We start from the raw sequence: 144,179 nt of genomic DNA, 5'->3' as shown, positions 1-144,179 counted from the left end.
TGCGTAGAGGACAAACTTGTTAACTCAGTCCACAAAATATTTCACATCTGAATTCAATTACTTGATGTATCTACTTTTCAAAACAGGAATGTTTATTTTGTTCCACTTGTATTTATTTACACTGAACTTGCTTGATGATAAAAATACAGCTTGGTACATGTGGAAGGATTAATCAAACAAGGATATAAGGCAAGCTGTGGTAATTGTAATGCACAATGCATGTAGAATGTTAAGTTTCCTCCCTGTAATACCCACACAGAAACAACCAGCACATACTAAGTGGTTTGTGAAGGAAATACAGCAGCTTCACAAAGCGTAAGGTCAAACAAAAACTTGGAGGCAGGAAGACTAGCAGATGATAATGCACTAGTGTGTTCTCACTGTAACACTTCTTAAATGGATAGGCTCATGATCCCGAAGTAACAAAAGTTTAACATACCTTTTAATTTTGAAGAATAATGAAAACTGAGGAAAATGCTCTTGCACTTTCTGATCCAAATGCTTATCGATGTCATACAGCTGTGTGGTTAATGAAAAAATTCACCATTACCATTATCATGAACATGAACAGGATCATTTTATTTTTCTGGGAAGCAACAATATTATCAGTTTGAAAGAGAACAATGACAATAATTCTTAGAATACTACCTCTAACCAGTGATTGCCATTTTCCTGAAACTTGTTTCTGTATTCACAGGTTTAGCTTGAATAAACATTTTACGGTCCATGGTTTTATGTGGTCTTTCCTGTCCTAGTTTTGTGTTGTCTTTTTTGTCCTAGTGGTCCTCTGAGCAGTATATGCAGGAGTTTCCTCCCCTAATGGAAATATGGAGAAAACTAATATTTCCTTGGGTACCTTTAGGGAGGTTCTCTGGGGTTTCTGGAGGAAGAATGGGTAGACCTATATCTCAAGTGTTTGAGGTAGTATTCAAAGAATTATTATCATTTTTGTATAATGTCCAAAAATTCCCTCTGACACTTGAATCCCACATAGGTTTGGTGGGCCCAGAGTACCCAGTAACTATGTTAGGAGGACAACCATAAAACTCACAAATCTAAATGTATAATGATAAGACAAATAGGCAATTTAGTAATTGTGACAACACTACTTCTGATAATGATGTCATGATGACATCACTTTATATCCCTCTGATTTACATGTGATAAGACTAAGTCATATCTCTTACTGGATATAACCAGCTTCCAATTTTAGTCATTGTTCACCATTATAGAAGTTAGACTCACTCCGTCCACTTTCACAATAATCAATCTCAAGTCAGCATTAAATACTTCACACACACTCAGTTGTGACTGTTTTCCCTGCACTTGTCCAATCTCAGGATGACCATCCATGTTTAATGTCAAATTCTGTGAGATCATGGTATCTTTATCAGGCAATTATTCTCACCCCTTTCATCTTTTCCTCCAGAGAGAGGCTAGGTAGTAAGGATAGACTTGGCGACAACCATGAAGTCCCTGATGAAGGCCCTGGGTGACATCATTCAGATAGAATGATCTTAAAGTGTTGAAAGGTGACCACTGGCAAGCTGACAAGATCTGTCCTAGTAAGACTAGTGAGACTGAAACAATGGCTCTAACTTCATGTGGATGTTGGGATACATAAGTAAGTAGCTGGTCTTCTGCTAAGTCAGCTTTACAGTTTGCTTAATCCAGGCCACCACAATGTATCTTTCTCCATATCTTTCAAGACATCCAGAAATGGTGGCATCCATGGTGGCATCAGTCCTATGTATGTCCAGTAGGCTGCAATCCAGAGTGGAAGCAAAATTTGGAATAGTGAATGCTTGTGTCAGAGGTTGATGACTTTTGATTCTTGGTGAGGAAGTCTGGCAATGCTCTTATTGCCACTCCAGACAGATCTTTAAAAAATGCGACTGAGCATATGTCCAAGGCATGCAGTTCTGAAATCCTTAAAGCCACAGCTAATGTCATAAGGAAAGCAGTCTTCCATGAAAGATGTGACAAGAATACTTTCTCCATAGGTTCCAATTGATAACCCAAAACTCTAATACTAATGATAAATCTCATTTTGTTGTTACATCTCACATCATCAGAGTATGATGACCTGCAATCACACAAGTCAGCAAGCCGTACCAATCAATTCAATTAGTTGCCTCTTATGAGAAGCAGAAATTTCTGGGGACCTTTTCCAACTCGGAATCCCAGTATACTGATTTCCCATGTTTGATTATTAGTGTACATAACTTTACACGTAACTAGAGTACAATTACAGGTTATAGAAAATATTCTACTGCATTGAATGATGAGATATGTTTTTTCAAGTTCAGCAGTTCAATACATAGCAAAATGTAGTGTTTCAAAAATATGAAAGCATCTCAGGCACTCTATTAGCATAAGGTGTTACCATTACTATACTTGACATAAGTTTTATACAGAATGTGTCAGAACATCAAGACAGTTAATCTTCTGAATGCATAAACACAGAGTCACCCTATGGGGTTGTTGATGCATAAGAATATCATGTCAATGCATAATCTGCAAAAGCCTCATTACAATTACCTGGCACAGAATATTCATTTAGTCTGTTCATCTAAGCAGCAAACTATCATTATGTTGGTGCATTCTGATGAAGCAATTTCACTGACATTATCCAAATACAGGTTTTAAAAGAATGGACTCACATATATCAAAATAAATTTTTAAAACTTTAAATTGATAATGAAAAAGTAAACAATAACAATGTGTCTGTATGCCAACATGAGTGTTATTTTGTCACATACATTGCTCTGTTAAATAGATTCTAATTTATCACTTGGCACTGAAACTCTATCTGATTATATAGCTAGAAAGACAAAGTCAGGAAAGAGTTACATGTATATGTGATATTTTAACTGTTTCTGTAGCCTCAGGAAATTATCAGGACTTTAAGCTTCACACTACTCCACAGGTCACATCCTCACTGCGTTACACAGCTCCTCTCATGTTGGAGACAAGCAGGTAATATGTCACCATGTTCCAACAGGCGATGGATAATGGCAATAAGCTAACACTGGCTCCAGGTTACAACCTATGGAGAAATCAGACATTGTCAGATTCATTAAGCCAGCAGTTATTTATGAGTGGAAGCAACAACACAACTCAATGCTATTATAACAGTGCTATTTACCAAACACTTCAAGTTGACAAAGACATTCCAGCACTTGCATGATGTCAATATTGTCTTGGCATCATGTTCCAAATTTGATATCAAGTTTCATTTTTCTTCTGCACTGATGGGAAATTACAGTCATTTAATGATAAGTAAAACATGTATAGTGCAATCAAATTTGCATCTGGTGAGAGAAAATATATCAAAGCACATATCCTCTAACTTTAAAAAACATTGATACGATATTCGAGTACTGACCCATATGAAAATATTCGAGTACTGACCCCTATGAAATAGTTTCATAAACATACTTTATTCAACATGTTCAGTGCTCTCTTTCTTCAATGACACACATCATCATAGTGTCCTATTCACTAAACACACACACCAATATTAACAAACAGATCTTATCTCAAGCACATTAATGTTAGGTGTTATTAAAATGATATCATATTGTGGTAAAAAAATCCATGTTATGATCAAGGCATTATCAAATCACCTGTCCATCCAAATGATGACATAAGTACTGTTGTCTGTTACACTGCTGATCAAAACAAGCATGCTAATGCAGAGCAGACAGGACCTCTTGTTACATATTGATTACAGCATTAGCATGGAACATGTTGAATACCAATAAAGTGGCATGTTTATGAGATTTAGACATATTTCTAAAGCCATTCTTCATTGAAACAGATATGAGTATTATAAGCAAGTTTTGCACTGGGGTGAACTCTGCAACAACAGCAGCTATGCCAAAAGACCAAAATGAAAGCCAAAAATGAGCAATTATGTACTGTCAAAAAGCTATATTCAAATGAAACAAGTCCTAACAAAAGACTGTTTTCCAGTTTTTAAATGCTAAGCATCAAAGTAAAGGGTCCATATCATAGCCAAAGTGTTAAAAGTTAATGATGTAGATTTCTTCAAATGCTGTAAGAGCAAACACCTCGGACACCATGACCCCCCTTTCTTTGAACATATGTATGTACATGTAAGAACTAACAGAAATAACCTCACTAGACTATAGTGACAGTATCACACTTAATCAAACCTGTATCCTTCACAAGTGAATCATCCGACCACAAAATATCAATAGCCTTTTCCTTCTGCAGGAATAATACTTGATTAAAATTCAATATTTTCGCACAATGCTCCTCCCTGCTATTGTCCCAGCTGACAGGCAGTATAGTGCACAGTGGAGGGATGAAACAATGACCTTGTGACCTGCAGCAAGGTATGCATCTGTTAACTGACTTGTGACATAGGGTAATCTGGCACTACAGCTCACACTCCAGATTAGGTTACATGGGGGACAGTCAGGTCATGAACCTCCCTATTGATGTACTATCTTGGACAGATCTTAATAACATTGACAGGACCTCCCTTTCCCAGGCCTGTCAGGATAATTAATGCATTACAGAGATTAACTAAGATGACAGACAGGGGAAAATCAGTGTCATTATCATTTACTATTTTAGCAAACAAAAGTTCCACCTGATCAATTTGATGATTACATAATTAACGAAAGCGTATAGAATTATTCACTAAAATGTTTTTTGTTTGATATCAGATTTATTGACAGCATTTTTTTTCATTGACAGCATGTTTTATGTATTAATATTATTATCATTATTTACCAGAATCATGTTGATACATCAGATGTACTTCATTTACCTTTAAAAGTTTTGCAAAGAGTAAATCAAAATCTCTTGGTTAGGATATATTATCAAATTCTCAACAGTGACCTGAACATTGTGGTGCCATGTTTTGAGTAACAGGGCACAAGTACAATCATCCATGTAAATATACAACATTGGCCTTCTGTGGGCAGACTCTATACAGACAGACCTGGTCACATATACAAGCACTGATCCATATGTGTACAATGTTATATCTATATGTGTTTAATAATCTTCCATTTCTGACCACAATTTAGAAAACCCTAATTAAATATCATAATTAATGTGGTCATATGACATGGCACCATCTGGAGTGATCATTTGGCACCTGGCCACTTTTCATACTAACTGTTCTGGCTTTTCAGTATGGTAATAACAGTGAATAACACCCCCCAACTCACAACCTGTATATAAATACACCATAGAAATAAAACTCTTCAGTTAGTGAACCAGACATTACCTAGATAGTATCCAATATTGTCCTATAATATTTTACAAGGAACGTTAACACACAAAACAACAACTAAAACAACTGTCACAAGATAAAACTGTAATGAGCGAGTGATACCTTTACCAAGGGTATTAAAGGACATTTAGGATGTTAATTACAGTGCTCCATAACAAGAAGGACTCCAAACCACACAGATCCTTCAGAATAAGTTTCAGTGTTGAGATTATAAACCATGTTCATCAAGGATTCTCACGCCGAAAACCCAGGTTCGAATCCCCACATGGGTACAATGTGTGAAGCCCATTTCTGGTGTCTCCCGCCGTGATGTTGCTGGAATATTGCTAAAAGCGGCGTAAAAAACAAACTCAGTCAGTCAGTCATCAAGGATTCTGTGTGTTTTGATGCTGTATAGTTCTACTGTATCAGTTTTATCAGTACTCTTGACAAGGAGTATTATTCTAGATAACAACTTATTTTAAAATACATACATAACATTTCAGGGCTACTACTGCACTTCCATCAGGTAGTGAACAGCAGCATAAATACTGAATTTGTATAATAAACAAACCGTTATCCATAATGATATTCCTTGTCTTGTTTACATCCAACTTCTAAATTTGTATGAAGACTTTTACCAGTATTCCTAATCTTATTCTAAACAAATGTAAATAATGGATTTGAAAAATTGAAGTTAGAAATAGACCTCACTAATCAGCTATATGATATCATGAATTTCAAACAGTTTGAATATAAGTGTGAAGGACAGAAACCTGAAAGGTTGAAGATAACTGTAATGCAGTAGGGATCTCTGGTAAGGTTTAAACAGACTAAATTTTCCGTCAAATTAACATGTTCATACTTTTCACAATAGCATTTGCATTGTATTTGATTGGTACTATTTGTGACCTACATGTCCTTCATCTGTTCCAAACATTACATGATATTTAAAAATACTGTGGTGTGTGTAAGTTTAGTTTGTAAACATCGAACTAACCTCTTAGCAGCAAGGCCAGTCAATCTCCTGTGTGCAGACACTATGCTTAAGATTCAATTCCTAATACAAGAGCGCTCATTATTTCAGACATGCACTCAGACTTGCAAATACAACAGCAAACAAAATCAAAACATGTAAACAAGTCACAATCATTACATCTGCAAATGATAAATCCTATTGCATGAAGAGCCTGCATCACAGGGATAAAATCTATTTCCTTTAATAACACTAAACCACACTCATTTTTACCTAAAACATCTGTTTGTTTGGGGCAAAGGAGACATTTTGTGATGAAGCAAAATATCCATCATGACAAGCTTGATGTGATCAACCCAATCATGTTGTGCATGGAACCATCTAACACTGACCACTTGAAGTACTCACCACTAGAACTGACAAATGCCATAAAAAAGATCCAAAGATATGTATTAGTCCTTCCAACAGTAAGTCCACCAAGCTCTCGGTCCCTATAAGATAATAATCAAGACAATAATCCTGTACTCAACTCCATCACTGGACTTCCATGTTTTTCTGTAATATTCCACATCACTGTTTCCTAAGTGGCCCAAACTGCTGGTTACCATGGTAACAAGAATAATACACCTGAGACAGTAATGAGGTAAATCAGCATTTCAACTTTCATAAAGATGAGCAAGCGACAACAGGCAGCGTTATGCCTGGAAACATTCAGTCTGTAACAGATGTTACAGTATGTATTACAGTTTCATATGAGCCTAGGGCATGTCACATCATTAGCTGTGCAGGAGTCTTCCCGCCCTCTTCTAAATAGGGTGTGACCTTGTAAGGGATACAGCATGTAAGAAGATTTCAGTGATGCAGTAATTATCTCATTAGTTTATCAATCGGAACAAGCGACCTCCATGACAAGGACACAACTGGGTAAATCTTGGTATCGTGTCATTGTTGTATAAATATCAATCAATACTAGAATATAAGGACAAATAATACTTGTGTCTTGTCCGATGAACAGTTTGTAAAAGCTTTGGTTTTTAAAATGTTGTTTGATATAACAAACAATTTTGTTTTATCTTTCTGTTTATATTATTTAGATACATCCTGAAACAAATGCATATATCATAAGTTATTATTATTGAAAAAAATAATAATTTGGTTTTATCTGATCAGATTTATTTTCTCCAGGAATCAGAGTTTGAAACTAATAAGCATCCCTGGGTCCTTTGTGGTCTTCAATTGTAGTTGAATCCATTAAAAACCTCCTAACAACATTGAACATACGAATTGCAAGCATGATATGATTCCTGGTGTCAAATACTTTATATTTGCAGATTTCCTTTTCTCATTATTTTGGTACCAGGTTATCAGAAAATGCAGTAATTTCTAAATGTCATTTATTTCAATTATTATCACTTGGACCAGCTGATATTTTCTCACACATATCAAAGTTAATCATTCTTAATGTCAAACAAATTTCAAGATGAATGTAATATCTTGCCCAGGTAATTTGTGATACAGGTAATGTATGATCTGCATGTGGGTCATGTGAGTATCAGGGATCTAATAAACATTGCAGAGACTTCCGGTCATGCAACGCTCGGGGTAGGACGCATTGGCGCGAGCTCCGTCTAAATCGCCTTGAATCCAAGTGATGGCAGCTACACGTAGCCAGAAAAAGTTCAAGGAAGTGACTAACTCACCAAACTGCACTAACCTGGACAGATTTAGGTCAGAAAACGACCATAGGCAGAAATCTCTCTCAGATAAATCGACCGACAAAAAGGCGGGAAACGAAGACAACATGGCAGAAGGCACAGACATGAAAGCCTTTTGCAAGACAGAACTCAACAAACACTCGGACAAATTAACAGAGAAAATGGACAAACTACACGGAGAACTGGAAAACACGAACATTAAAATACAAGAAATAATGACATCAATCACCTTCGATTATTGTCCAAAAGTATGGACAACTGCTGGCATGTGAGAAAATGCCAATTTTGATGATGTAAAGTAATTGTTATTGCGGTTGTCAAAATCAATCTTTCTTCACCATGGGAATATGATTCATTCATTTAAACCTAACTGGTAGATTATTTGTTTTCATTGATAAAGTGAAAAATCATTGAAAAGAATTATACCCTCAGGTTAAACATTTTAAATTGCCACTTTATGTCATTCAAAGTAGCTGCCATACTAAGTATTAAATATTTGATTCCACTAAATACGTATCTAACTGCCATGGTACCACAATTGGTATAGAAATATTATATTATTATTATTATGCCTTTCACTTTCAACAACTTATACTGGGAAATATAAATGTGGGCATTATAATTGAAGTAAACAAAAATTACATATGTAATTGTTAGTAATATTATGTACCATGGATTATATTTGATACCGTGACATGGCCTGGGCCCTTTGTAGAAATGCGATATGCACGATATTGGGGAACTGAAGAAAAAAATTATCCATAAAGCTATGCCACTGTTAATATCAGTAATATCACAGAACCAGAGCCCAAACTAAAGTGGATTCATAAAAAATGAAAACAAACTATAATAAAAACGGACGGAAAAGGCTGTAAGATGTATATTATGCTTTATCAGCATTACAGGACGGAAGTCGGAAATGTACACATATATATATTGTTTACTGTTATATCTTTTGTTCACTTTTGTTGTACCAAAAAAAAATTCCCAAATGTATGTTTGCTGCTGTAGATGCTTTATTACTCATCCCAAGAACTTGCAAGGTCATCCAAACCATCTCCTTCTACTGCAAATCATTGTAAGATAATTAATGAAACAAAATGTAAATAAGGAAAATCTAAAAATTCTATCTCTTAACTGCAGAGGTCTCAATAATGCTTTTAAAAGAAAACAGGTATTCAGGTTCTTAAGGCTAAAAAAGGCTAACATATTCTGTCTTCAAGATGTTCATTTCACTACTGAGCAAGAACAGCTCATTAAACAGCAATGGGGCTATAGTGAATGTTATTTCAGCCATTTCCGAAGCAATGCAAGGGGAACAGCTATTCTTTTTTAATAACAATTTTGAATTTAAGGTTACAGGTCAACAAATTGATATGGATAATGGAAATTATATTCTACTGAGAGTAAAAATACATGATAGTGACTACACAATTATTAATGTATATGGACCTAATAAAGATTGCCCCGAGTTCATTATAAATATCAAAAATATGTTAAAACAACAAGAAAACGATAAATTTATAATATGTGGAGACTGGAACATGGTATTAGACAGTGACTTAGACACCTACAACTACAAACACACGAATAACCCTAAAGCCAGACAAGAACTATTAAACGTTATAACTCTATTAGACTTGAAAGACCCCTGGAGAGAATCAAACCCGTTATAAAAAACGTTTCACTTGGAGACAACCAACCCCGCTTAAACAATCTAGGCTAGATTTTTTCTTGTATCACATAATCTCTTACAGGCAGTTACACAAACAGATATATCCCCAAGCATTAATTCGGACCACTCAATAATCTCACTATCAATATCTTTGGGAGATACGATAAGAGGGAAAGGATTTTGGAAGTTTAATAACTCTCTACTCCACGATGAAAAATATGTTGAAAAAGTAAAAACTACAATAAAAAGATTTATGCAAAATGTAATGGATTTTTTCAACTTTGGACCATGTATTCAAAATTGGATACAAGTATTGCTAAACGATAGTGAATCAAGTGTATTAGTAAATGGGTTTGCGAGTGAGTTTTTCAAGATAACTAGGGGATGCCGACAAGGAGACCCAATATCACCTTACATTTTTATCCTATGTGCCGAAATACTAGCTATTCTAATAAGAAAAAATAAGAAAATTAAAGGGATAAAGATAGGTAATATACAAAGCCTTTTAGCCCAATTTGCAGACGACACTACAGTGACCTTAGACGGATCTGAATCAAGTTTGTATGCAGTTTTGAACACATTAGCTTTCTTTGCAAGATTTTCAGGGTTAAAAGTTAACGAGAAAAAACAGGCTAATATGGATAGGGTCAAAAAAAAAAGATCTAGGTATAAGATGTGCAAGGAATGGAATCTGGATTGGACACAATCAAATTTTAAACTTTTAGGAATAGTTTTTGATGTTGAATTAAATAACATTGTAGACCTAAATTATAATGATAAATTTGAAAAAATCTACCAAGAAATGAATATTTGGTCTCTGAGATATTTGACACCAATGGGCAAAAATGTTATTCTAAAATCCTTGCTTTTACCAAAGTTAAACCATTTATTTTCATCCATCCCGAGTCCATCTGAAGACACATTACAAAAGTTCCAAAAAAAGTGTTTTAATTTTGTTTGGCAAGGAAAAACAGATAAGGTAAAGCGAGAAATTATGTATCTTAAACCAAAGGATGGAGGAATAAGTGTACCCATTGTAAGAACTACTATAATTGCGCAAAAAATAATGTGGATTAAACGGTTGCTGCTCAACAGTTCAAAATGTACATCTATTGCAAATGAAATCCTAGACAATGCAAATAAATTATGGTATGCTGATGCACAATATGTGTGCAATAATATTATTCCCAGTGTCTCAAATCAATTTTGGAGTGACGTGTTAATGGCATGGTGCGACTACTTAAAAAGGTGTTACACAAATGTGCAAGAAATATCAGATATTTTCAACCAGTCTCTATGGTTTAATAATAACATTAAAATAGAGGGAAAGTCAATTTACTATGAAAATATGGCAAAAAAAGGAATAATGTTAGTATGTGACATCCTAGATCAGAATGGAAACTTCTTACATAAAGTTGATATAGAAAACAAATATGGAATTGCAAACATAAACTTCCTCCATGTAGAAGGTATAAAGTGTACTGTCTTAGCATATTGCAGACTCAGAAAAATACCCGATACAGCTTGGACCTATCAGGTTAAATACCCAACATTACCTTTTAATATATCCTGTATCTGCGGACAAAACCAAAGGAGTAAATCCTTTTATAACATACTTATACCTCTAGTTGAAACTGGACCAACAAGCCAAAAAAAGTGGGAACACATCCTCAACAAACAATATAACAAAGAAGACTGGTCTAACATATATTTAATGGCAAATAGATGTACAGAAAGTGTACAGTTAAGATGGTTTCATTTCAAGATTACTCACAATATTTTAACGACTAAACATAAGTTACATTTGATGAATTACACAGACTCTTCAATGTGCACATTCTGTGAATCTGCTCCTGAAACAATTATTCATTTATTGTGTGAATGTCGATATACCGTGAAAGTATGGAGGGAGGTATCTGATTGGCTGGATATACTGTCTGAAGGAAATATTGATTTGTCGCACGAAAATATTATCTTCGGTTTCAAAGGTAAAAACAACAACCCACTTAACCTGGTGTTTCTAATAGTGAAATACATGCTATATAAAACAAGCCGAAATAATATAAAGCCAGATTTTAGAGTGCTTCAAAGGGAAATACTCAATTATTATAAAGCTACCAAATATACAGCATTTTCAAATGCAAACCCATCAAAATTTTATGCCTTCTGGTCTTCCTTCCATACACTTTTTGCTAATTATACCAACCTAGATGTCATATAAGTATAATAAAATTTGATAAGTGCATCTGAATACAAGTACTGGTATACATATTAGCCTTGGGTAAGGCTAACAGATACATTATAGTAAATTCACCCTGAACATACGATGATTGTTTTTGTATTGATGTATTGATTGACTGTATTGATGGTGATGTTTATGCACAATGTTTGATGACGAGGATGTGTTGTGTATGATGCTTTTGTACTACAACAACAAATGTACTTTGGGAAATAAAAATATTTTAAAAAAATAAAATAAAAATAAACATTGCACATAAACAACATATCACTAGATTTTGTAAGACAGATACTATGGGTGGGTAGGCAGGCATTTTGCATGAAGAAAGTTCTATGGTTTTAGTAAGAATATGGAGAGTGAGAAGGAGCTGATGTATGGTTGAAATGAAGATTCAACAATGGAAATTGGAAAATAAACATGAAAACATTTAAAACAACTTTTGAAATCTTATACAAACAGCTTAAATACTATATGACAATAATGGTTTCATCAGATGTTTATTAAACAAATTATACATAACAGTTTGATTTAATATATATCCTATGCAAATTCATAAATTAAGGCCAATACTTATTCTCCCTACATTCGTCATGAATAAAACATCCTGTGGAAACTATCATCCTAAGAGTATTGCAGTATTTGAATGTGTTTAGTAATAGTTTGGTGAACAATAATAAATTTCAGATAGAGTTTTCAAACGTCAGTATTTGACTAAATTCAAGTTCAAATTATTAATGGATTATCACCAATCATTACACAAATCCATAAATGTGACAACTCCTAACTGTTTAAATAATAGGATTATCAACATATTAAAGCTTATAAACACAATATAAAGGAAAATCAAAGACATTTGTCACAGTAACACAGAAGTAGCAACATGGTAGTACATTAACAGTTTGTATTGACAGAGGTCAGACGTTGTGTTTGTCTATGAACAAAGAGAACATCAACATGTCTGTAATCAATGACTGGACTTACATATCCCCCTTGCCACTAATTACCTTGATCTACTCCTGGCTCACCTGTCACTAGTTGCCATGCCCACCTGTATTTCACGGAGTCAAGTCACACCTACCTCTGCAGTCTCACAATCAATATCAGCAATCGGCTGATGAGTCGCCTGCCACACGGAATCACTCAATCACAGGCACACATTCATTTAGCTTGCCACTTGGGAATTAATAATATACTCACTATACATTATGTATTGTGTAGGTCTAGAAAAAAATACCTGTTGCTACCGTCATTTTCAGAAACCAGAAACCAGAAGCACTATTAGCTATTAAAAATCTATTTTCTGTTTATGTTTTATTCTTAATCCTTTTTTCAGCTTAACACATTCCAATCAATATATATTTTAAGCTGATACATTCCTGTCACACTTGAACTTTTTCAATCAATTGACAGTTTGCAACATGCCATATTTTAAATATGTGCATATAAATAACAGCAGCAGATTTCAATTTTGCTGGTCCATACTGAGTCAGCTAATGAAACGAGGCTGTGTACAGCTCTTGAACTTAAATTAGCCCAAACGCATAATTGGGCTCAGAAGGGAAGAAAAAGATTATTCAAGTACTGATGTGTCAAAACCTAATCAGGTGATTTTTTTTTATCCTAGCATCATCAAAGTCAAAATGCAACCAAACACAGATACACTCTCTCATATCTAAAACACACAACAGGGAAAATGTAAGTTATCTCCCCTGTTGACTTCTCAAGTCCATCTAATGAGTGAGTGAGTGAGTTTAGTTTTACGCCGCTTTCAGCAATATTCCAGCAATATCACAGCGGGGGACACCAGAAATGGGCTTCACATCAAGTCTATCTAAACTCCATACATGCTCAAGCAGTGTTCACGGAATGGTGTTTCAATGTAACAGGACATTGGGTCCTGTAAGTTTCAGATGTCTGTCTGACCCATTGAAAATTCACAGGACCCATAGAATAAAATTAAACACACATTTCAGATTTAACATTTCTTATAATTGGCATTGAAATTATAAACAAACATAAGATTTATAAACAGCAAACAAGTGACACGTCACATATAACAACTTCAGTCAAAGTCATTGTGAAATATACAGTCAGACACTTGGGCTGGCGGGTTGTAGATTACTGTCAGACCGTTGGCAAATCTGCCAGATTTGTCAGAGGGTCAGATGCTATTCGCGAACACTGCTCAAGTATCCATCATGAGCAAATTGTGCATAAACTATTTTCACAAATCTTCAACAGAATATTGTCGAAGACAAATCTTTAAGCACATGGCCCAAATATAAGAAGATAATACATATTTCTATGTGGCACACAGAAATGTTTGAAAATTAAAGTAATTTTCCTCGATGGGTATTAATGCTTACAAAGATATCTTTTGTCAAAAAGCTACTTCAATATATCAGTTTTAATTACTCTTACATTTTGTAATGAAGTAAATCTGCTACTAACTCATAGTAGAAATTACCATCATTGATTTTCAACAATACATGTCAATGGCCAGAGCATTATCAGAGTGTTTGCCACATTTCACCCTGAAGCAGGACTTTGTCTCAATTTGTTGGTTAAATGTATCACCATAGCACATAGGTGATTTATGTATTCACAGGCGTGTACTGGTATGATCAGGGAGTCTATACAAGAGGGAGTGGTGGGCTGCAAGCAGACTGACTAACGTCACAGCAAATGCACTGCCACCTAATGTTGCAGTATCTGTGGAGTGAGGAGCTGCAATGTGCCACAAGTCATCACTCGTGTCAATCTGGAAGAAGTCAAATGGCAGGGTAATCAAAGGAACGAATGCTGTAGATTTTGATTCATCTATCACAACTCACATCTTTCCATAACTTACAAGACATAACCATAGTCATTAGTGAGTGAGTTTAGTTTTATGCCACACTCAGTAATATTCCAGTTCTAAGGCAGCAGTCTGTAAATAATGAAGTCTGGATCAGACAATCTAGTGATCAACATCATGAGCATCGATCTATTCTACTGGGATATGATGACATGTGTCAACCAAGTCCTAAGTCCTGAGTATGGTTGCTGGAGGAAAAGCAAAACCTGAAGACAATATCTTGACCACAGGATACTTGTGTCAATAAAGCAGATATCGTTGTTCCAGAGTTCATGGATACAGACTCAGACCATGATGAGACTGAAATTTGTTTCACATGTAAATAGTTCCAACCAGGGGAATTGAAATGTACTTCATGCATGTTTGCAATGGGCACATGCACCATGCTTAAATTGGACTTATCTGATCTACTGCCCAGCTGTCAAACATGGGAGAAGAAATTTTGGTTTCCCTGCCATGGCAAGCCAGAGGAGTGATGTGCATCACATCTTCGTGAAATATACCTATTTATTCTACTTTTGACACTTTTCTTACCTTTATTGAGTTCTGTTTGCGATGGAAATCCTCCTATTCTGCATCTGAGAAATTTGTGCTTGGATGAGTAGCTGTGAGAAATTGATTTGGCTGTTGCTTCATGAACTTTGAACATGAACATGCCAATAAGGTAACACTGATATATTAAGAAGTAGGAACCATACATTATATCTGTTGTGGTATTTGTTTATAGTTTGTGAGCATTTGTGTCTTAACAAAGCAAAAAATGATGACATGAGGTTGTCAAATAATAATGTAATAATGAAATCATGAAGTCACACAAAAGTTAATGTCAAAAGATTTCTGATGGATGCAAAATATGTGCAGTGTAGATATAAACAAGAAGACAAAGTCATCAATATCCCCCTCAACGGCAAAATACTCTTTATGAATATGTCTACTAGTTATGATTATGTCAAATGTTTCGGAGTGTATACAGCAAAGTGGAATGAGAGTATTGAAAGGTTTTTAAGATCTGTTCCAGAGAGGAGCACTACCATCAAATTCAGTTGAAGCCTAACTTGTTGCCATGGAAATGCAACAAGATGACATCCTCATAGTCACAGCCTAAGCCACGTTTCCATGGAAACCACAAAAAATAAACTTCATATCTGGGTCTAAACCCCAAAAGGCACATCTAGGGATCATGCTTGATATGTGTACCAAGTTTGATGAAGCTAGCATGTATAATTTAGGAGATCTGCTCCAGACAAGATGACATCCTCATAGCCACAGCCTAAGTCATGATCATGTTTCCATGGAAACAGCAAAAATAAATTCAAATCTTGGTCTAACCCCCAAAAGGCACATCTAGGGATCATGCTTGACATATGTACCAAGTTTGATGAAGCTAGCATATATAGTTTGGGAGATCTGCTCCGGACAAGATGACATCCTCATAATCACAGCCTAAGTCATGTTTCCATGGAAACCGCAAAAAATAAAATTCGCATCTGGGTCTAACCCCCAAAAGGCACATCTAGGGATCATGGTTGACACGGACGCACAGAACTCGTTTCTATATCCCCCGCAACTTAGTTGTTGCGGGGGATAAAAAAACCCAGGCAAATTCGGTGGTCAGATATGTTGCTTAACTGAGTATTTCATGTAATGAATTGTGTTTTTTGGGGGGGATGACAATGAGCAAAACATTTGCAGACACCAGTTTCCCAAGGTCAAATTATGTGGTTTTGTTTTCTGTGAACAATGTCAGAACCATGTCTGAAAGAAAAAGGGCTTGATCCCATTTAACTGAACCGCAAGAAATGGAAAAGGACAATTTTGAGTATGGCAAAGACAGTGGAATTGAGCTTTGCTACCAGTGGGTCACAGCAAGCTCAAGGTCAAAAGGTAGAGCTGAGGGCTGAATATTGACAATTATATGCAGTGAAATGGAGAGAGAACTTAAACCATTGTGTTTGGAAAGAAAAAAGGCAGAACTGGAAACACAGATTCAGAGAGAAAGGATTTAGTTGGTTATAACCATCAAGAAAACAGAAGTGTCAGACTGAGTTATGCAAGCCTGAGTAACCTCCCTTTTCCCACTGGCAGTGATGGAAAGTAAGTTTCTATACTGTTGGATGCAAATTTTGCACAACAAACAGGTAAAAATTCCAGGGGACTGTGAGATTTTCCAGATGCTAAGTGATGCAGTGCCATTATGAGTAAATGGGGCATCAGTGTCAGAGCATACCTGGATGCTTTTTTGGTCAAAGCTGAAGATAACTTTACCTGTGATCTGGGTTTGGTTTTATTGTTAAGACTGCTGCAATATCTAGTTTTTCCGATCAATTGGTCTGAAGGCTGAAGGTAATTCACAGAGAATCGAATATTTGGGTGTAATGATTGACACTTGATCCTTTGTGCTTAGTTTGCCATGGGACAACTTGAAGAATTCAGAACATTAATTGACTCATTCAGAATGAGGAAAAGATTAAGCATCAATTGGGATTGAAAGTTTGAAAATATATTTGGGTCAGCCAAGTTGTGTTAGATGGCCATACATTTTTAAGAGGGGTCCTGACACTGAAAGATAGTTTCCAGATGAAATCCCACAAAATCTTACTATGTGATAACTTCATTGCAGATATTAACTGGTAGGGTGATATCTTGTCAATATTCAACGGAACAGTTAGCGTTATGAACTATAGTGCGTCCATGAGTCTGCATACTTATGCATTAGACAGGGGTGCTGGGCCTGTTTTGAAGGTGACTACTTCTATGTAAACTGGCAATTCACATCAATGAAAAGGCAACATTTGTGGTGGTTGCATCAGCTTTTAGATGGGGGTACTTGTGGACTAATAAATGTGTTAATGTGTATGTACAGGCAATGTATTAGTCAAGGCTTATGAAATATTTCAGAAGTTTATTCTGGTTTAATGCAAAGTACAAATTTTGACATTCGAGCCCATTATTTGCCAGGATGTCGAATCATATGGCTGAGGTATGCTCACAACTGCATGGGTCTGGAAATTTGTCATGTTTGAAATATGCCAAGACTTGCAATTTGCCCTTTCTCAACCTATGAACCAGTGCAGAATAAATCATCCTCATTTATCAGTTGGAGAATAAATGTGGCCAAGAATGACACAAGCTTCTAGATGCAAATCTTCAGTCTGGGCAGAGACATCAAAGAGGACATTTTATTGTTTGATTATTTATTTGATTTTTTTTATATACTGAGATTGATGCAATATCTAGGTTTTATGATCAATTGGTCTAAAGCTGACAGTTGGATAAGCTTACTCTACCCACCCACTCTATTCTAATGTTGAATTATAACATAATCAAAGTTCATGATATAATAATCACTGTGCCTCATCATAGATTTCACTATTGCAATTTTGGAGGAAGATTTAGAAGTTTTATGCTGTATGGGACAAATGATTTTGAAGTTATATTGGTTTTGTAATACATGATTTTGAAACATAACATTCATATAAAAAGTGTGATGGATCCGATTGAATGGCTAAAGCTTTCTTCTTAACTTTTGACTCATACTGAAAAGGTAGAGGTTCGAACTTGAAGCCGCAAATTTTGCTGGATATGGTTACACTTTTGTCAAGTTTGTTTTTCTGTGTAAGAGGAAGATTGCCATACCAGGCATGAAAGCAGAAAGTTAAAATACTATTAATGAATGTTTGGTCGCAATTTTCGCAATAAGAAAAGCCTCTGTTGTGCTTTCCTATGTACATGATGTGAATTTGTGTTTATGTTCAGGGAGAGGAAATTAACTTTGCACCATGACAGTTAATTAAGAAGGCCTCTACCCACTTGATGATGTTACTATTTACTTTCATGTTGAACAATTTCCTTATCATCAAATGTGGCTGGATTGTTTTGAAAGCAGAGGAGAAGTCCGCAAAGAGGATTCTTACATAAGATTTTGAATTCTCTAGATGAATATAGATCTTATGCAACAGTGAAATTAGTGCATCTTCTACCCCACGCCCGTCCCTGTAAGCAAATTGTAAAGGATCCATTTGATGTCCAGTATTTTGCTTAATTAAGTTCAAGATAATTCGCTCAAAGCATTTCATGATTATTGGAGTAAGAGCCACTGGGCGGTAGTCAATAATTATTGAAGGTTTTGACTTTTTGGGAACGGGGATTATATGCGAGGTTTTCCAAATTGTTGGTACATGATGGGCGTCGATAGACATCTGGAACATCACTCTGTATATCCCGCACAACTGTTCACAACATTCTTGTAGTGCAATGCCAGGTATTCCGTCGGGGCCGATTGATTTCCGAATATTAATCTTCCTAAATGTTAGCATCACATCAAGGTCGGTTATTACTAAATTATCATCTTCTGGTAGGCTTTGAATGAAAAAAGTTATGTACATCAAATCTTGAGTAGAATTGATTGAGATCTCTCAAAAATAAGACATCGTTTTGAGTGTTCAGGACTTTACATTTACTGTCGTTGCCAATCATGCTTTTAATTCCATTCCACGCTGCTTTCAAGTTATTACTTTGAAATTCCTTTTCTATTTTCTTTTTGTAATCAAGTTTACATTTTTTAGTCACACGTTTGATATCTCATTGTATTTCTTTCACTCGAGTTCTGTCTACTGCGCAGAAAGCACGCTTCTTGTCATTGAGAAGTCCTTTCGATTCATTGCTAATCCAAGGTTTGTTGTTAGGGAAAAGTTTTATTGTTTTTGAAGGAACAATATCATTGATACAGAACTTGATATAATCTGTTACAACGTCGTTCAGCTCATCCAGATCAGTCGATGATTCACGGAAGTTATCCCACATTGTACAGTCAAAACAACCTTTAAGTTGATTAATAGTTTTTTGTCCAGATTTTAACAGATGTAACTGTTAGTTTTTGAGATTTGAGAGCTTGTTTATACTGGGGAACGAGATAAACAACGTTATGATCTGACTGACCAAGTGGTGGCTTCACATACGATTTATAGGCTTCTTTTATGTTACCGTAGCACTGATCTAGGGTTTTCTTTTTTCGTGTCTCACAGTTGACATATTGGTGATAATGAGGCAGTACTTTATTTAACACACAGCCGTTGAAGTCCCCAAGAATCAGTTTTGGTGCATCAGGTGAAAGGGCATCGAGCTTACTGATGTGAGCAGCCAGTATGTCCACCACTTTGTTTGAATTTGCCTTCGGAAGGATATAGACAGTCGATATAAATATCTGACCAAATTCTCTTGGCAAATACTTTGGTCTCATTAATATGGATCAGAGTTCTATATCTTCCGTGCACGCAGTGTCTCTTACAACATAATTACTGCACCATCTTTCATTGATATATATGCACACTCCGCCTCCGACTTTCTTACCAGTAATGCCATTGTCCCTGACCAAACTGATAGGATCGTTGAAGCCCTGGATCCGTAGCGCATCATTGGGGATTGTGTTGTTCAGCCACGTTTCAGTGAAACATAGTAAACATGACTCACAGTATTCATACAAATATTTGACACTTGTTTCAAGTTCTGGTAGTTGTTGCCGCAAGGATCGGATGTTGGAAAGTTTTCCTTACTTGTACACGTTGTCTCAACCCCCCTTTTTACCTCTTTTCCGCCTTTTAGCAGCATTCCTGGAACATTGCTTTGGTAAATCAAGTGGCGTACTGTAATCCGATGAGAAAGTGTTGAAACGCATGAGCTGATCGCGTTCATACCGTAGGGAGAGATGCTGAGGAACTGGATGTCCACCATCTTGAATAACATCCAATGGACTTTCTGATGAGAAACACTTATTAATATTATGTGGATCCATTGTATTTTACCTGAATATTGTGATGCAAGATGCATCAGTGTGACGTGTATCCCAGTCCATCAGTGAGAACTGGAGTGTTAACATGTGTTAACTGTGGTAAAACATGTATTGGACGCAGGCCAATCATGTGTATCCCCCAGCCCTGTTATGTTGGTTCTCATGAAGAAAACATTAAATCAAGGAAATTTGATTGCCTGATACGTTGATTAGGACTAGTATTATGATAGGCCTAATAAACACCCAAACATAGTTGGAGAACTTGTTCATATAAATAAACTCTATTCCAACGAAATGCCTACATCGTGCGCCTTGGAAAGCTTCTAGTTATATGCTGACGAATATCTCTATGACCGTTCTTTTCAATGTTGGTGGATAAAATCATGCAAAATTATAATCACAAATATAGGGGTATCTTTGGTAGTAAACTTCTGGCACAATACTCACTTTATCAAGAAATTGATGTAGACTCTCTCTTAGTCTTGTGATTCACTGACTGTCAATGTGGCATCATATGTTTTTCAACAATGTCAACAGTCAGATAACTTTGTCAACCCTGTCGTTTTCATCCTGGTCTGTGCGAGACAAAGTATCATGAAGTGAATAAATTCAACAGTAGTACCATAAGTCCTGTTGCATAATCAAAAGCACTTTTGTTTCAGCGTTCGTCTCAAACTTCTTGCAATGTTGACATTATGTCGTCACTTCCGGAGAGTCAGTACCGCTTCCCATTGGTCCCGTTCGAGTTGCGTTTTGAAGCTACGACCTTAAGAATGTTCCCTTTCGTGATTGCACAGTGAAATTATGTTATATTTATGCTTTAGTGAATGATGGTTTTTAGTGTTGCGTTGCGAATAAACAAAGGGAACCTTAAATCGATTAGATTTATCCCCTTTTGTGCTCCCAAAAAGTATTTTCTCAATGGACCAATGAATAGTCTGGCTCAACTGGATAACTACAGTATATTTGGTGGTCGATTTCGTCCTAGGAACAGACGTTTAATTTTAAGATGGTACGAAGCGCGATTGCACCTCACTTTAATGACCATATGACACACAGCAGTGACATATTTGACTTACATATTACTATATATGTACATCATAATTAATGGTACACCGTTCTGTGTGTTATTGTTTGTCTTTCTGAAACTCACTTTCGGGAAACCGAGGCAAACCGCGGACCCTTAACGAATTCCGCTTAATTTAATTTAATTTTTATTACAAGGTTAAATTTGTTTCCTTCATGTCCCTTGCAGTCATTAACCTCGGGGATGCAGCTGTCAATAGCAAAAATCATTTATTGACAGAACAAATCTGTGCAAGAGAACGTAGCGAGCTATATATATATACGTAATTAAAGCATTGGCCAACTAAATCAAGTACACACTCATGATGGCCAAAACACTGTTGAAGCGGCCTCATATTGGATAGCAGGTAACACATATGAGACTAATGAGTAATAAACCGGATGAGTACACCAATCTCATTCCGCTTTGATTAAAATATATATTTGTGACACAAGTTGTGTTTTTGTGTATTTCCAATTTCTTTTTATCTCCATGATCAATGATAATTTGATTATGTTGATGACATGCGTTGAGCCTTATTGGCATACCTGCAGAGAAAGGGATTTATATCAAGTCATCCATGAAAATAGGAAAATATTCGAGAAGGATGTCCATTTCTGTGCCACGGTAAGCGGTGCAGCAGAGTAGGAGCTTCCACGACGACCTCTGTGCCGGAAGGCCTGTCACGTCAGGAACGCCAGAATGATCCATGTTGCTTGTTCAGTAGGCATTTATTTCCCGGAAGGAGAACATGTCATTGTCTCAGAGACTTCGGCAATAAAGACATGATCACCTGGTTGGGTTTCAAGCTTCTGACATCTGACGTCGGAACGCACGAGACACAACATATCTCGTGATAATCTAGCTCGATCTGTTTGAAACTGATCCACAAATCAATTAGCTAAGATACATAGCGTTCACTAACATGAACGTTTATGTTAGTGAACGCTATGTATCTTAGCTAGAAATCAATAGACCTTCATATGTAGGTATTGGATCAAATGGGCATTCCTGCATTTATTTCGGCCAGTTAAGCGTTATATCACAATAAGAATGTATTGAAAATGTCGATAGTATACGGCTGGGTTCAGTATTTCTTCGATACATCACCTCAGAAACAAATATAACAGGTTAGGGACCGTTCATAATTTATGGCTAGAGGGGTGATGATGATTTTAAGGGGGTCACCCATTTTCTTCGGGGGTGGGTGCAATTTTGTACACACTTTCAAGGGGGTCAGCAATTTTGTACATATAAAAATGTTTAAAATCATCCTTAGAAATTATGGGAAGGGGGGGGGGCATTGATTTTGTACATACATTTTAGGGGGGGGTCATTCACATTGTACATGCTTCTCAAAAAAAATCCATTTGGACATAACGGAACCTCGACTTAGCGAAAACGGGCACAATCTTATGGCGAAAACGGCACCAACTAAAATCTGGGGAAAACTAGTTTGTTATTAGATAATTGGATTGCAGAATGTATAGATGGTAAATGCACCTACTATTATGTCGGAACTATCAAAATTTAAGAACAACGATGTATTTTTATATTCAAGGATACGATGTGAAAACTACTTTATACGGTAAATTATTTCAATTATGTATCCAGCTAATGGAACAATGTACTGGAGCGGCGTTTATATAAGCCACTAGGCTTGTTCGCCTATCCAGGTTTCTTTGACGAAATAAAAATATGTTTAAACCAAATACATCTACTGTGCCGACAGTGATTGGAAATGGGCATCCCATAGCCGATAATCGGATTGCAGAATGTTTAGATAGTAAATAGATCTACTGTGCCGACAGTGATTGGAAAGGGCATCCCTTATTGCAGTTCCTCCTCGCCCCGTTCCTCAAGGCGACCGTCGTGATTGTAACTTCCATATATACTTGAGCGCAGATTTACGAGAATTGTAGTTCTGCAATCACTTTAGGGAACGCCTTTGGTAGTTCCGACAAATGAATAGAGTGGATAGCAAGATAGCATTATCACAAGTTAACTTCAAGATTCACCACTCTGATATAAGAAACACTTGGATGTATTGGTTCACACTTATATTTCATGTCCTTTGTTGTAAAATGGCGGATCCGAATGACAGAACAACGGCGTGTTCAGTTGTTTGGATGTCAGAGTTGCTGCAACAGCTTGGCGAGGACAACGTGAATAAGTGCACCATGGGTTCAGCGAACTGTCTGCAGTCTGTTTTCCTTTCAACCAGGGAGACAATAATTGTGAAGTTCCGGATATATGCATGGGACAAAAAAGAAAACAACTGGTTGGATGACCTCAAACACAATGACCCACGTGGCATTTAATTAAATCCTACGCTATCGATATTATACGTACTTTCCCCGATATACATTGTATTATTGTATTCAGTAATTTATTGTTTCACCTACACACGATTATCGCCCACGTTCTCAAACATCTGTCCCTGCTGAAACTGCAACTCTATATGCCGAAGTCTCAGGATCGGTTCAGCATGCATATCGGTATGTGATTTGTCACATATATTTTGTTTCGGAACTTTATCCAAACGTTCTTGTCGGGCGCCAAACTGAGATAGAGTTTTGTGTGTGTTTCTGTTCAGGTTTGAAGGATGCTGGCACGATTTGTCTCAAGTGACACATGGGTTTGGGCTCTGTAATTAAGGATAACAGAAGTGTTGATTACATTAAACTGGAAAGGTATAAATAGGTTCTTATTTTCTTCTGCTCATTGCATGTAAATGCAATATAAAACGGTAAACTTAAATAATATATAGTTATTAAAATACTACATATACATAAATTTACAGGAAGTGATATCAACTGGGGACCACTATTAATAAATGGCAAGGGGGTGATGATTGTTATGAAGCATGTACAATGAGAATTCTCCCCCCCCCACACACACACACTCACAAAAAAACAACAACAAACAAAAGTTCTCAGTATTCAACCAAGGCTTCTTCAGTTGTGTTTTGGGCGATTTAACAAGCAGAAGGGTCACAAGACACTGAAGATCCAGGTTAGAACTGGTCTTCAGCAACCCATGCCAGTCATAAAAGGCACCACCAACAAGGTCAGGCTCCTTATCTTGGTTGACCGCGTCATTGTAGCCAACTGAGTAGATCAATGTGCATGCTGTTGATCACTGGATTGTCTGGTCTTGACCATATAGCTGGAATATTGCTGAGAGCAGCATTAAACAAGAAACACAATCCATTATAGGTCAATGCAATATTGCTGCTGTTGATCACTGAGCAGCCATATAGCTGGAATATTGCTGAGAGCAGCATTAAACAAGAAACAGAATCCATTATAGGTCTATAGCAATTCACAATACTGAACACACAGAGTAGATCAATGTGCATGCTGTTGATCACTGGATTGTCTGGTCTCGACCATATAGCTGGAATATTGCTGAGAGCAGCATTAAACAAGAAACAGAATCCATTATAGGTCTATAGCAATTCACAATACTGAACACACATAGCCTGAGAGACAGGTGGGTAACTGGTTCATTGACTTGGTTGATGCATACCATCATATACAAACTGGAGAGATAAATGCTCAAGATCTCAATGACACTGTCTGGTAAGACTTCATTACTTACAGACTGTCGTCATATGGTTGAAATATTGCTGTGTGCAGTGTTAAACAACAAACAATATAGTAAAAAATGGATGGTAGACTGTGAAAAGGCAAGAAAGCCAGGAAACCTTGCTTCATAAGATCAACAATATTACCTTCAAGTCTTCTATGATGTTACAGGGTGGTGGGGTAGCCTAGTGGTTATAGCGCTCGCTCATCATGCCGAAGACACCTGTTCAATTCCCCACATGGGTACAGTGTGTGAAGCCCATTTCTGGTGTTCCATGCCGTGAATTGCTGGAAGATGCTAAAAGCGGCATAAACCTTAAACTCACTCACTCACTCTATGATGATACACTGACAACATGTTACATGTAGACTGCATGAATGTCTTTATTATTATCAACACTTTAGTGCATACCAGTGTTCACAACTGCAAGAGGCAACCAAAAACCACTGGCTGCATTAAAACAATAATGATATTGCACTTACAACATATTAACACACATGTATGCATATGGCAAGTAGCAACTGAAAGATACTGGCCAACAAACAACAGTACCAGATATACATGTGACATATAGACATGTGGGTATTGATATACATGTACATGTAATACAGAGAGCTATGTGTATTGATACATGTGTGATATATAGAGCTGTGTGTTTGGTAGAATGTGAACTCTTTACAGTTGTAAACCAATAAATTTAGGAAATAACCACACAGAAACGATTTTAAAAAGCAGTTAGAATATCACAGCATAGATACTGCACTGTTATGTCACTGGGATAATGAGTTGTAATTATTATGAAAGAATAATGAATATCCTCTGAAATCAGAATAACAAAATATTGTAGGTTTATAGAGGCTGACTATGTGCCGAGCACACTCAACTGAATGCAAAACATCAATGTGTCCAGTCATGTGTCCCATCTTTGACATGTTTTGTATCCTTGCTATTTCTATTCTAAACAGAATCTGGATAATTCCTGTTTGGAAGGATTATAATAAAATGTGTAAAATCAACATTATAATTTCACGAGGACACTAGGGAAGTGAAGTTGGTAAATGTGTCTCTTAAACTGTCATTTGAAGCTTACCGCATCATGGGTCAGTAATAGATTTTCATTAATGTTCAAAAAGTTGCACAAATTACAACATAATGACACAAATAATATTCTTACACATTTTATCTGGTAGGGTAGCAAAATAAACCTAGTTACAATACACTATATGTAAAAAGTGGGAATTGTGCCTCACAGTCATGTGCCCTACAGTCTAGATACAGATGATGTGCCCTACAGTCTAGATACAGATGATGTGCCCTACAGTCTAGATACAGATGATGTGCCCTACAGTCTAGATACAGATGACATAATTAGCATAGTGCATGAAAGTTAAAACACTGTCTCTGTGTAATTTGTGTAATTAACATCCAGATAGATGCATGTCATGAAGTTAAGGTTCATTAAAAAATGGTGTTCTAGTGATGTGTGTGAAACAGAGATGTTGTCAGTGGGGATACCATAAACTACTGGTTGATATCCATCATATGTTTGCAAGCAAAGTGTTTAGAATGACTGGAGACAATTTTGCAAAGACTGTCACTTGACCCTAGTTCTGCCATATTGATTTTGTTTCTGAATCGGCAGAATATTGAATTAGAACAAGTTCAAAACCAAAATGTAAAACAAAACCAAAAATATAACATGTTATATTTGGGATTACACTTTCTCAGTAAAGTACAGATTCTAGTACTTTTGTTGGGTAAAATCTCATTCAGGATTCAAACTCACATCCTGACTGACAGTGAGGGTTTGTATTTCGGATGGGACTCGACCCAACAAAGTTCTAGAATCTGTACTTTACTGAGAAAGTGTAATCCCAAATATAACGTGTTACATTTGACCACCTTCTAAAATGGCAAAGTTTATTCAAAACAAAAATAGTATATCATCAAAATTAGCAATAATACCATTGTACTGCAAGAATTGATTATCATTCAATGAATAGTTCCCAGCTGTACCACAAGTCTTCTTCACTGATGAGTTCATCTGATGTATTAAGGTCCTTAACAAACACAAATCAATATTCTTCAAAAGAAAGGAAGCAACACCTATTGTCCTCTTGCCTCTGATATGTCAGCTTGTTCAATATTGTGGTGTTGTTAAATAAAATTGAAACATTAAAACTCAACATCATCAACATCCTCTAAAATGTGTTAATCAGCCATACATGTGCATACATATGTAATAAAAACAGAAATATTCACCATCACCAGAACTCTGGTCTAAATACATCCCAGTACTTATTTGAAGATATGAATTTTATTGGCCTTAACAAAATAATACAATCTTTGAAACAACAGCTACTATTCATAACCAATTTGAAATAAGTGTCCACCTTTACAATATATACATGTATACTTAATAGACAAGCCCAGAGATAAGCTGTCACTGAACACATGAATAATATGCCAAAGCCATGGAATTCTGCTTCAGTTTTAAAGAATTTCTACAACAAAAGCGACAACATATCAACATCTGAAAATAATATATACAGAATGAATCAATATTGGTATCGTTCATGTACTTAATTCTGTAATTTGATACAGACATAATATATATATATCTTTTAATAATGAATTTTTTCATGCTATTTTTTAATTCAATAACCAGGGAAAAAAAAAGTTCTTTACAGTTATCATAAACATAAATTTGAATATTTTCACAGGTAGGTTTGACATGGGAAGTGTGAAATATGTCCAAAATGTCTTATTCAACACCCTTTTTGAATTGTACCATACATTCCTGTCTTTTTTAGATGAATAATTGACTATCCTTTGCATGTGTTTGTGATAGGGCAGGATATTCTCAAATTTTCACGAAAACCTGTTATCATCCTCATGATGCCTACACCTACTCATGATATATTGATGCAACTGATTCTGCTCTTGGCAGAGGTTTCTTAAGGATGTGGCAACATATTTGTCACTTTGGTGTACCCACAGGTATTTATATTTGCTTAGCAACAAAATGAATGATGTACATGATATGCTGAACTAAGTTCAAATGATATCCCTAGGTTATCAGTCAAGACTGATATGCATCTTATTGACCCTGATTCATTAATGTCATAAATGATTGTTAACATAATAATACCAGTAAGATCACAGTGTATATAGAGTACTGTCAATATACTGGATTTATTCCATGTACAGGATGCCTTCCATAGCGTAACACGTGGGTCAATTTTCAGTACCTATGCCTGCCATTTGTATAATTATTCCCAAGGGAGTAATAGGTTAGCTTCTACAACAGGTGATATAATAAAATATTTTCTAAGTGTTGGATCCACTAAGTGTTACTATTGACAAATTATCTTACCTGTATCTGCAAGTAAACCAATCAATCACTGTCCACTTTAATTATACAGTAGCATAATACAGTACCAGCACAGAATCCTTTATCAAGAAGCAAACTTTGGATTTATGAATTTGAAAGGAAATTTGATTTAAACCTTATTAATCATAGGGTGATCAAATAAGCAAGACATCATATCCTGGCAATGAAGCAGGAAATCAAATTTACATGTATTCTTTATCAAAGTGTCCATGCAGACTGATCACATTGTTTAGTGGACACTGTATAATACTTGAATACCATGAGCCATATCACACCATAATACAGCATCACACTTCTTCTATCATGTACACCTAATTATGGTACAGTAAACATACAAATCTGTCAAATCATACAAAATGTTGAATAGACATACAATTTCAAATTATGTTCCTACCAACACTCAGCCTTCACATACCACAACAAGCATCATAATACACACACACTCATTTTGGCATGTGAAATATTTGGTTACATATGTGCAGTGATAGTGTAAACCATTGACAAGGGGCTGAATTCCATCCCTCTTTACCATTTTTTTACTATTTTTGCTCATTTGTTGGTTTGCCATTTATAGGCCCCACTACACCTCGCACACAGATATATCATCAACACACACTAGAGTTTTAGGGTATTGTGTCATAGGCTATCAGTCAACAACAGAGAACAGTCAACTGTAACAGTTACAACACCTAACAGAAGGCTACTCATGCACGTAGTTGCAAGATTTCAAGAGGCTACCTCACATGTTGAATATTTGAAGCTATTTTAACATGGCAGGCTTGAAGCATAAAACTTATATGTTTGTGAAGATTGCAAACACTCACACAGTACTTTCTACATGGAATACAGACATTTACCAGGTACTCTCATGCTTAAAACATGCACAAAATTTGCATATTACATTGTCACACATTGTGATTGTCCTTCCATTGTTCTAGAAACTTTTCTGTAGTATTTGCCTTTGTTTACATGGATAATCCATTTCATTTATATAATGAAAAAGCCCCAAACGTAAATTATGACTTGTTGGCCTGATCTAAGAACCATCATAACTAAAGTGGTATTGTCAGTTCCCTCTTGCTAAAACAGCTTATAGCAGTGTGTAAACAATGAAAAATGTCAAGAGAGAAAACAAATCCCTTTCTGCCAAATGCTCCATATATAATGAAAACTACTCATTAAAGCCAGAACTGTATACGGATCTGGTTTCAGACAACATACATGTAATATTGTGGGTCTGTAGCTGACCTACAAGCCTTCAGTGGAAAACTATGAGCTAGCTAAATGTTTGATTGCCATTTAGAGGTTGTAGAACATAAAGGAATAAAACGTTCTTAAGGATAACTTCTTTGTAACATTTCTGGACTACCCTTTTGCGCCTTCATTGCCTTCAGATTGCAGATGGCAAAAGATTTGTGTGTTCACATCACTTATCATATATAGACGACTGTGTTTCTGGGACCATTATGACCAGTGACAGAATTACTTTGGGGGACCTATTTCTCTACTTTTCAGGTACTTTCCATGTACTTTCCCTATTTATAGTCTGTTTATCTCCAAAAGGAAAGATGAATTGCAAAGTAGCTCAAAATCGGAAATAGTCTAGTATATATTGCTGTGCAAGTGCATGTTTGCACTATTCCTCCTACCATTGTGCATTATAAGATTAAGGTGTCAACCTATACACAAAACAACATGATAACCTCTTCAACAACCTTTTCCAGTGATGAAAAAAAAATAACAAAGAGCCGATATTGTTCATATTCATATTCATATTCATTGCCATACACCACATTAAAATTTAATTGACTATTCCCGATTTTGAGTTATTTTCAGTTCATTATTCTCATTTGTAGGCAAATGGACTATAGATTTTAAATGATATAAATTTACACACAGCACCCAAGAAAATACCAAAACACAGTAAAAGACATTAATTGTTTGGGAATCACTCTTTCAAGTCAGTTCAATATAAGATGCGTGAGATGAACTACAGAACCACAGTACCATGGTAACAGACAATATATTTATCAAGTGACAACATACAGTCCCTACACTAACTGCACACACTCCATTATCACAAGCTATTTATCATCATCATCATCATCATCATCATCATCATCTTCATCATCCATTCATCCTCCAGCACACACTGTAAAGCTTGGCCACTATCACCCACTGCATCAAATTGTTTCTTTACAGTTTAGACTGAGCTCCAGCACTCTGCAACCAGCAATAGACATTTGGAGAAAAATGTAGAACACACATTCACAAATACAATACAAAATAATGAAGTCCAACATGATAAAAGGTTGAGAAGAAATATGAAGTGTTTGTGTAAATATTCTATATACATCATCAACTACATAGACCAATTAGTCAAATCTATATTGTCGACTGAGAAGGCTGAACATGAAGGGGTTTTCTCATACATGTAAATGAATAATCTTTGTTAGATGAGATAAACATAATGAATAAGACGTGCCAAGTATCTGAAGTCATGGAGAGCCCATTTTATCATGGATTATATCAAGACACTTGTATGCTTCTATCAAACTCAGCTGACAAGAAGAAATATAGTCTGAAGCAACAAGGATCAGAAGAACATACTAGATTCCAAAATGGTGCCATTGCTGTGACGAAAACAGCTGCAGATAGGAAGATTCAAGTACAGTACATTGGTCTTCATTGTAGATCATCAAATACAGTTGCATTAGGTTTTAAGGAATATATTCCTACCCTGATTCAAATTTCATTCAGCTAACATACATGGAGTCCATGTGATAAAATTGACCACATATGTGCCAACTGTAATTTGTTAAATAGAGGAAAGTGTGTTGAAACTAAAAAGGCAGTTTAGAAACAATTTTAGCAACGTTATAAAATTCCAGTTTCAATGACTCTTACAATGTAAAGCAGCAAACATCAACAAATGAAACTCTATTGTTGTTCTATATAATAAGCATTTTATCAACAAAAAAATTTAAGCTTATGTAGTCTCTCTTCAAAGAAGATATTATGGTATTTAATGTCAGCAGTAGCTTACCAACTGGGTGTCTACAACTAATCATGTTACTACACACACACACATTAACAATCTGGTCATTAGCTACATCAAAAACAAAGATAAGATCTTTGGTAAGAAACTTGGAAATACTTACACCAAAATATATACCTATTAGGACACAAATATAAATCAATAACATTTGAAAATTTGAGATGTCTATTCAGCTGTAAGAAAATAATATTGGTATTTGCACCTATTAGCCTAAAACCTACACAGTATCATCTGTCTTCACAAACCATTGAAACGGTGGGTTAAAACTGTATGTATAGCAAATTAGCAAAAAATGTCATTACTTTTGACTACATCAGAAAAATAAATCATTCAATATTCCACAACAATTAAATCACTGTCTTTACTACTGCAACTACTGAATTCAAAACTCCAGTTGAGTTATTGGTTCCATAGAACAAAACCAGACAGAGGAAACACCTGTAGATAATAAATGTTGACAAACTGGTGGGGAGAATATAAGTCAATCCAATTCATCCAAACAATCGTCATGGATATGTGCAAGGTATCATAATACATTATATTTGTCCATGTTTTTCTCTTTTCATGTCTTAAGTTAATTTTCTCAAGGCTCTGACTGAAAGCTTGTAATAGTGTATGCAAGATGATCCTTGGTTTCCTGGTTAAGTGTACAGGGGGAGATAACTCTATAATACTTTATCACTGCTGTATTACCCCACCTGATACTGATACAGTGTTCACCGAGATCTTAACATCTATGATGTACAGATTGGAAGACAATGCATACTTAAGTAAATTACTTGAAATATAAAATAATCCTTTCACAATAAAAATGATGAATTAAGAGTAGACAGAACCCAAAACTTACACTTTTGCGGTTCTCATGATGAGAACTCTCACAAATATAGAAACCCTAAGACAGTGGCACAGACTTTTTTCTTCATTACAATATACCAAATTGGCTTAAATTAGTAACCTTAACATTCTTACATAACATAAATATCCTTATCTCATGTCAAGAATTTGATGATGATCAGGATTAGTTATACAGAGTTACAGATCTACAGTATAAGGTCATTACAGATCCAATAGTAAGTACATCAAATACACCGATGGAGACTATCTTAAATTCCTTCAATCCCTCTGGTGCCTTTATAAGAAACATGAGTCACATATCATATATAAGTAACAACACCTATAGTTGAAACACCAAGGTACAATTGACTGGATAGCATTATGTAGCACTTCAGCTGATGATAGTGTACTATTACAATATCTATAGTGGGTCCAAGTCTAAACAAGCCATTGCACATAAACTGATGGAAAGACTTAAGGGAGATAACTCCATCAACAACATCCACCTCCCTCAGGATCGCCTTCAAGAAGATGCAGATTATCTTTCGGCCGAGAAAATCCAGGCTTCACCCCATCCCAACCATCTTCCAGTTTAATATGGCCATCCTCCAATTGCTGATATATGTCCCGTGCAAGCAATGCAAAGGATTCTTCAATATTTTTGCCAGATTTTGCTGAGGTTTCCAAAAACTTATGTCCGTGAATTTCAGCAAAACGTCTCCCTTCCCTTGCTGTGACCTGACGCTGTTCCTCCATGTCTGACTTGTGTCCTAGCACAAGGTATACAGCCTTCTGTGGCTCTATGTGCATCTTAGACTCCTCGTACCAGTCCTTTATGTTCTCAAACGTGCTACGTTTTGTTATATCATAGATGATCATCACGCCCACAGAATTTCGGTAGTAGGATCGTGTGATGGACCTGAAGAAAAAGATGCATCCATATTAATAGAGAAACAAATTATGAAATAAGTGAGTATTTTACACCACTTTCATGTATGTCATGGTGGGGGACGAACATTGTCTCTATGTGGAAAGTTCAAAATGATGAGCAAATGCTTTATATACCCTACTGCCAATGTACTATGCAGGACAGTACAGATTGTTGTTTTTCTTTTAGCAATATCAAATTACCATGATCATGGACATCAACAATAAGCCTCAAATCCAAATATGGTCTCTATATTTGGAATTAAATTAAGAACCAAAGAACAATTGACAATACATGGTTTGCTGTCTTTCAACAACCTCAAACATCATTATAAACATTATACTGTATGTATATTCATCTAACAATTCAACCGCCTCCGTCATGTAGTTGTTAGAGTGTCTGTCCGGGAGAGCGGAAGGTCGGGGTTTGATCACCGGTCGCATCATACCAAAAGACGTTAAAATATGGTACTTGTTTGTCCCTGCCTGGCACTCGGCATTAATCATTTTAATGGGTACAACAAGGACTGGTCGGTTTGAAGTTAGTATGTGTCTGAGTCAATCTGAGTAGGGTGTTCATGCTTAACTGCGGCATGGTATCCCAGTGCGCTAGCATTATAAAACCAGCTTAAGTCTGGGCTAGTACAAGCTGCCACACATACACACTCATGCACGTCGTCATATGAGCGAAATATGTACAACGTTAAACCCCATTTCACCTCACCTCTAACAATTACAACTTTGCCACTACACAACTTGCAACTAAGCTGCCAACTCATCTTCATACAGTAACATATTTCATCTCTGTACTGGTGTTACAATAAATCCCTTTACTTACTAACCATAATAGTTGTCAAGTCACTTTCCTTGAATGATTGATTCAGTTTCACAATGGACTGCACCATGGTTATCATTACAGGTGTCTACAACAGTTAACACCTATTTAGGTATGACACATAACAGAGGACTGACAGTGTATCCTGTCAAGACTGTGTGCACTAAACCTTTCCTTTATACAATGATAGACAGTAATAACATTTATCATCATAGCAATACATGGATTTCTTGCCAGTAGCTTAGCATAGCTGTATAGTGACATTATTATACAACGGATGATGGTACCAGTTTGTTATTGTCTATTTTTATGAAGTTCACTGAATAATGATTTTGAAATTAACTACAAATGAATTTGTCCGTCCACACACTGGTGTTAAGATTAAATTAGAGTCAAAGAACACCAATTTTCCCTTCCATCCCAGCCCCTACCTTACAGTCTGCCATGTCTTAAATCTATTAATGCTCTTGTCATTACCAATGTCCTGTACTTTAACAAAGATACCGATGAAGAATTGTTTCGATGACACCTATTCAGGGAGTTCCTAGTTGTGTATATAATACACTTGCATTAGACTAAGCAATCTATAATACTAAATCTGACTTGATACTTATCAAGCTTCTGTTGGCTGCTCAGTTTCACAGAGATCATACAACAGGGGTGGAAATAACCCATTGCCCAACGTCCGAGTCCAGTGGTTTTTTTGTCGGGCAAGCACATTTGTACATCACGCTGTACCGGTGTCCAGTTGACATTCCAATGTTAATTATGTTGTTTATTTAAAAAATCAGCCGGTATAGCGGAAAAATTATCAGGGCAAGTGATTTTACATGTGCCACTGTACATGAGTACACTAGCAATTTTAAAGTTATTTCTACCCTTGTACAACAGTGAAATTATAACTTTAATACATTATGAAACTAAGCTAGATACAAATACACTACAGTTACATTGTTTCAACTTGCTTTAAAACAATTTGTATGAGATTTTAAATACAGAATTACACTTTAAGAAGTTTAGAGGGGGGAAGAACAGATGCATACCCAAACCAAAAACACAAACATAGTTTGTACAAACAGGTAGTTCATTTGACAACTATTATTTTGGTACATGACAATCACCTTTTCAGTGAGAATTTGGTTTGACAACTCAAATCCTGGAGTATACAGTTTAGTTTTCTGAAGCATCATGAATTTACAACAAAAAATGTAACAAGAGTCTCTGCTCCACTGTTTGGATCCAACTTTCTGTACAGTTGTAGACACTGAAATTGGTGTCAGATGTTAAACATGGCATATTGTCTCACTGTAATTAGTCTATGTAACTGTTTGATTCTTCTACATCATTAAATAGATGTAGCAGAAAAGCAAATGTGACCAATCACGTTCAGGGCAATGAGGGATTTGCTGAGGCTGTTAATTAGCACATGCTGAGAACCCACATAAACACGTCAAAAGTACATTGACTAAAAGAAATTGTCAAAGGAGATGTGACCCGTGAAGATCCGGGGTAGAATAGGTCTTCTGCAACCCATGCTTGCCACAAAAGGCGACTATGCTTGCCGTAAGAGGCGACTAACAGGATCGGGTGGTCAGGCTCGCTGACTTGGTTGACACATGTCATCGGTTCCCAATTGCGCAGATCGATGCTCATGCTGTTGATCACTGGATTGTCTGGTCCAGACTCGATTATTTACAGACTGCCGCCATATAGCTGGAATATTGCTGAGTGTGGTGTAAAACTAAACTCACTCACTCACTCAAAGGAGATGTCTAGAAACTGATTGCCCAGTCCCACTTTGATATGATTATCGGAACAAACTGCCCTGTACTACACCTTAGACCTTTTGGGGGGATGTTTTGCAGTGTAAATTGTAATAATTGATTAGCTACACTTTGTGCTTAAAACCTCATGTGAACAATGTATACAATGCCTTTTCTTCATATAATATGTGTTTTTAACCACTGTCTCAGAAGGAAATAGGAAACTGACAGGCCATGCTACAAAAGTACCAAGCTCACAATTACTCTCCATTCTTGAGAATCCTAAGCAATTCCTGTTGGAATGGTTAATGTCTGTTCAAATTTGACATTGGCATTTCACATACATTAAAGGCAACACTCTTTTATAGATAAACATATCAAATAAACCAATGTTCAAATTCAATACTGACGCCTACAATTATCTATTCTCCTTGTTCATGAATGATGCTTGATGCAACATCACGCCACTGTATTATCAATGAAGAAGCCATGTTGAATAAATTATTTTGGTTCCACATGGATGTTAATCTTTATAAAGACAATTCACCTAAATCGTTCTTGACCAGCTGTGTCCCATAGTTGGAGTTTCACTCGAATTCCAGGTTTCACCTCGATAAGACGAGCATAGAAGTCTACCCCAACCGTGGGATCGCACTGCTCTTCAAACTTTCCGTCCGTGAAATACCTCAGGATAGACGACTTGCCTACAGTGCTGTCTCCGATCAAAATCAGTCTGAACTGATACTGGAAGATTGGTTCAACCATATTATATAAGATAATTTGTCACAACTGTCACTTAGTTCATTACGGGTATGAAAATCTTAACACGAATCTGAAAGGGGTTTCCCAACCTTTGAGATTCACCAACTTCCTGTCTAGTTTGTTTGGTCACGTGGGTGGAATAAGTGGCAGAACTGTAAGCGGTTCACCGATTGGATTGCCTTGGATATCTTATCCAATCAATCAAGTTTTAAGAAAATAGGGGAACAATAATTGCACGTGACTGTACGGAGAGGGCACTTGTAATCATGTTTATAGAGACAACGGGTTTATCTCTAACAGTAAACACATGTATATGAAACGAGTTTCTAATTAAAGATTTAAATGCCGCTTGAGTGTATTTGGCATTTATTTTCCAGATCCAAGTTACGTGGAAGCTTTGTTGTTGCACAGCTGATCAAGTGCACCAATAACAGTGACAGTTCACGAACGACATTTGACAGCTGATTTGGCGATTCCTAACTTGGTTTGTACTATACGAGTCTCTACGCTGTTAAAAATAGTTTGACGTATATTACAATAGATCAGAGCCTGCAAAATGACAGTTGTGTGAATTCTCGAGAATTTCATTATTCAATCTGGGACCGAGAGTTAGATTCTATCAACAAGGCCGGCATAGGCGGATCCAGGATTTTTCAATTTGGGGGTTTGGGGTGTTTCAGAACCCCCTGAACCACCACCACCACCCACACCCCCCCCCCCCGTTGGCTCCGCCAATGCAATACATAAACGTCAATGTGGTTTTTAGTCATTTTCAGTCGAACCCCCTATACCAACCACCGCTTATCCCCTTTTGGATCCGCCAATGATGGCTTAGGGTGATTACTTCGAAATTGTTGGGAGACTACTGAGAGAATATTATTGTCAGGTTAATTATGTGTTTTGATGCATAATAATGTTTCAGATGGCACTGTAAAAAGATGTGTCAATGCGCCATGCAAACATTGTAAATATACTGGGATGTTGGTGTTTTACAAAGATAAAGTAGCCTTCAGGTTACTGAGATGTTATATGTAAACAACAAATATTTCTCAAGTGTACAAAACCCATAATACAGTAATAATTATAGTTCATTATAAGCTTAGTTTATTTTACATATTTTTTACTAATAAATACTGCAAGTGGCAGGGAAAAAAAACCCTAACAATTTGTTATATCCATCCATGCATTATAAGCATATTCATTATTTATTGTATGAGGATACAATAGTACAATCATTTAAGTACACAAATCCAGTGAGTCATGAGGCAACCTTTACAGTGTAGATATGGATATGGTGGAGGAGAAGCGTGAGCTGATGGCCAGTGGTGGGGACAATGACAGATTCCAGTACCACCAGTTGCCTGGCACTCACACACCAGATATGTCTGTCAACCTGGATCAACATACAACAGTCAAACAGAGGTGTCGTGACCTACTTACAAAGTTGTGTTCCAGGTAAGTCACAGTATGGTAATCCATGTACATGTATATCAGAAATATTCCATCCTAGCATGGGGCACTGAGAATTGATGCTACACATTGAACAGGGTTTTCAGTATTGCTGGCACATGCTTAAGCTACTAAGCAACACAGTCTTTGCCTTTATGTAATTTTCCTTAGGGTATCTGTGGTTATTTGCATGGCCAGTATTGAATGGTGGTATTATTGTTATTGTTCTAAAATTAAAAAAGGAATTTGAGGAACTCAATACTTTATGACCAACTATATAAATGGGCCCCTTTAAATAATAGTATATAGTGCTCATACATCTCTGTTTTCAGATAATTGAAGATGTGATTTGTTTGAGTGGCATTCTAGAAGTTGGTGGTATAGAGATGACAAGACTTAATGGATGATCAACTTCTCTATTTTGACAATGGCGACGTTTCGGTATAGATTCTTATACTGTTTTCGAGCATAAATAAATAAATAAAAATCTATACTGTTTGGATCCTGTTTGCAGACATGTGTTGAAGCTGATTGCCATGGGGCAGCTGCTGTCTCTGTTGATTTGTGGGACAGGGGTGACCAGTGGACTTCTCCAGGAGCAGGGGGTACAGACACCAACAGGTTGGCACCAGGATGGCAACAAATATGTCTCGATTAATGAAGCAATGAATGAATAGGTCTCAGACACAGGTCACTGATTACAATGTTTAACCTTCAAGAGTAACGGGGCCCCTGTGAATTGTACCTTTGATGCCTCCTTTAGTGTGAATTTGAACCCAGAAGGTGGCAGTGATGTGACTGAAATGATAACAAGAAACATATCTCTATGTTTTAACTTACAAGTCACATCTAAATATACTTTTAGATTTCAAAATTTCCAGTAGATTGTTTTATTGAAGATATTTTTATTCAATAGATAATGAACCAAATTTTGGTTGTGTTCCCTAAAATGTCCTTATGTTTATGAACATTGCAATACTGCCACAAATCACCCAACATGTTAGAATTTGCTTTTCCCTAAAATCCAAGTTTCCTATCTATGTCTCTCTGTTCATTCAACATATTGGACATAATTAGCATGATTAGTAAGCAAATGTATGAACACGTCTGTTTTTATGCGTTTAACTTTCACAAGTCTTACCTTGTTCGATTATCTTAATTACCTGTCTGCTATAATGTACTGTACATTTGTCTCCTTCAGCTCAGTCATTCCTCAACTATGTGCTGCTGTGTTTGGTGTTCACGGTTGTCCTGGCCTGTCGACAGGAAGAGCGCAACCTTGTGTTCCTGCTCAAGACCTACTGGTGGAAGTACCTCATCTTAGCTGTCATTGACGTGGAGGCCAACTATCTGGTGGTGAAGGCCTTTAAGTTCACCACTGTTACCAGCGTGCAGGTTAGTGTGCAGGTCACACACGTATAACCACTGTAACCAGTGTGCAGGTCACACATGTATAACCACTGTAACCAGTGTGCAGGTCACACACGTATAACCACTGTAACCAGTGTGCAGGTCACACATGTATCACCACTGTAACCAGTGTGCAGGTCACACATGTATAACCACTGTAACCAGTGTGCAGGTCACACATGTATCACTACTGTAACCAGTGTGCAGGTCACACATGTATCACCACTGTAACCAGTGTGCAGGTCACATGTATCACCACTGTAACCAGTGTGCAGGTCACATGTATAACCACTGTAACCAGTGTGCAGGTCACACATGTATCACCACTGTAACCAGTGTGCAGGTCACACATGTATCACCACTGTAACCAGTGTGCAGGTCACACATGTATCACTACTGTAACCAGTGTGCAGGTCACACATGTATCACCACTGTAACCAGTGTGCAGGTCACACATGTATCACCACTACCAGTGTGCAGGTCACACATGTAACCACTGTAACCAGTGCAGGTCACACATGTATCACTACTATAACCAGTGTGCAGGTCACACAGTGTATCAGGTGTGCACACATGTATCCACAGGTCACTGTAACCAGTGTGCAGGTGTAACCAGTGTGCAGGTCACACATGTATCACCACTGTAACCAGTGTGCAGGTCACACATGTATCACTACTGTAACCAGTGTGCAGGTCACACATGTATCACTACTGTAACCAGTGTGCAGGTCACACATGTATCACTACTGTAACCAGTGTGCAGGTCACACATGTATCACTACTGTAACCAGTGTGCAGGTCACACATGTATAACCACTGTAACCAGTGTGCAGGTCACACATGTATCACTACTGTAACCAGTGTGCAGGTCACACATGTATCACCAGGTCACACATGTACTGTAACCAGTGTGCAGGTCACACATGTATCACTACTGTAACCAGTGTGCAGGTCACACATGTATCACCACTGTAACCAGTGTGCAGGTCACACATGTATCACTACTGTAACCAGTGTGCAGGTCACACATGTACCACTACTGTAACCAGTGTGCAGGTCAGGTCACACATGTACACATGTACCACTACTGTAACCAGTGTGCAGGTCACACATGTATCACTACTGTAACCAGTGTGCAGGTCACACATGTATCACTACTGTAACCAGTGTGCAGGTCACACATGTATCACTACTGTAACCAGTGTGCAGGTCACACATGTATAACTGTAACCAGTGTGCAGGTCACACATGTATCACTACTGTAACCAGTGTGCAGGTCACATGTGTACCACTACTGTAACCAGTGTGCAGGTCACACATGTATCACTACTGTAACCAGTGTGCAGGTCACACATGTATCACCACTGTAACCAGTGTGCAGGTCACACATGTATCACTACTGTAACCAGTAGTACATTTGTACACCCTTGATATAAGAGCCATGTAAAATTAATTAACTATTGGATATTCCCAATGCATATATATATATATATTAACAGTAATCCTTCAGCAATATTACTTTTACATGTTACCATGTACAGGATACAGAATGTGCAGTGGTTGAGGCACACCATGGCTTTGCAGGTTATGGGCCATAGCAATTGGTTTGTGGATGTGCCAGTCTTTAAAAGTTTAAATGTAATGTGATGTTTTTAGTGCAATCACTATTTCTTGTGTTTGTCAAACTGCACACATCAGTCTAAGATGGTATCCATTGACCATTTTATCATTTTTTTTCTATAAACAGATTTAAAGTCGCATGGCTTCCTTCTCTATATTCTTGTCTGTCTGTTTGTAGCTCCTCGACTGCTTCAGTATCCCCACTGTGATGATTCTGTCTTACTTTGTACTGAGAGTCCGATATCGTCCGGTGCATCTAGTGGGTGTTGTCTGCTGTCTTGTGGGACTTGGTGGGCTGGTGGCAGCTGATGTTTTAGCTGGCAGGAACAGTGGAGGAGGAACCACAGGAGGTAAATATTACTCTATGTTGGGTTTTATTTTATGAGTAAAACTTTATTTGTTAACAATTGTTTTTCTTTTTCTTGATAACATGGAGTCAGCAATGGTTGCATAAAATGAAAGACTGGATCTCCAATGTTTGAACCTTGTTTCACACATTTTGTGCATAATAAAGGCTTAAGTCGAGTTACAACTATTTCATCACATTTGCTTTTTGTTTACATTGTTTTAATTGAATAAAACTGTATTCCTGTATGCATTTATTTCTCTTGTGAAATATCTTGTTCTGAACGACAGCTAGTAACCCTCTCCTGGGAGACTTCCTGGTGATTGCTGGCGCTGCCCTATATGGGGTGTCCAATGTAGGAGAGGAATATGTCATCAAACATTTTGCCCGCACAGAATTCCTGGGCATGCTTGGATTGTTTGGTAGTTTCATCAGCGGGATACAGTTGTAAGTGAAGCTCTCACTATGTAGGGTGATTTTATCTGTGTTAATTTATGCTATCTCACATTATGGACTTTCTCTTGTTTTTCTAACCTTGTGGTGGAAACAACCTGAAACAAAATTTTCAGCCTCTTCTAACACCTCTCCCATACACACCCCAGCTCCAGCAATTGTTGCAGGTTATCACAGTCTCCTGCAAGTCGCATGCGTCTTGATCAGGCCAGCCATGTGGCTCCCAATTGAATTCTTTCTCTGTCTTGTCGCATTGGTGTAGATGACCTGTCATTACAGATTATTTTTATTCATCTCTTTAATCCCTTGACATAATTGGGGCTTGGTTTCATCTTTATAACTAAGATCTTCTGATTCCATCTCAGGATTCAGCATTCCCTACAGGCTCATTGAACCCTCCAAATTTGACAATCCCTAGAGTTGATCTGTTGTGTAGTCAATCCTCTTCCTTCAGCGCTCCCTGTGTATGTTCCACAACATCCTCTGATCTTGTAATGTCTGTCTTTTTGTCAACAGACACTACAATTGTTTCAGAACATTTGTTTTAGGTCATTTCCACACAAAGGGTGGAAGGACAAGAGAAAGTGCATAACGTGAGATAGGATAAGTATTATAAAAATGCAATTCATAGATTTATAAATTTTCAATTTCTGTTTCAAGTTAAGGAACCCTATTCAACAAGGAAAGGAATTGACTGGAGACCCAAAAATGACAAGTTATATATTTGGCCCAATTAAATTAATGAGGGAAAACTCAAAGTCATGTATTCTAGCAGTAAATCTTTATGCACTAACATTTTGTTGAAATATTACAGCCCAAGATTACGAAATGATATTCTCTGTTGTTTTCATCACATACATGTATTGACAATCCCAATATGATCATTTTTCAGTCTGGAGAAATGGCATGATTTTAGTGAGGTTGAAATATTGAAAATTGAAATCTTGGCTTTCAGTGTCATCCTTGAGAGACATGAAGTTGCTAACCTTGACTTTACAAGATATGAAATAGGTAAGGTACTATTTTCACAAAATTTGTTTAGATATAACTTTTTGTTAACAGTGATATGCATGTGCCCATTTCCTGCACTCCATAGCATTAGGGACTTTGTAATCATAATGTCCTACATTTTGTATAAATATATATCATCAGCCTCAATTCCCTTCATATGTGAAAATAATCATAATGGTGTCAGTGTACTGTTGCAGCAACACTTTTAATTCATGTCAGTAGATTGGCTGCTTGGTTGTTTAACGCCACACTCGGCAATATTCCAGCTATATGGCTGCAGTCTGTAAATAATAAAGTCTGGACCAGACAATCCAGTGATCAACATCATGAGCATTGATCTACACAATTAGGATAAGTCAGCGATGACATGTCCTATTAATCGCATCTTACAAGTCAGAGTGTTTTTAAAAAAAGCAAATAAGGCGCTATACCTGACCACCAGATTAAGGACTAATCCGTCAGTCCGTCTTTGTCTTTTCCGAGCAGAACTCTAGAACCCTTCAATGTTTCTTCACAAACTTGCACAAGCATGGGTTACTGAAGACCAATTCTAACCCAGATCTTTATGGGTGTCATGTCAGTAGAGCAGTAGATAATATATCACAGAGACATGACTTCAAGATGTTCTTTATCCAATCCTGTCAGTCATATGACTCATATGACTCATATGAGTCAATTGAACAGATTGTTTTCTGTGAGTCAGTAAAATAGGCAGAGATCTGAGGTATCGGTAAATTAGACATACTCAAGGAAGGTTTTTGTTTTATATACCCTGAAATGTAAGAAGCAGTGGTGTTGTTTTTAAAGCAGCAAATTTGTCAGTGTATGAACGATATGGATTACCTCCCTTCATTGTTTCAGTGTTGCCCTGGCTGGGCTTTGTGTTGTGCCAGTTTCTGATATACAGCTGTATGACAATTGTCATCCAGTACACCAGTGCCACCTCAGTCAACCTGTCCATCCTGTCAGCAGACTTCTACTCCATGCTGTTTGGATTGTTCCTGTTTCATTATAAAGTAAGTTTGTGAAGCCTGTCCTAGTGAATAACACAAGCAAATGTGAGGCCACAAATATCCCCCATCTGTCGGGGACTGCGTGTTGATGTTACACACAAGACGTTTAATGGCTAGCTTGTTCGGATTGTCAACGAGGGCGATGGAGACGCCACTGATCCGCCATAACATGACTGAGTTCTGTCTAGAAGAAACGCTTGCGCATCGTGCAGGGGAAGAAGTTTAGTTTTCTCGAAGCAGACGGAAATTACCGAGGCCTTGCGAATGATCACTTTTGAAACAACGTCGCTGATTGCACAACTAAATCTGATTGCCTCCAATCACGAGTCTTGAACGCTCACACCATGAAAGGGCCGTATTAGAACAGAGGTTACGTAGGAAGATATGACAGGAGTAACCTCTGTGGGAAGAGAATGGTCCTAGTGTGTTAGTGACTATTTACATGCCAGTTTGTTGAAACCTTAATTTCTGACTGTGGCATAAAACCAATGTTCCCACTCAACATTATTTCCAACTACTTACAAGTAATGTCTTTTAGTGGCATTTAGAAGTTGTTATAGATGTCCAAGATATTTTTTATGGATTGAAGCTTCTTTATTCTTTCCCACACAACGTTTTGGGACCATTACAGATACCTTCATCAGGTGAAGTGAAAAGTCATCGTGTGTGTGAAAGAATAAAAAGTCCTTAAAAAAAAATATCTTGGATACCTACAAGTGGTTTGTCTGTTCCAAGTTAATTACCCGCGTTTACATACTGATGAGATATGGCTGCAAGATTGCTGACTGTGGTATTCAACATCACACCCATGAAGATCCGCATTAGAATTGGTCTTCAGCAACCCATGTTTGTCATAAAAGGCGACTAATGGGATCAGGTGGTCAGGCTTGTTGACTTGGTTGACCCATATCATTGTATTCCAGTTGCGTAGATTGATGCTAATGCTGTTGATCACTGGATTGTCTTTTCTAGACTCGTTTGCACTGCGGTTACCTTAGTGACTTAGGATCATGTTATAGCTTTGTGAAAGGAGGCCCTGGTGTCACACCAAAGACCTGAGTTTGATTCCTAACATTATTACTGGTGTCATCTTCCTTGATAATGCTGGAATACTGCTGAAAGCAGCTTAGAACCTTATTCACTCCCCTACCATGTCCTGGACGCATATGCAATTTGCTGACAACAATCTCTCCTGAGCATGCAGGATTTTATGTGAAAAGTGAAATGAAAATGGCTTGTGCCCAATTTTATAGGCTCATCAAGCTCATCAAGTACAGTGAACTGGACAGTTACTATATGGTTTAGTTCTATGTATATATGGTACCATATGGTACATTTCTATAGTGACCTACCAATTCAATTACTTCCTTCATTGTCCTCATTGTTTTTGTTGTCAGCATATGTCTGTGAACATGCGATTGCTGAAGTTGTAAAGCTTGGCTGTTAAATTGTAGCAATGTTCTGCTGTGTTTACTGTCCAACATTTATGGTTACTTGTACACAATTATATTTTTCCTTATCCTGACTCATGCTAATTATGCTTGTCTCCTTCCTCTTGCGAATGATAGTGGAACACTTGAAATCCCTTGAAGTTCCCTTTAAAAAAGCGGACGTAAAATCACTCACCCAGAGTAGCGTCCCTTCCTCCCTTTGGCGCCCTTTTGGTCACCTGACCGACCATGCCTTGTCACTCTCTCCTTCTTCGCCTTTGAGGACGGTTGTAAGAGCACCTGGGTCCCTATACGGTACATATCCTTTTATATTTTTGGACCTTACATCAAAATTATTGCTGTATACAGTTTTTAGGATTATATTCTACATTACGGTTTGAAATTTGTTCTAAAATTTCCGTTGTTTGACATGTGTTTTCTTCATGTTTACAATTGATGAAAACTTGTATTCGTTGTAGGTACCGAGTGTCTGCGGCTCACCCTCATTTATTATGTCCTAATTGCACTGTTTCATGTTCTTTCAGCTCTCGCTGTAAGTATTGTGTAAAATTAAATTCAGTTGAATTTAATAATTACCCTTTTTCCATCCATAGACGTGCTAAGGACTGGGTACGTAGGTATTCATGTCTAAATCGAGTGATTGCGCTGATAACCATGTGTTAACCACTGCTGCAGTTATTCATAATTCTAGTGAATGGCTGAATGTTTCTCAGGAGCAGGTGGATGTACCAGGGGTGAACGCCAGAGGCCATAAGAGATCATCGTCTACTGAGCTGACCTCATCACAGATGAAGAAGGCCAAATCTTCATCTTCGCAGAAGAAGAAGGCTACTACTATGAAGACTTCAGCGAAGTCTAAGATCAGCTCTACACAGAAGACGAGGTCTTTCTCAGCCGAGATTGTACCTCCGGAAGAAGCAGACGTTTATGATGATCCTCATACCTGAAGTCAGCATCGTCAGCAAGAAGACGAAGCCTGCTTCTACAGCTACATCGGCATTGGTATACCTAAAGTCAGCATCGTCTGCAAGAAGACGAAGCCTGCTTCTACAGCTACATCGACATTGGTATCAGCGCAGACATTGACAGAAGACCTACTATCAACGCAGACATCAGGCACCAGAGATAGCAGCAGCATCAACTCTTCACGAGTGCAGCGAGCCTTAGAAGACGTCTCTTCAGTATCAGATGCCTCATCGCTGCAGCAGTCTCTTCAGACAACGCAGAACTTCAACCTGGGACTGTTCATGCAACAGTTTACAGACCAGATGATGTCGATGATGGAATGTCGCTTCGCTCAAGAGAAGGCTGCTATGAAGACCGCTACAACGTCTACTAGCCTGCGTGAAGGCTCTACAGCCCCCCCACCTCATCTGGATGAAGAGGGAAGCCTGGGCGAAGGCTCGAGGACACGACGATCTTCCCCGTCTGAAGTAGACGCCCCAGAGAGTGCGGCTAAGAAGTCTCCACGCAGGAAGGAATCAAGGCGTTCTCCCGAACCCTACAGACGTCGCAGATATGAATCGTCATCTCCATCAGGTTCTGATGCCCATCAAGAGCCTGCGCGGAGGCACTCCTACAGAGGGAAGCTACGTCCAGCCACCTTCGCACGGTCCAGGAATCCACCTCCAGGATTCAAGATCACATTGGGATCGATCGCCTGCGCGAAGCTCATCTTATAGATCATCTTATAGAGACTCAAGTCTTCGTGCATCCTTAGAGCGAGAGATGTCTAAATCAGAGGAGGAAGGTGAAGGCGTCTTCTCCGATACGGAAATTAACTCCTGGATCGCCAATGGCTTGGACTTATCATCACCTTCTAAGGACACAGATGAGGCGTTTACCTACAAGATGTCCAAAAGATGATTTCGACATGCTCACTTTTCCACCGACCAACCCGATCTCTCAAGTACCAGACAAACTCAATGCAGCTTTTGATAAAGCCACCAAGTCGCAGAGTCAACACATCCCGACATTCAACGCCAGGAAATTCCCTCTACATAGGATGGAACTCTTCCTGAAGGCTGCAGAGGTTGATGATGACTATAAGATTATCACCGATTCCCGTCAAAGAACTTACAAGATTGAGGATAAGAAGTTAGCGCAGCTGGATACAACCACCTGACGTACTTTCTTTGGATTAGCCAGATAGAGGGAAGTTCAAGAATTCCTCGGCCGAAGAAGACCGGATGATATACTCCGCTCTACTTATGCAGAAGAGAGACCATCAATTTATGTCGGAGCACCTAGCATCCACCTCAGCGGGCCTTGACTCTCCTGAGAAGACAAGGGTTATTGTCAGCATGCACTTGGAGTGAACGCTTCACCCAAGTCTCTATACAGAGCCCCATGGTCATCATCTTACATCTTCGGAGGAGGAACTGAAGAAGTCGTCAGAGAAGTATCTCACGACTCTAGGGAAGTTATGATGATTAAATCCATCGACACCTTGGCCAACGTGATCCGTCAGACGTCCCAAAGCTACTCCAACAAATCAAAGTTTGCAGGAGTCCAGAGAGCCAGATAAAAGAAGTATTCCAGTACAAAAGGAGGAAGAGGAAGCTCCTTTCATCGCCCAACCGGAGCTCCTAGAAGTCCCCCCAGACTCATCAGAGAGAAGTTGGAAGAACAGAATCTTCAACAGTGCCGTGATAAGTTCCCATGGGGGGTAATACAGGACGTAAATCTACAACTAGGGAATGCAGAACGTGGTCTGACCCACCACCATTTCCGACGGATTCTGCAAGCATAATTAGCATGAGTCAGGATAAGGAAAAATATGTAATTTTCTGACTAAAATTGATATTTTATACTTATCCTGACTCATGAGGTTAGCCCTCCCAACCTCCCCTCTTATGGCACTCTGGATTTCCCTGTAAATCCGGGTGTCGGGCTTTCATACGGAGAGAGTGACAAGGCATGGTTGGTCAGGTGACCAAAAGGGCGCCAAAGGGAGGAAGGGCCACTACTCTGGGTGAGTGATTTTACGTCTGCTTTTTTAAAGGGAACTTCAAGGGATTTCAAGTGTTCCACTATCATTCGCAAGAGGAAGGAGACAAGCATAATTAGCATGAGTCAGGATAAGTATAAAATATCAATTTTAGTCAGAAAATTACATTATTCATGCCTCATAGGATCTGAAAAATGATTTTGCTCAAGTCATAACAGGCTCCAGAGTGCAATTTACATAATAGTGAGGAAATATTGTTCTCAAACCTTTCAGCTATGAATACAGACAAACTGTAAATTTCAAGTTACAAGTCTAATAACACCATCGGTGTTGCAGTTGCTGTTACTATTTTTACACACTGATTGAGGCCCATCTTGTTTCAAGGTCCATTACTGCTGATCATTTTAAGAGCATACCTATGATTTCCCTGCCTTTACATAGTCACAAACTCATTTCTGCCATTCCATCAGTTCCATGTGCTGTACTTCCTGGCGTTTGTGTTGGTCATAACGGGGATCTCCATCTACTCTGTCAAGGAAACAGAAACCAGATAGAGGAAGTTCATTAATGTCAGTAAGTTTGGGTCACAACTTATGGACTTTGTGATATGTGACATGAACTTTCTGTTAAACGTCTGACTTTGTCCAGTCAAAGTAAAATGCGTTGAAGAGTTCAATATTTCTTAATTTGTGTAAAATTTGTTTGGGTTGGTTGGTTTTAGGAGGAAAAAGAATTGTCTATTTCTCCATGTAGTAGAAACGTCCTCTGGTCTGTTCCCCAAGAACAGAATAAAAACGTGATCAGAATGGTTGACAACTCACTCACTCAGATCATACCTTCAAAAGCTTTTATCAAAAACAGAGTGTTCATAATGATGAAAACTCTACTTCTATAGAAGAGCCTAATGAGAGCTCCATGCAACAATCTCCCCACATGGGCACAGTGTGAAGCCCATCTCATGTTGAATATCCCTTCTTCACTGTTTCAGACAACAAATGAGGCTGGTTAGCCAGAGCAGCTGAAGGACTTTCATTAGTGCTTATACAAAAATGAGGATCTACAAGAGCAGTTGATTTGATAAATGCAAGAATGTTTACCAGTTCCCCAAATGATCTAAAGTTCCCCAGATCTAAAGGTTTTTCAGCAGTTGGTTTCACAGCAGTCAAAACTGCTTGCCAAAACTGTATTTGGAAAAAGATTTAAGAGGCTATTCATACCTCTTTCAGCAAATACTTCCACAGAAGTTTCTCATTCTGGATCAGAGGCAGCAGGTTTGATCATCCACATGAAGTAAGATTTATCCCGACTCTCCGCTAAATTATGTGTTCTTTTGGTCAAATGCAAAAATGGAGTGAGTGAATGGTCAACTGGATTGGTTACATGACTCTGGTGCTGCTGTGCAGGGCAAAGGTGCATTTAGATGTTTTTTTCTGTTCTTGGGGAACACAGCACAAGAAGTTTCCAATACATTTCGGAGAATGAGAGATAAGGCATTCTGTATGATTCAAAATAGAATAAGATACTTTTTACTCTAAAATACATGTTCATTATGTATTGTTTAAGGTGATTTATGTTTTACATGAACAAGTGCATGGGCTGACTTAGATCTCATTGTTTTATATGGCCAGAGACTGATTATTTGATCAACTTTCATTTACATTTTAACTTTCTTTTTGGTGATTGTCTATTCTTTTACCAGAGTAGCTGGCAATATGATGGAAGTGTTGTAGTAATATGGCTGTCTGTAGTCTTCAACATATGATAATGATATTTTTTTAGTGTCCTGTTTTTGTCTGAACTAAACATTTTTTGGAAGTAATATTATTTAACTAGTATCTGATATTGCTGTGGAAATGTTTGGCTTCATTTCAAGTTAATTAAACGAGGTACATGCTACAATGTTTTTGTACACTGATTTTGTATTTCCAGTACCCCCATTAATTGTTGAGTAGTTTATATCCAGTGATATTACAGTGCATAGAATATATTTGTAGACATTAGATTATTTTTAGTGTTAACATGGTTCACTGCTAGCTTTTGGTGATTGGGAGCAGGTGGTGGGAGAGATAAGATTTTGACGACAGACATGCAGATACTGCTTCTGCCTTTACTTGTCTTCCAGTGACACGACTCAAGGACACTAGTTCAAGGTAACAAACGATAAATCATAACTCCAAACTGTCCGAAATAAGATTTCTTACAATTTCAAACAAGTTTCATGATGGAAAACTGTTTTAGGCATGCCATATTTGGAGTATATAGGATTTATTAACAAATCAAGAGAAAGAGATGAAGAGAAACTGAAAGAAACTGTTACAGATTTTATACGATTGTGGAGTTTTTGGTCTGGCTCTATACATAGAGCTTGGGTTATCACAGGAGAAGGTCACTTGTGACCAAGAGGTGTGGGACATGCAAACAATCATGATCATGTGTTGAGATGGCCTTGAACTTGACTTACATGGAAGTATGTTTAGTAAAAGTGATAATCTCGAGTCAGAGTTCTTAGGTCATTTTAGGTGATAACACTTTAGCCTTTATATAGTTTTATCTAAATGTAAATGATTTGAAATGCAAATAGTTCACAGTTTACACATTTATTTTAGATTTATTTTCATGTTGTTGTTTTAACACCATATAATTTTATGTTATTCATGACAGGATGATTGACTGTGATTCAGTTTGTTTAAAATTTTCATGTTAAAGATTATTTTGTTAGTAATAGTTATTTATGGAAATTGTGAATTTTGTGTTTTATATTTCTCAACATTTTCATACAATGTCTCTGCTTATTAAGGGATTGTTCAGTATTCATGTGTTAAGAACAGGCGACTCCTGAATGTCATGGACACACTTCCTTTTTTATCCATATGTTTATGATACATGAGTCAGTAAATGTATATAATTATATGGATGAGATATAAATGATAAAAGCTATATTTATGTCATGTAATGTTTATTCATTTTTATATATTCCTTGTTAGTTGTTAGTACTGTCTATATTTCAGGTTTTAACAGTGGCTAACATTAGCAAGAGAGAAGTTACTTTGAATGTCAGATGTTACTATGAATGGTATCATCAAAAACATAACTGCAGACAGACTTCTAGGTCATATTTATATTGATAATAATTAATACAAGTCTTGAAGATTTAAATGATTCCAGCTATCACCAAAAAATTAATGATATGAACTATGCAAGCTTTACATAAAAATCAGTCATCTATTCATGTACACAACATACTACTATTCAAGACAAGGGTAACCTGATGTAGTTTTAGTGCATTTCAGGGTTGAAGAGAGACACCTCCAGAGTTTTCATTCTTTACGCATATATAGTTGGGGGAATGAAACAAAGATAGTTTGCTATAACATGTCTGAATTTGAAACCAAAATTAGTATTGGTTATAATGGTAATATTCAAACTTTGAAATCCTTTGAAAGCTTCACCTGTGAAGGTCCGGGTTAGAATATTGATCTTCAGTAACCCATGCTTGTCATAAGAGGTTACTAACGGGATCAGGCAGTCAGGCTCGCTGACTTGGTTGACATGTCATTGGTTCCCAATTGCGCAGATCGATGCTCATGCTGTTGATCGCTGGATTATCTGGCCCAGACTTGATTATTTACAGACCGCTGCCATATAGCTGGAATATTGCTGAGTGTGGCGTAAAACTAAACTCACTCACTTAGAAAGCTTCATTCCTGTCCATTTTAATATGGATACAGTTTCACGAGAAAACGTGTCATGTCATGTTATGTTCTAGAAAATTCCAGTATGATCTTTACGCCTTGAACAAAAGTTATGCATCATGTGGAATATATTTCTGTGTAAAATGGTCATAATAAGCCTTCCAATGTCTGGGGAGAGCTTAGAGCTGAGTAAGATCACCGAGGTGGTCTGTGAAATGAAGAAACTATCAGATTTACAGGAATAAGAAATTTATGGGAAAAAAAAGCAGTGGTTCGAAGCTTTTTCCAGATGTATGTGAGAATGTGATATTTTTGGAGTGTCATTTTTTTCTGGGTTGGCTGTGTTGTGTCCAAGGTTTTTATTCTTACATTTTAAGATCTCACGATTGTGATAGTAACTGCATAATACCTTGATATTGTATTATTATACTTGTTATTGTGTTCCCAAAAACATCACCTGAAGAGCGTGTCTCCAGCTGCACCCTGAGCAACTGTGGATATGTCTGTTGAGATAATTATTAGGAGATAAACATCATGTGTTGTCCAATTTCCGGGTGTTTTTGAGTATTTGAAGCACGGGAATTCATTTGGGGCCGACGGCGTCAGCCGGAGGTTTCAAATGAAATATTCCCGTGCTTCAAATACTCAATAACACCCGGAAATTGGACAACACATGATGTTTATCGACATTGTAAACACAAAAGTAAACCAAAAGGTCCACACACGTATTTTGTGTCTGCTCTCATTGACATCGAGTACGGGTACAGCAGTGAAATGTCATCAGCCGTCCGTTTTGGCTGTCTCTCATGGTAGCATCTGGAACTGCTCATTTGTGATGTCATTCGGCCTTTACGTCACAATATGATTTTAATGACGTCATCACAGCTGACGACGTAACAATACAATGGTGTGAGCGATGTTTGTATGTATTAATACGCAGAGAATTTCCAGGAATCAAATACCATTTGATCACGTTTTTCAACCAATCAGATTAAAGAACACAGTGACTTTTGGTTTACAATTGATATTAACTTTATGTACATAGTTACCATATTTTTAATGTCGCCGACTCAGATAATGTAGAAATAAAACTCTTGTGCTGTCATGTTTGTCAGTTTGTTAATACTGAATTTATATATTTATCATATTCACACTGTATTCCACATAACCCTGGCAACAGCAAAGTCAATACAGTATTTAAAGAGACTCTCAGTGGTCTAGCCCGCACCATTTAACCTGCATGATCAGCAGGTGCCACTTTACACCAACAGCCCAACAAACTGGGATTCGGACCAGCTAGACCATTGACAGCAAGTAGGAATCCCTTGAATCTTCACCTTTGATTTGAATGATGCCTACTAAAATCCTGAAATCTTTCAAGTTCATCTGCATGTGTTAAAGGGTAACACTTCAACTCGTGTCTATTTTGATTATCCCACATAATCACCAATGCCGTTTTGAGAAGAATGTAATTGATGAATGTGGAGTTGCTTTGAATACTCACATTTGATGGAATGATGCTATCTAAACATTTATTCATGCAAATTTATGTGTCTAAATGTGTTTATACAATTAAGTACTTCAATATACATATTTGTTCAGTTCACAGGGGCTTGTAACGCTAAAAACTGCCATCAAGGTATATTATAACCAGGGTATTTAGGATTGAAAACTTAAAATATATTTGGTAAATATTTAAGGAAAATTTGAAGTTCAGTTAAGAAGTGTCATTGTGCTTGGAAAGTGCATTGACCAGAGTAACCAGATTCATATCGATTCATTTCCCTTGCATACAACAAATCTAATAAGGGAGATGAGTGGAACACGTGGATCGGGTGACTCATATACCATTTAGGTAGTTACTAGTAATTAAGATACTAAGAATCAGAAAAGGGACACACGTAATGATTCGATTAACCATCCTCTGGCGCCTGACAGTCGGAAGTTTTATTCGGTTGAATGCTTCACGAATGATTTAAGCTCACTAATAAGGTACATTTATGATGGAAGAAATTGATGGTACCGATTAAGTCTTGGAAGAGAGGAAATGATTATAGTTAGTGGTGCAGCTGGAATATGAGTCAGTTGAAAAGGGACTAATGAAAGTAACTTATTAGTCAGATGGGTTATGAGTCATTTTTATATGGGGTAGGACTGATTTACAGGGGGAGGAGCCAGAAAATTGTGAAGAGAATCAAAACTGAGTTGACTGGGAGAGAGAGAGAGAGAGAGCTGGCCCCTACCGTTGACTTGAGAGGTTCTCTCTGTATATTGAGAGAATGGCTGAGATGTAATTGTAACTTTAGGAGTTGGGCAAGAAACCAACAAGTTCTTCCATGAAGTTGTGAATCTGTGTTGCATGTAAACTAGGAAAGCTAGGAAGTATCTGAGGACCTTTGTGAAAGAATTCATTCCAAAATAAACAGGACTTGGACACCATACTGGACTTATCCTTGATTATCCATCTAGCTACATCATCCCCAGAACCAGAGTGGCTAGACAGATTGCCTAGGAAATAAGGGTACAACACCCCGAAAACCTAAGGTAATAATATACTGTCACTGACAGGGTCTTAGTACATTTAGACACATAAATTTGCATGAATAAATGTTTAGATAGCATCATTCCATACTATAGTACTAAGACCCTGTCAGTGACAGTATATACCTTGATGGCAGTTTTCGGTTCAGTTTACATGTTTTATCGTACAAACACTACACTTACCTATTTGTCGTCATTCACTTGATACTCAGTTAATGACTTTCTTATAAGTATTAATTAATACTGGGATTACCTAACAACTATGAAAGATCATTTCATTAGTGCTGAATGAAAGTCAAACCAGTCAAAATTACAAGTCAGTAAAAAGCAAATTTGAATTCCGCAAAGAAAAGATTAAGTACTCTAAAACTTGAGTGTTGTTTTTCTTAGATGTCCATGTAAATCCAGGTCTGATGTCATGACAGATACATTTCTCAAAATAGGCAACTGCTTAATTTTAGGATCTCTAACATCTAAACATCTAAAGGTTGAAATTAGTATCTATTCCTTTCCTTTGCCATTGCAACACAGGAGACTGGTCAAACTGTTTCATACGTAAAAAGTACCAGCAAAAGCAATCAGTTGTAGCAAAATGCTATGTTTTTTGGTTGTTAAAATAATATTGAGCTTATTTCAGTTAGTTTTTATTTTTTTTATAAAATTAAAATCTGATAATTAATTACTATCCAATTAACTTGTTTACATTTTAAGCATTGATGTGTATTAGTTTCATTACTTGTGTTCATACTTGCCATCTGGCCTCATCCAGTTATGTGCCGCTTGTTTAGCAGGGGTATTATTTTGGATTCCGTCCGTCCATCCATGCAAATTTGTCTTTTCCAGAACTGTAAAACTGTTCAATGTTTCTTCACCAAACATGGCACATAGATAGGTCTGGTGGTGAACTGGTGCCTTTTGGTAGTTTTGAATTTCTGGGGAAAACAATTTATTTTTGCCTTTCATGGCTACAATTTTGACGTTGACTGAAATTGGTGGTAATGCTCTTTTCCTGAGCAGAACTTAAACACCTTTCAATACTCTTTCCACTTTGTGGGTATTCAAGAACCTAATGTCATTAACCAACAGTACCACTCTGTTTCCAGTATCAACATTACTCAGGTACATCAAACTATTGAAGCACTCGGGCAGTCTGTTGTTAATACAAGCATGCTTACACATGAATAGTTGACATATGTATGTTTTCAATGTGGAGAAAAATGTTACATTGACAGTCATAACTAGTTGACATATTCATGACTTTGTCTTCTTGTTACAAATGACCTGTTGTTCATGCCAATCTGTTGCATGTCACATCATACTGAACATATACCTGTCAGTATTTGCTTGTGGTCACTTAAGTTTGATATTAGTGTAAGAATCTGCATCAAAACCTAGCACTTTGCAATAAACAAGAAGTTCTTATCCATACGGTTGTATGCCTGGTTTTTGAACGTTGGATACAGACAAAGAACTAGAGATCTTTTGATTGAAAATTCAGAAAACAAGGCATACACTCTAAAACAAGTCTTCAACTAAACGGATAACTTGTGAAAGATTAAGGTCACCTGACTGATCCTAATACTGGAGAAAAATCTGTGTAACATGTTTAATGACTGACTGACTGAGTTTGGTATTACGCCGCTTTTAGCAATATTCCAGCAATATCACGGCGGGGGACACCAGATATGGGCTTCACACATTGTACCCATGTGGGGATTCGAACCCGGGTCTTCGACGTGACGAGCCAACGCTTTAACCACTAGGCTACCCCACCGCCCCCTAACATGTTTAATTGCACGTGTAATGGTAGAATGCATTGAATTGTGGACTGATGGTCTGACACACCACACTTGTAGTTCATGCTTACACTTTGTCCAACACACTGGTGTCAGACTTTTTGTGTGGAAGTTATGGTTGTCTAAAGTAAAAGCTTGGTACCTTTGTAAACTTTCTTTATTCATCATTCATTAATTGAATCAAACCTTTAATAAGTATTCATAAATGTCTTGTCGGGACTGATGTCTTGAAATGGCTGAAACTCATACTGCTGTGATATTAATGGAGTCTTTCTGAGCTAGCTAACACAGATGGCAGTCAAGTTACTGGACCAGGGGTTGATATCATTATCATCACCTGCACTGCTTCCCTTGGTTACAAGGTGGTGGTCCACAATCCATCCAATAGTTTTCAAGTTATTGGTTGAACAATAATGGTTGCAAGGACAGATGGATGAACGGGGTAATAAAAACAAGAGTCATCAGAAGATGACATATCCCCCCGGCCCCCACATCTTTGAAAGAACAAATCATCTGACAGTTACTTAAAGTCCAGCTTGATTTTAGACTAAGTGCAAATCGTTTCCATGGAAATCATGAAAAAAATAAATGACAAAAATCTGCAAATAGCAAAAGGCACCTCTTCAAGATCTGACTCACATATCTGCCAAGTTTTGCTGAAAGATATTAAGAAGTTTTTCAGTTGTGCTCCGGAAACGAAACTCACCCCTCCTTTTGGGATTAAGTCCGAATCGTTTCCATGGAAACCGGGGAAAAAAAAATGCCAAAAATCTGCAAATAGCAAAAGGCACCACTTAGGGTTCTGTTTGATATATCTACCAAGTTTTGTTGAAATATATTGAACGGTTCTTGAGTTATACTCCGGAAACGAAGCCCACCCTCCCTTTTGGGATTAAGTCCGAATCGTTTCCATGAAAATTGGGAAAAATAAATATGCCAAAATTCTGCCAAATAGCAAAAGGCACCACTTTGGCATCTGCCTCACATATCTGCCAAGTTTTGCTGAAAGATATTAAGAAGTTTTCCAGTTGTGCTCCGGAAACGAAACCCACCCCTTCCTTGTGAGACTAAGTCCGAATCATTTCCATGGAAACCGAGAAAATAATAAATCACAAATATCTGCAAATAGCAAAAGGCACCACTTTGGGATCTGCCTCACATATCTGCCAAGTTTTGTTGAAAGATATTGAGAAGTTTTCGAGTTGTGCTCCGGAAACGAAGCCCACCCCTCACTTTTGGGATTAAGTCCAAATCGTTTCCATGGAAACCGGGAAAAATAAAAATGCCAAAAATCTGCAAATAGCAAAAGGCACCACTTAAGGTTCTGTTTGATATATCTACCAAGTCTTGTTTGAAAATATTGAACGTTTTTGAGTTATGCTCCGGAAACGAAGCCCACCCTTCTTTAAGACTAAATCCAAAACGTTTCCATGGAAACCGAGAAAAATAAAAATTACAATAATCTGTAATTAGCAAAAGGCACCACCTTAGGTTATGTTTGACATATCTACCAATTTTCGTTGAAAAATATTGAACGGTCTTTGAGTTATGCTCCGGAAACAAAATGATTACGGACGGACGAGGCGAAGACTATATCCCCCCACAATACATGCCGGTGGGATAATAAACAAGAAGACAAAGTCATCAATATCCCCCGCAATGGCAAAATACTCTTCTTGATTATGTCTACGAGTTATGATTATGTCAAATATTTAGGTGTGTATAAAGAAAAGTGGAAGGAGAGTACTGAAAGATTTTTAAAGTTCTGCTCCAGAAAGGAGCACTATCACCAATTTCAGTCTATGTCAAACTTGTTGCCATGGAAATGCCAAAAATATTTTATTCAGAAATCCAAAACTACCAAAAGGCACCAGTCACCACCAGATCTATGTATGTGCCAAGTTTGGTGAAGAAATAGAGAACAGTTTTAGAGTTCTGCTCTGGAAAAGACAAATGTGCACGGACGGACAGACGGACACACGCACGGACGGAGTCCATTTTAATACCTCACAAAACGTGTTGCGGGGGATAAAAAATAAAAAAATCAGCGAACACAAACATTATTTTCATGACTTTATTGTACCAGTGACACAAAGCATCACCGAATATGAAACCAGCCTTGCAAGAGAAATGCTCTAACTATTTTAAGGCCTTTCAAACAAGAAGTGTGAAATGTTGATTAAAATGAAAGTAAACTTCTAAAATACTTCAAAAAGCACAGTATTGCCGAATACAATACCGTAATACATTAAAACCATTGCAGACATTCCATCCCACACAAGAAAACAAAATGGAATAATTTCTCAGTTCAACTTAAAATTATGGTGCATTTCAAATGCCTTGAGTTCTGTTGCATTTACATTTAGTTGGATAACTTGTAACATTGAACAACTAATGTGATTTCAGTAACTATTTACAGAATAACAGTACCCATTTGGACAAGCACCTTACGATTGAGAATGACAAGACCATGTGTTCTGTGTCATACTATGTCCAAAACATGATATATTCTGACAAGAGTAAATTCACAGGACAGGAATACAATATAATAATCTCTGAAATTACCTTTCAATATCGACAATTGATTTCTTGCAATTCATACCCTGCTTCTCAGAGTAACATGCAAACGAAGTCAAAGAAAAAACAAACATTATCAGAATAGAAGGTATTTTAAATTTGAAGGGTAATTTAAGCACTCTTTTTTTAAGTACAGCTAAGTGTCAAATGGTAACTCTGGTATAATGATATATTGTTTGATTTATTTAGTGTCGGTGTTGGCCAGTGACAAAAATGACCAACATATTTAACAAACCTTCACACATTTCCTCTAGCCACACCAACAGCATCACATGACCAGTGAAAAAGTATAAATTAATATCACGACATAAGCAAGTAGGTGAACAAGAGAGTGGTTACCTGTGATATATTCTCAGCAGCATGGCTAGTCCTTATTGCTCCATAATTGTGGTGTATAAACTAGTCTTCAGTTTTGAGGAATCAATGGAACAGTGTCATGCTGTCGCAAACCTTGATTCTTTAGCAGGATGCAAGTCGTTATACACATTTTGTACATAAGTTTCCAGAAATGGAATCATGAAACATTATGAAGAAACAAACTAAGATTGTACACAACCCAAATTTCCATTTCTACTATACAGGTTTTCTCATTTCAGTGATCTACAAATAGTTTGAAAAGCAAATACAAAGGGAATGGATTTATCAATCACTGATCCAAGAGAATTCAGGAATTTTCAGTTACAATCTTATAAACTACCCATGACAACAGTTCCAACCTTTCATGCAGCAAATAGCATCCATCATCTCCAAACATGAAACCATCATTCAATGCTAGACAAATGGAATTTTGGCAATTCACTTGAAAGTAATGTTGATTGGACTGAATTTAAAGCTACTCTGTACAATTACATGTATATTATGACCAAGTCCCAAGGAGTAATAACAGAATGCCCACTGTTTGTTTTGTATGAACATGGAACAACAGCCAACTGGATTAAGGGTGATAGTGATGTTAGACATCCTGCCCCTCCATCACAGCACCAACTTTCATCTTCATGGACATGAGAGCCTTCTCTCGCAGCTTCTTCTCCAGCTCCTCTAGCGTGTCCCCCTCACCACTGTCTGAACCCTGCACACAAAACAATGCCAAAGGGATCAGCAAGTGTTCTATGGGTTGATGTGTCTTGTATTAACAAATGCCCTTCAGCTGAAAGATCTGTTTGTATAAGTTTAACCAGATTGAAGGAAAATACCATAAAATATTATGTGAGAGGAAAATAGGGGTCAAGGTTGCATTCTACCAATGTTTACATGGGTACTCGAAGAAGCACATGGGACAGTGGTAGCATGTCTATGCTGAGTCACATGTTCAGAGGTCTTGTCCTCACCTCAGCAGCATCTTTGGCCTCCTTCTTATGCTTGTGTTTCTTATGTTTCTTGTGCTTTTTGTGCTTCTTGTCCTTCTTCTTTTTCTTCTTCTTGGCTACCTGGTCACCCTCTGAGCTCTGCAACATCCAGCAACACAACTCTTTAAAAATACATCTGAAGATATCACAGCTCAAAACTTACGTTAGGCAAGAATATCAAATCATATTCCATAAAAACCATCCATGCTGTCAATTTTTAATTTGTCGATTCATGTAGACATTAAGCACAAAAAGCGAAGTGGAGCCAGCTGTGGCTAAATGTCTGTCGACATCCCTAATAAGACTGATATTGTCTAGCCATGAAGATATTTATATAGAGTCAAACTGAATGAGTTTCCATTACAATGTCACAAGGATAGGGAATAATATTTTAAAACTATATAGGATGAAGTTAGTGTATGTTGCTAAAATGCAAGCCATAGTCTCTCACAAAGCCAACAGGAAAAATATAACAGAGATAACATCTACAACAAATACTGAAGTCTTTCAAATGTCAGACTGGGTCTTAACTCTACACTGTCACGTTGATTCAGCTCACCTCTGAACCACTTTGTGATGCTGCTGCTGCTGCTGCTGCTTTCTCCATCTTTGCCTTCTTCTTGGGTGTTTCCCCATTGGCCCGAGTTGGACTTGAACTAGCTTCCCTTCTCCTTGGAGCATCACCAGCCTCAGGCTTGTCCTTCTTGATAGTGATCACCCTCCTGAACGTGTCCTCACCTGCTGGGGCCTCCTCATCCGAGTCCACCCTGGGGGGTGAAAGTCCTGGAACTGGCGGTTCCGGTGAGTAAGATGGAGCTCTCTTTGCCTTCCTTGATCTTGGCTCTGGAGTGACAGACTTTCTCCTTGGAGGTCGATCATCCAACACCTTGTCTCCTCTTACCTTGGCTGGCTGTTTACGGCTCTCTTTGGCTACTCTATGTGGTGAAGGTGAAGTCGAGGAGTTGCTGTCGCGCCTTGTTCTCTTCTGTGTCACCATAATCTGTCTACGCGGTGGTGGACTGTCTGAGGTGTCCTTCTGTTTTCTTCTTGGAGATGATGTTGAGTTTTGTCTTCGTCTGGGAGGTGATGGGGATGACTGTGATATTTGTCGTCTTCTTACTGGTGATTCTCTAGTATTACGCCTATGAACAGGAGATTTAGAAACTGGGGCTTTAAGTTTTCTCTTAGGTGATGGGTCTGTCAATTCATCTCTATGTTTAGGAGCTGGTGATGAGGAACCTGATGATGAAGTAGATGGATCCCTCTTTTTTGGTGGTGGCGAGGGTTTGCGCCTGCGTGCTGGAGGTGATAACTGTCTCTTCACTGGATGAGGGGATGAATCAGAGTCTGATGATGATGATGATGGCGGTCTTCTTCTTTGCATAGCTCTCTGTCTGGCAGGTGAGGGAGACCGGGATATAGGCCGTCTTCTTGGCGATCCTCTCCTCATCTGTGGAGGGGGTGATGCGCTAGGTCGGGTTCGCCTTTGGACAGGAGAGGATGAGCTACGCCTTCGTCTCATAGGAGGGGGTGATCGGGATCGGGAACGTGACTTAAACCTACTGTCATACCCTCCTGCTCTGCCCCTGGGACTGATCCTGTGTCTGGGAGGACTTCTGAAAGCAATAACAAGCTGTGTGGTAATGTTGTGTCATACAATAATATGTATGCTGAGAAAGACTGTACACAAGAGTTGAGTTGTTATTTGCAGATACTGTTCCATTTAGTGTCAGTCGTACTTGTGATTCAATTCATGGAGACAAGGAGCAGTGGGGTAGCCTAGTGGTTAAAGCGTTTGCTCATCACGCTGAAAACCCCGGTTCGATTCCCCACATGGGTACTATGTGTGAAGCCCATTTCTGGTGTCCCCCGCCGTGATATTGCTGGAATATTGCTAAAAGCAGCGTAAAACTAAACTCACTCAATCATGGAAACAAATAATATTCATGTGATATCTGTATTCCATTCATAATGACACACTGTCGTGGATATGTTAGTTCTTTTAAAGGAACATAATTTACCTGATGACATTCAAACACCCCATAAAGTAAATGTCATGCTTAACACCTTCATTTTGAAGAAAAATGATTTTCAGGTCTCCAGACTGTAGTACAACCTGATACTACAAAAGAGAACTGCTCCTAATCAGTAATATTTTTGCTTGTCCACAATGTCCTACTTATCTGCTTATTACTAAATGATTTAATGTCTGTGTGTACAGCCTTTGATGCTTGTTGAGCTTTAATACGGAAGCCTTATACTCATGTAATCTTTAGTCACATGAACATCCTTATTGACCATCTGGTCTGCTAATTGCCACTGCAGTATAATGTGAATTGCATGCTGGTATGCGTTATAATGAAGCTGTTGTTTTAGCATAGCAAACTACATATGTAACTACAACCTACCTCCTCGGTGGTGAACGGTATCTTGGGGGAGAAGGTCTGAAACAAAACAATACAATCACTGAACTATACATGTTACACTTTACAGTACCTTTTGGATACAAAACAAAACACACATTACAAAAAAAACATTTACTTCACACACACACAGTCAACTACACAAATAGCAACTAAAAGGAGACCAACTCTACTATTTATCAGAAGCAACATTTTATAACAAATTATGAAATCAGATACACATGTACTCAGTACTTGTAGGGAAGGAAACTATGACTACAAGCAAACTACCTCTATGAGATAGTCACAACTTTCTACCACCACTACAGAAACATTAGGAAATGCCTAGCTTGTACTCAATACTTGTAGGGAAGGAAGACCATGTCCAACTAACCACCTGTCAGATATAGTCACATCTTTCTTCCATCACTACAGAAATACAAGTGAAGGCCATACCTAGCTTGTACTCAATACTTGTAGGGAAGGAAGACCATGTCCAACTAACCACCTCTTTGTGATACAGTTACACCCTTTTACCATCACTACAGAGAAACTATTGACAGATACGCCAAACTTGTTGGGAAGGAAACCTTAAAGTTCCTGCAGACTACCTCTGCCAGATACAGTGGCTTTCACTCAAAGTTTCACTGTTTCTTATTTACAAGATTGTCTAGGTCAAAGTCTTTATGTACAGTAACTGTTCGCAACTCTACTGGCAATCTGCCTGCATCCCTGACAATACCTTATGTGCTGTTGTTCCCCGTGAGCAAATGCAGCACTGCTGAAGTTCTTTTGTTCACCTCTCCCACCCTTTACACCACTGTAAATCTACCAGACAACATATTTCCCATTAATTTATCACAAAGATCTCTTTTCCTGCAAGGATGTCCCACAGCCAACTCCCCTGAATGATTATAACATTGCCAGTAACCAAGGCAAAAACACAAATACTTATTTAAGATCTAGACACAAACCATTGCTTCCTCACAGCCTTACTAAATATCCTAGCCATGTACAAAAGATCTGAAGATCAGTTATGTGGCAAATCACTGGGAGTGTTTACTTTCGATATCACTTCCAGTAACTAAAGATATCTCTCATTGCCCCAACAGTCACATTTTCCTAACACAACACAGATAATACACACATCTACAATGACATGGCACACACGTAAACTGATGAGAGCACACACATAAAATGATATAAAGGCACACACATTAAATGACAAAGGAACACACATAATTAAAATCAATATCGAAATATTTAGACAATTCAAAATGGGAAACTCATGGGACAAAAAAGCTGCCAAAAAAAGAACCAGTGCAGGACCCAGTGCTTATGAACATACATTTGAGGAGAATCCACAATGTTTTATATACAGAAACATACCTGCAGAAAGGTTTGATATGGGTTCTGTTGACTTTCCATTCAGTCAGAACAGACCAACAAAGGGACATGAAAATTTCAGAAACACGAACTAATATTTGTAGCAAGCATCCCTTCACATCTACTGAGATGCTACTCCATCACTCTGGTCTCAACATGTCCAGTTCTATACTGCATTGTCTTGGCATGGTAAGAAGTCATGTTTCAAGTGAGCACATCTGACAGATGAGGTGTGTGTTTGTGTGCACGTGAATATGTGTATGGGTGTGCAAGATCAGGGATGCAACTGGCTTTCTATCGTTTGTCTGATTACAAAGGCCTCATAGATTTTTAAAGTGAGTGAGTGAGTTTAGTTTTACGCTGCAATCAGCAATATTCCAGCTGGACCAGACAACCCAGTGATCAACAGCATGAGTATCGATCTACACAATTGGGATACGATGACATGTATCAACCAAGTCAGCGAGCCTGACCACCCAATCCCGTTGCCTCTTACGACAAACATGGGTTGCTGAAGATCAACTCTAACCCGGATCTTCATGGGTCCATAGATTTTAAAGTATTTAAGGGGATCCCCTTATGTTGTCATTATTCAGGATGGTACAGGTTTCAGGTTAAGTTGCATCCCTGATAAGACGGACATTAAGTGAGGGAGATACAGCATAGATGGCAGGATGTGTGTAGAAGTTGTGCAGCAATATCATGGCAAGGGGACTAAGAATGGGTGTGGCAGATGTCAAGGACATCAGTGATCACATACACACCCTGTAGTAGGATTAATACACAGTGCATGCACATTAACATCACACACTGTCATCAGTCACAACCAACCATTCAAACGGTATGAAAAGTAAATAAAAGAAAACTATAATTCTTCTACTGGTACTGAATATTATCTATATACAACCACTGTGCCAAGATTGCTAGATATTGTAAGATCAATGTGGATTAAGTTTTCTGAGACAATATGTAGCCAACATTGACACAGCTTGATATCAAATATCACCTTCTGAAGTGAGGAGGTGGAGGTCTGAAATATAAAGGGGGCTGGCATTAGAGATGGCTGATCAGGTCTCAGTAATAGTGTCAGCTCCATCATAAGTGCTTGAGCGACTGCTCAAATAATTTTAGAATTGGAACATACAGAATGTATTCACGCAATAATGACAATTAAGTGAAAGCATCAGTTGATACAAACATTGTGTTTGATACATATATCATTTCAGTTGCATTTTGTAAAAAGGTATTAGAACAACTACCATTGATTTATGATCAATTTGGGATATATACTTGATAATATTTACAGTGATAATAACACTACTTCGGACCAATCAAATCATCTTCAGGATGCTCGTTTAATAATAAGGACTTTCTACTCATGCTACTTTGAGTGATATGACAACTTCATAGGGAGGCCAAACAACTTTTAAAAAAATAGTATGTCCAAACACAGCACAAAACAATTACTCACTCAGATCTAAGACAAAAAAAGGGACTGTAATTTACTGATGTTTTATCTCATGTGGTCCTTACACATTCTGAATGAGAGTGATTTTATAGTCTTCAGAAATGTTCAAGCATAGAGCATGACTGAAATGGGCTCCACACATTGTGGACACATTTGGAATCAAACAAGGGCTATAAGCCAGGGCCTCGTTTCACATAGCTCTCGTAAGCCTAAGATCTCGTAACTTTTCTCGTAGCATTCGAATCTCCTATACTGTAACATAGGAGGTACGAATGCTACGAGAAAAGTTACGAGATCTTAGGCTTACGAGAGCTTTGAGAAACGGGGCCCTGAAGACTGAATACTTGAACCCAAGGTCGTCTCAGTGAATATCTAGTCATTTGATAAATAATGTGGCTCCATAAATCTTGATATCTCATTTCTAGACAAACAAAATTGATGTCATTCTGAGACACATTTACAAGTGTCAGACAACAAAACCTAAACCTTATCTAAACTTTTGCAGGATAATAATGATCAACATGACCAAAAAATGTTTTCTTTACCTTCGTCTCAATACAGGCGACATCCTGTTTCTGCCTCCAAATCTCCGTGGTGATGGTGATCGTCTGAAGGGAGGAGAACGCCGCCGAGCTCTTGGTGAGCTTGATCTCCTCATATTCCGCTTTTGTCTCCCTTTATCTGAAAATATGGTTTGGCAAGAGTAAGATTTGTTTGTTGTTTAATGCAGCACTCAGCAATTTTCCAGCTACATGATGGTGGTCTGGAATAAGCAGCTTCTTGGAGCAACATTTAGAAGTTGGTGTGATGACTGACTGACTGAGTTTGGTTTTACGCCGTTTTTAGCAATATTCCAGCAACATCACGGCGGGGGACACCAGAAATGGGCTTCACACATTGTGCCCATGTGGGGATTCGAACCCGGGTCTTCGGCGTGACGATCCAACGCTTTAACCATTAGGCTACCCCACCGCCCGTTGGTGTGATGAACAATGCTAGAGTGCTATGGATTTATAACTTCTTTATTATTAGTATGAACAATGTTTCAGTGTAGCTATTAACGCCGTTATCAAGTGCTGGACCAGATAATCCAGTGACTGACATCATGAGCATTGATCTTCTCAGTTGGGATATAATGATATGTATCAACCATGTGAGTGAGCCTGACCAATCAAATGTGTTAGTCACCTCTTACAACAAGCATGGGTTGCTGAAGAGCAATCCTCATGCAGATATTCATATGATAAGAACAACTACAACTAAGAGTGAGGGAGTGAATTGGGTTTTATGATGCTTTTAGCAATATTCCAGCAATATCAAGGCTGGGGACACCAGACATGGGCTTCACCCATTGTGCCCATGTGTGGAATCAAATCCAGGCCTTCAGCGTGAAGAGTGAACACTTTAACCACTAGGCTACCCGACTGCCCCTCTACAACTAAGAACTCCCATACAAGTTCCTTAGACACAAAACCCATTTAATATCTGGACATCAAAGACTGAATATCTGAGGTGGAAATTGATCCTAGACTTGGGAGATCACTGTTTCACAACAGGCCATGGCAACTTGTATTTGAATAATACTGCCCAGACACACAAACTTTAAGGTTACACATTTGGGAACTGATCACAGTTTGATTTAAGGACAATTATTTTACTTGCATTGGATGCATCTTGACATGAAAACTAAGCTGCACTAGACAAAACCAGGCAGGGCCATGGTCACCCAAAAAGTTGAAACATAGATGAATCTGAATTTACAGCAATACAAGTATATTATTCAACAAAAACATTCCGACATATATATTTTAAGTGAAAACATAATTAAGACTTGTCAGAAAACATGATGAGTACCTCTTTCATCCTCTGATGATGAAGATGAAGAGTCAGAGTCAGAGTTCTCTTCAGTGTCGTGTTTACGATAGTGACGGCGCTGTTGTACGCCTACCTTCCCAGCAGAATCATTGCCATCCTCATCACTGCCCTGAAAGAGATTCATCTTGTGCACACACAATGCAAAAGCATATCAAGTGAACATATCATGCAATTTAATGATTTTTATCAATTTCTGTACTAGTGCCTAATACTGATGACCTTTATCTGTTTGTCATCACATCACTTGGTTACACCCTTCGGATATAACATTACAACTTTTTAAAACATAAAAACATTTTATTGCAACATTATTACATGCACTGATGAACCTGCTGTATCTATTAGCATCATGAATTTGTCAGAGGCAATTATTCTCTACGGTGAATCTTGGCCAATTGCTTCTATTACTAAACAATCAGTTTCGAAAGCCTTCTTTAGGACAAGATCTTAAACTGACTATAAACTAGTCCTTTGAAATCTTTAGTAGACTTGAAAGGTATCTTCAGGGTCTACTGACAATTGGCAAATACTGGCAAGCAAAGTTGACATATGAAGGTGTATCAAGCGAATGTAGTTTCACCTTTCCTGTCTTAGACTTCTGCTTGGAACGGGTGCGTGAATCAGAGCTTCCTGAGCTGTCCGAGTCTGAACTGGAGGAGGGGCTGCGTCTGGTTTATACAATACATCGGTCTTAGTATCAGGTTTTCATCATTTTGAAAAAGAATTGAAGTTAAACTAAGCCTACTTCACTTATAAATACTTGAGCTTGAGGAGTTTATGTTCTATCCCCAGTAAATCTGAGCTATATAATAATGGACTGCAGTATGAATTCAACAATCGCATGAGGATCAATCCAACTGGAAATGAAGAACATGGTTTCCACCACATTTAGGGATCTTCTGAACAAAATAGTACTAGGCTAATAATGTTAAAGGTGTAAATAAATTTGAATCCAACTGTTTACAAAGGACATAACATTTTATCACATTCTATAACAGTTTCTTCAGAGACTACAATCTTTGAATACTGTGCCAGAAATATACTCATGAAACCAGTAAGGGAACACATGAAAGTACAAATATGCCTTTATTCTTTTCCAGAATTTCACACAACAGTGCAATACAAAGCTTGTGAGGAAACCTGGAAAGGAAAAAATAACACACCATACTAGGGCAAACTAGTATTCAAACCAACAATGAAAGGTTTCTGGAATGCCTCAGGGCTACCTCTGCACTGTGAATTGTGGTGTACTGGGTCACCTCTACCTACTCTATTATCTCCACTAGAATTTACACATAGCTCATAACCACAAACACTAAGCTGTGTACCTTCTCCTTGGTGGTCTCTTAGCGACAGGACTCTTGGACCTCCGATGACGTGGGGAGCGTTCCCTTCTTCGGGGAGAACTATGTCTATGTCGAGATCGGGACCTAGATCGGGATCGTCTGCGACGAGGGGAACGCCTAGGGGAACGTCGGGGAGATCGTCTAGGTGAATAGCGTCTAGGTGAACGTCTTCTACGGGGAGACCTTGATCTATCAAATTGAAAAATTCAAACATAAGCAAACTTGCAAAGTCCAGACAGGTTTATAAAAGCACTTTAAACATAAATAAACCATGGCAAAGAGCCATGTAATGAAACACACCTGGATCTACTCCTCTTCCTTTTCCTTTCTGGAGTTCTACTGCGATGTCTCTTCTTTCTATCTGGGCTGCGAGATTTTGACCGGGATTTGTCTCGACTCTTTTTGTCTGTCTTAGTGCTAGGTGATGTAGCCTTTTCAGGTTGATTTTCTTTGTTGTCATCCCTATAACATATCAATAAAAATGAAAAGTAATGAAAATGTAATTTTTGGAGTAAAATTGATATTTTATACTTATCCTGACTCATGCTCTTTTTGCTTGTCTTCTTCTTCTTACGAACATAGTGGAACACTTGTATCTCCCTAATTGAAGCTCCCTTCAATTTAAAATCACTAATTAGTATTCACCACGAGTTACCTCCTTTCCACAAGCGCGGGAACGAGGGCGCCACCTCTACCCATGTGCCTCACTCTCTCCTCATATACTGAGCCCAACATTTGAATTTACAGGAAATCCAAAGTGTTATTTGGGGAGGATGGGAGGGCTGACCTCATGAGTCAGGATAAGTATAAAATATCAATTTTACTCCAAAAATTACATATTTTTCCTTATCCTGACTCATCTCTTGCTTGTAGCATCCTACAGACGGAGGTGGGAATATCTAATACTTTGGATTTTTAATAATTAGTGATTTGAACTGTGATGATTGTAATAACCCTATGGGAACTTCATAAAGGCACTGAATTGATGAATTCCTGCTGCTAACTTATCAGCTGCCATATAAAGGTTATTACCATGTACTTATTATGATAAAGTATATATAACATTAATACAATGCTTAAGACTAATAGACTTAAGCTTGTTAATATTTAGTATAAACTCCTTAGAGTTTGTTAGCTAAAATACTTTAAGATATAACATAGTACTAAGCTTAAGATATGATTAAACTTAAGCTAATTATATAATAACAAACTCTTTAGAGTTTGTTAGTTAATATACTTATATGATATAGATATAATGCTGAGCTTAAGATATGAATAAGCTTTAGCTACATATATAATAGCAAAAACTCTGTAGAGTTTGTTAGCTAATATATTTTTATAATATGAGTATAGTACTGTGCTTAAGCTATAATTAACTTAAGCTACATATATAATAGCCAAACTCTGTAGAGTTTGTTAGCTAATATTTTTATAATATGAGTATAGTACTGTGCTTAAGCTATAATTAACTTAAGCTACATATATAATAGCCAAACTCTGTAGAGTTTGTTAGCTAATATATATTATAATATTAGTATAGTACTGAGCTTAAGATATAATTAACTTAAGCTACATATATATAGCAAAACTCTGTAGGGTTTTGTTAGCTAATATATTTTTACAATATGAGTATAGTAGTGTGCTTAAGATATAATTAACTTAAGCTACATATATAATAGCAAAACTCCGTAAAGTTTGTTAGCTAATATATTTTACAATATGAGTATAGTAGTGTGCTTAAGATATAATGAACTTAAGCAACATATATAATAGCAGAACTCCGTAGAGTTTGTTAGCTAATATATTTTACAATATGAGTATAGTATTGTGCTTAAGATATTATTAACTTAAGCTACATATATAATAGCCAAAAACTCTGTAGAGTTTATTAGCTAATATGTTTATAGTGTAACCATAGTACTAAGCATAGTACTGAGCTTAAGTTATGATGAAACTTAAGCTATATATATATAATAACAAAACTCCGTCGAGGTTTTGTTGGCTATCTGCTTTATAATGTAACCATACTGCTTAAGATATGATGAAAACTTAAGCTAATTGTATAATAGCGAAAACAACCCTTTAGAGTTTGTTAGCTATGATATAAACCTAGTATTGAGCTTATGAAGGAAAACTTAAGCTACATATATAATAGCAAGAACTCCGTGGGAGTTTGTTAGCTAATACATGTTATAATGTAACTATAAAGCTTAAAACATGATGAAACTTAAGCCCGAAATATATAATAGCAAAACCCTCTTTTAGAGTTTTGATAGCTAATATACCTATATGATATAAACATAGTACTAAGCTTAAGATATGAATAAGCTTAAGTTACATATATAATAGCTAAAACTCTGTAGAGTTTGTTAGCTAATACATGTTATAATATAACCATATTGCTTAGAAATATGATGATACTTAAGCCAAATAGCAAAAACTCTTTAGAGTTTGTTAGCTAATCTACTTATATGATATAAACATAGTACTAAGCTTAAGATATGAATAAGCTTAAGCTACCTATATAATAGCAAAACTCCTTAGAGTTTGTTAGCCAATATATTTTAATAATATGAGTATAGTACTATGCTTAAGGTATAATTAGCTTAAGTTACCTATATAATAGTAAAACTCCGTAGAGTTTGTTAGCTTAATTAACTTAAGCTATGTATAAAATAATAAAAACTCTGTAGAGTTTGTTAGCTGATGCATTTATCATGTAACCATAATATTACTCTTAAGATATGAATAACTTAAGGTAAATATATATAATAACAAACTCTGTAGAGTTGTTAACTTATATATTGTATGATGTAATAATCATAGTACTGTGATGATAAAAGGAACTTAAGTAAATTATATATAGCATGAAGCTATTTAGTATTGTTATAAGATAAGTAAAAATCTGTTAGATTGACTTATCTTCTCGAAGAACTGTCAGCTGTTGTGCGAGGACCATGGGATCAATTGGTGTATACCTGAGGAGGCGTCCTCGGTGGTGATATCTCTCAGATAATGGTTTGCAACCACCATATCGGATCTCAGAAATAAACCCTCCAATATTTCAATCACATTTGTGTGGAACAATTGTAGAAGTTAAGCTATAATATCATGAGTATTAAGCTCATGGAGGGTCGGAATAGGTCCATCATATATGCACGTAGTATGACAGTTCTGATCCAAATGGAGATATAGTACATGAGACTTCTCTCTAAGTAAGTTGATGATAGAGGAAATAATCTGTTGCATTTTTTTACTCCTGTTTGGTTTGGTGGAGATAAATTTACAGTGCTCTTGCTGGCCATCTTGATAGAATCATCATTATCATGGGGTCCAAGTATGTCATCCAGAAGCGTGTTCATAAACCTCACTTCTGAGGTGTTGGAGCACTATATTCATATCCCAGGTTGGGCGTGAAATTTCCGTTTATTCTCCAAACAGAAGTTTAGTAGGTTTACTAACCATCTAGTTGTGTTAATTAAACTTGATGAAATTCAGCTGTAGTCTGAAGCTGTGGATTTAGATCCACTTGTATCTTTCGTCTAGGTAATTAAGCTCGAAGTCCTTGGCGATGTAGGTGCACAACCAGGTGTGTCTGTCCTCGTTGAACTTTATGTAAAATCGCCTGACTGCCCGATCCCTCGTCTTAACTTGACAGGGGAGGTCTCTATCTTGAAGAAAGGCAGTCTAATCATGAATGTTCAGGTTAACTGGACTGTAATGAGGCTTGCTTTCGTTCACTGATATATAGTTGTCACTTGTGGCGTAAGTCTTGAACTGTGAATAGAGATCGACCTCTGTGTAGGTGTCGTTGTCCCTCATGGTCCAATCAGAACAAGGCATTTTGATTCTGTATAATACCAGCTGTGATGTCACCGGTGTAGCGGGAAAAAACCCACCTTGAATAAATTCTTGTAAAATCGTTGATATTAGCATAAGCGTCGGTCTTCACCGTAGCTTCGAAGTTATCCGAGTGACCACGTGTTTGAGGGTTAATGGTAACATGCGAAACCTCCGGTAGCGAAATATCTCGCTCTGTAATTTTTATGCTGGGTAGGTTATTTTCCTGGTTGTCGTGAAAGTAATTTCAGTTTTGAATATAATTCCGACTTCCTTATATATAAGGGTATAAACAACTTGCAAGTTGTGAGCTTGTAGACTGTATACATGAATGTATCGTCATAATTGTAGAATTAACGTTGAACTTGTTGTACATATTTCTTCTCAGAAACTTTGGCGATTAAGAGTTATACTTCGCTGTAACAAGGCTGCTGTTCAATTTCGATATTGAATTGTCTGCAGATATCGCGTAATGGTCACGCATGTAGATAATCGTATCGTCGTCGGGATTGTATATTAGCAATTTATCACGGAATAGTTGATTTCTGTGAAGATCTATGAAATGTCGTTGACTAATAATACAGCGGCGTTCTGTGTTGTAAATAGCGGAGCAATTATCTTGGCGTAGGCTTATAGGCGGCATCTGGCATACAGTTGATAATCAACTTATCACGGCGTCTTGAAACGGACTGACGAGTAGCTATATGGACGAGTGGCTGGTATATAGAAACCTTGGAGGAGACTTCCTCGGTGAGCGCCGGAGACTTCAGAAGTTCTCGAAGTATCCCTTCTAGATCTTCTGGGTGAAGTAGACTTGGAGCCACTTAGCCTTGAGCGACCATCGCGAAGGTGTCGAATCAAAGCCGATTAGTATATATATATATATATATATAATATATATATGGCTTGTTTAAGTGAACAGCCTCTGTGTTTAACAGGATGTGGGATCGTGGCGGCGCTTGCCTAAGTATGGCATGGATCATCTTATCATATTCAGAAGTCGTATTCACGAAGTCTGGTGATAAGTGTCTAATTGATGGATTCTAGATCTATTTAGGCCAGCGAACATCGTCTCGTCATGGATTCAACAGAACCCATATCGATTGTAGTTCTTATACTTGATATCGATGATCAACTTGTCTATGGGTTGATCTTCGAGACTTGTGAGGGGCGTTGATAGTTTCGTGAAGCTCTTGTATAGTCCCTCGATGTCCTTCTAGATGATGATGATCTGGATTCAGGTGTCCTTGGCGCATGCCTTGAAGCTTCCTCTGCGTCGGTCGGGGAGCGACGATATGACCTTCGCCGAAGGCTTCCGTGATGTCTGATGGTCGAGTCCACATCTAGGGATGAAACGCATAAAGGTGATGATCTATCCTGCCTTGAAGTCCTTCGCGAAGGCTGTACATTTAGGTTCTTTCGCCCAGCGAAGGCTGTACATCTAGGTCCTTTCCGCCTTCGAAGGCCCCGAAGGCTGTACATCTAGGTCCTTCGTCAAGGTGGTCCGTGACTTCGCCGCCGAAGGTGACATCGTCCTGGCTGCTCGTTGGCCGGGGTGCCTCTGGGGTGCTGTCACGTTGGAGCCTTCGCGGCTTCGGACCCTGCTACCGCGAGATATTGGTCCTCCATGATGTTCATAATTTGTCGCATCATGTCTTCTGGGATGGTCTGCGGCGAGTCGTCCGGTGCTTTATCTGCGGTGTTAATGGAGGGTCCACCGAAAATCGTCCGACATCAGTGTAGAGGCATCAGGCTGCATGGTGATCTCTGCTGATGTCGTTGTAGCTGTCCCGGTCGTTTCTTGTGGCGTACGTCGGGGATGATGATCAGCTGATCATCGTAGAGGTCCAGGTCATCGGCTGGAACAATCTCGGTTGAAAAGTCCTAGTAGACTTCGTTGATTTTCCCTCAGAGGTCGACGCTGCCCTGGGTGTGCGACGTCTGCGTTGAGTGTTGGTAATGATGGGACCCTCAGGACGATCATCGCATATCTGCGTTGGTACATCAGGCTGCATGCTGATCTGTGCCGACATCGGTCATCATCATACAGGCCCAAACCTCGATGGGAACGGTCTCGGTTGTTGAGATGTAGTAGAAAAAAACCCTCTAGTCTTCTGCTGCGACGATGGGATGTCTGGGGAAGCAGAATGCTTCTTGGAGATGGCGGACTACGTCCCACACCTCTCCACCACTCTAGCGGAACACCACACGGAGGGGAGTCGACCAACAGCAGTAGACTGGCGAGGGTTCCGTGTATCAGTCATACTAGACTCTGCATCGCGACCTATCTGCAATGGTGCCAAGCGCAAAGTAAATATTAATAAAGAGGTAGAATTGGATAAATTAGTACCGCAACTGCAATGTGAATATAATAAACATGGCGCCGTACATCATATTAAAGGTGGATCAGCAGCAGCATAAAAAACGTAATCTGCAATAGTACAGAATTTTCATCAACGTAATCCACTGAAACAAACACGGCGTCCCGTGAATAAACTGTAGAAAAAGCGACTAAATATCAATATATAATCGTTGAAGGATACTAGCTAAACCTCTATAGATGTCTATACGAGGTAACTAACTAAATATAATCAAAGGATATAGTGTGTCGGGAGACACAGGCGCTCTCACGTCCAGCTCACTGGGCGAAGAAGGAGAGAGTGAGGCACATGGGTAGAGGTGGCGCCCTCGTTCCCGCGCTTGTGGAAAGGAGGTAACTCGTGGTGAATACTAATTAGTGATTTTAAATTGAAGGGAGCTTCAATTAGGGAGATACAAGTGTTCCACTATGTTCGCAAGAAGAAGAAGACAAGCAAAAAGAGCATGAGTCAGGATAAGGAAAAATTGGTAATTTAAGTATCATGCTGAGTTCCAGTGATGGATGGAAAGAGTTTGCACCTTGATGATTCTCATGATAGATTTTCCAAAAGGGTGATTAAAGCTCCAAACCTATGAATCACAGACCCTAGTAAGGTGAGTGAGTGAGTATGGTTTTATGCCGCTTTTAGCAATATTCCAGCAATATCACATCTGGGGACACCAGAAATGGGCTTCACACATTGTACCCATTTGGGGAATCGAACCTGGGTCTTCGGTATGACAAACAAACGATTGAACCACAAGCTATCCAACTGCCCCTGTTCCTAGCAGGGACATAGGTCTATATAGAAGACTCCAAAGACCACTCAGCTACCCATGCACAACCTTCTTAACCTGTTTGAGAAGTCAGAACAGAAGAGTTGGAATGCTTGAAGAAAACATTTACCACAAATGTATTATAAACAGATCATGGCCATAATCAGGTAGAAACCAATGACGAACTAATCCGGTATAGCTCTCGGATGCAGTGAATTGGAATGAATTCAAGGAATCACAATTTATATACAGAATGGATATGTTTGAGTTTTTCTTTCCATATTTCTCATAATTTCTATGAGCAAGATAAGACACTCACTTTTTCTCTACATCTTTCTTTTCTGTAGTTCCATTTTCAGTTTTGACATCAGTTTTACTGCTGTCGGGATCTTCCCTCTTTGGTGATGGAGATCGTTTAGAGGAGGGAGATTCTTTCCTTGGTGTCTCTGACCTTGATTTATGCTTCCTGTCAGAAGGTGATCGTGACTTCCGCTTTTTTTCAGGTGATCTAGATTTACGTTTCCTGTCATTGGGAGATCTGGATTTGGATCGGGTCCGTCTGGAAGAAAATGTTTGAACATATTTCAACTATGGATATAGCCTTCACCACATTCACAAACAGTGTCTGAGTTTATACTTCCTATATGAGCAGTCTAATCATAAGGGAACTGACATAATATACATCATGATGCATACATATTCTCACAGTCCTTCCTTCAAAATTTGCTCTAAACACTCCGGTCCCATATAGTCCAAAACTTGTCAATGTACAATATTTTCAGTAGATCTTACAGTTTATTTAGAGCATTTAACTTACAAGGAAAAGAATTCTATGTAATCCCTTTATCAAATATATTTTCGCTTTTATTCACCTGAATAACGACAAAATGGGATAAATACCCAAATCTACACTTTCAGACATACCTCCAGCAAACTGGATTTTGTTTGGTGTTACAAATGTCAGCTACAATAATGTAATTTTCTGAGTAAAATTGATATTTTATACGTATCCTGACTCATGCTTATTTGTTTGTCTTCTTCTTCTTTACGAACACAGTGGAACACTTGTATCTCCCAATTGAAGTTCCCTTCAATGTAAAATCACTAATTAGTACTCACCACGAGTTATCTGTTCCCTCGCGAGCGCGGGAACGAGGGCGCCACCTCCTGCCATGTGCCTCACTCTCTCCTTTTATAGCGAGCCCAACACTTGAATTTACAGGGAAATCCAAAGTGTTATGTGGGGAGGACGGGAGGGCTTACCTCATGAGTCAGGATAAGTATAAAATATCAATTTTACTCAGAAAAATGTAATTTTTAGAGTAAAATTGATATTTTATACTTATCCTGACTCATGCTTATTTGCTTGTAGAATCCGACGGCTATGGAGGTGGGAATATATAATACTTTGGATTTGGATAATTAGTGATTTGAATTGTAATGACTGTAATAACCCTATGGGAACTTCATAAAGGCACTGAACTGATGAATTCCTGCTGCTAACTTATCAGCTGCCATATATGGGTTATTACAATATAACTATTACAATATACTTATTATGATAAAGTATATACAACATTAATACAAAGCTTAAGACTAGTAGACTTAAGTTGTTAATGTGATAGCATAAACTCCTTGAGTTTATAGTTAATATACTTTTATGAAGTAACCAAAGTACTAAGCTTAAGATATGCATAAACTTAAGTTATATGAGTATAGTACTGTGCTTAAGCTATATAATAGCAAAAAACTCCGTAGAGTTTGTTAGCTAATATATATATAAAATGTGACCATATTACTGAGCTTAAGATATGATGAAACTTAAGCTAAATATAATAGCAAAACTCCTTAGAGTTGTTAGCTAATATCTTGTAAGACATAAAAAACATAGTACTGAGCTTAAGATAATAGATTGAACTTAAGCAAAATATATATGTAGCATGTAGCTATTTAGTACTGATATCAGATAAGTATAAATCTGTAAGATTGACTTATCTTCTCCGAGGAACTGTCAACTGTTGAGCGAGGACCATGGGACCGAAATTGTGGATACCTGCGACGTCCTTGGTGGTAATATCTCTCAGATAGTGGTTGGCAAACACCATATCGGATCTCCAGAAACAACCCTCCATTATGGTATTCAAAGAGCAGTTGCCGTGTAGCATAAGTGTTGATGCTAAGCTCTAATTTCATGAGGATTAGATGCTCTTGGAGGGTCGAGTCCTGCAGCCTTGTAGGCCGCGTGAGTATGACAGTTCTGATCCAAATTGAGATAGTAGTACGTGCATTGAGACTTCCGTCTGCGTGGCTGTAGATAGAGGGATAAATAATCTCTTGAATTTTCCTCTCCTCTGTTTGGATCGGTGGAGATATATTTTCAGTGCTCTTACTGGGCATAGTGATAGATCCATCGTATCATGAGGTCCAAGTATGGATGAGAGAGCTGGGACGTGGAATAATCTGTCTGGTTGACCTGGCAATTGGTTCTTAGCTATAAAATCCCAGCGAAGTCCCAGATGAACGATGTTATATCATCAAAGCGTGTTCTCTCGTAATCCAAAGCGTGAATCTCCGACATCCTGGCAGCCGTAGCTAACGCTAACAGGAACAAAGTTTTCTGGGTCAGTGATTCAAACGATGTAGATTCTAACGGTTCATAAGCCTTACTTGTGAGGTGTTGGAGCACTATATTTAGATCCCAAGCTGGAGCGTGAAACTTCCGTTTGTGATCCTCCAATCGGAATGCTCGTAGCAAAGCGAGTAACTCTGGGGTCTTTGTTAACTTGACGCCCGTTCTCATAGTTATGACAGAGCTTAATGCTGCAAGATAAGTGGACAAAGTTGAGCCTTTTAGATTCTTAGTTTGTCGTAGATAACATAAGTAGTCCGCCACTTGAGGATGAGTAGCATATCTGGTTGTAAATCTTTTCTTTGCAGCATAATTGACAAAACTGTGCCATTTGTCATCGTATAAGTTGCGAGTTGAGTTACGCAGTGCAAGCGTGACTGCTTTTGCCGCTCTGGCTGAATAACCTCTCTTATTCAGACATGCCTTGATACAATCCATACGTGAAGTTGGAATACTTCTGGTTTTCCATGCACTTGTTTGGTGTGCGGATGTATCAATAGATTGGCGTTCTGGAAGTTGTAGAATTGGTTGTCCGATTTCTTGAATAAGATTTGGAAACCAAGTTCTAAGCTGGCCAGCCAGAGAGGCTGACCAAAATCAGATGGAGGCTCTGCGTTTGACTGATTTTGAGTAAGACTTAATGGGATTAACGCTGGTGGCGGAAGCGTCGCGCGTTGAGTCCCTCCCACGATATGCTTAGTGCGTCCGTTGCCCATGCTAGTGGGTCTGGAACTGGCGATACGAAAATTGTCAGTTGTTTGTTGAATCGAGTGGCGAATAGGTCTACTAGTGGAGATCCTATTTCCATGATTATTTGAGTGAATATCTCTGTGTGGAGCATCCATTCTGTCGGCGGTAGGTGTGGCGAGAGGCGTCTGCTAATACATTCTTTGCTCCTGGAATGTGGCAAGCTCTGACATGTATGTTTAGATTGTCGATTAGATCGAATAATAGGAAACATAGAGACAGTAGGTTCGATGACGTTGTTGAGCCTTGTTTGTTCACATAAAACGCCACTGTCGAATTGTCTGTGTGGATCATCAACTGAGCGTTCTGTAGTAGGTTGCTCCAGTGACTTATGGCATTTATGACTGCTTGCATCTCTAGCAGATTTAGGTGACATTTGCTCTCTTGATTGCTCCATAGGCCTGACGCTGTCTTGTAGGCAAGGTGGGCTCCCCAACCTTGTAGTGACGCGTCTACGTAGAGATGTGTTTCCGATTCCGGCTCTATTAAGAAGACGCCTACGCAAACATTCAATCTCTTGGTCCACCAGAGTAGATGAGGTTTGACGTGATCTGGTAGACTGAACGGTAGAGGGTCCTCGAGGTGCACATTGATGAGGACTTGTAACGAACGTAATTGAAGCCTGCCTCTGACTGTCAAGTCTTGGGCTGATGTGAATAGTCCCAATAGGATCTGCCACTGTCGTAGTGGTAGCGGAGAGAGTAAGGCTTGTGGGATTAACTGTTGGATCTTGATCCATCTGTCCTCCGGGACTACTAAACGATTCTGGGCTGTTAGAAATCGTATACCTAGAAATTGCAGATCTTGCGTTGGTTCTAGGTCCGACTTGAGTAGATTTACTAACCATCCTAGTTGAGTTAGTAACTTGATTATAAAGTTCAGCTGTAGTCTGAGACGCTGTGGATCTGGATCCACTTGTATCCCGTCGTCTAGGTAAAATGCGCTCACGAAGACCTTGGCGATGTAGGTATCGACAAAAGGCTTCGTCACTCTTGTGAATACCCAAGGGGCGATGAGATTCGAAGGGAAGTACTTTCCATTGGTAATGTTTCCCGTCTAGGATAAATCTTAGATATTTCCTTGAATTGGGATGAATCGAATGTGTAGATATCGTCTTGCAAATCTATGCTGGCCATGTAATCTTTGGGACCTAATTAAGTGCGAAGTTGCGGTTAGTGTATCATGCTAAACAGCTGGCGGTTTGCTTAGATAGTCTTTGTTGAAGATGCTCATGTTGTATATGAGGCGAAACTTTTCCTAGGAATTTTCTTGGGCACTAGGAAAACTGGGGAGTAGAAACCTGAATGCGATGTTTAGCTGATCCAGAACTTCTAAGGCCTGTTTGTTTAGCAGAGTAGCTACTGTTTCTCTTAACATAGGTAGTTGTGCGGTTGAAAGTCGAACCTTGGAGGGATGACTGTTAGCGGAGGTATGGCCTTGAGTTGTATTTGATATCCGTGCTGTAGGATGTTGGATACATAAGGATCTTGTAGTAATCCCCAGTTTTCCCAGTGCAGCTGAAGGCGTCCACCCACTTGAGAAGGTTGTACTGGAACGGCTGGGGGTGGAAGACTCCAGTCGTTCCGAACCTGTATTTCATCGTCTAAATCCGCGGGAAACTCTGGATGATCTGCCTCTTGCTGATCCTCCTCTGAAATTGCTGTATGGGCGTGAAAAGATTCCCTGGGACCTTTTGCTGTAGCCAATTTCTTGTCCCGTGCTTTCTGTAGTCCAGAGAATTTAGACTTGCCAGAGTATCTCAAGGATGATTGCTTAATGGCGTTAAATAACGTATCCATGGACTTGATCATAAGCACCTCTCTAGAGTCCTTAGACACCTCTTTGGAGACCTTGTCTATGTTACCACCAAAAAGTAAGGGCGATGACCAAGGGGCAGCGTAGAGTGATTCCGTAAAATGATTATCCCAATTGCAGGAGGCTAGTAGACCCTGACGACGAGCCATGGTAGTAGCTTCAGTAAGCGCTGACAAGTAAACTGTAAGGAACTGATGGTCGCTTTTCTGCATGAGTAGAGCCGAGTAGATCATTCTATCTTCCTCCTCTGTAGAATCTTTGAACTTGGTGATGAGAGTTTCATTGACAGTTCTAGATCTATTCAATCCAAAAAACATTCTCCTAGAAATGGTATCCAACTGGGCTAGTTTGCGATCGTCTATCTGTAATTTCTGGACTTGGCATCACTGATTAACTTAAAGTTGTCATCAATCTCTTGAGCCTTGAAAAAGGAGTCCATATTGTGACCTGCAAATTTCTTGGCGTTGAAAACCGGAAATGTGTTGATTGAAATTTCAAGAGATTTGGTAAAGGCTGTATCCAGATTAGCTGGAACCGCTGCTATCGGGTCAATAGGAGGTAAGGTGATAGTGTCCGCATCATCTTCCTTCATCAAATAAGTATGAGCTGAGTTCTCGTTCTTAGACGGGGAAGCAAGTTCTAATCCATTCACCATCCAGTATCTAATTTCTGCATCTGAGAATACGATACCTTCTTCCTCTTCTGACGTAGGATCACATATAATAGAGTGAGGTGGAGTCCTAGATCTGTAAGAAGATCGACGAGAAGATTGTGGTGAACGGACTGACGAGTGGCTAGTATAGGGAGACCTTGGAGGAGACTTCCTCTGCGAACGCTGGTGGCTTCGTGAAGCTCTCGATGAATCCCTTCTAGATCTTCTGGGTGAAGATGACTTGGAGCCACTTAACCTTCGTGAGGGCCTTCGGGAAGGTATCGAGTCAGAGTCTGAATCATTATATGGGAGCCTGCTTCGCGAACGACCTCTGTGTTCAACAGGGTCTGAGCTCGGTGAAGCACTCCTCCTCCGCGAAGCCCTTCGCAACTGGTGAGGATCTGGATCAGTCGTGGAGGCGGCCTGGGATGTTCTTCGCGAAACGCCTCGATACGGGCTGGGTTGCCCTTCGTGGAGGGGCGTTTGTGGGCTCTAGGGCCCTACGCGAAGTCATAGCGGGCTCTGGGGCCCTACATGACTTATTATGGGTTGGGCTCTGGGGCCCGCGGCTCTGAGGCCTCTGTAAACCGTATCGGTCTTCCATCAACATTATGATTTGGTTAACCAGGTCGTCTGGGACGGTCTGCACTGGCGTTGAGGGTGTCCTCTCTGTGATAGTGACAGGACCCTCAGTTATAATCTCAGGCGTCAGCGTAGGCATCTCTGGTTGCGTGTTGATCTGCGCTGAAGTGACGGTAGCCGATACTGGTCGCTTCTTATGACGTACATCTGGAATGATAATCGGAATGTCATCATCATATAAACACAATTCTGAAACAGGTAGAATGTCAGAAGCATTTTTAGTAGACTTCTTGGATTTCCCTTTTGACGAAGCTGTAGACCTGGGGGTTCGGAGCGTACGTTGAGACGACGTGGAAGCTCTTCTAGTCTTAGACTGTGATGATGGAAAGTCCTGGGATGCAGGTCGCTTCTTGGATATAGCGGACTGCGTCCCACGCTTATCCCCCGAAGGTAACTCAGGCGGAACACCAGACGGTAGAGGGTCGTCCGCCAACAGTTGACAGGGTATATCTGACTCTGATCTATTAGCCATGACTGAAAATTGTTTCCGAGATCTATCAGCCGCCCGTCTCAAGACGGAATATAAATATTTATCAAAGGCAGAATTAGACAAATTATTACATAATTTGCAGCGTGAAACAATAGAGCATGGAGTTATGCAACTAGGGCATACTAAATGCGGATCGGCAGCAGAGTAACGTAATTTACAAACAGTGCAGATTTTCATTAACGCAAACTGCTGAGCAAACACGGCGAACCGTAAATAAAGCAGCAGAAACACGAATAAATATCAATGCATGTTGAATAAGGATACTAGTTACACCTCTATAGATGAATATAAGAGGTAACAAACTAAATTTAAATAAAGGATATGTGTGTAGGGAGACACAGACGCTCTCATGTCCAGCTCACTGGGCGAAGAAGGAGAGAGTGAGGCACATGGTGGGAGGTGGCGCCCTCGTTCCCACGCTTGCGAGGGGAAAGATAACTCATGGTGAGTACTAATTAGTGATTTTACATTGAAGGGAACTTCAATTGGGAGATACAAGAGTTCCACTGTGTTCGCAAAGAAGAAGAAGACAAGCAAATAAGCATGAGTCAGGATAAGGAAAATTATTAAAATCTAAATATTTTAGATATTTAAATACTTACCTTACCATAGGTCTTATGCATATTACCTCAAGCTCTGCTTAAAGAGATCAGACAGTCGTTGATTCGCCATTCTGTAGAACGGCCACCTCGTGTATCGACGAGTGTACAGGCAACGGAAGTGACGTGATCTCCCCTCACGCACAAGCGCGGTCCATCCAAAATCACTTTTACTGACCAGGTCCGAAGAGCCCAGAGAGGGGAGGAGCATCCAGCGTTGGGAGGGAGTTACCGCCCTATGGTAAGGTAAGTATTTAAATATCTAAAATATTTAGATTTTAATAAATTTTAACTTACCTTACCATAGGTCTTATGCATATGGATTGACAGTAGGGCCAGTGATTGTCGGGGCTCCAGAGGACCGTCCCACGAAAAACCCACATGCCAAGGGAAAACCAGAAGAAACTACTGAATCGCCAGACTGTCGCTTGGGAAGCCTGGAACAGGAGACAGATAGTAACTAAAGGCAACCCTAAGGAAAACAAATACACCCAGAGTGTAAGTTAACCTGAAGACCAGAAGGTAAGAAGAAGTAGTTACCTAATGGGCGGTAGGATGGGTGAGTTGCTGAGCAACCACCAGTGGACAAGCGATTGAAGACCTTCCGTCCTCGGCGGCCAAATCCATGAGGTAATGACTAGCGAAGACAGTAGAGGACTTCCAAAAACAACCCTCCATGATGGCTGGAGCGGTGCAGTTTCTGTGGAGAGCCATGGTGGATGCCAGAGCCCTAATCTCATGCGGATTAGTGGCTGTAGGATGAGGGCAGATCTTAGCGCGCATCGTGGCGGTCAGGATGGTAGTGCAGAGCCAGAGCCCAAAGCGTATTCTTATTAACTTCACCTTTGGCCACAGAAGACAGCGGGATGAACAGTCTCTTACTGAGACTGCCTCCTGGAAGATGACTTGGCAATATAAATCTTAAGTGCCCTCACGGGACAAAGCAGCTGTTCCTCAGCGTCGTGAGGTCCTAGAATGGAAGACAAAGGAGGGATGGAGAAGATCCTATCCGGTTGTCCCGGCAGCTGGTTCTTGGCCACGAAATCCCAAAGCAGTCGAGATGAACAAGACCATGCCGTGACTGCTCAAAACGCACCCTGGTGACATCAATGCGTGGATCTCACTAACCCCTAGCTGCTGTGGCCAGGGGCCAAGAGAAAGGCTGTCTTCCTGGAGAGGTTCTCAAAGAAGCCGTGTCCAAGGGCTCATAAGGGGACCTCTCAGATGACGAAGAACGGCGTTTAGGTCCCAAGCCGGAGGACAGAGCTTTGCCTTCTGGTCCTCCAGCTTAAACGCTTTGAGGGCGGCGATGAGTTCTGGCACCTTGGAAATCTTTTTGTCGCGCTTGACCGCCAGAGCGGAGTTAAGAGCCGATAAATAAGTTCCTATAGTGTTGCCCTTGAGGCGCGGGACTTCCGAAGAAAGAAAGGAACTCTGCTATAAACTGAGGAGAAGCCTTCAGCGGGTCCTTGGACTTCTGTGCACAAAACTTCTCAAAAGAAACCCACTTATCATCATAGAGTGATCTTGTGGGAGACTTCGATGAGCACGAGCAATAACCTTGGCGACACCCGTGGAAAGCCCTTGGCCTTCAGCGCTTTTGCAGATGATCCAACCGCACAGATGAAACCGAGTCGGATCGGGATGCCACTGTCGACTGTGGGGATGCCTGAGCAGGTGAGGCCAGTCTGGTAACTGTTGCGGACTTCTTTTCGGCGAGACGGCGCGAGATCTGGGAACCAGGTTCTGGCTGGCCACCAAAGGCGCGACCAAAAGCAGACGAATGCGTCTCTGTCCGCTTGACCTTTGCTATTACCGCTGGCAACAGAACTGGTGGTGGAAAGGCGTTACACGTCCCAGACCCTCCCGACAAAGGACATGGCGTCGACCGCCCATGCCGCTGGATCTGGAATCGGAGACACGTTACAACGGCAGCTGTGTGTTGAAGCGAGAGTCGCAAACAGGTCGATCAGATGGCGGCCCGACTGTGACAAAGAAGTTTGAGCGCTTCTGGATGTAGCATCCACTCTGTTGGAGACGGTTTGCCCGGCCTTGAGAGAGCGTCTGCCAAAACGTTCTTGCACCCTGGGATGTGTCGGGCTCTGGCGCTGATGCCATTGTCGTCCAGGAGACTGGCCAGCTGGAACGTCTGCTCCAACAACTGTTTGGACCTGGTCGTTCCCTGATTGTGAATCAACCACACCACCGTGGAATTGTCCGGCGCTATCAGGAGCCTGGTGTTCCGCGAACAGAGGCACCAGTGTCGAACCGCCAAAATGACTGCTTGCAGCTCCAAGTTGTTGATGTGCCATCCTAGCTCGGTGCCTGACCACAGCCCCGAGGTGGTCTGGTCGTTGAGGTGAGCACCCCAACCTTGAAGAGACGCATCTACTTAACAGTTCGTGATCGTGAACAAACTCTGTCAAGGAGACTCCTGCGCGCAGACGTTCGACTCGACAGTCCACCAACGGAGGTAAGCGTGGAGATGCAGGGGCAAAGGAACCTCAACTGAAGGTCGTCCGCCTGGATGTAAGGCAACAGGAAGCGCTGTAACGGCCGAAGCATCAAGCGACCTCTGAGCGTCAAGTCCTGGGCTGAGGTGAGGAGACCTAAGAGGGACTGCCACTCCCTGAGCACGAGCGGCTGGGATAGACCTCGGGGTTGGCGAAACTGACAATCTTTCTCCAGCGATCTAGCGGAATCCTGACAAGGTCGCAATGTGTCAGGAAGAGGCCTCCTATAAACGTCAGTTCCTGGGACGGCTCCAGGTGGGATTTGTCTATGTTGATAATCCATCCCAGTTGCTGCAAGAGATGAATGGCAAAGTGCATCTGTTTGCGAAGCAACTGAGGGTCGAGGTGGTTCATGAGACAGTCGTCTATATAAGGGTCGAAGTCGATGCCCCTGAGATGGAGGAACCGGGTGATCGGCGAGGTAATCCGAGTAAAAAGCCACGGGGCCGTGGAAATTCCAAATGGAAGCACTTTCCACTGGTAGTGGGACCCGTTGAAAAAGAACCTCAGGTACTTTCTGTGACGGTGGTAAATGGGCACATGCAGGTAGGCATCCTGAAGGTCGAGGCTGGCCAACCAGACCCTGGGCGCAAGCTTGGCTCGTAGCTGTTCCAGGGACACCATGCGGAAGTGAGGCGGTTCCGAAAGATAAAGGTGGTTGAAAACTGCCATGTTGTGAATCATGCGTAGTTTCCCTGAGTCCTTCTTGGGAACCAGGAAGATTGGTGAGTAGAACCCCGGGGACTGTCGGGGGTCTAGCACTGTCTCTATAGCTTGTTTGCGTAACAGAGTGTGGATGCTGTCTGCTAGCAGTAACTGTTGGTCTGGAGCATACACACGCGACTGGAGCGTTGAAGTCAGTCAGAGGCGAACGGCGGCGTTGGCAGCTTGTAACCGGTCCTGAGAATGTTGGTGATAAACGGGTCTTCCAGGATTGTCCAATTGGGCCAGAAGATCCCCAGTCTCCCGCCTACTGGAGTAGGATCGAAACCGCACGACTGGGGGCGGAGGTCCCAGTCGTGTTGGGTCGCAACTTCAGTGACCGGCGGTAAAGGGCCTCCCCCTACCCTGCCGGGCCGAAGGGGGTCCCGGGGGCGATCCTGCTGGGCTGAAAAACAGGTTCGATCTGCCACGCCACGTCCTCTGCCAGAGGCGCCGCGGACGGAGTCTCTTCGGGGCGTACGGCGCTTCCCTCTACCCCTTGCAGATGATCTGCCACGAAGGCGAACTCAAAGCTTCGAACGTAGACAAAGAAACCTCCGTATTGGTAAGCTCTGCGTGTTCCTTATACACCTCCGAATGCCGTCATTAAAGAGGAAACGAGGACGCGCAAAGGGGCTCTTAACAGTTTCCTTTTAAACTCTTCCTGCCAAGAACAGGGCTCCAGGAAACCCATCCGCCCGAACAACCGTTGTCATGGCCAGAGCCGCCAGGTGCGCCAGCAAATCATGCAACACCTTGCCCTGCCATTGAAACAGGGTGGTAAGATGTTCTAACCTTGGCGTGTTGTCTTCCGTCCAGATCCCAAGCAGCAGCCGAAGTTGCGAGGCCAACGCTGATACCGGCTTCAACATCCGCTTGAGTTCTGCATCAATGGCCAACATCTTGGAGTCCTGCACTCGGTAGGATGCCTGTGGGGAAGCCGATAAGCTTGAGGGACTCGTCATGAGCAGCGCCTCCATCGGCAAAATCCAAACTATGAATCTTGTAATCCCCTTTATGCGTGACTTAGGAGCCTTTATCGTGGTATTGAGAGACAAAGTAGCAAAATCAGCGTCCAAAGAAGCCACAGCATCGGCCACCATCGGGTGAGGCGGGAGGAGTAACTCCGGAGAAGACCGAATAGCCTTCGGGTCGGCCGAACCTGAAGAGGGAGAAGGACAATCCGGCAGTCTGTCGGCAATCCAGTCGAACACAGCAGAGAGGGAGGTAGGTGCCCCATCATCATCATCCTCTTGCAACATTTCCTCATTATAATCGGAGAAAATAGCGCCCTCAGTGTCCTCCCAGGACACGGTAGGAGCAGTAAATCGCTGACCGAAGCAGCAGGCTTCGTGGGCGCACCGATGACAACTGAGAAGCAGCACTCAAAGTAACTGTCGGGGAACGTGGACGTCGCGGCGAGCAGTGAACAGGAGGTGACCTTGAACGGGACCGACGGTATCGCCTACCACGCATCGGTGACCGTGAGCGCCTCTCCCTATCCTTGGAACGTACGGGAGAGCGAGACCTTGAGTCAGACCGACGACGGCGAAGAGAAGTATCCGAACTAAGACGAGGACTCCTAGACCGATGATGCTGCCGAGGAGACCTGGAACGAGATCGTCGAGAACGATGGGAACGCTCGGCGTCCTGACGTCGGGAACGCTCTTCCATTAACTGACGTTGTAGGTTCTCCTCTCTAGACACTGTAGCCTTCCTGGGGATACGGTAGTCTGCCAAAGGCGTCGGAGTTGGCGCTGGCGCTGGCGTCGGTACAGGCGTCGGCGTCAGCATGGGCGTCGGCGTAGGCATCGACGTTGGTTGAAGCAACAAGTCAGCAACTGGAGAATCAAGTGCCACAGGCGTCGGCGCAGGGACAAAGCTAGGCAACGGCGCTGGAACGGTGCTAGCTTGGGCTCCGGCAGCTGCCGGCAAAAGGAGCGTCCGAAGCAACTTCTGAACCTCCGGATGCGACAAAGCGTCCGGGTGGGATAGGTCAACAAAGGCGTCAGACGAGCGCTTGGCTTCAGGCGTCAGCAAACGAGGCGCAGGGGTGGACGGCTGATCTATCACAGGAGAAGAGCGTCCGACCGGCGTACGAGGGGGAGAAGACCGGGAGTCCACAGAAGAAACAGGGGAAGACATTTTCCTCTTCCGTTGTGACAAGCGTTTCTTCTTAGCTGAGGTAGGCCTTGAAATCTGCGACGGACAGCGGAGTACAAAAAGTGACAGCGCTCGTCAATGGAACAGGCAACAGTCGCACAGTCTGGGCACCAGGGGTGTGGGTCCTTGGCAGACTTCTGCACCTTGCAGATGCAACAAAACTGCCGGGTCATGCACACCAAAAGCTGTAACACACAAATGTGAAACGTAAAAAACCTAGAAACAACCCCTGCAGACGAAAAAATGGAAGCACCCCTCCCACAAGAATGGGCACGCCCAAGTAAGTGGGACAGTCGTGTAAACAACCAAGATGGCTGCCCCCACACTGAGCCGAAAAAAGCGTGAAAAAACACACAAATTAGGCAAGAAAAAAGGAGGTACACAAAAACAAGCATGAAACAGAAGGTGGAAGAACCCTAGAGGGACACACCCCCCAAGCCGAAGTGAAAAACATAACCACGAGGTAGCCAGGTAAGTGAAGTTACTTGTAAATTATGTTCTTCACCCACAGAGAAGAGACATAAGATAGAAAAACATACATACCAATAACTTTAATATCTGAAATCTATTAGTAAGTGTCTGAAACTTAGCGAAACAAAAACGTCTGACCAGCAAGACGCTTGAAGTAAAAGTGATTTTGGATGGACCGCGCTTGCGCGGGAGGGGAGATCACGTCACTTCCGTTGCCTGTACACTCGTCGATACACGAGGTGGCCGTTCTACAGAATGGCGAATCAACGACTGTCTGATCTCTTTAAGCGGAGCTTGAGGTAATATGCATAAGACCTATGGTAAGGTAAGTTAAAAATATATATAACTACATCACAGTGACCAGACCAGTGGCTGGTATTGTCCCATGCCATGTGTGACACTAGCTATCGACCAAATCACCATGTCTGCACGCTTGATCTAAGAAAGATACGATGTTGTGACATCTTTCAACCCGAGTCTTCACAGGGCCAAGCAAATGCATGAACCCTTTAGATGTCAGTATTTCATGTGTCCCAAACCCTTAGATAATGAACAAACTACTGGTTTACAGCATGAGGAACAATCTGCACTGTCAGGTGTCAGGGTTACAATGTTAATTAAAACATGTTTTAGTGCCACTCCCCCACTTTCCTCAACACATTAGTTCAAGTTTTTGTTCTTATGTGTTTGCAAATCTGACAAACAGTAAATAATATAAAGAAAACGGTTTCATGGAGAAATAGATATTAGCGGGGAACAAACACAATTTGTTTGAGATTAAGTTTGAGATAATTGTTTCCATGGATACAAGAAAATCAACAAGAATGAATAAAAAGAAGAAAAGGCAATGGCATTTGGTCCTTGTACATTTATAGTTTCGTGAAAAAAATATTCAATAGTTTGAGACATGGCTTAGAATGGAAGTCTATGAGTATAATCTTGGTCAAAAGCTCACAGCCCAGATAGAAATATAATTTCAACATAGCAAAGGCTACCAGTTAGCAGATAAACAATGCCAAGTTTTTGCTCAAAAACAGTGAACTGTTTCAAAGTTTTGGCTTGGAATAGGTTGGGAATCAATACCAACACAAAACCCAACCAAGGTAAAAACACTATCTGCCCTCCCTTTGAGAGTGTATGGTTTTACACTGCTTCTAGCAATATTCCAGCAATATCAAAGGGGAGGACATCAGAAATGGGCTTCACACATTGTACCCATGTGGGGAATCAAAGCCAGGTCTTCGGAGTGATGAGCAGATACTTTAACCACTGACTACATCCCCCTTTGAGAGGGAGGGGATAGTGGAAACAGAGACATCACACTAGCCTTGCCAAGCCTACCTGCTGTCTCTGTCCTTTTTTTCACTCTTCTCTCTCTCTTTGGCCAGGGCCTCCTTGATCTGCTCCTCATGCTTCTTCAGACTTGTCTGGATTCGTTCCTGCTCAGCCTGAGGTAGCAACACAGTAACCATCAACAGTAAAGTCTTCACTGGGTTAATTACTTTGAAGTATCAGTCAACAGCATCAAAGGATGTCATTGCATAATTAAACACTGTACTTTACAGAGAAAATGCTGGCTGGCTGGCTGGTTGGTTGGCTGATTTGTTGTTTAAAGATCACATATACTCTAGGGGGGTACAAATACATAAATCACTAATTGGCATCATTATAAATGAAACCCCGTCATTAAAACTACTCATTTCGATCTATAATTAACTTAAATCGACCTTTTTGACAACAGTGCACAATTATCACCCGCGAACGAAATTTCAACCAATCAGAGCGGCGCGTCTCTGTGACGTCATATGAGGAATAGATATGAGGGCTGATGCAGAATTCATGTACATTTCAGGGGGTAAATTATCTTGTTTACAGGTTTGTATAAACCTGAAATTGTGACAACTGTTGTGAAAAATGAAAGCTATATGTTCTCACAATCTACTGTCATTTAATTTTGTCTTCTGCTTTGCCTAGTTTCTGAGTTACAACTTGTTTTCATAGACGATTCTGTCAAAATCGCTTGGCCTTATTTGTTCAAGCCAGACGCTAGTGATAGCGAAAACGATGATCAGCCTCGCTCAGCACGGTTACGGTTAATTTTTTCAACCTAAACAGTACGACATTAAGAAGGGTGGATGCCCATCAGATGCAGTTATTTGAAAATATTCCCGGTAGTTCTTGTCTGATTGTATTAAAGTATCAAAGCAGTGTGGGCTTTTTCGGGTTTTCTCTGGATGGTATAATGACTGATACAAATTGATCCAATTTCTGTGTTTTTTACCTCAATATTTAATCATGTCATGTAAAAATATGACGTCTATTACATATAATATGAAAAATTGACATTTGATTTAGCTGAATCCGTAAACTAAACAACCCTACTTTGCCATTGCTAGAAGAATCTGAAAATTTACTTAGGTAAATATGTACATACAGTCTTAGCACACAGCAAATGCTTATATGTATTTCTTATGCAACAATAAAGTTCTGTTTGTACATGTATTCTCAAAACAGTGTTGGCCCATAAGTTTTCACATGCAATTAAAATTGTATGCAATACAGCAATTAATACTCCCTTGCTGTAACCCGTGTTAGGTGGTATAAACCTACACGTTATTTGTCATCATTCACTTGATGGTCAGTTAATGAATTTATAACAGGTATAATTAATGGTAACACCACTTAGATTACCCGACAAACGTTCCCATTTGGCATTTCTTGTGTCTGGAGTAAATACTCATTATTATAAACATCAATCAAAGGATTAACTGATAACATGCTGATTGATTAATTACTTTCATCTTACACAGCGGATTTGTCAAAAGGTAGTGTTTATGTATGTAGATTTACTAGTCTATACTGAATACACTCTGTCGTGTCTGCGAAAAAACAACGTCCTTCTTTCAAAGGATTAACCGTCAATACATTGATTGATTGCTCATTATTGGGTAACTAAATTACATTTTTTTAAAGAAAGGCGGACACTATGCAATTAGTTGGCAGGTGTGCTATCTTGGGTGACCAATGAGACTATACACCAATGTGAAATACCTGAAACGATATGTCACTTTTTCGTATATTAGACTGTTAAAAGACACATCACTTGGAACAGCTGCAGATGAATGGCATATCACTCGTTTTTGTGGATATTAATGGATACATTCCTTGAACAAGGTAATAGCCTGACATTGTTCCTATAACTTTAATCTGTTTTAATTTTAATATTTGCTTTTTGTTTTTATTCATTTGTCGTAGCATTCAACATAATCATTGTTTTCGCAGGGAAGTGTAATGAGACAGACAACATACACTAGGGCGTGTGCGAATTATGATTCACATTGGCAAACTATAAAATGTCTAGATATTACTAGGGCTGGGACGATACACTATGTCACGATACAATACATATCGCAATATTTTACCTGCGATATGATACGTATCACGATACATTCACCTTGAAAGAATGACACGGTATCAAGATTTAAAATGATTTATTTCAAGGTATTTGTGTTTAACAAGAACACTATTGTAAATAAATATACAGGTAACTCCATCATACTTGCGTATTTTTCTTTACATAAGTACTGTAACATGTTTAAGATAATACTTTTTGGAAAAAAGAGTTGTGTATCAATACACCAGTGCACGATACGATAGCTGTATCAAACTTTAATGTATTGGGATGCATCGATGCATCGGTGAATCGTCCCAGCCCTAGATATTTCAGTCCTGTCACTTCGACCCCCACCTCGCTTCGATGGAAGAAATTGTTATGTTATAAGTTGTGTCATGCAAAATCCTTTTGGTCATGATTCAAATACATATTTAACTACCAGTAGAAAGTAGTTTTGATTTTCTAACTTGATGAAAACAAACCATAATCTCATTAATTCTAACAGACTTTAGCCCGTGACTTTACGATTTTAAAAAACGGCGGCGCCCTGTCGCAAGCATCTACCAGTAGAGAATAAATGCTCTTTAGGTTTGTTTTCACCGAGTTACAAAATCAAAACCTACTTTCTACTGGTAGTAAAATATGTATTTGATTGATGGCCAATAGGATTTTGCATTAAATAGCTTATAACATAACAATTTCTCTCGTGGAAGCGAGGTGGGTGTCAATATATTACTACTTACAGTATTATTGTTACTTCGAACACAACCACGCTTCCGAGGAAGAAATCGTTATGTTACAAGTTGTGTCATGGAAAATCTTTATGGTCATCAATCATATACATATTTTACTACAACTAGTAAGTAGTTTTGATTCTTTAACTTCCGTGAAGTGATCTGAACACAAGTAAGATATCGTTTCAGGCTTCCACAACGCTCGCTTCACACTCACAAACATAACCCATTTAGCACAAACTGCGGGGTCCTGTGGAAATCTGTGCATGGTGACATCATCGCCCAACCCTTAGGACCAATTGACGACAACGCAATGATTCCGCATGTCTTCGTTGATGTCGAGAAATCATCAAAATGACGAGCTTGCTATACACTTTCTATGCAACTAACTGAAAATCCTTCCTCATATGACGTCACTGCATTGCTCTGGCGACAGAGTTAGGTAACCTGTCTCGTTGGCGGGCGAGAGTGAAGCAGGCAACTTTCTGGCAACTCTTAATCACTCGGTATTACTTAACCACAAGTTTTTTAAGAATGAATTTGGTGTTCTGCATAAGACTAACCACAAATCTTTCATATGTAATGGTTAAAAGAGTACAAAACAAGAAGACAAAGTCATCAATATCCCCCGCAATGGCAAAATACTCTTCATGATTATGTCTACGAGTTATGATTATGTCAAATATTTAGGTGTGTATATAGAAAAGTGGAAGGAGAGTATTGAAAGGTTCTTAAGTTCTGCTCCAGAAAGGAGCACCAATTTCAGTCTATATCAAACTTGATGTGACCGCCTCCGTGGTGTAGTGGTTAGAGCGTCCGCACGGAGAGCGGAAGGTAGCGGGTTCGATCCCCGACCGCGTCATACCAAAAGACGTTTAAACATGGTACTTGTTGGTCCCTGAATGGCGCTCGGCATTAATGGGTACAACAAGGACTGGTTGGCTCGGAGTCAGTATAATGTGTCTGAGTGGGGTATCCATGCTTCACTGCAGTATGGTATCTCAGTGGGCTAGCACTATAAAACCTGCTTAAGTCTGGGCTAGTACAAGCAGCCGCACATACACACACACACGCATGCACGTCGTCATATGAGCGAAATATTCTCAAGCACGACGTTAAATCCAATTTCACCTCACCTCACCTCAAACTTGTTGCCATTGAAATGCCAAAAATATTTTATTCAGAAATCCAAAACTACCAAAAGGAACCAGTACACCACCAGACCAATCTATGTGCCAAGTTTGGTGAAGAAATAGTGAACGGTTTTAGAGTTCAGCTCCGGAAAAGAGTACTACCACCAATTTCAGGCTAAGTCAAACTTGTTGCCACGGAAAAGCCAAAAATATTTTATTCAGAATTCAAAAACTACCAAAAGGCACCAGTACACCACCAGATCTATCTATGTGCCAAGTTTGGTGAAGAAATAGTGAATGGTTTTAGAGTTCTGCTCCGGAAAAGACAAATGTACACGGACGGACGGACGAAGTCCATTTTAATACCCCCCGCAAAACGTGTTGCGGGGGATAAAAACAAAGTTTATTTGTTCTTTAATGCCGCACTCAGTATATTCCAGCTATATGGTGGCGGTCTCTAAATAACAGAGTCTGGACCAGACAATCCAGTGATCAACATCATGAGCATCGATCTACACAATAGGGATACGATGACTTGTGTCAACCAAATCTGTGAGCCTGACCACCCGATCCCGTTAGTCACCTTTTACGACAAGTATAGGTTGCTGAAATGTAATTCCAAACATGGCATATGTTACAACTTCATAATTGTTGCATATCCAGCAATTGGGCAAAGGGAAAGGACAATGAGACCACTTACAGAGGGGGAAGCAGTAATTTGATCATGTTTGTTTCAATGAGCAATATTCCAGCTACTGTAAACGTATTATATTTCGCGCAGGTTTTATTTTCGCGCTTTTCGCGCAAAACATTTTAGCCCGAAAATTTATACACCGCGAATAAACCTGTCATTCATTCAGTCTAGCCACGCTCGCCCCCTGAGTTGTTACCATAACACATCACAACAGAAATCAACGGGAATCTTAAAATGACGACTGATCATACTTAACTGTCGCTGTAATGGATTTCCCAAAACATAATTAAATAATGAGCCAAATCCCATTGCTGAATTAGCGAAAACAGCAATGTGTGTTGTGGCCGCCATGGAAATTGGTCACATGACAGATGGTTTGATACAAAACAGATTACCGTGAAACAACTCGGAAAGAAATAATACAGCAGTATTTTATTTATTCATTAAGATTTTATTCACCAGTACATCATGAAGCGAATATAGTCACTAACACTCATCTCATTCACAACAACCCGGCTTGTTTGAAATCACAAAGAGCTTCATATACAGTATAAGTTAATTCGTCAAATCGTCAGAATTCGGAACATAAGACTGATGTGTTTTTCATCTCTTCCGGGAGTAAACGGATTACTGTGTACTAGTATATCGCACAGGTAGAGATTTCCTGTGAGTAAGCAATAAACGCCGCCTGACAGGTTAAGCCACTCTGTTTGTTTTCACTGCTATTAGTGGCGGCCAAAGAGACAGCTGGCAGTTCCGGCAATTACTGATTGCGCGAATAATTGACCGTGCGATGAAGTCTAAACTGTCAATTCCGCGAAAATTGCACCACGCTAAAAATAAGTATGTTTACAGTATATGATGATGGTCTGTAAATTATCAAGAGATCAACCAGATAATCCAGTGATCAACAGCATGAGTATAGATCTAAGAAATTGTGATACGATGACGTTTCAACCAAGTCAGCAAGCCTGACCACCCTATAGCATTAGTCACCTCTTGCATTAAGTATGGGTTGCTGAGGACAAATTCTATCCCAGATTTACACGAATGCGATCATGAGGCAGGAGAAAACTTACAGACAGGGGCAACAATAACATGTGATGAGACAAAAGAACAGGGACAACATTACCTGTCTTCTCTTGATTTCTTCTTTCTTTTGTTCAAGGAATGCAGTGGGAATGCCACCAACATTCTCTTGTGCGCTACAGAGCAAGTCCCAAAGTTCTGACATGAAGATGCGGGCATTCTTGGGGTTGAGGAAGCCAGTGAGGTTGATCTGCATCTCCCTTGGGTCTGGCATCTGCAGATACATGGTGGGAAGAACACTTGCATAAATAACTGTCCTGCCATAACACTACCTCTAGCATACAGGAACCCTTGTATACTGACACTACATAAGCAATTGGTATTGTGTATGCCAGAGAAAAAAATGCTTATATCTAAAACCCATACTCATTCCTTGGAAGAAAGTGTCAATGTAGCTTCAATACATAAACTTTCTGAAAAACTTCACGTCTGAATAACATGCAACTAAAACACATTAACTGATTACATCCTATTAAATGTATATGATATTCCAATACTTTGTACATCCCTACTGCAACTATAATCAAACATGTTGAACTTATAGTACTCCTACTAGTATGACTACAAGTCAAAAGAAAGGTTCATAATTTGAAAAAATATTTGAACTTGAAGGTCACAATGTAGCATGCTAATTATACTGCTGAAAACATCTCTTCTCCTCTACCAGAACCTTATTTAACCAAAACTATGCCAAACATCTTGACAGTCGTAGTAGATGAATAAGGTTCTAGTGTTTTACATCCTCAGACAAATTCATAGTTCTAATTCTACAATCACATTTCATCAATTTTATATCCTAAATGAGATGGGTTTGAGATACTGTCCACCTTGCTATGAGAGACTTGTTTGCTTCCAAAGATCATGTACATTATAAATTCATTGTCATGCATTACTAACAAGCAACCACACAACATCTTCCACTTTCCAAACGATGGTATTGTGACACTATTGGCTTTTCCAGTACAATACTTGACAATGTTAAATTTTAAGTTGGCTGTCAACAGTAGCAGATCCGAATGATGGTGATCCGCGCTCCAAGATGGCTGCCTAGAAGAAATCAACATGAGAACAGTTCTTACATGCCTGAATAAATACTCATGGAACATTATGTATTTTGAAATTGGATTTACTGTGGACATGATAAATGATATTTACAATAAGCTGAGATTTGAAGATATTTGTCAAACTTCCATGAATTCAGGTGACTTTGTAAACTTGACTACCTTCCACTGTGGATAGGGAAGCTCAAATGCAAGGGATTACAGAGAGAAACGTGTACATGTAGAAAGACTTTTGAAAACTTGACAGAAATAAAATACAAACCCTGTTGTGCAAGAGCCACCTTTGCGATGGAGCATCATCGCGAGGATCAAGGGTATTTTGGTTGGTCCTGATAACTATGTAAAGCTATGGAATAACTGTACCCTGCAAGATCATCTCTTGGCTTGTCACTGATAGCTCGCTGACGAGAAATTATGATCTTCTCTAATAGCGGAAGGAAACAGTCAAGAGTAAGTAAATCGCACAACTCTTTCGTCTACACAACTATGCACAACAACATATACAATTTGTACATCTGTTTTCTTGTTTAGCTTGGATAACATAATAATAATACACAATGTATTCTTAAGTTCAAAACTGATGGGAATTTGACAAAGAAATATGAAGACTGTCACTAGGCATTGTGTGCCCTGATTATGATAACTATATGGTTTGTGGTTAGATATGAATTATCACTGATTTAATTCCTATCATATATATTCAGGTTCAATGTATTCCTAGACAAAAAAGAGCATACTCATGCAGTAAATGGCATGTTGGATGGGATGAAAATAACCATTACAAAAAAAACTCTCACCCTTTCTTCTAACTGATTATATACAAATTCAACGATAACGTCATCTTCTAAGCCTAGAAGTTCAGTGATTCGTTTGGCAATCCACGGCTTCAGTGTGTCCACATTCACCTTCGTCATGTCCACCTGCAGAATGAAGTTGAAAAACATATTGGTAATGTTAGTAGTTGAATAATTTACTAACAAATATGTAATTTTCTGAGTAAAATTGATATTTTATACTTATCCTGACTCATGCTTATTTGCTTGTCTTCTTCTTCTTTGCGAACACAGTGGAACACTTGTATCTCCCAATTGAAGTTCCCTTCAATGTAAAATCACTAATTAGTACTCACCCTGAGTTATCTTTCCCCTCGCAAGCTCGGGAACGAGGGCGCCACCTCCCACCATGTGCCTCACTCTCTCCTTTCCTAGCGAGCCCAACACTTGAATTTACAGGGAAATCCAAAGTGTTATGTGGGGAGGACGGGAGGGCTTACCTCATGAGTCAGGATAAGTATAAAATATCAATTTTACTCAGAAAATTACATATTTTCCTTATCCTGACTCATGCTTATTTGCTTGTAGAACTCAACGGCTATGGAGGTGGGAATATATAATACTTTGGATTTGGATAATTAGTGATTTGAATTGTAATGACTGTAATAACCCTATGGGAACTTCATAAAAGGCACTGAACTGATGAATTCCTGCTGCTAACTTATCAGCTGCCATATATGGGTTATTACAATATAACTATTACAATATACTTATTATGATAAAGTATATACAACATTAGTACAAAGCTTAAGACTAGTAGACTTAAGTTGTTAATGTGATAGCATAAACTCCTTGAGTTTATAGTTAATATACTTTTATGAAGTAACCAAAGTACTAAGCTTAAGATATGCATAAACTTAAGCTATATAATATAGTACAAATATAATTCAACTTAAGCTATATAATAGCAAAAACTCCGTAGAGTTTGTTAGCTAATATGTATATAAAATGTGACCATATTACTGAGCTTAAGATATGATGAAACTTAAGCTAAATATAATAGCAAAACTTCTAGAGTTGTTAGCTAATATATTGTATGATATAATAACCATAGTACTGAGCTAATTTTAAAAATAAAAAATCTGTTAGAATTAATGAGATTATAGTTTGTTTTCATCAAGTTAGAAAATCAAAACTACTTTCTACTCAAGAAGTTAAATATGTATTGGAATCATAACCAAACGGATTTTGCATGACACAACTTATAACATAACGATTTCTTCCACGGAAGCTGAGGGTGGGGTCGAAGTCACAATACTGCGCGCTGAAATTCCTTCTACATTCCCATGGTTAATGTCCATCACCAGTATGTAGATACTAGTTAATGTGCTGCCTGTATATTTGGTCTTATTATCCTAATTAGTTTATTATCATACTTATATGCATTTTGAAACTAAATAAAAAGCAGACGATCTGCTGATACTTATAGTGAATTTATAACGGAACTGTAATATCTAGACATTTGATAGTTTGCCAATGTGAATCATAATCAGCACACATCACCTAGTGCATGTTATCTGTCTCATTACACTTCACGGCGAAAACAATGATTCTGTTGAATGCTACGACAAATGAATAAAAACAAAATGCAAATATTAAAATTAAAACAGATTAAAGTTATAGGAACAATATCAGGCCATTACCTTGTTCGAGGAATGTATCCATCAATATCCACAAAACTGTTCCAAATGATGTGTCTTTTTAACAGTTTAATATACCTAAAAGTGATAAATCTTTTCAGGTATTGGTGTATAGTCTCATTGGTCACCCAAGATAGCACACCTGGCAACTAATTGCATAATGTCCGCCTTTCTTTAAAAAACAGTAATTTAGTTAGCCAATAATTGGCAATCAATCAATGTATTGCCGGTTAATCCTTTGAAAGAAGGACGCTTGTTTTACGCTATACACCCACCACGACATGAGTGTATTCAGTATAGATTAGTAAATCTACATACATAAACACTACCTTTTGACAATTCCGCTGTGTAAGATAAAAGTAATTAATCAATCAGCATGTTATCGGTTAATCCTTTGTTCGATGTTTATAATGTTGAATATTTACTCCAGACACAAGAAATGCCAAATGGGAACCTTTGTCGGGTAATCTAAGTGTGTTACCACTAATTATACCTGTTATAAATTCATTAACTGACCATCAAGTGAATGATGACAAATAACATGTGTAGGTTTATACCGCCTAACACAGGTAACAACAAGGGAGTATTAATTGCTGTATTGCATGTGAAAACTTATGGGCCGACACTGTTTTGAGAATACAAACAGATTTTTACATGACATGATTAATTATCGAGGTAAAATGGGATCAATTTGGATCAGTCATTATACAAATAGGGCCCTAACGACACCAATCGATTTTGACAGAATCGTCTATGAAAACAAGTTGTAACTTCGAAACTAGGCAAAGCAGGAGACAAAATTAAATGACAGTAGATTGTGAGAACATATAGCTTTAATTTTCCACAACAATTGTCACGATTTCAGGTTTATACAAGCCTGTAAACAAGATAATTTAACCCCTAAAATGTAGATGAATTCTGCATCGGCCCCCAAAGCTATTCCTCATATGACGTCACAGATGCGCGCCGCTCTGATTGGTTGAAATTTCGTTCGCGGGTTAGAATTGTGCACTGTTGTCAAAAAGGTCGATTTAAGTCAATTAAAGGTCGAAATGAGTAGTTTTAATGACGGGGTTTCATTTATAACGATGCCAGTTAGTGATTTATGTATTTGTACCCCCTAGGGTTTATGTGACCTTTAAGATAATAGATTGAACTTAAGCAAAATATATATATAGCATGTAGCTATTTAGTACTGATATCAGATAAGTATAAATCTGTAAGATTGACTTATCTTCTCCGAGGAACTGTCAACTGTTGAGCGAGGACCATGGGACCGAAATGGTGGATACCTGAGACGTCCTTGGTGGTAATATCTCTCAGATAGTGGTTGGCAAACACCATATCGGATCTCCAGAAACAACCCTCCATTATGGTATTCAAAGAGCAGTTGCCGTGTAGAGCAAGTGTTGATGCTAGCGCTCTAATTTCATGAGGATTAGATGTTCTTGGAGGGTCGAGTCCTGCAGCCTTGTAGGCACGTAGTATGACAGTTCTGATCCAAATTGAGATAGTAGTACGTGAGACTTCCGTCTGCGTAGCTGTAGATAGAGGGATAAATAATCTCTTGAATTTTCCTCTCCTCTGTTTGGATCGGTGGAGATATATTTTCAGTGCTCTTACTGGGCATAGTGATAGATCCATCGTATCATGAGGTCCAAGAATGGATGAGAGAGCTTGGACGTGGAATAATCTGTCTGGTTGACCTGGCAATTGGTTCTTAGCTATAAAATCCCAGCGTAGTCCCAGATGTACGATGTTATGAATATCATCAAAGCGTGTTCTCTCGTAATCCAAAGCGTGAATCTCCGACATCCTGGCAGCCGTAGCTAGCGCTAACAGGAACAAAGTTTTCTGGGTCAGTGATTCAAACGATGTAGATTCTAACGGTTCATAAGCCTCACTTGTGAGGTGTTGGAGCACTATATTTAGATCCCAAGCTGGAGCGTGAAACTTCCGCTTGTGATCCTCCAATCAGAATGCTCGTAGCAAAGCGAGTAACTCTGGGGTCTTTGTTAACTTGACGCCCGTTCTCATAGTTATGACAGAGCTTAATGCTGCAAGATAAGTGGACAAAGTTGAGCCTTTTAGATTCTTAGTTTGTCTTAGATAACATAAGTAGTCCGCCACTTGAGGATGAGTAGCATATCTGGTTGTAAATCCTTTTCTTTGCAGCATAATTGACAAAACTGTGCCATTTGTCATCGTATAAGTTGCGAATTGAGTTACGCAGTGCAAGCGTGACTGCTTTTGCCGCTCTGGCTGAATAACCTCTCTTATTCAGACATGCCTTGATACAATCCATACGTGAAGTTGAAAATACTTCTGGTTTTCCGTGCACTTGTTTGTGCGCGGATGTATCAATAGATTCGAGCGTTCTGGAAGTTGTAGAATTGGTTGACCGATTTCTTGAATAAGATTTGGAAACCAAGTTCTCGCTGGCCAGTAGGGTGCGACCCAAATCAGATGGAGGCTCTGCGTTTGACTGATTTTCTGTAAGACTTGTGGGATTAACGCTGGTGGCGGGAAAGCGTACGCGTTGAGTCCCTCCCACGATATGCTTAGTGCGTCTGTTGCCCATGCTAGTGGGTCTGGAACTGGCGATACAAAGGTTGTCAGTTGTTTGTTGAATCGAGTGGCGAATAGGTCTACTAGTGGAGATCCTATTTCCATGATTATTTGAGTGAATATCTCTGTGTGGAGCATCCATTCTGTCGGCGACGGTAGGTGTGGCCGAGAGAGAGCGTCTGCTAATACATTCTTTGCTCCTGGAATGTGGCAAGCTCTGACATGTATGTTTAGATTGTCGATTAGATCATAAAATCGGAAACATAGGGACAGTAGGTTCGGTGACCTTGTTGAGCCTTGTTTGTTCACATAAAACGCCACTGTCAAATTGTCTGTGTGAATCATCAACTGAGCGTTCTGTAGTAGGTTGCTCCAGTGACTTATGGCGTTTATGACTGCTTGCATCTCTAGCAGATTTATGTGACATTTGCTCTCTTGATTGCTCCATAGGCCTGACGCTGTCTTGTAGGCGAGGTGGGCTCCCCAACCTTGTAGTGACGCGTCTACGTAGAGATGTGTTTCCGATTCCGGCTCTAATAAGGAGACGCCTACGCAAACATTCAATCTCTTGGTCCACCATAGTAGATGAGGTTTGACGTGATCTGGTAGACTGAACGGTAGAGGGTCCTCGAGATGAGCATTGATGAGGACTTGTAACGGACGTAATTGAAGCCTGCCTCTGACTGTCAAGTCTTGGGCTGATGTGAGTAGTCCCAATAGGATCTGCCACTGTCGTAGTGGTAGCGGAGAGAGTAAGGCTTGTGGGATTAACTGTTGGATCTTGATCCATCTGTCCTCCGGGACTACTATACGATTCTGGGCTGTTAGAAATCGTATACCTAGAAATTGCAGATCTTGCGTTGGTTCTAGGTCCGACTTGAGTAGATTTACTAACCATCCTAGTTGTGTTAGTAACTTGATTATAAAGTTCAGCTGTAGTCTGAGACGCTGTGGATCTGGATCCACTTGTATCCCGTCGTCTAGGTAAAATGCGCTGCGAAGACCTTGACGATGTAGGTATGCGACAATGGGCTTCGTCACTCTTGTGAATACCCAAAGGGCGATGAGATTCGAAGGAAGTACTTTCCATTGGTAGTGTTTCCGTCTAGGATAAATGTTAGATATTTCCTTGAATTGGGATGAATCGAATGTGTAGATATGCATCTTTCAAATCTATGCTGGCCATGTAATCTTTGGGACCTAATTAAGTGCGAAGTTATTGCGGTAAGTGTATCATGCTAAAACTGCCATGTTTGCTTAGATAGTCTTTGTTGAAGATGCTCATGTTGTATATGAGACGAAACTTTTCCTTGGAATTTTTCTTGGGCACTAGGAAAACTGGGGAGTAGAAACCTGGTACGATGTTTATTGATCCAGAACTTCTAAGGCCTGTTTGCTTAGCAGAGTAGCTACTGTTTCTCTTAACATAGGTAGTTGTACCGGTTGAAAGTCGAACCTTGGAGGGATGACTGTTAACGGAGGTGTGGCCTTGAGTTGTATTTGATATCCGTGCTGTAGGATGTTGGATACATAAGGATCTTGTAGTAGTCCCCAGTTTTCCCAGTGCAGCTGAAGGCGTCCACCCACTTGAGAAGGTTGTACTGGAACGGCTGGGGGTGGAAGACTCCAGTCGTTCCGAACCTGAATTTCATTGTCTAAATCCTTGGGAACCTCTGGATGATCTGCCTCTTGCTGATCCTCCTCTGAAATTGCTGTATGGGCGACGAAAAGATTCCCTGGGACCTTTTGCTGTAGCCAATTTCTTGTCCCGTGCTTTCTGTAGTCCAGAGAATTTAGACTTGCCAGAGTATCTCAAGGATGATTGCTTAATGACGTATCCATGGACTTGATCATAAGCACCTCTCTAGAGTCCTTAGACACCTCTTTGGAGACCATGTCTATGTTACCACCAAAGAGTAAGGGCGATGACCATGGGGCAGCGTAGAGTGATTCCGTAAATTGATTATCCCAATTGCAGGAGGCTAGTAGACCCTGACGACGAGCCATGGTAGTAGTTTCAGTAAGCGCTGACAAGTGATCTGTAAGGAACTGATGGTCTCTTTTCTGCATGAGTAGAGCCGAGTAGATCATTCTATCTTCCTCCTCTGTAGAATCTTTGAACTTGGTGATGAGAGTTTCATTGACAGTTCTAGATCTATTCAATCCAAAAAAACATTCTCCTAGAAATGGTATCCAACTGGGTTAATTTACGATCGTCTATTCTGTAACTTCTGGACTTGGCATCACTGATTAACTTAAAGTTGTCATCAATCTCTTGGGCCTTGAAAAAGGAGTCCATATTGTGACCTGCAAATTTCTTGGCGTTGAAAACCGGGAAATGTGTTGATTGAAATTTCGTAGATTTGGTAAAGGCTGTATCCAGATTAGCTGGAACCGCTGCTATCGGGTCAATAGGAGGTAAGGTGATAGTGTCCGCATCATCTTCCTTCATCAAATAAGTATGAGCTGAGTTCTCGTTCTTAGACGGGGAAGCAAGTTCTAATCCATTCACCATCCAGTATCTAATTTCTGCATCTGAGAATACGATACCTTCTTCCTCTTCTGACGTAGGATCACATATAATAGAGTGAGGTGGAGTCCTAGATCTGTAAGAAGATCGACGAGAAGATTGTGGTGAACGGACTGACGAGTGGCTAGTATAGGGAGACCTTGGAGGAGACTTCCTCGGTGAACGCTGGTGGCTTCGTGAAGCTCTCGATGAATCCCTTCTAGATCTTCTGGGTGAAGATGACTTGGAGCCACTTAACCCTCGTGAAGGCCTTTGGGAATGTATCGAGTCAGAGTCCGAATCATTATATGGGAGCCTGCTTCGCGAACGACCTCTGTGTTCTACAGGGTGTGAACTCGGTGAAGCACTCCTCCTCCGCGAAGCCCTTTGCAACTGGTGAGGCTCTGGATCCCCGTGGAAGCGGCCTGGGGCGTTCTTAGCAGCTTAGGCTTCGCTCTGGCTGGGTTGCCCTTCGTGGAGGCGTTTGTGGGCTCTAGGGCCCTACGCGAAGTCAAGGCGGGCTCTGGGGCCCTGTATGACTTATTATGGGTTGGGCTCTGGGGCCCGCGGCTCTGAGGCCTCTGTAAACCGTATCGGTCTTCCATCAACATCATGATTTGGTTAACCAGGTCGTCTGGGACGGTCTGCGCTGGCGTTGAGGGTGTCCTCTCTGTGATAGTGACGGGACCTTCAGTTATAATCTCAGGCGTCAGCGTAGGCATCTCTGGTTGCGTGTTGATCTGCGCTGAAGTGACGGTAGCCGATACTGGTCGCTTCTTATGACGTACATCTGGAATGATAATCGGAATGTCATCATCATATAAACACAATTCTGAAACAGGTAGAATGTCAGAAGCAAAGTTTTTAGTAGCCTTCGTGGATTTCCCTTTTGACGAAGCTGTAGACCTGGGGGTTCGGAGCGTACGTTGAGACGACGTGGAAGCTCTTCTAGTCTTAGACTGTGATGATGGAACGTCCTGGGATGCAGGTCGCTTCTTGGATATAGCGGACTGCGTCCCACGCTTATCCCCCGAAGGTAACTCAGGCGGAACACCAGACGGTAGACGGTCGTCCGCCAACAGTTGACAGGGTATATCTGACTCTGATCTATTAGCCATGACCGAAGATTGTTTCCGAGATCTATCTGCCGCCCGTCTCAAGACGGAATATAAATATTTATCAAAGGCAGAATTAGACAAATTAATACATAATTTGCAGCGTGAAACAATAGAGCATGGAGTTATGCAACTAGGGCATATTAAATGCGGATCGGTAGCAGAGTAACGTAATTTACAAACAGTGCAGATTTTCATAACGCAAACTGCTGAGCAAACACGGCGAACCGTGAATAAAGCAGCAGAAACACGAATAATTATCAATGCATGTTGAATAAGGATACTAGTTACACCTCTATAGATGAATATAAGAGGTACCAAACTAAATATAAATAAAGGATATAGTGTGTAGGGAGACACAGACGCTCTCACGTCCAGCTCACTGGGCGAAGAAGGAGAGAGTGAGGCACATGGTGGGAGGTGGCGCCCTCGTTCCCGCGCTTGCGAGGAGAAAGATAACTCGTGGTGAGTACTAATTAGTGATTTTACATTGAAGGGAACTTCAATTGGGAGATACAAGTGTTCCACTGTGTTCGCAAAGAAGAAGAAGACAAGCAAATAAGCACGAGTCAGGATAAGGAAAAATAGTTAATATGACTGAATCAAATTGGCAATATGAAGGTGTTACATGCTAAATGCAATGAAACATTGAATCTAAATGGAAAAAACAAATTTGCCTCGTTTTACAGTTGCAGTAACAAAAATCATATCGACAGATACAATATGTCCCAGTGTCAACCAATCCTCTTTTAATTATAACAAGCATTGTCACTAAGGTGACATAATCCCCCGCCGCAAATTATCAAATCAAACTCATAAAGTAATGAAAGTTTAAGATGAAGTTAAATGTCAACGAAAACATTATCTTGCTCTTTAGTTGTTCAAACACACACTTATTTTCAAGACTGACTTTGACCTTGACATGAATGTCATAGTGTATGAAATATGCAAAATTGCTTATTGAAAAACATTCAAGGGAGGTCTTGAAAGTCTATGAAGAAAATCCAGTGAACTGTTCTTAAAATATCTTGCTGACAATTCAGGTTAACATTCTAAAATCTTCATAGTGTCATCGTGACCCTACAAATTATGTGAAGGTCACCAAATTGACTGGGCCCTGGGCCTTCCCTAGATGAAGCTTGGTGTCAAATATGAAGAAAATCCACTGAATATTTTTTACGATATCTTGCTGACAAGCATAACATGTAGTTTAACATGCCGAAATCTTCAAAGTGTCTCTGTGACCTTGAAAATTAAGTGACCAAAATTGACTCACCAAAAGCTTGGGGTTGAATATGAAGAAAATCTTCTTGAGACCTTAACATGCAGGTTAACATGCTGAAATCTTCAAAGTGTCGCCATGACCTTGAAATTATGCCTTCCCCAAAATGGAGATAAAGCTTGGTATTGAATTTGAAGAAAATCCAGTGAAGGGTTCTTGAGATAGCTTAACATGCAGGTAAAAGTGAAAGTCCCCTTGTGACCTTGAAATGAAGGTCAAGGTCACCAAACCTGACTTGGACCTTTCTTACAGTGTGATGAACCTAGGTACCAAATATGATAAGAATCTAGCGAACGGTTCTTAAGATATTCTAATTTGTATGTACGTACGGACGGAGCCTAATACTATATCCCCGGGGTAGGGGATAACAATAACCTCAGATGTATAAACTTTTTCACAACTATTGTAAATCTCATATATAAATCTATTTTAATGAAATATGTCCTTTTAACTACCAAATCAATATCACCACAGAGTTTAGCTAGCGGCAGGCATTAGCCCTGGATGTATGTCTCATATAGTCACTCTGGTAATATAAAACTGTTAATTCAAACAAAACAAAATAGATACAATACACTGCCATTCTTTATGATTCAGGATTATATGTAATTTTGCTATCATGTTTACCATTAACCTCCCTTCTCACCTTTTTCTCCAAAGATTCAGCAAATTTCATGGATTTCATCAATTTTTTCTTTTTGTCTGCAAAACGGTTGTCCTGCTCGGCACTGGTGCCCTGAAATATTAAAACAAATGATGAAACAGAAATGTAGGGCATGTGATTATCATTCAGTCCACATACTCACTAAGGACAAGACCACCTCTGTGGTGTAGTGGTTGGAGTGTCCGCCCAGAGAGCGGAATGTCGCGGGTTTGATCCCGACCGCGTCATACCAATAGGCGTAAAATATGGTACTTGTTGGTCCTTGCCTGGCGCTCAGCATTAATGGGTACAAGAAGGACTGGTTGGCTCGGAGTCAGTATAATATGTCTGAGGTGAGGTGAAATTGGGTTTTACGTCGTGCTTGAGAATGTTTCGCTCATATGACGACGTGCATGTCTGTGTATGTGCGGCTGCTTGTACTAGCCCAGACTGAAACTGGTTTTATAGTGCTAGCCCACTGAGATACCATGCCGCAGTGAAGTATGAATACCCCACTCAGACACAGTATACTGACTCCGAGCCAACCAGTCCTTGTTGTACCCATTAATGCCGAGCGCCAGGCAGGGACCAACAAGTACCATATTTTAACATCTTTTGGTATGACGGGATCGAACCCGCGACCTTCCGCTCTCCCGGGCGGACGCTCTAACCACTACACCATGGAGGCGGTTAGGTATGTCTGGTGTTACTTAGGTGTTACCTGTGATAATAACAGATGTGACCTGCAGTGGTGTCAGGTGTTATGGTATGGCGCGGTTGGGGATCGAACCTGCGTCCTTCCGCTCTCTGGGCGGACTTTCTAACCAATAATTTGTCTAAGTAGGGTATTCATGTTTCACTGCGGCGTGGTTTCTCAGTGGGCTAGCCCTAAAAAAACAACTTAAGTCTGGGCTAGTACAAGCAGTCGCACATACACATACACAATTATACGTTCAACTATCTTGTAACCTTGGTAAATATCCCATGCAGAGTAGAATCTGCAGGGTAGAAATAAGTTTTAGAGAAACGGTGGGGGTGAAAGATCTGGTTAATCTGAAATACATGTAATGGTATTGTCACACGTGTCTAAATACACTTCAAGTCAGCCATACAATATACTTCTTGCACTGGTTTTGTTTATCATGAATCAACAAAATGAATGAAATGGATAAGCCAGTTTATTTGTAAAGGATTTTGTGTGAACTAATTGACTCTAATCAAAACAAATTAAGCTATAAAGTGTCCTTGAGGTATAAGACGATGTCACCACTCATGACTGCTTCCATCACTACAGTCAGGCCGTGTTAATCCAAACACTTCCATTTTTCATCAAAAACGTTCGGACAGTGAAACATACGGACTACTGAAATTAACCATTAAGTTCACCACTACAGTACAGTTCCTTCCCTTTGACATGCCAAGACAAGAACATAGGAACATACACATGTACATGTACCAAATGACTTTATTACAGTTTTTATATCAATCAAACAGCTTAATTTTGATGGTGCCAGTTGCGTTTGGACAAGTGAAACCAATTAATTGATTAAAATCACAAACTAGTGACATGTTCAACTCAGAAGTATCACCTCACTTATCAATTGAAGCTTACTGATGAATATCAGCGCTAATCAATGCATCCTCGATGTTCTCCAGGGTATACTCCAGGCATACACTGGGAAGTTGAGCGTACCAATCACAACTCACTTTCACTTCTTTCATGTAACTGATTAAACTTGGCAACACAATTGTTTCAGAGGTACTCCGAAAGAGGTAGGAGGAGTTCTTGCATATATTTTATTAAAGGTTTTAGACCTGTCAATTTGTCTGTATGATCTGCCCCACAACCGAGTCGCACTGCGAACAAACCCTTACAGCTGCGGCTGCGACTGCTATCTTTGTTGACACTGGCAAGCTCGGTTTAACGGCGGCTTATCTTATTAGCTACTGTGAGAATGCGGAGCCAACAAAGGGAGGTCATAAAATTATCGGGCCGAGCAGGAGATGCATCCAGGGTATAGTGGAGACATGTCGTAACGTATACCCTGGAGATTATCGAGGATGAAATCAATGACGCTATCATGAGATATGTATGATGGAGTTTGTAAATTTACGCACAAAAAATCATAATTTCATAAATATTATATTACTTACCTGAAATTACAATGAATTAATCTTTAAGCAGTGAGATAGAAATAGAAGTGTTATAACTGACTCTATCCCTTAGTATCATTGAGTGGAATGGAATTGGACTAAAGGACCCAGCCATCATGGTCAACAGGCCTAACAAAGACAAAACCCAACTTCTGTTCAAAACCTTAGTAATCTGTACACTACATGTCTGTTCTGCACACAAATCAAACTATTCAGAAAACGGGTAAGCAGCAGCTGGACTGAAAATTATTTTTCAAATACACTGTCATTACTGACAACTACTTTACAAAATAGTTTTACATTTTGAACACGTGTGGTGGCGTGTGGGCCTGTGCACAGAGCTCAGGTCACAAATCAGTTGAAGTTAAGCAATGTCGAGCTCGGACAGTCCTTGGATGGGTGACCATGTTTGGCAGCTTGACTCCTGAGAGTTTCTAGGACTTCAGTCCTGTCCCACAACGAAGCACATGTGATACATGTGGTCTCACCTTAGGCAAGTGAGTTTGTTCCAAATTGCCTTTGTTCACCCAGCAGAAAATGGGTACCCAGTTGGATAAAGTCATGTGACTATAACCTTCTAGCGCCTAACAGGCAGCTTGGGTTATCTGGGGTATTAAGAATCAGATTCTGATTAAACGCTGTGAGCAATCACTTGGTGTTTGGAGACTGTGCGCTATAGAAGATGACTTATCATTATTATTATTTATGTACTCATATTTCTGCTGGTTAAAAGCATGCAAAACAGACACTGTTCTGTAGTTTTTTCTCACACAAGTTTCAGCTTGTGACCTAACCTATCGAGTCCATTGGCTAGAACGTGACTCTTATCATCTGCAGTATTTTTCACTGTTACTATACTGTAAGCCATTAAAAACGCAATTTGACATTCATACTTTCTTAACTCACACCAATTTCAACATATATAAACCTAACTGGCAGATATGTTTTAAGTGAACATCTGTGAATAATTTCATCTGAAAATGTCCAGTCAACAACAACATCAGTGACGCAACAACGACATCAAACAAAGGAGGGGTCACTTGCAGTCAATATCGTGTGTGTCCACCGTGCGCTGCAAGACATGCTCGCAGTCTTTGGGGCATTGAAAGACACCCATTTCTCAGGAACAGCTGTTGGATGGTCTGCAGTCTCTGATGGTCTGTGGTCTGATCATGACACCACCCCCCTCAAAACGATCATGTTCAAGGACACAGTTTGGCGCAAGTCTTTCTCCTTTACGTCAATAAATCTATGGACGTCCATCTGCAAAGGATAAGTTAAACCTGGATTCATCTGACAAAATGACATCTGGCCATGTCCTGTTGCCAAGATTGGCCCCATTTGCTGCCCATCGCTGTCTGACAAGTCTGTGGCGATGCAATAAGGTTGGACCACGGTACGGGTGACGACACCGGATGTTGAAGGCAGCAAAGCGCCCTTGCACCTTTTGGCTGAAATGACGCTTGACTTGTCCCAATTGTCCTCCTTGCCTAATCATCAGCTGTTTGGAACCGATTTCGCAAGTGTGAAACTCGGATATTGCGGTTTTGTCGAGCTGTTATCACAGGTGGTGCACCAGGTCACGGACGATCAGCAACACTTCTGGTAGCCCGAAAACGTTGTCTGAGTCAACTTACAGTGGATGTATGCACATTAAGTGCCTGGCAATCATCACATCTGAAGCACCTTGGCTGACCATACCGATAACCTGATTCCTTTCGTCTTGTGTCAAGTGTGGCATTTTCTCAAAGTGATTGAGTTCCACGATTCCTTGTGCTTTTACAGGGCCTGGGTGCAGGTAATGCATGTATGTGCACAACGTGTTTCATGAATGTGGTTGTGTTTACGAGAAATGTCAAAGGTTCAGTTTTAAGTATCAAAGTTCATGCGAGAGAAATGCTGTGGGACTCAAACTCGAAATGGGCCAGAATAACAGCCTTTTATTCCTACATCCTCTGTATCGCAGGCAAAAATCTTCAATAGAACTTTTGTGAGTTTCAGGACAACAAATACCAATTGCGTTTTTAATGGCTTACAGTATATTTTGGCAGTGATTTGGAAAATACATATATACAGGAGCAGGACAAAAGCCACCTGGACAATTGCCACCTACTGTGACCTAGGACAAAAGCCACCCAGTTATTTTACCATTACAGAGAGGACAATTACCACCCTTATTGACTTTTATGAAATTTTTTATGTAAATTCTGTAGTGTTTGATTTAAAAAGAATTGGTTTTTGATAAAAACGGTTGACTTTGATAAAAAAGTTGATTTTATTGTAAAATTATGTAGACTTTGATTAATAATTTGGTTTCTTTAAAGATAATGTTCACTTTGATAAAAATGTTGATTTTAATGAAAAATTTGGTGTGTAAATGAAAATGAATCATCAAGCAAATACATCTGGGAAACATGATACACACCATGTATTGTGTTGGTGGTTTTTATTTTTATTTGGGTGGCATTTGTCCGGGTGGCATTTGTCCTTGACTCATATATACTGCAGCATACTTGGAAATATCATTGACTATAACTGACAAGGACTGTGCATGCAGATCCTACTTTAGAGATTTCAAAGCATATATTGCAATGTTTAAGACAGCATGATCAGTCGATGTCATTATTAAAGAAAAACAAATCACTCTAACCATAGAATAGAATAATACTTTAATGCCTTTTCAGGAATTTGTGACACATCAGTAGAGCTACTGACACATCAGACAGATATATAACATATTTAAATAAATTCAATGATTTAAGTATCTTCACATTTGTTTAAAAGAGATATGGTACTTGGAATAAATGATGTACAGGCTCTCTTAGTTTTACCAAAAATGGAACTTTGTAGCAGCGGCCTTAAGGGAGGAGGTTGTATTCCGAATTTAAGTGAGTGAGTGAGTTAAGTTTTACACCACACTCAGCAATATTTACAGCTATATGGCGGCAGTCTGTAAATAATCGATGTCTGGACCAGACAATCCTGTGATCAACAGCATGAGCATCGATCTACGCAACTGGGAACCAATGACATGTGTCAACCAAGTCAGTGAGCCTGACCACCCGATCTCGTTAGTCGCCTCTTACAACAAGCATAGTCACCTTTTGTAGCAAGCATGGGTTGCTGAAGACCTATTCTACCCCGGATCTTCATGGGTCCTTAACGCTAGAAGTCTCAATGAGATGAAATCCACTAGATTGGTTAACTCAATGTCATAATGTTGTTATAGTACATGGTTAAATTTCGAGCTATCAGCTCGACTGTACACAAAGGAAAATGTTGAAGTTTGTGACAGTTCGAAAGCGTGGAGATAGGACATTACCAGACCCATCCTTGGCAGAAACACCCGAGAAACGTGCCCACATGATGGCTGCAAACAGTACCATTCAAGCCAGTATGGATAATATCCCAGACACCATCACAACCAAACGAGGTACGAAACGCAAGCGTGAGAATAATAACTTTTCCCCTACGACTAGAGCAAAAATTGCTAAATATGCCATCGGCCATGGAAATACAAGAGCAGCTAAACACTTAAGTTCAGTATTGGAGAAGCAAATTGGAGAGTGCAGAGTTTAGATTCATGAAAAAATCCTATTTGGCAAAAACAATGTCAGCAGAAAAAAATGAAAACATTGAGGAACGAGAGGCCGGCCTTTCTTGTTAGGAGAACTTGATGAACTTGTGAGAGAACATGTACATTACAAAATCTTGGGCAGAATCACTTTTACAACGTACTGGTTTCGTGAAACGAAAAGGGATGAAAGCTGCCAGAAAACTGCCAGTCAACTTTGATGAACAAAAGGAAGAGTTCATTTCTGATGTGACTGAGTGAATCGTTGAGAAGATAGTGTTGATAATGTTTTAATAAAGGATAGTGCTTAGAGACAATGTTTTAAGTATGCTGCATTTTATCTGAATATTTTATATAATGGTATAATATGGAATAAAGTCTTAAAAAAACACGAAAATTTGTTGCCGTTTCTGCGTCTTAAAACTTTTGCGAGGTCAGGACAAGCGCAAAGTTCGTAAAAATATCCTGCTCGCAATTTTTTTTCGTTTTACAGTACATCAGCAGCTTGTTTGTTATCGGCACTTCAAAGATCTGACCGAATTCACGTGGTAGGTAAGTCGGCTGCATAGAAACGATAGAAGTTTGGTAAACATATCCTTTCTCTCACAAGATAGATACATACACCTCCTCCAATACATTTCCCCGTAGCATCTGAATCTGTCTAATCGAACTGGAGTACCATATCCTTCCAAATACAGGGTGTTACTGTCCACGGAGGGTGATAGCCATGTCTCCGTGAAACATAGATTGCAACTGTCTCTGAAATCATACAAATATAAAGTACTACTAAAAGTTGTAAGGAGTATTGCATTAAATTTGGAATGGAGTCTCTTTGAAATTTTTCTGAATTTTAAAAACAAATTGCACCTTATAGGAACGTGTTTGTATCTGTTATCTTTGTTACATGAACAAAGGAGTTGGTGTATAAGTGAAACTCTGTGAACTGTAGAATACATGTCTTTGAGTAATTGAAATATGTTTTAGTTGTTTGACAAATAACACCATTTATTAAGACCTAGGAATGATGTCTTAGTTTGGCTAAGAAAGATAACAAAGATAAGATAAACTTTTGAAAACAAACATAAGAGGTTTTTTTCACTGATTCTGAAATAAATTACGTTGAATTGTTTATGAAAGACAATTGGTGTAGAAACACAACTTCCCGAGGGAAACTTCAGTTTCAAATTTATTATATTAGATCAAGGTATTCTGAAAATGTTTGACTGTACTTTCTTAAGCATTATAATATATGCTGAAATTTTATTAGATCAAAGCTCTTTGAGTATGTGTGAATGTAACACAAGTTCTGCTGTATAACAAAAGAAGTTTCAGTCATTTTATCTATCATAATCCATTCTGTTTTTTAGAAATTGTAAAGTATCAGGATTCATATCACATAGCCACCATTGTATCATGATCATAATCTTCTCGCAGGTTCCTTTGCAATGCATTCATGATATATCGCCTCGCCTCATTAAACTGGTATTGGGATATATCGTCTCGCCACTTAGGCCATGATATACAGCTATAAAACCCAAACCATAGAACTCTGCACAACAAACCCAAAAATACAAGGAATGTGCTCAGTAGACTAGCTTCAGTCAAGTTTTTATGTTTTGAGGCAAACTGAAATTTGCATCCTATTGTTACAGATGATATACATGCCAGTGTTAAAAAGAGCCAAGATAATATAATTATGCCTGTCGTGTGATGCCACCAGAGTTACTCGTGGCATGCCACATACCACTATCACATCTTCATATCTCACACAGTCTATTCATGTGCTTTTCATCTGTTTCATTTACCACAAGTCAGAAACATTCAGATTACCATAAATTGGTTAATTTTCATTGAGTAAATAGGACAAAGAGTAAAAGTCAAGTGACATTTGCATATTTACCCTCCACTTACTGTCACTTTGATGTGGAAAGCTATATTATCATGTACCTCATTATCACGGTTGCAGTTTATAATTATGTCCAAACAAAATGTAACAGCTTGCACAATTTCAGAATAAGCGTGCATGCTCAAAAACAAGAGAAGTCTGGTCATGCGATCAGAATACAAGGTAAGTGTGGACACTAGAGCAGAATCTTCTCTCGCTGAGACAAGGAATCTTGTGGATGTATTGGCTATTTTTTGGTTTGGTTCAGTAAGCACGAGATCAGTTACATGAACGCTGCATACACAGTTGGAGCCAGTTTGCACTGCAGCCTTGCCTATTTTACACTGATGTGACTGCATTTGTATTTCACAGCTGTGTACCTGTGACTGGGACAAGAAAGTAAATCAAATATATACATAACACGTGCTAACGAAAAAAAAGCATAGGTTTGGTCATGGTTTGGATCAATGCTACCATGTTTGGCCGAGTTGAGCTCTTTTCGGTAACAACAAGTACCTGCATATTCTCCGACGAGTAGGGTTTATTAATAAAACAGCAAATCATTCATTTGTTATTCGTTTGGCTATCCGATAGAAAACTTCATTCTGTTTAACCTCAAACTGAAAGCTGAAACTGCAACATTCCTGAATCCTGACCTGCATATGGGACGCATTTACAGTTTCAAGCACGTAAATGACCAATGATTGAAACAAATTGCGCCTCATGTTCGCACTATAATGACATAAAGGAACATTGGAAGTGCCTTATTAGTGATTTATTTATGTTCTTTCTAAATAATGCTTATTTTCTACCTTGAAAAACCCTGCATCCGACATGGTGGCTTCAACTTCTCGCAAGTTAACGAACAGCACGTGAGCGGAAAAGGAAATAGGTGTCCGGAAACGGAAGCGGGAAATTCAAAATGGCGAAGAGTGTGTACAGTATTTTCGAGATTAGCATCTGTCTTGTTCTCATGGCTTATTTCATTTGGACGTTATGCCCTGCTAAAGCAAATGGCTTGCTCACGACCTGTTTGGTACTTTGGAATCATTGTTCTTCTATGTCAATATCTTGTGGCGTCGGATAACGCAGCAGATGACAAGCTAGCAGAGGATGAACCACAGGTGATTTTTCTTGCAGTAGACTAGTTGCACCACCGCAACAAAAATACATTGGTTTTGCTGAAATTGTAGTCTGATGAACATGACATTAAATGATATACATTTTGTATCTCAGAACAATCCACATGTTGTGACTGTCACATAAGAAGATTTAGACAAGACAGAATTTAGAAAAGACTTTCGTGTTATTCGGGAAATAAACTTGGATCAGTGATATGGTTTAGACACGAAACACGTTGTCTATTTCGGATTTCTTATCAGTCACAGTTATGGGACATTTGCATTGGACAGACACTGTCTGCCATAGAGGTCTTGTGCTGGGCACATAGCCTTGTTCTGGCAAAATTCAGCTGATTTCTCCCTGATATTGTTTGCTACTCCATCATCATTGGAGTAAGCACCTGTTGGATGAATCTTGAAGGTGATTGTGGTTCAAGAGGGGTTATAGCTAAAACGGCACCACAGCAGAACGGCACCAAATTTGTGTGGCGAAAACGGCACCATATTGGCGAAAACGGCTACTGATTTCTGGGCTAAAACGGCATAACAAAAGAAAAATACTGTGACAAAATAACAGATAAATGATTGAATAATAAATATGTTCGGTATAGTGTTGGATATGCCTAGCAACGAAATGAGCAGCCGTAGAAAATCAAATATATAAAACTTGCCTTACATTGAATATATACGTTGATTTGATAATTACTGTAAGCGGTTACTTTTAGAAATGAACTGTTGTAATGAGTTATTCAATGCGCCGTTACCGTATAAAGTAGTTTTCACATCGTATCCTTGAATATAAAAATACATCCTTGTTCTTAAATTTTGATAGTTCCAACATAATAGTAGATGTATTTATTATCTGCAATCCGATTATCTTAGAACAAACTAGTTTTCCCCATAAGATTTTAGTTTGTGCCGTTTTCGCCATAAGATTTGTAGCCGTTTTCGCCAAGTCGAGGTTCCGTTATGTCCAAATGGTGCCGTTTTCGCCAGGTGCCGTTTTGCTGTGGTTCCGTTTTAGCCTGCACCCGTTCAAGAGGGCTGTTTGCTTGTCCACTGAAATATTTTATTTTCATAATCTAAGTGACAACTACAACAGTACCAATTTCATACTTTGCTGCTTTATCATGTTTATACAGATCCATGGATGTCAATATGAGAATTAAAACAGTTCTGTGATGAAGGAAGTGTGTTAACTGTTATGAGATGTTCCAGTAAAGCGTAAAAAACCCAAGGTGCTCTCATAATGTATGTGCAAGGGTTATTGTTTATATATTGAAGTTTTTTGTAGATTTACTTATACCGGTACTACTAAACATATTTTCTGCACATGATAGGAAAGTAGGGTTAGGGTTAGACAGATGAGTTAAGGTTGTTGTCTGATAGTATCTGACATGATTACAGAGTATTACTCTGATGCAGTGGCAGATCCAGAGGGGGGGTTCAGGGGGTTCGAAAATACACACACACACACACCTTTGAAAATGACTAAAGACCACATTGAACTTAATGTTTTGCAATGGCGGAGCCAAGGTGAGGTTCAGGGGGTTCGAACCCCCTGAACCCCCCCTTTCAACATTTCTGGATCCGCCTATATGATTTATTCATGAAAATGTAATACAGGTTAATACAGGTTAAAGTTTGACACTATATCACAATATAAAATGAAAGTGAACATGGTGAATACAATTACATCATAACATAGTGCTTACTTATTGTCATTTTAATTTGGACCGCCTCCGTGGTGTAGTGGTTAGAGCGTCCTCATGGAGAGCGGAAGGTCGCGGGTTAGATCCCCGACCGCGTCATACCAAAAGACGTTAAAATATGGTACTTGTTGGTCCCTGCCTGGCTCTCGACATTAATGGGTACAACAAGGACTGGTTGGCTCGGAGTCAGTATACTATGTCTGAGTGGGGTATTCATGCGTCACTGCGGCATGGTATCTCAGTGAGCTAGCACTATAAAACCAGCTTCAGTCTGGGCTAGTACAAGCAGCCGCACATACACACACACACGCATGCACGTCGTCATATGAGCAAAATATTCTCAAGGACAACGTTAAACCCAATTTCACTTCACCTCACCTCACCTCATTTTAATTTGCCAAAGTTATTAAATACCTTTAAACATTTCTTGCATTAAATGCCAATGACCTGAAATTAATCCATGTCAAATTTTCTGAACATTTCCCAGCAATTCCAATCAAATGAATTCTAATTTTAATCATTATTTGAATTCTGATAATTCTAAACTCAATGTTTTGAAATTTTCTCGAGCTCAGTGTTCAACTGTATTTATGTTCATTAATGATACAAGGTGTAAGAAATTGACTTTGGGTTTGTTGAATGAATCAGTATTTGTCCTTTGAACATGTTGAAGATAAGAAGCATAAGATAAGCCCATATGGAGTGATAAGAACTTTTGACGTATTACAGAAGATTACAGAGTATCATCTCTCATGCTACTTTGGATATTTTGCTTCAGGAATATTATCCACATATGACTAACATGATTAATGATTATGTACATATCTGCAGAATAAATTGTCCTACTTGTCCATTAAAAAAACTATCAACTTATGAGCCAAGTGAACTGTTATCCACCAAAATGATAAGTATAAAAGGTACCAGCATCAATGTTAGAAATAAAGGGGACCCTGGGTTTCTTGAGGTTGTTTGGTGTAGTATTAAAATTAAGGGACCTCCTAAATTTATTAACCTATATTTGGGTTGTGACAAGGTTACTTTGGCACTAACACATCAATGGATATTGCTATGAAAGGATTGTTCCTTTTGAGGGATACTCCTTTCAGGCTGAATCAAGGTATTGAATTCATGTACATGATAACATTTAAAAATATTATTACAATGATTGGTACATGTGATGACATGCAACTTTATCCTCTTGTTTGAAGAACAAGTCTAGTAACAAGAAATATTTCTTTTGGTCTTCTGTGTACAGCTCATAATAACCTGTATGTTGAGAATGTCTTGTTTGTAAGTTTTGGGACTTAATCAGACCGATTCATTTTAATGATGACAGGTAAGATGCAAGAGTAGTGCACTTGACAAATATTACTTGTTGTTTTATGCTGTGGAAGATGCAAATAAACATATTTGTGATGTTAGCCCCATTCAGTTTTGGCACATCTGCATTGGTGTGAACCTACAGTATCCTCCGGGTACATTCCTGTGGTTCTTGCAATCTCAAATTACCCGCCCTTGATTTCCATTTGCCAATTTGATTGGCAATACCATTAGGTCTAACATACCAATCAGAATGCAATTTACAAACCAGCCTCAAGGTGTCTTGGCAATATCAACAAAGTGGTGTTAGATGGAATGCATACCGGGGTTAGTTTGGTGTATGAAATGGAGATAGAGAGGATGGTTTGGGCATGATTAGCATGAATACATGCATCAAGAACTTGTTCTTTCTCAGGACATGTATTGTCATTGCAAAATGTTGTAATTTATTATGATATATAGTGACTATTATATTGTTTTGCATTTCCTACATTATACATACTTGTACCAGTAAGATCGGATTCTGTCAGGGATAATGGACATTAAGGAACTAATGGATAAATGTATTGGTGTGTCACTACTGCATCTTTCTGTAATACACAGGCTCCCAGTGGGGAGGATGAAGAACTATTGCCTGACTTGGATGAAATTGAAGAGGATGATAGTTGGAATCCTAATGGAGTGCTTCTGACAGACAACCCAGCTGATTGGCCAGGTCATCTGAAGAACTTCGGTTCAACGGGCAGATACCGCAATGTTGGTATCTACAAGAACTTCCCCAAGGCAACTGTGCTTTTCAGTGACTATGTTGCTCCATACATACCTTTAGTTATGCGAAATGCTTCAACTACAGATGATGCTTTTGCACTTTGGAAAAATGACAGCTACTTCCTTGGTTTGCCTCAAGCGATCACGTATAGGATGCCTCTTACCCCAGCAGCAAATATAAGTTTTAAGGAGTTCATCCAGAGGTACAGAAAAGAGAAGCTGGTATTTAATGATGAAGTTCCTTTTTTCCTTGGGTTAGTATTGTCATCTTAATGCTGCGGAATGTATTTTAAGTTTCTTTGTATTTTATATCTTGATTTCTGCCATTGTCTGTAATTTATCTTAACATACATTTCTTTAACATAATATGTTAATACATCTGTTTCTCACTGAATGGGAAGTATTCAAACATATTCCACTCAAAATGCTGTTTGATAATTACTGTGTGATTCAGAAACGAATTGCAAAACATTTTGTGTTTTAGGGACAATGTGAAAATGCCATTACCATTGTTGTGCGAATCAGTGATCAGAAACCTGTCAAATCATGTGAGTAAAATCATGTATTTAAACTTACACAAATTCCACATTAAAAAGTAACAGATATTGCCATGATTACAGTACCCCTAATTCATCTATTGTATTACATGAGGAGAAGAAAATATAGATTTCTTATATATACAAAATATCATTGAATTGTCAAATAAAGGTTTCTTTTGACTTGTTGTATGGACAGGTCTTCAGTGTTCAGTATGCACCTGATGAGGATGTATTTTTGTTCCTTTAACACTACAAGGAAAGAATCCACTGCTTAGTACAAGTTTATGCTATTGTCTTGTACACAGGTGTTATTCATTGCTGGTGAAGATCAGCAGACTCCGATTGTACAGAGAAGCCTGGACACCATGCGTTGTGTTTATAGTGGAAAACAGAACATCACCTTGGTCAGTCAGCTTGACTTTGGTAATAAGGTAAGTTATTGTTATCACTTCTTATGAGCTTGATTTCATAATCATGTTTTTTATTATTTAGAAGTTTTCGAGGACAGAAAACCTTTTGACATGATTCTTTCTCATGTCCCTTTGGAATTTACCCGTGAAGATCTGGGTTAGAATTGGTCTTCAGTAACCCATGCTTGCCATAAGATCCGACTAATGGGATCGGATGGTCAGGCTCTCTGACTTGGTTGACCTCATGTCATCGTATCTCAATTGCATATATTGATGCTCATTCTGTTGATCACTGGATTGTCTGGTCAAGACTCGATTATTTACAGACCACCATCATATAGCTGGAAACATGCTGAGTGCGGCATTAACAATAAACCAACCAACCAACCTTTTGAATTTATGTAAAATGTGGACTTACAAGAAGGTTTAATAGAGACACTTATGTGTGATGGGTGCAGAAAGAAGCCTCTGGGTTTTCTTTACATAATGTGTTAGCACGATTTGTGTAAGGGTTTACTTCACTGCTGTACAGATGCGGATGAGTATGGGTCAGTTGACGTGAATCAAGTGGATTATGTCAAGTACCCAACCCTGAGAGAAGTGGAGTACCACAAAGCATCCCTCTCTGCTGGAGACTGTATCTTCATCCCACCCAAGTGGTGAGAATGCTTCCTTTGATATTTGACTAATATTTGTCTCTTGGGTGGCTGATATTGCCCATTCCCGAACATGCACAAAGCTGCACCATGGAAAGAGCTCCATGGCAATGAACTTAACGTTGCAATATACCATGGATTGGTTTGGTTTGTCACAAATGACCTCAGCGAGGGCTCAGCTTATTGTTAATTCTTCATAATAAACCAATCATGTTATTTATGTCTTGAAAAGGCCAGAGAAGGGGAAAGGATCTTGTATGACAAAGCAGTCAAAGGGCTACAAATATTGTAATTTTTCCTTATCCTGACTCATGCCAAATGCTTGTCTCCTTCTTCTTGTGAATGATAGTGGAACACTTGAAATCCCTTGAAGTTCCCTTCTAAAAAGCGGACGTAAAATCATCACTCACCCATGAGTAGTCTCCCTTGCCTCCTTTGGCGCCCTTTTTGGTCACATGACCAGCTATGTTTGTCGCTCTCTCCTTCTTCGCCCTTTAGGACGGTTGTGAGAGCACCTGGGTCCCTATACGGCACATATCCTTTTCTATTTTGGACCTTTTACATCTAAATGGCAGCTGTATACAGTTTTTGGATTGTATATTATCAAATGTTTTGATATTATGTCTAAATTATACGTTGTTTGCCATGTTTTTCATCTGGTTTACAATTGATGAAAACTTGTATTCATTGTAGGTACCGGCTGTCTGTGGCTGACCCGCATATATTATGTCCTGATTGCACAACTACATGTTCTTCCAGCTATTGCTGTAAACATTGTCAGAGACTAACTACTTTGAATTTAGTAACTAGCTTTTTTCTCTTCATAGACGTGCAAAGGACTGGGTATGAAGGTATTCACAAGTCATGTCTAAATCGAAGTGATTGCGCTGATAACTGTGTGTTAAGTACTGCTGCCGATGTTCATAATTCCAGTGAATTGCCGAAGCGTTTTACGAGGGCAGGTCGCTGTTCCAGTGATGAACTCCGTCTCGAATAAGTAGAGATCGTCATCAACAGAGCTGTCCTCATCGCAGACGAAGAAGACGAGATCTTCTTCAGCGCAAAAGAAGAAGTCTACAGCTCCTAAGACTTCGTCAAAGTCTCTTCACAGCTCTACGCAGAAGACGAGATCCTTTACTGCCGATATTGTACCTCCAGAAGAAGCAGACATGTATGATGATCCCCCCATCATCATACCTGAAGTCACAGTCGTCAGCAAGAAAACGAAGCCTGCTTCAACAGCTACATCGGCAACTTTATCAGCGCAGACATTGACAGAAGACCTTCTATAAACGCAGACATCGGGTACCAGAGATAGCAGCAGCGTCAACTCTTCACAAGTGCAGCGTACTTTAGAAGAGGCCTCAATGTTCTCAGAAGCATCATAGGGGTGGTGGGGTAGCCTAGTGGTTAAAGCGTTGGTTCGTCACGCAGAGGACCCGGGTTCGAATCCCCACATGGGCACATTGTATGAACCCCATTTCTGGTGTCCCCCGCCGTGATATTGCTGGAATATTGCTAAAAGCGGCGTAAAACAAAACTCACTCACTCACTCACTCACTCACTCACTCACTCACTCACTCACTCACTCACTCACTCACTCACTCACTCACTCACTCACTCACTCACTCACTCACTCACTCACTCACTCACTCACTCACTCACTCACTCACTCACTCACTCACTCACTCACTCAGAAGCATCATCAACCCGGCAGCAGTCACAACAGACATTGCAGAACTTCAACCCAGGGCTGTTTATGCAACAGTTTACAGACCAGATGATGTCGATGATGGAACGTCGCTTCGCGCAGGAGAAAGCTGCTACGAAGACTACTACGATTACTACAAGCCTGCATGAAGATTCAGCAGCCTCTCCAACGCACTTGGAAGAAGAGGGAAGCCTGCGTGAAGGCTCACGCATCCGACGATCTTCCCCGTCTGAAGTTAGGAGCCTGGACAACGCTACCAGCGTCAGCTCAGCCTTAGACGTCCCTGAAGGAGCCGCTAAGAATTCTCCACACAGAGTCAGATCGAAGCGTTCTCCCGAACCCTACAAACGTTGTAGATACGGATCGTTATCACCGTTGGACTTAGACTCACATCGGGAACCTGCACGCAGGCACTCCACATCTCACAGAGGGGAGATTACGTCAATCAGCCTTCTCGAAGGCCTAGAGAGATATCTCGAGGCTCCAGGAGGAATACATGGTCACAATGGGACCGTTCATCTGCACGCAGCTCTACATACAGATCTACATACAGAGACTCACGTCATTATGGATCTTCAGATAGGGAAATGTCCAACTTCACCGTCTGAAATTAGAAGTCTGGAGAACTCTACTAACGTCAGCTCAGCATAGCAGACCCCTCCGATGACAGTCGCCATGCGCGAAGGAATATTAGCCATACAAGCTTTCTCGGATGAAGACCTGCACGAACAGTTATGTTCGCGAAGATCTTTACCGTCAGAAGTATCAGCAGTTAGAAGCCTGGAGGATTCAACGAACGCCAGCTTAGCGTTAGCAGTCCATGATGGAGCCTCCACGCAGTTTCAGCGACTCAGCAGGAAGGATTCTAACACAGAAGTAGATCCTGTCGTTTCTCCAGGATTCTACCTACTGCGCAGATACGGATCTTCCAACTTGGACCTTCATCAACCTATGCGCAGGCACTCACGGGTAGGATTATAATCAGAGTCAGCATGTCCCGCCGTTCAACAATAGCAGATTTCCCCTTCATCATACGGAGCCCTTCATGATACATCAGGGTTTGAGATTACAAGATCATCAGTGAATCCCGTAATAGATCTTCAAGATGGAAGATAAGAAGATAACGCAGCTGGACACTACAACTAGATGTTGGCTTTGTTGGATCAATGCGTGGCTGAAGGAAGAGACGCACACCTGAACTAATGATGTCAGATAACATCCGATGAAACACTGAAGATGAATTTTCATCACATGGGCTTACAAGATATCAAGGGGACAGTTAACAGCTTTGTCGCAGTTCCTCAGCGAGACATCGGCTACGGTCAACTTTACAGAACATCTGTATAAGATGACGACTGCAGTAAAGATTATAAAGTTGAAGAATACAGTCACAACAGACAGGGAACAGTCTGCTTACATCCGTACTACACGGCAAAGTTTTCGCGCGGTTCCACTCAGCCATCTAGACACCTGTTCACTCGTGTAACTCCGGCACAAGCCGAACAGAGAGGTTACGGACAAGGCCGAGTGTTGACGAAGAAATCAACGACTGCACAAGATTCTATGAGGAACATTTACCTGCAACACCGGTGACGTCACATCTGAAATCTGATTGGTCCATGAGAGACAACGCCATGCGCAGAACTCGGTAATAGTCACGTGCCAGGAAGTCGTCTACAGTTGTAAACAACTCTTTCAACATGAGAAAGGCTCCATTTACAGTCCAGTTAGCAGGGAACAGGGTGGTTCGACTATCTTCACGGGTCATAGAGGACTTCCCCTGTCAGCAGATTTAATATTGGTCATCTGGGGACTTGCAGCGACAAGCTTTAAACGGTTTCTGCTCGCGGCAGCCAGTCGACTATAAATAGACTTCACATCGATAGCAGTCCCAGTACATCATAGATTGTTGACAACGTATTATGCATCATTGCTGCACATTGTTCGGATTCTGGTGACAACATCTTCATTACATATTACCGGAAGATTGATGAGACAAGCTTCAAGCCATGATTCCAGAACCGATCATCTCTCCGCTTACGTCCCAGAGGATCGTTGGGTCAAGATACAACATATGATATCTCAAGCAATGCCCTCTCCGTTGACACTATATGCTTGGCAAAGCATGCTCGGTCTACTCACCTCAGCTCAAGACATGACTCGCAGAGGGAGACTACAACTGCGCCCACTACAAATATTTGTGAATGCCCATCTTGACAGTCTGGATCCGCTGATTGTACCGGACAGCCTGGAACCATACCTCTTATGGTAGACTCGGAAGTCAAATGTTTGCAGAGGAAGCTCTTTGTCAGAGCCGGTTTGCAACACTCATCTCTACGTAGATGCATCGCTACAAGGAAGGGGTGCTCACCTTGACAACGAAGTGGCAGCAGGGAAGTGGTCGAGTCAGGATCAGAGTCTGCACATCAATCTGTTGGAGATGAAAGCAGTGATCAACGCTTTACAACACTGGTCCAGCGTACTAAGGAATGCAAGGCTCACAGTCCACACGGACAACTTCACAGTAGCGAACAAGGATCAACAAGTCTGCTAAAACTCAGCTTTCTCCTGTTCAGCATCGTCGACGACCTGAACATCTACATGAAGGCATGCCACATTCCAGGAGCAAAGAATGTCATAGCAGACGCCCTATCTTGTCCACTACAACCATCCCTGACGGAGTGGATGTTACATCCAGTAGTGTTCCGGTTCGTCATACAGACAGTAGGATCTCCGCTGATAGACCTGTTTGCAACAAAGTTTAACAAACAACTACCAACATTCGTCTCACCGATTCCGGATCCTCAGGCATGGGCAACAGATGCTTTAAGCATCTCATGGGAAGGACTAAACGCTTATGCGTTTCCACCTCCAGCACTATTACCACAAGTATTACAGAAAATCAAGCAGACGACAACCTTGCAACTGATTTGGTTACACCCTATTGGACAGCGAGGGTATGGTTTCCCGTCCTCATACAAGAATTCGGAAGTCCAACCCTGAAACTACCAGAGTGGTCGAACCTGCCTAAAGACAAGAGGGAACTCCGCCAGAGCAGCAAAAGCAGTAACACTAGCTCTACGCAGATCAACTCGCAACTCGTACGACGACAATTGGCAGAGATTTGAACAGTATGCAACGAGGAAAGGCTTTACAGCGGTAAAAGCAACCCATCCTCAAGTGGCGGAATACCTGTGTCATCTGCAACAGACGAGACACTTAAAAGGTTCAACACTCTCAACGTACCTGGCTGCGCTCAGCACAGTAATCACCATGAAGACGGGTGCCAGCTGACCGAAGTACCAGTGATACTGGCACTACTACGCTCGTTCAAGTTGGAAGACCAACAAAAGAAATTCAAGCGTCCTGCCTGGGATCTCAACGTAGTTCTACAACATGTCACCAGTGATGCCTACGAGCCTCTAGAACGGACATCCTTTGAACTACTGACACAGAAAACGCTGTTTCTGATCGCCCTAGCAACAGCAGCACGGATGTCAGAAATACATGCTCTGGACTTTGAACAAACATGATTTGAATCAAGATATTGTGACATCGTACATCTAGGACTGAGATGGGATTTTATTGCCAAGAACCAACTGCCCGGCCAGCCTGACAGACAGTTCCACATCCAGCACTTTCTACAGTCCTTGGGCCACAGGATACACAGGATTTATCCTTATGCCCTGTCAGAGCATTGAAAGTATACAAAGGACAAAAACAAGGAGACAAAAATTCAAGCGCCTATTCATCCCCTTATGCACTGAGACGCCCACGGAAGTCTCACGGACAATGATATCAATTTGGATGAGAGCCGTCATACTAAGGGCCTACAAAGCAGCGGGACTTGAGCCTCCACGAGCCTCCCAATCCCCATGAAGTCAGAGCCTTGGCGTCTACACTTGCTCTGCATGGAAACTGCTCGATTACAAGAATAAGGGCTGCTTTTGGAAATCGGACACAGTGTTTGCCAACCATTAGCTCAGAGACATTACCACCGAAGACGTCTAAGGCATTCACCAGTTTGGGCCACTTGTTGTAGCACAACAACTAACGGTTCCACAAAGGCGCTGAGAAAAATCTCACCCTTTTATCACGTGACTTGTGAAAACCAACGCTCTGGCGAGCAAATGGTTAAAGTCCATGCACAAGTCTAGGACAGACTAGCATGAGTGATAGACCCTGTACTTGTCTCTCTCTCTCCCTCCCCCCTCTTGTCTCATCAGATGGAAGTTGGAAGAACAGAATCATCAGCAGTGCAGTCATTAGTTCCCATGGGGGGTAATACAGGACGTAAAACAGCAGTGACAGGAAGTGGCCTGACCCACCACCGATTCCGAGGATTCTGCAAGCATTTAGCAGGAGTCAGGAAAAGGAAAATATGTAATTTTCTGACTAAAATTGATATTTTATACTTATCCTGACTCATGAGGTCAGCCCTCCCAACCTCCCCTCTCAGGGCACTCTGGATTTCCCTGTAAATCCGGTGTGGGGCGTACAAACGGAGAGAGTGACAAACATAGCTGGTCATGGTGACCAAAAAGGGCACCAAAGGAGGCAAGGGAGACTACTTGTGGGTGAGTGATGATTTTATGTCCGCTTTTTAGAAGGGAACTTCAAGGGTTTCAAGTGTTCCACTATCATTCGCAAGAAGAAGGAGACAAGCATTTAGCATGAGTCAGGATAAGTATAAAATATCAATTTTAGTCAGAAAATTACATATTTATAACTAGCTATTGCACATGAAGAGAACTCATGGACAGACCTGATCAAAGGTTATCATTCATATAATCACTATTCCAAATAATAATTGCTCAATCTTTGAAGGAACTGTTGTTGCACAGTGCTTACACTATTGTTGTGTAGTTTTTGGATCCTCCCTGCTATTCATGTGATTGAATTGTTCTAGCACAGTGTTTATAACATTTTACATTAGCATTGACATCCTCTCTGGTATTCATGTAAAGGTGTTTTGTGTGTGCAGGTACTGGCAGGTGAACTCGCAGGAGAGCAGCAAGTCTGTGGACATCCTGTGGTACCACAAGGTGAAGCATGTGGAGACAACAGAGTGTATGGCTCTTGCACTGGAACCCACCATCGCCAAGGCTCAGTTTGCAGATCAGAAGTCATGGACTGCTGCTCGGAAGGACATAGCTCTGTAAGAATAAGTTCTGAAACATTAAAAACTCACTGCTGCATATTATCAGGACCTTTTACCCGCTCCACAAAGCAGTCTTAATGCTAAGATGAAAGTAACTCCCATATTTTAAGATATGCTTGTGACAACCATAGAACTTGGATTACTTTGTTGATTAGGACGCGAGGCCATTGAAACCAGAAAACATGATTTTTAATGCTCTAGGTTCCATTTTTTGTTAAAGAAGACACCATGTGGACCTGGGTCCTACAAGAGGTGATAACTGCATTGGATTGGTTGTTCAGGCTCTGTGACAGATTCAGTGGTGTTGTGCGTGGACAAAATGGGGCAACAATGTGCAAATTAAAGTGAACAAAGCCTTGTATGCAGCTTATTCCTGTTGCAGCCACTACTTCTCAACCTACCTGGTGCTCAACAGCAGCCTCACATATGGGTCGTTTGCAGCAGCCGTAATCAAGGATGGGAAACTGTTCAAGGGCATGACAAATTGGACTGATGAATATGATGAAATAACACATGAGGTGAGCCAGCTGCAAATGGATATACTACAAGACCAGTACAGTTGATTTACATTCACCAAATGAGTGCAACACTTAGTCAAATCTTACTTTCCCACATTTTGAGACACCAATTTTGGGAATATTTTCTTCATTTTAACAATATTTCTAAAAAGTTTTCTGAGTGTCAGTACATTTTCAGCCTCTTAAGGTCTTTGATGTACACACCATTACGAAGTGTTAACATGGTCGTATCACGTATAGGCTTGAACATTTTGTCCTTTGTGAACGTTTAAGTTTCCTTTACTTTGTTTAGTTGCACATGATCAGTGACCCCATCATGTGTTTAGTTCTTGTAACAGCAGGACTGGGGTGGTTCAGTGGTTCTAAGCTTCACAATAGAGAGTTGGTGTCCCTTAGCAGTGTCATGATTTAGGGACCGTTCAAAATTTATGGCAAGGGGGGTGGTGATGATGATTTTTATGGAGAAGCATGTGCAATGTGAATGATGCCCCTAAAATTCATGTACAAAGAAAGCAACCCTCCTGCGTGTCATATACAAAATCGATGTACTGATCAACATGGTGTCACTAATTGTAGTGTCAGCATGTGCGTTGTTCTGTTAGCTGGTATGCTTGTTATGTCAGCATGTGCGTTGTTCTGTTAGCTGGTATGCTAATGACAGCAGTGCATGTTATGTCAGCATGTGCGTTGTTCTGTTAGCTGGTATGCTAATGACAGCAGTGCATGTTATGTCAGCACGTGCGTTGTTCTGTTAGCTGGTATGCTAATGACAGCAGTGCATGTTATGTCAGCATGTGCGTTGTTCTGTTAGCTGGTATGCTAATGACAGCAGTGCATGTTATGTCAGCATGCGTTGTTCTGTTGCTTCTGCTTAGCTGGTATGCTAATGTCAGCACAGCAGTGCATGTTAGCTGTCAGCAGCAGTGCATGTTGCGTCAGCACGCGCTTGTTCTGTTAGCTGGTATGCTAATGACAGCAGTGCATGTTATGTCAGCACGCGCGTTGTTCTGTTAGCTGGTATGCTAATGACAGCAGTGCATCAGCACGTGCGTTGTTCTCTTAGCTGGTATGCTAATGACAGCAGTGCATGTTATGTCAGCACGTGCATTGTTCTGTTAGCTGGTATGCTAATGACAGCAGTGCATGTTATGTCAGCATGTGCGTTGTTCTGTTAGCTGGTATGCTTATGACAGCAGTGCATGTATGGTTGTTTCCTTTCATATTATTTTGTACCTCAAAACATACAAAGAATATGTGATTTTGTACCATGCCATTCTTGACTTTGTTGCAGCTGTTTAATATGCTGGACATTACCAGGGACCACAAATTTAGTATAGATGATTTGGAGAGTCTGACACCTGAGGTAAGCAACCATTCATTGCAACTCTGTGATTTTGTCAGTCTTGAAAGATGAAGTATGGTGTTAAACACTGAAACTTAGCGCTGTTATTATTAATGAATGAATCATATGGTAGTGTAGATAACAAGCAGTTTGTTTCACATTAGACAAAACATTGTTAGAAACTCAGATTCTTCCAATATGTGATAAATAAGGTAAGGTTTCTGAATCAAGCAATATCAACCAGGCACTGATTTTGATCTGAGTTCAGTAAAAAGGAATAGAATACTGGGGGTACAATGCCAACAGCAGTTATTTGACAGAATATGACATTCTTGTCACAAACCATTTAAGGACTGACTGTGTATTTTTTTCAGTTATCTTAGGTATGAATTAAAGAGTTTGAATATCGATATATTTTCTTAATCGGAAACCTTTGTAAAAATCAGACCAGAAAAAGATTATGAGATTGATAACCTTCTGGGCATAGGAATATGTACATGACTGTAGCATGAGTCAGGTTGATTGTTTATTGTAAGTACATAATTTGACGTGTCAGTAGCGAGACAACAGAGAGTAACATCAAACAAAGGTCACAGGGCTAATAAATCAAAGCTAGAAGGGATAAAAGAAGTGCAACAAACTGCAACAGAGTGGAAATATGTCAGGGAGAAGAAGGCTGTTAGTTTCCTTGGGAATGGGAAGACACAGTTGCAAATATGTGAGTTAGAAATAAAAGGTGGTTTGGACGATGGATATTCACTATGATACAGGTCCTCAACATTTCATAGTGGTCAAAGGAGTTTGTTTCTTCGGCTGTGGGAAATGAATGCAATAAATCATGCCCAATTCAGCTAATCAGAATGCTGCAATTACAGTGAACCAAAAAAAGTTTTCCATATCCTGACTCATGCTAAATGCTTGTCTCTTTCTCCTTGCGAATGATAGTGGAACACTTGAAATCCCTTGAAGTTCCCTTCTCAAAAGCGGACGTAAAATCACTACTCACCCAGGAGTTGCCTCCCTTGCCCCTTTAGTGCCCCTTTGGTCACCTGACCGACCATGCCTTGTCACTCTCTCCTTCTTCGCCCTTAAGGACGGTTGTGAGAGCACCTGGGTCCCTATGGCACATAGTCTTTTCTATTTTGGACCTTACATCAAAATTATTGCTGAATACGGTTTTAGGATTGGATTCTACTATATGGTTTGAAATTTGATCTAAATTATACATTGTTTGACATGTTTTTTCATCGTGTTTACAATTGATGAAAACTTGTGTTCGTTGTAGGTACCGACTGTCTGCGGCTGACCCACATCTATTATGTCCTGATTGCACTACTTCATGTTCTTTCAGCTCTCGCTGTAAACATTGTCTGGATGTAACCACTTCTGAATTAAGTAACTACCTTTTTTCCATTCATAGACGTGCAAAGGACTGGGTAAGAAGGTATTCACAAGTCATGTCTAAATTGAGTGATTGCGCTGATAACTGTGTGTTAACTACTGCTGCCGATGTTCATAATTCCAGTGAATTGCCGAGCGTTTTACGGGGCAGGTCGCTGTGCCAGTGATGAACCCTGGAGCTAATAACATCAACGCAGACATCAGGTACAAGAGACAACAGCAGCGTCAACTCTTCACAAGTGCAGCGTACCTTAGAAGACGCCTCATCGTTGTCAGAAGCATCATTATCCCTGCAGCAGTCTCTTCAGACATCACAGAACTTCAACCCAGGACTGTTCATGCAACAGTTTACAGACCAGATAATGTCAATGATGGAACGTCGCTTCGCACAGGAGAAAGCTGCTACAAAGACCACTACAATGACTACTACAGTCCGTTTGAGTCAGAAATGGTCCAATGAATTGCAAATTTTATCATTGTACAAAATTGCCACATAAATATAAATAGGACACATGTTTATCATTTACTAATACCCAACAGCTTTCTTATATTTGAAATTTTTCTGGACTCCACCAAAAAAGCTGTTTAAGAAACTATCATCATTGAAAACGCAAAAGTTGTTATCTGTCGCGGCGGGGTGAAACCGCAGAAACGGAACAGCCACAATCTCGTCGTGCACGGGATACACATGCCTGATGTGAAATGAAGTTGAATGCTGACGTGAAACAGTTGATGATTAAAGTGTATGATTTTTTCCGTGCTGAAGCCGAAAGGGGCAAACCTTTTTATGCCATTAATCAATTCCGTAAGCGCGCAGCAAAATCTTTAGGAGTATCAGCAAGGGTACTGACAAATGTTCTGGAACACAAACATTGTGAGGGTGATGCGAAGCAGGTTGGGGTCATGTCAAAATCACACAAATTAAAACATTTGGACAACTTTCAAAAGAACCTTGTAAGGCAGTCTATCAACAAGCTCTATTCTGATAACAAATACATATCGCTGAAATTTTTTAAAAAGCATTTGAAGCAAGAACACAACCTCAGAGTATCAAAGTACACACTCTGGCGACTCTTACACTCTTCCGGGTATCGGGGGGAGAATAGGTCAGTACTCTGTGAACGCCCTGATATTGTTCGTTTGAGAAATAATTTTCTCAGGGTTATAAAGAAGAAGCGCAAGGAAGGGTTCGAGCCAGTGTACTTGGACGAGACCTGGGTCAATGCCTCACACACTGCCAGCAGTCAGTGGGTACCCGATGGGGGTGATAAGGGGTCACGTAGAAAGCTGCCTCTAGGGAAAGGATAGAGACTAATCGCATGCTGGAGCATCCATGCTGGTTGCTCCAGCAAAGGCTTTCTCCCAGGCTGTGACTTGGTATTCAGGGCAAAGTCCACAGATAACAGAGACGACCATTCCGAGATGAATGGTGTGGTTTTCCTCGATTGGGTTAAAAACAAGTTGGTACCAGCTCTACCAGAGAAGTCTTTTATCGTAATGGACAATGCCCCATACCACAGCATGCAGGACCCCGACAGTAAAGCCCCGACATCGAACAGTCGAAAAGGTGATATGATATCATGGCTCGACAAATTTCAGATCGCACGGCCTTCAAAGGCAACGAAGACTCAGCTATATGAGATGATAAAAACCCACAAAGGTAAACCTTTCTACAAAGTTGACAGTTACATAAAAAGTAAGGGTCACGATATTCTGCGACTTCCACCCTATCACTGTGACCTTAACCCCATTGAAATGATATGGGGTATTGTCAAAGGAGATGTTGCCAGATCAAACACAACTTTTAGATTACGTGACGTAGAGGTTTTGGTTAAGGAATCCCTTAACAAAATCACGACTGAAACTTGGCAAAACTGTGTCAACAAGGTAGCTAACGTCATTGAACACGGTTACTGGTCTCGGGATGGCTTACAACAGGCAACTGTGGCACCACTTGTCATCCCTTTAAGTCGTGACTATGACACAGGTCTCCCGGAATAGATTTTGAGATGTCCCCCGCCATGACTGGCTGTTCCGTTTCTGTGGTTTCAGCCGGCCGCGACAGATAACAACTTTTGAGTTTTCAATGATGATAATTTCTTAAACAACTTTTTTGGTGGAGTCCAGAAAATTTTAAATATAAGAAAACTGTTGGGTATTAGTAAATGATAAACATGTGTCCTATTTATATTTATGTGGCAATTTTGTACAATGATAAAATTTGCAATTCATCGGTCCATTTCTGACTCAAACGGATTATAGCCTGCGTGAAGATTCAGCAGTCTCTCCAACGCACTTGGAAGAAGAGGGAAGCCTGTGTGAAGGCTCACGCACCCGACGATCTTCCCCATCTGAAGTTAGGAGCCTAGACAGCACTACCAATGCAAGCTCAGCCTTAAACGTCCCTGAAGGAACCACCAAGGAGTCTCAACGCAGAAGCAGATCGAAGCGTTCTCCCGAACCCTACAGACGTCGTAGATACAGGTCTTCATCACCATCGGACTCAGACGCACATCAGGAACCTGCGCGCAGACACTCCACATCTTACAGAGGAGAGACTACATCTAAGAATCAACCTTCACGAAGGCCTAGAGAAACATCTCAAGACTCCAGGAAGGATACACGATCACATCGGGATCGTTCACCTGTGCGCAGTTCGTCATACAGATCTTCACACAGAGACTTACGTAGCGTGGATCGTCAGAGCGGGAGATGTCTAAATCAGAGGAAGTCATATTCTCCGATACAGAACTAACCTCATGGATTGCTAATGGCCTGGACCTAGCATCACCTTCCAAGGACACAGACGAAGCATTTACATATAAGATGTCCAACGATGATTTCGACACACTCACCTTTCCACCTATCAACCCGATCTCCCAAGTACCTGACAGCCTCAGCTCCGCCTTTGATAAGGCTACCAAGTTCCAGAACCACCATATCCCGACGTTCAACGCCAGGAAATTCCCCTTACATCACATGGAACCCTTCCTGAAGGCACCAGAGATTGATGAGGACTACAAATCATCAACAATTCCCACTTTAGGAATGACAAGATAGACGACAAGAAGTTAGCACAACTGTATACGACTACCAGACGTACCTCCTTCGGACAAGCCAGATCTAGGGCGATCAATGAAACACTCATCTCGAAGTTCAAGAACTCCACCGACGAAGAGGACCGGATGATATATTCTGCACTACTGACCCAGAAAAAGGGCCACCAATTTATGTCTGAGCATCTAGCATCCACATCAGCGGACCTGACTCTACTGAGGAGACAAGGATTATTGTCATCGTGCACCTGGAGTGAGCGGTTCACCAAGTGACACCTACGGGCCTCTAGAACGGACATCCTTTGAACTACTGACACAGAAAATGCTGTTCCTGATCGCCCTAGCAACAGCAGCACGGATGTCAGAAATACATGCTCTGGACTTCGACCGAACATGATTTGAATCAAGACATTGTGACATCGTACATCTAGGACTGAGATGGAATTTTATTGCCAAGAACCTACTGCCCGGCCAGCCTGACAGACAGTTTCACATCCCAGCACTCTCTACAGTCCTTGGGCCACAGGATACACAGGATCTATCCTTATGCCCTGTCAGAGCACTAAAAGTCTACCTACAAAGGACAAAAACAAGGAGACAAAAATTCAAACGCCTATTCATCCCCTTATCTACTGAGACGCCCACGGAAGTCTCACGGATAATGATATCGATATGGATGAGAGCCGTTATACTAAGGGCCAACAAAGCAGCAGGACTTGAGCCTCCATGAGCCTCCAATCCCCACTAAGTCAGAGCACTGGCATCTACACTTGCTCTGCATGGAAACTGCTCGATTACAACAATAATGGAGGGCTACTTTTGGAAATCGGACACGGTGTTTGCCAACCACTACCTCAGAGACATTGCCACCGAAGACGTCTCAGGCATTCACCAGTTTGGGCCACTTGTTGTAGCACAACAACTAACGGTTCCACAAAGGCGCTGAGAAAAATCCAGAAGTGGCCTGACCCACCACCGATTCCGACTGATTCTGCAAGCATTTAGCATGAGTCAGGATAAGGAAAAATATGTAATTTTCTGACTAAAATTGATATTTTATACTTATCCTGACTCATGAGGTCAGCCTTCGGTCAGGTGACCAAAAGGGCACCAAAGGGGCAAGGGAGGCAACTCCTGGGTGAGTAGTGATTTTACGTCCGCTTTTTAGAAGGGAACTTCAAGGGATTTCAAGTGTTCCACTATCATTCACAAGGAGAAGGAGACAAGCATTTAGCATGAGTCAGGATAAGTATAAAATATCAATTTTAGTCAGAAAATTACATTTTGATGTTATATGTGAATGAATGATGTCGGTTTTTGCAGCGTATGGATAAAATGCGCGGTCACCTGGAGGATCGAATCGCAGATTATGAGGATGTGATGAAAGATCAGCAACTGGAGCTTAAGGAAAACCAGGCTGCAGCATCACAGGCTGCCAGAGACGATATCACAGCACCTCTGTCTCCTGATAGTATACCAATAGTAAGTTCTTGTATTCAGGGATTGTTGAATAATAGCATACCCAGTATGGTACAATGACATGGATTGTTGGCCCATTAGAGGACCCGTTAGAGGCTACATATGTGATTTGTTTTGAAGATGAAGCCAGGGGAGGTCCCATTAGAGGCTACATATAATTTGTTTTGAAGATGAAGCCAGGGGAGGTCCCATTAGAGGCTACATATGATTTGTTTTGAAGATGAAGCCAGGGGAGGTCCCATTAGAGGCTACATATGATTTGTTTTGAAGATGAAGCCAGGGGAGGTCCCATTAGAGGCTACATATGATTTGTTTTGAAGATGAAGCCAGGGGAGGTCCCATTAGAGGCTACATGTGTTATTTGTTTTGAAGATGAAGCCAGGGGAGGTCCCATTAGAGGCTACATGTGTGATTTCTTTCGAAGATGAAGCCAGGGGAGGTCCCATTAGAGGCTACATGTGTTATTTGTTTTGAAGATGAAGCCAGGGGAGGTCCCATTAGAGGCTACATGTGTGATTTCTTTTGAAGATGAAGCCAGGGGAGGACCCAAAAGAGGCAGTTGAGAACTACATCAACAACTACCTGAAGGTGCTGGAAGATGTCATCCAGGAAAGTATGTCTGAGCTGTCTGTCTCAGGCAAAGTGCCTGACTTCAAGAAGAAGTTAGAGAGTCGACAGGCAGAAATAGGTATGCAAGGTCTTCTGCTGTTTTTGGTATTTTTCTGGTTAGAGTATAAGAGAATGACCAAGAACAGAATCACAGGTACTGAATATGATCTGATCAATATGAGAATCCTGCTTTTGTTTATTGGCGATCCAGAAGGCATGTTTGAAACTTTAGATGCATTAAGGTCAAATATCGGTAGTTGACAATTATATAATTTAAGCACAGATTTATGTTTACAATGTTGGAACATGTAGTGTGACTTCCACAGCACTTTGATTACAAACTATATGCTATTGGCTGTGATATAATATTATAATGTTTTTCAATTTATTGAAGTGAGGCATACATTTCCAGACTGCTCTAGATGTTCTTAATTTCAGATGGATTTTATTATCGTATTTTAGTATTTCATTCAATGCAAAAATGAAAAATATTTAGCATTAAAGCCTCTTCCTCTCTTATGGTCATGTTATAGTGAGTGAGTGAGTTTAGTTTTACGCAGCACTCTGCAATATTCCTGCGATATGGTGGCTGGTCATGTTATAAGTGAAGTGACCTCAACTGAGCTATCACATAGGTTGTGAGTATATTAACATGAAATAGGATTCTTTTTCATAGAGATCATCCTTGGGGTACATATATGCATTTTCTGCGGCTGAAAATGTCATGTGACAGTTGTATCAATGTTTTAATAAAAAATATTGTACAATAAATAAAAATCTTTTTCATTTATTATACGGCCCCCACCACGTGGAGTTACCTCCCTGCTACGCATGCGCAGCCAACCAGGTAAGCACCTAGGCCCGTATCATCATTCCTTCTGTTGTCACTCTATTGTTCACACGTGTTTACCCAAGAGTTACTAGCTGATTTACTTCCTTGTAGGAAGAATGTCTGAGACTTCAACTACTGTGTGCTCCCCTTCAGCATATCCACTGCCCCCAGGGTGTTCACCAAGCTCATGTTAGTGTCGGCTACCCTCGCATGGTCGCAAGGAAGGCATTATTACCCTTACCTAGACGACTGGTTACTCAGCGCTCTAACTCAGCCAGCGAGCCTAGATTCTACCCACACGGTGATAGACATTCTAGTTTGACTGGGGTGGATCATAAACCTCAAGAAATCCGACCTGGTACCCACCCAGGACTTGTTTTTTCTCGGGGCGCAGTTCACAACTCAACAGGGTCTTGTCTCTTTGTCGCCCGACTGGGTCACCAGAGTACGGGAGATGGTGTCTTCGTTCCTCTCCCAGCCCCAGGCACCAGCACAGACTTGGCTTCGTCTACTGGGTCATATGGCGGGTGCGGGCGCGGTTGAGGATGCGCCCTATACAGCAAGCTTTGGCGAGTCTGTGGGCTCACTCGGAGGATCTGGAGAAGTGTCTCACAGTCCCCGGGTGGTTGTCTCCTCACCTTCAGTGGTGGACCAATGCTGGGAATCTCTCCAAGGAGGTCCGTTTGGAAATCCCGACGCCAGCTCTTACAGTTCAAACAGATGCGTCCCTCATGGGCTGGGGGGTGTTCTTGGCAGTCTGTCGGTGTCCAGACTCTGGTCTGAAGCTGAGGCCCGCCTTCACATCAATGTCTTAGAACAGAGCTGTGCGGTTGGTTTTCGAGCGCTTCCGGGAGCATGTACAGGGCCAGGTGGTTCGTCTTCAGTTGGACAACCGTATGGCCATGACGTACATCCTGAAGCAAGGCAGCACTGTGTCCCTAGCGCTCCTTCGAGAGACGTGGGAATTTCTCCTCTGGTGCAACTGTCAGGTGATTCCTGTCTATCTCCCGGGGAGACGCTGACGCTCTCTCTCGACGGATCCTGGCCCCGCAAGAGTGGATGCTCGACTGGCAGATATTCGGAGTTATCTCCCAGTTGTACGGATCGTTCCAGGTGGATCTGTTTGCGTCCGGCGGGACGAATCAGATACCCGTGTTCTGCTCTTGAATACCGGATTAGAGGGCGTTGGCTTCCGACGCCTTCCTGCTGGATTGGACGGGCAAGGTGCTGTGGGCATTTCCACCTCTACCACTCATTCCCCGGGTCCTCTCCCAGCTGTCCACCCAGCCAGTTTGGCTACTTGTGCTACTGGCACCGCTATGGCCGTCACAGAGCTGATTTCCGGTAATTCTCAGGATTCTGGCTCAGCCTCCTGTTCTATTACCTTTGCGTCCGGACATTCTCACTCAGAACGGCGTGCCATACCCCAATCCAAGGATTCAGTGGGTGGGTTGGCCTCTGTCAGGTCTGGCCTCGAAGCATGTGGAATTCCTGCAGCATTTGCAGACAATTCTGGCTTCGAGGCGGGATTCGACAAACATTCAATATGAGGATAGTTGGTCCCGCTATGCGCGCTGGTGTTCAGATAGGGGGATTGCAGATCCCTTTTCTGCGGATTTAGTCCGAATATTGGAGTTTTTGCAAGCTCGTTTGGAAGAAGGCTTGGCGGCTTCGACCATTCGTGGCTACTCCACCGCTATTTCCACTTTCCACACCCCTGTCGATGGTGCTCTTCTGGGGCAGCACCCTCTTATGCAGCGCTTTTTAGCTGGCGTGGATCGGGTTAGACCTGCTGTCAGGCGAACCAGCCCACCTTGGGATTTGTCAATCGTGCTAGATTGGTTGTCCAGTCCTACGTTCTCACGTCTATCGGCTATTTCCATTCGGCTGTTAACATGGAAGGCCGTGTTTCTGGTGGCGGTAACATCTGGGCGAAGGGTTGGCAACTTATATGCTATGTCGGCAGACCCGGTACTGACTGTGTTCCATCCAGATCGTGTCAGTATTCACCTCCCGGATACTTACCGTCTGTTCTGCTGTTACGGTGGCGGGAAGGCTGGAATGCCGCTAGCAAACAGACCCTGGCTTGTATCGGTCATTTGTAGTGCTTATCAGGCTAAGGGCAAGCCTCCCCCTGAGGAGTTGAAGACTCACTCGGTCAGGGCAGTGGCCACGTCAAAGGCTTTTGCATCTGCACTGCCCATTGAAGAGATACGCTCTACCGCTACAGGTGAGTGTTGTGGCATCTGTTACTTTCTTCCTAACATTCGCTATTAATGTGTACTTTGACAGAATTCCCTCCTCCCTAGCCTCCGGTCTTTGGGAGTCTGAGTTAATGCATATATGTACCCCAAGGATGATCTCTATGAAAAAGAATGAGCTAAACCTGTAGAGGTTTCCAATTCTTTGAAGAGAATCGTCCTTGGGGTAGGGCCACCCACCTCCCCGCAATTCTGTTCACTGATTTATTCAGCAGAAGGAATGATGATACTGGCCTAGGGGCTTACCTGTTTGGCTGCGCATGCGTAGCAGGGGGGTAACTCCACGTGGTGGGGGCTGTATAATAAATAAAAAAAAGATTTTTATTCGTTGTACAATATTTTTATTAAAACATTGATATAACTGTCACATGACATTTTCAGCCGCAGAAAATGCATATATGTACCCCAAGGATGATTGTCTTCAAAGAATTGGAAACCTCTACAGGTTTAGCTAAATTTCTTTTCCTCATTTGAGAATTTTTACAAACAGTTGTGACAGACTTGGTGCAAAATATCTCCCTCTGAACAGGTGTGGATGAATCCCTTAGTGTCAATTTAATGTCATATATTGGGACGGGATAAAACATGAACCTGATTTTATTATTCCTGTGATATTTGGATTCGCAATTACATCATCTGTGTGATTCATTTTCAGAAGGATCTCAACCATTTGTTCCCACAGGGAACCTGCCCAGCCAAGACAGTCACAAAACAGCTCGAGAAGAAGCTAAGGCTAAAATAAAGGCACAACAAGGAAAGAGTGAGAGAATTTAAGACAAAGATCTTTCTTGAATGACTATATCAAATCATGTAATCACTTCACATGAAATTGTTGTCCAAAAGTTATCGCAGGAGTCTTCTTGAGTTCTGAGATGATTTATGGAGTTCTTGTTTTAATGGGGCGGTGGGATAGCCTAGTGGTTAAGGCGTTGTCTCGTCACGCCGAAGACCTGGGTTCGATTCCCCACATGGGTACAATGTGTGAAGCCCATTTCTGGTGTCCCCTGCCGTGATATTGCTGGAATATTGCTGAAAGCGGCGTAAAACTAAACTCACTCATTCACTCTTGTTTTAATTACATCTAAGTAGATTGGACTCACTAACTTCATAGATACTTACATACATGCTATTATAAGTAGCAGGTAGCATTGAGGATATGATGTTATGTGTTTACAGAAAAATCTTCTGATGGAGAAGATGGAGCTGATGAATTTTCAGACACTGAGACCTACCAGGTTGTGGATGACTCAGTTGTCGAGGAGATACTGGCAGATGATGAAGATGTGGTCCAGAAGCCAAAGTCTGAGCCAAGGCCAGGAAAACCAACAGCAGGAAGTGGGAAGAACAAGGGAAGACAATCCAAACCTCAAGATGGTAAATCAGAAAAGGACAAGAAGAGCTCTGATTCCAGAAAGCCCAAGACTAAAGATGAAAAGAAGGATAAGGCTAAAAAGAAGGGAAAGAAAGATGAGCTTTAGAAAAATGTCTTACTATTAGGTAGAAAAGGGTATTATTTACATCTCATCACAGGGTAGTTGACAGTAGGTTTTTACAGACTTTCATGGTTATATTATGAAGCACAAACTATAAAGATAATCGTCTTTACACATCCTGTATTGAACTTTAGTTTTATTCTTCCCCTTCAGATGGATGGTTTTGGTTTTTTTAAAGTATATGTGAGAGGAAATGATGTTATGCTTCTTCTGGGTTTTTTTTTTTCCTGTCTGAAAAAGAAAGTAAACCTTATAAAGGCTAACATTGCATTGTTGTGTTAGAATTGCTGTATTTTCCTGCATATTTAACATTTTGACAACCAGCATTGCCAGCATGTTAATTTGAATGGAACTCTGTCTAAATGGCTTCATTCTAGCCATTCTAACACCAACCTTGTTCATTTTCTGACTTCAGTGCCATAACATTTAGCAAACTAGCAGTATCTCACTTATCCAGGGATAATATCTAAGATTCTTACAAGACACTTATTACAATGTCTAGGCCTAGTTTGGCCCGCTAAGCTCATTGTTAGTCTATTTGTTTGAAGTCTGTGGTTAAGGTTTGTAACATGTCAATGCTTTGCTTATGACTCTGAGAAATGTCTCTTGTGGCACTAACTATTTCTAGATCTAAATATGAAATTAGCTGCAGGGTATCAAGCATAACCTCCTGTTAATGTTCTCACCAAGGAGGTACATTGCAAATACCTTAGTTCAAGCAGTCTCATTTATCTAACATGCATTTAATCAAGATCTTCATGTTTAAATACCCTTCACTTCACTCATCATGTGCTTGCTGTATCATGTTCCAGGAAACAGTGCTGTGAAGTTATTTTCGGTTCTAAATAAACCAGTTTGGAAATACATGTATATTCTTGTTACCAGTCATTATGAAGCATTTTCTCATTAGGAATAAAAAATTTAAGCACTATGGCACTCATATTTCTAACTGCTTTGTTTATCAGTTCTTGGTAATTCTTATGAAAGATTTCACAAGACCCAGAATCCATAGTGTTTCCTGCAAGTAGAAGTGTGTTTGTGAGTAAATCTACATTTTCTATAGCAGCCATATCTCACTTAGAGTGAGTGAGTTAAGTTTGAAGTCTCATCAGGATTGCTTCATCCATACAAACCTCACCCGGACAAAGCAAGAGAGGCTTCAAATATACTAATAATTTTCTACATAATGAATGATAAACAATGGACCAATCATGATAATTATTCAGTGGTTATAACAATTTACTTTAGTTGACTTGACATGTGTTCAAGTGCAGATAAAGAACACAAGGTGAGATAATAACAGATTTATTTCTGATGCATGAAAACATGGAGATAATAGCATTTAAGTTTGAATGGAAAGTCGCATACAAGACGGAGTTGAGCTGTAAAGGTAGCATGACACATTATACAGATTTCACTGTGAAACATACATGTTCAACAGTGGTCATACACAACAACTACGTTAAAATATCAGCAGGAATTCTACAAATACATACACATGGCAGTTGGTAGTCTAAACAAATTCTGTTGTCTAGTCAGCTCAGTTATCAACACTCCATTTTATACAGATCAACTAAAGTCTACTTAAAATGGTACTAAAGCCATTGCAGTTAATGTCACCTTAAACACTATGACAATGTTTTAAAAAGAATTGGATAGGATTGCTTTTAAATGCATGATTCATCAGAGGTGTGGATGATAAAAATCCCATGACCACATAACAAACATCATACCACACCCCTCCCTATGGGAACCCGTCAGAAAGTCTGAAGCTGATGAAGGCAAATAAGGGCTGATATTCTGGTAGTGTTGGTGGTATAAAATATCACTAGTGTAAATAGCTGAACATATGAAACCCCAAATATGCATGATGAACGGCCAGCCCCCCAGGATTCCTCATGAAGAAATAAGGTAGGGATGTGTCAAATACATAGAAAATATACAAAAGAATCCGACACACTTTCTGTGGCTAATCTATGCTTAAGTATAATTCATGTTTTCCCCTGAATGATCATGGATTTGCAAACACAAACCTTAAAACAGTGAAATAAATTTAATATTTTAGGGCTGTAGTATACAGACAGCAGGCAGTGATAAAAGTAAACGACCAACCGTAATTAGGTATAGGAATTGTGTATGTCTTTTGTAGACATGATCAGTGTGCGAAATAGCCACTGGCCCGCTAGCCTGTGGCTAGTAAAAATCCAGTCAGGCCAGT

General features: G+C 40.0%; 4 protein-coding genes across 9 annotated transcripts; 2 read left to right on the top strand and 2 right to left on the bottom strand.

Moving 5' to 3' along the window:
• Positions 1 to 25,526: 25,526 nt before the first annotated feature.
• Positions 25,527 to 36,852, bottom strand: LOC124289208 (ras-related protein Rab-39B-like). Its single transcript, XM_046725814.1, has 2 exons — positions 36,520 to 36,852; positions 25,527 to 33,366 (listed from the first exon to the last, which is right to left on the bottom strand). The coding sequence occupies exons 1-2, from the start codon at positions 36,735 to 36,737 to the stop codon at positions 32,940 to 32,942; spliced, it is 645 nt and encodes a 214-aa protein (XP_046581770.1). The 5' UTR covers positions 36,738 to 36,852; the 3' UTR covers positions 25,527 to 32,939.
• A 122-nt stretch (positions 36,853 to 36,974) lies between these two features.
• Positions 36,975 to 49,258, top strand: LOC124289207 (solute carrier family 35 member F1-like). Of its 2 annotated transcripts, none has more exons than XM_046725813.1 (9): positions 36,975 to 37,218; positions 38,018 to 38,189; positions 38,698 to 38,804; positions 39,385 to 39,578; positions 41,392 to 41,563; positions 41,850 to 42,006; positions 42,968 to 43,023; positions 43,885 to 44,039; positions 48,908 to 49,258. In XM_046725813.1, the coding sequence occupies exons 2-9, from the start codon at positions 38,020 to 38,022 to the stop codon at positions 48,989 to 48,991; spliced, it is 1,095 nt and encodes a 364-aa protein (XP_046581769.1). In that variant the 5' UTR covers positions 36,975 to 37,218; positions 38,018 to 38,019; the 3' UTR covers positions 48,992 to 49,258. The 2 variants fall into 2 exon arrangements, with proteins under 2 accessions (XP_046581769.1, XP_046581768.1); XM_046725812.1 differs by having other exon boundaries at positions 38,013 to 38,189.
• Positions 49,259 to 58,526: 9,268 nt separating this feature from the next.
• Positions 58,527 to 116,450, bottom strand: LOC124289227 (serine/arginine repetitive matrix protein 1-like). 5 transcript variants are annotated; one of them, XM_046725830.1, is made up of 16 exons: positions 116,385 to 116,450; positions 107,963 to 108,052; positions 98,167 to 98,289; positions 96,352 to 96,522; positions 90,606 to 90,712; positions 76,161 to 76,400; positions 69,167 to 69,328; positions 68,849 to 69,055; positions 68,101 to 68,188; positions 67,500 to 67,629; positions 66,191 to 66,326; positions 65,184 to 65,207; positions 62,798 to 62,833; positions 60,949 to 62,005; positions 60,372 to 60,488; positions 58,527 to 60,112 (listed from the first exon to the last, which is right to left on the bottom strand). In XM_046725830.1, the coding sequence occupies exons 1-16, from the start codon at positions 116,406 to 116,408 to the stop codon at positions 59,996 to 59,998; spliced, it is 2,829 nt and encodes a 942-aa protein (XP_046581786.1). In that variant the 5' UTR covers positions 116,409 to 116,450; the 3' UTR covers positions 58,527 to 59,995. The 5 variants fall into 5 exon arrangements, with proteins under 5 accessions (XP_046581786.1, XP_046581787.1, XP_046581788.1 ...); XM_046725831.1 differs by lacking the exon at positions 65,184 to 65,207; XM_046725832.1 differs by lacking the exon at positions 116,385 to 116,450 and having other exon boundaries at positions 96,352 to 97,793; positions 107,963 to 108,058.
• Positions 116,451 to 116,585: 135 nt separating this feature from the next.
• On the top strand, positions 116,586 to 142,827 carry LOC124289225. Its single transcript, XM_046725828.1, has 11 exons — positions 116,586 to 116,696; positions 120,329 to 120,715; positions 121,338 to 121,463; positions 121,953 to 122,101; positions 128,794 to 128,967; positions 129,353 to 129,488; positions 130,780 to 130,851; positions 136,611 to 136,769; positions 137,295 to 137,454; positions 141,124 to 141,228; positions 141,645 to 142,827. Exons 1-11 carry the CDS (start codon positions 116,586 to 116,588, stop codon positions 141,944 to 141,946), a joined length of 1,881 nt encoding a protein of 626 aa, XP_046581784.1. The 3' UTR covers positions 141,947 to 142,827.
• Positions 142,828 to 144,179: the final 1,352 nt, after the last annotated feature.

This window comes from Haliotis rubra, unplaced genomic scaffold (genome assembly GCF_003918875.1).
Source record: "Haliotis rubra isolate DU_JTF1 unplaced genomic scaffold, ASM391887v1 Scf436, whole genome shotgun sequence".
NCBI lineage: Eukaryota > Metazoa > Mollusca > Gastropoda > Lepetellida > Haliotidae > Haliotis > Haliotis rubra.
The sequence above is the reverse complement of the archived record's forward strand: the minus strand, read 5'-3'. Positions and strand labels throughout refer to the sequence as shown.

Excerpts from the sequence above, each read along its gene's own strand:
- LOC124289208 (XM_046725814.1), bottom strand. The coding sequence starts at position 36,737 with ATGGTTGAACCAATCTTCCAGTATCAGTTCAGACTGATTTTGATCGGA. Across the intron at positions 33,367-36,519 it reads GCTGGTCAAGAACGATTTAG|GTCCATCACACGATCCTACT; the intron begins GTGAATTGTCTT and ends CTTTTTCTTCAG.
- LOC124289207 (XM_046725813.1), top strand. The coding sequence starts at position 38,020 with ATGGATATGGTGGAGGAGAAGCGTGAGCTGATGGCCAGTGGTGGGGAC. Across the intron at positions 38,190-38,697 it reads CTTACAAAGTTGTGTTCCAG|ACATGTGTTGAAGCTGATTG; the intron begins GTAAGTCACAGT and ends TCCTGTTTGCAG. Across the intron at positions 44,040-48,907 it reads TGTTCCTGTTTCATTATAAA|TTCCATGTGCTGTACTTCCT; the intron begins GTAAGTTTGTGA and ends CCATTCCATCAG.
- LOC124289227 (XM_046725830.1), bottom strand. The coding sequence starts at position 116,408 with ATGTCGGATGCAGGGTTTTTCAAG. Across the intron at positions 108,053-116,384 it reads CGGATGCAGGGTTTTTCAAG|GGCACCAGTGCCGAGCAGGA; the intron begins GTAGAAAATAAG and ends TTAATATTTCAG. Across the intron at positions 62,834-65,183 it reads CCACCTCCTCACTTCAGAAG|ACCTTCTCCCCCAAGATACC; the intron begins GTGATATTTGAT and ends GTTTTGTTTCAG.
- LOC124289225 (XM_046725828.1), top strand. The coding sequence starts at position 116,586 with ATGGCTTGCTCACGACCTGTTTGGTACTTTGGAATCATTGTTCTTCTA. Across the intron at positions 130,852-136,610 it reads TGGAGAGTCTGACACCTGAG|CGTATGGATAAAATGCGCGG; the intron begins GTAAGCAACCAT and ends CGGTTTTTGCAG. Across the intron at positions 136,770-137,294 it reads CTCCTGATAGTATACCAATA|ATGAAGCCAGGGGAGGACCC; the intron begins GTAAGTTCTTGT and ends TTTCTTTTGAAG.